This window comes from Lutjanus erythropterus, chromosome 11 (genome assembly GCF_056507025.1).
Source record: "Lutjanus erythropterus isolate fLutEry1 chromosome 11, fLutEry1.hap2, whole genome shotgun sequence".
Lineage (NCBI taxonomy): Eukaryota > Metazoa > Chordata > Actinopteri > Lutjaniformes > Lutjanidae > Lutjanus > Lutjanus erythropterus.
Genome location: NC_139327.1, coordinates 26,692,298 through 26,803,842, shown reverse-complemented (window position 1 = coordinate 26,803,842; position 111,545 = coordinate 26,692,298). Strand labels below are relative to the sequence as shown.

General features: G+C 38.9%; 1 protein-coding gene and 1 long non-coding RNA gene across 2 annotated transcripts; one reads left to right on the top strand and one right to left on the bottom strand.

Annotated features, from left to right (window-relative positions):
* Positions 1 to 8,539: 8,539 nt before the first annotated feature.
* On the top strand, positions 8,540 to 91,419 carry gabrb2b (gamma-aminobutyric acid type A receptor subunit beta2b). Its single transcript, XM_084729841.1, has 10 exons — positions 8,540 to 8,939; positions 9,081 to 9,178; positions 9,815 to 9,882; positions 43,381 to 43,601; positions 60,309 to 60,391; positions 79,506 to 79,643; positions 82,569 to 82,721; positions 85,773 to 86,017; positions 86,711 to 86,851; positions 87,634 to 91,419. Exons 1-10 carry the CDS (start codon positions 8,863 to 8,865, stop codon positions 87,979 to 87,981), a joined length of 1,572 nt encoding a protein of 523 aa, XP_084585967.1. The 5' UTR covers positions 8,540 to 8,862; the 3' UTR covers positions 87,982 to 91,419.
* LOC146319253 (uncharacterized) lies at positions 78,685 to 97,644 on the bottom strand. Its single transcript, XR_014771536.1, has 6 exons — positions 97,615 to 97,644; positions 94,248 to 94,336; positions 86,645 to 86,746; positions 85,865 to 85,976; positions 79,501 to 79,666; positions 78,685 to 78,954 (listed from the first exon to the last, which is right to left on the bottom strand). It is a non-coding gene; the product is annotated as an uncharacterized LOC146319253 (long non-coding RNA).
* Positions 97,645 to 111,545: the final 13,901 nt, after the last annotated feature.

Below are 111,545 nucleotides of genomic sequence, written 5' to 3'. Positions count from 1 at the left end.
CAAATCCTATCTTTTTGCCTACATGTGACCCAGGTCTGATTTTTTCATGACCGTGTGAACAGCTCAAGTCACATGAAATCTGATTTTTTAAAATCCGACCTGGGTCACTTTCAGAGGTGGTACTATATCAGATATGTGTCTGATATTTTGCAACATGCCCACCGTCTGAACATGTCATGTCGCGTTTAAGGCGACTTTTACGTCACTCTAGAGCGACTGAGTGACAATCGTCACAATTGTGCGCCGGTTGTTGCTAAGAAAATGGATATTTACAGTTTTTTAACTAGTGTAAATAGCCAATGTTCTTCTTTTCCACTCCCTTCATAAATAATTATGCTAAAATGTTAAGAGTTTTCCCAATTCGTTTGGCTGTGATAGTAGATTTCGAACAGAGTGACATAAGGGGGTGCATTTCTCGGCACAACACTGCAAACAGTGCGCTGCATGTGACGTCCTGGCGTCTTTGTTATTGTCCTTCTGCGCATGTGGGTCTGTTCTGAGCTGTGGACTGTTCACACGGGAATCAATGTAGGTCAAATATAGGTCACATTTAAAAAGTAATGTGAACCGTCAAACAAAAAAATTGGATCTGTGTAAAAAATCGGAATTGAGCATTAAGACCTGTCGTGTGAACTAAGCCTTAGATGTCAGACCAAAACAAACAAGATGGACAAGTAGCACTACTGGAAAGAGGAAAAACATGGATTTTTGATTTTGGGGTGAACCGTTCCTTTAAATACACCTTTAAAAGCATATACTATAGCAAAATGGATACTGTACATACATACATATACATATACATATATAGACATATTAATCATAAATACAAAAACATAGTTTATTTATATAATAATTGTATCTCCACAGTGCTGGTGGCAGTTCTGAAGGCATGGTCATGACAGTAAGTGGGAGAAATGATGCCCCTGTATTTTGGCCATGTGCTTTGGCATACTGCCGCTCCATCTCTCCATCTCAGTGGGGCTGGATGGATATCAGACAGTCAATCCATGGGAGGTGTTACCTGCTGAGAACAGACCAGGTGCAAACTCCACAGTAAGACCACAAGCTGTAGAGGTTTATTAAGCACTGCATAGTAATCCACCCTCTTCCCTCACCACCTTCCCCCTGGATATGCCTGAAATGTGTAAATAAATAAAAGCTGATTGCACTGGCTTTATGAGTTTGCCAATATTTGGCAAGGTTTTACGATGGCTTTAGCGAGATTTAATTGAGGAAACATTCATAAATGAGACGTGTGGTGGGTAGAGATAGAATTTTAGGCACACCACTTAACATGGATAATCTCCACATCATAATAAATGTGAACCTGTGCTTGTAAGGAAATTGCTCTTTTGGAAAAATAAAATGATAGAAGACAAATCAAAACCTCCAATGAAAGTCTCAAAAGCCCCAAATCTTTGATCACAAAAAGAATAAAAACTACTCTACGATTCATAAGAAGCCAAAGTATTAATTTTGCCCAACTAATTTTAAAATTGTGTTGTTTGTTTGTGTTTACTTCTATTACTCACAATGTTGGAACATTACAGTACTATACTACTTTCTTAACTAAATAGTATTAGACCATTTATTACACCCTTATTAGGTCTACTACCAAAGTGTATTATTTACCACTTTTAGACCCTTATTAGATTTTATTAGAAGGTAATTAGGGACACACTACAACTGTTCTGTAAACATATTTTTGAACTTTTTTTTTGGTTTTTTGTCCAATTTGATACAAAGTACAGTTTTCTATGTCTTAGTAGTTCACTGTAAAATAAAGTGTGACCCAAAAGTCTTTCCAGAGTCATAATGTGGGGACTCACTCCTCAGTTGGATGCAAAAAGCTAGTCCGCCAAAAGGTAAACTATAATAAAGTGTGCATGTGGGGTTGTGTTTGCATGTGTGAAGAGCTAAAGCTTTTGGCATCAAATTTTATTCTCAGTGAAACCCTGAGTGTGTGTCATTGTGTGCCAGTATTTGAGTTTTTTCATCATGGCGGTTATTTATTGCAAAAACAAAAGTCAATGTCACAGCAGACGATGGACTGAGATGTGTTATCTGTGTACTCAGGCACAGAGTCCTCACTCTCACACACACATAGAGCCAGAGAGAAATCACAAGCCTCTTCCCCACACACACACATTTTCCATCATCTTGCCAAGATGCCGGCAAACAAACCCCTGTTTACTGACATGAAACAACATGAATGTCTTTTTTCAGACATTGGGGACATCCTTTTTTTTTTATTCATCAGTACAGGACAACCTGAATATTGCACTGGCGGGGAATGCAGGGTGTTTTACTGAGGGGCTCAGAAAAGCAGTCATTATATCCCTCTCAGTGCAAAGATGCATAAAGACATAGATATAAAGAGAAAAGAGGAGAGCTGGAGCCCTTTTGGGAATGTTAAACAATACAGTAAATCAGGCATTAAGAACAGCAAAGCAGGTCAGAATGTTTGTTTGCTTGCCTCGGTGCCAGTTTAAAAGGGATGTGAATATCCACCCACTGACGTTGAAGAGTTATAAAACAACTTAGTCCTATTTTTATATGCGCAATATTGTGATTGGCTCTAACACTCTACGGTTCCACCATCTGTTCACCCTCTGATAATCATTAGTGAGATCTGAAATGCATGCTAAAAGAGGTCACAATGTGTAAACTCTTGATTGATAGTGATCATGTCCTTCATGTGCCACATAACCAGACTTGATGATGACTTAAATAGATTGGTTTGCCTCTCATGACAGTCTCTAAACTCTGTGCATGCATGACAGAACTACAACTTTGAGTTTGATTCGGACGGCAGATCTTTTTTGGTTGATTACATAACTGACATAAAACATGGTGGCAGGCCCATTAGGAAAAGATGTAAACTGGTACTGAATGCCAGTGACACAAAGTATATGATATTCTCAAGACAGAACGGATGCACAACTGTCCAACTTAAACAATGCAGACACCGAGTGTGTTCGGCTGTATAAATACTTGAGTATGTGGCCAGATCACAATCATGTTTTTGGTGATACATCTCATATTTAGCTAACTTTAGTCAGGAATTAGTTTTCTTTAGTCTATTAGAGTAATGGTCACAGTTTACAGTACACTAGTATGATGTAACACACCATACACTGTATTGAATTAGACAGAACCTAGAGATAAGAAATTCTTTATTAGACAGAATTAAACCTTTTATTACGTACTCATGGACTTTCTTAGAGGGTGATTTGGGACACATTGCAACAGAATTGAACTGTAAACTAAGTGAAATCACATATCTGCTACATCCCCATTAAAAACAATATCTGAACCAAATCTACCAAGGAATTATAGGAATATTTTGTCTATGGGTGACAGTACACACTTATTGTTTTATGTGATTTGATCAAAGAGTTAGGCATCGGTCTCGGCTTCTTTGCCAGTTGTATGGTGCCAGCCAGAGAAGGTGTGTCTCAAGTAGCAGATAAATGTGATTTCACTTTAGTTCACTGTATTGTTCTGTGGTAATGTACCCTGACTGCCTTCTAATAATGTCTAATAAAAGTCTAACAGTGTGAAATAATCCACTTTAGTTTACAGTACAATTCTGTCGCAGTGTGTCCCTAATTACCCTCCAATAAAGTCTGATATGGGTCTAATAAAGGGTCTAATACTGTCTAATAAAAAACATATTATTTCTAGTTTTTATCTAATTTCACAAAGTACAGCTTGTTATGTCTTTTTGTGCACCATTAGGTGTATAGTGTCTAATTAGGGTATAACTACTGCCTGAGAAGAAACATATTATTTCCAGTTTTTGTGTAATTTAATACAAAGTACAGCTCGTTACGTCTCATTAATGTGCTGTAAAATAAAGTGTGACCAAAATAAGTCCTGCCTAACTATGCTCAGTGGGAAAAGGATTGTGCAGGCTGCATTACTGCCAGTCTTGAATTATGGAGACACACTCTATCCTCATGTGCCAGTCTCTGTCTTGATTGAATACTATATATCATAGCACTATGACCTGTGTCACTCTGTTGGCTGGTCTCCCCTGTGTCAATGGAAGAAGCAACACAATAATTTGTTTAATTATAGAGTGCTAATTTGTAAACTCCCTCTGTATTTGACCAGTGTTTGACTTGATCTCAAGACTGGACTAAAAACACAAAATAATGGGACTGAATGAGGGAAAGCTGCCTTCAGTATTGCTGCACCCATTATGTGGAACAATTTACTAAAACTAAGCTGCCTTCTTTAGTATTATATGGTGTCTTTAAATAGCTAGTGCCTGAGCTTCTTGAAAAAAAATACTTGCAGCTATTTCTATGTGTGCACATACTGGATATTGGCTTACAGGTATGTATATGTGTATACATATGAATGTCAGTTACGTATAACTGTGTTTTTATGTTTATATTTTATTCATTTTTGTGTTGTCAAAGGATCCACCTTATTAATAAAAGTGCCATGAGTGCTATCCATGGTGCTGATTCTACTACATGCCTTGGAGCAAACACATGTCCTCACTTCCACAGAAAAACATATTTTTTTTTACCATTTCCACCAGCAGGTTACCAGGTAACACCAGAACCACTCACCAGACTAACTCTGGCTATCAGCACCATTGTTTATGCACATTACATCAACTCTGTGCTGTCTCTACAGACCAGCTTGTCTTGAAAATACCTGTCTGCCAAAAACCATGGCAGTGTATTTAAGCGATAACTTACTGTAGAGTCCAAAGGCAAAGGAAACTTAAAATGTAAGTGCATCAACTTGATTAAGGGATATTGATAACAAATGCCAAATAAATGAATCATGTTTATCAGTCTTTACTTCTTACCGGGAGGAATGGCAAAAGACAGAACTTATCTTCAGTGGGGTATAATGGCAAATAAATAAATGAATAAAAATATACTTTATTTACACAGAGGAGACAAAGTACTGTTAATGCTATCAAAAGAGTACTTAGGTTCTCAAGTAATTTATTCACAATCACAATAGAAGCAATGCTCCAGAGGTGGGAAAGATTATGTTTAATGCTAATTAGCAGCTACAAAAGAGGCCTGACATAAAGCACTTTGACATGTGAGTGTTGAAAGCTTTGCCAAGGCCAAATCATCTGTGCAGTAGCATCAGTTTAAAAATGTAAAATCATTCAGTATGTCAGAGACAACTGACTGTAGAACCAAGACCTCACACTCTGTGAAAGAGACAAACTGCATTTCCAAAAGAGTACAGACGTTCTGTACTTCTTTACAATAACACTACCCCTGTAAATTATTTATAATTATTATTAGGTTACTAATTATACTGCAAACACTTGATAAATCATTAATAAACTAGTTATAACAGTTGATGTGGGCCTACTATTTTGCCTGATTCAGATACTGTAATTAATCATCCTGATGAGTTACTGCCATTTATAATGGCCAAAGGGAGTCTTATTATAAAGTGTAAAATCATGCAAGCTGAAAATGTCAAGGTAAACACTGCTGCCCAAGCCTCAGTGTATAAGTCTGGTAATTTGATGTGTTAATTTGATGCCAAATGAAACATATTACTATTAAGATATGCTGACAGTGCTGAAATGTATAAATGCTGCTAATGAAGAAGACAAAGTAAGCTAACTAAGCAATGAGACCTGAGGCTTAACAGTACGCATACATGTAGGCTCTTGATTTCGCAAATCAACAAGTCACTATCACCCTTCTTATCTAATGTGTTATAACAGCTTATTAATTAATATATAAAGTCTTTACAACACAATTAATAACCTAATTATTACCCATTGATAAATTATTTATAAGAGTGGTCTTATTGTAAAGTGGTACTGAACTTTCTTGTGCTTCCTCGGTTAAATCAGTGCTTTTCTGTGCATGAAGCTATTCAGAGAAACTTGTTATGACACAAGACGTTCTCAGTTTTTTGTCAAAGCCACTGACCTCTCACAAAATATAAAACATACTGGGAACACCCTCATGTATATCCATCAGAATAATTTGATTCAGCCTATGTCTTATACTTCTATCTAGTTTTTATACTTCTATCTAGTTGTGTGAAGAGTCCTCGACTGGTAGGGAGAAAATTTAGATTCATTAAGAAGTATAGATTGTTTGATTAGAATGTAATCCAGGGGTGTCAAATATTTATCCTGCTGGCCAGAACTGGCCCCCCAAAGGGTCCAATACGACCCACTGGATGACTTTACAAAGTGTGAAAATAGCAGAGAAGTCATTAATTGCAGTGTTTTTAATACAATGCCTTGCTATTCCTGATTTATATCATTCATCTGTTCTGTAAACCCTGAATGTTTTCTTAACATTTTATTTCACACAAAAAAGCGGTGAAATTTTGGAGGTGTTGTTTATTTAGATGTAATTATACAATGGCTTTACTAGTTCAGCCCAACTGAGATCAGACTGTAATTGGCCAATTATCTGAAATTAGTTTGACACCACTGATGTTATCTATGACCTATTCTAGATTTAAAGATTATAATATTATCCATAGAACTATAGTGTCTTTTGTCAAAAAATAATATAATAAACTATACTGATAAATAAATAAATAAATGAATAAATAAATAAATAAATAAGTAAGTAAATAAATAAATGGATCTGGACCACTATTTGAGAACCACAGCCCTAAACAATGCATCCCCAGATATTACCATCACCTTCTTGAAAGCAAAACAAATTCTTGGTAATAAGATGCAAAACATTGTGAATATTTCACATGGATTTAATTGGATGTGTGGGGTTATAAAGTAAATTAAAAGTGAAAAATGCAGCTGCCAAACTAATTTTTTGTCTCTCCGCAATTTCATATCAACCCCCTGCAGATATGCTATCAATTTGTGAAATGGGGCTGGAAATAAAACATTGATTATTACCCAGTTCAGTTTAATTTGACTTCGAAATCCTTTTCAGCGCCCCCATCAGGCTAAACAGGGCGCAAAATTTCATGTTGAATAATGAAATGGATTCTAATATTTAATGGCACTAAATCAATAACATCTCAGAATGAGTCATTATTTTCACTCCTCGTTTTTTACTTGTGCTTTCACAGAGCAGTACATTCAGCATCTTCCTGCTTGGATCACTGCTGCTCCCCTCCTCTCTCAGGCAGCAGAGCCGCTGCATGTAGGACTCCTACACAGGGCTCACTGCCCTAGCAGCCGCCTCTGATCCCACCATATCCATGACGCTTCGTGTCCGACTTTACACAGTGGCGCACATCCTGCTTACCAGTGCGTGGAGCCACGGGCGCGCACGGCTGCGGGAGATGTGCTGAGAGTAGGCTTCAGTGCATACTGCTCTGCTCCATGCATCCCGCTTCCAACCCCGAGGCGCTGCATTGGCACCGCGCCTCTCACGGTATTAAGCCACGCTTCTCGTTGTCGTCAGAGGCCCGAATGCGTGGAGATCGATGCGTGAGCAACTGTTAGTGCAAGGATGCGTTTATGGCACGGAACCCCCCTTTAGTGAGGAGAGAAAGCGATGGTGAGAGAGGGGAGCACATTCAGCACCATGGACAGAGTCAATGACTGATAGTGAGGTCTTTCTTTCTTTCTTTCTTTCTTTCTTTCTTTCTTTCTTTCTTTCTTTTTCTTTCCCCTCACCTGCCCTTCACTCCAGAAACTACAAGCTGCAATAGTTTCATCTCACTTGTTCGATATCTGCCTCACGTGCAAGTTTACACCCATGCATGGAGAGTCTGATGTCACCGATCGATATCAGTATTTTATTTAAGATTCTTTGAATAGTTTTTTTTAAAGCGCTGCATCATGGGACGGCACCACGTTACATCTCGTAAAAATACTTATCTCATATTCCACCCCCGTCCCCTCAGATGCGGCAGCCAATCACTGCTCTCCATTCCACGCACTCAATTAGAAAACCAGACGTGATGGAGCTTTTTCAGTTGTTAGCCCGAAATTGTGGAATAGTTTACCTTTAACAATTAGATCCTCCCCTTCCTTGATATCTGTAAAAAAAAAAACATCTAAGGATCCACCTCTTTTCTTTAACCTGTCAATCTTTCTTGATGCCTGACTACGTTCTGGATTGTATTTGTTTATATTTTGTTGTTTGTGTCATTATTTGATTAAGATATTTAATATCCCTTTATTTATGCTTGTTTATTTCTTTTTTCCTGCTTTATTTAATCTCTCTGGAAAGCACCTGTCTTTATACGTGCTTTATAAATAAACTTGACTTGATTATTTTGCAATAAATCTTAAAATACTTGCAGAAATAACACGGCGTATAAACTAATAATATGAACATTAGTGTCTCACATATGCATTCCACTTTATAAAGTGAAAGTTTTGTGTTGGTGGTCAACTAAAACCTATTAATACATGAAAGTAAAGTAAAGTTTAATGTTCTCTCTGGTAGTTCCCTGCTTCACACACATTCACACCGGGATCTGTCCAGTCCTCTGGAGCAGCGGGGTTAAGTGCCTTGCTCAGGGACAGTTGGACGAGTTGACGAGTGTCTAAAGAGCGAACGGAGGGAGACAACCCCACCCACATTTTTCCCACCTCGCTCCCGTGGAATCGAACCGCCAACCTTCCCGTCACAGTCACCGCTCGTAAAACGGCCGCACTGGCTGTAAACAAAGCGGGGAGACACCCGTGCGTGTGCCTCCTTAGTTTGACTTGTAGTCTTGGTTCTCCTTTAAAAATTTCCTCCGTGGCTGCCCGGGCGCTGCATCTGCCACTACCATCAGCAGCAGGAACAGCGCTGCTTCTTGATGTTGTGGTCGGGAATACGCATGCGCCCGGCATTGGAATTACTGCACTGGCAAGAATAAGTTGGAGCTCGTCTGTCTTGACCAAAAGAAAAAAAGAAAACACACAAGATAAGTATGTTCAGAATAAGAAGAATGAGGTGTTTTTGCGTCTGGTTGTTCCCTCTCGTGGTGGCCGTGGCGTGCGCCCAAAGGTAAGTGGAAGGGTCGGAGGATGCTCCACTCATTTTTACTAAGTGTGACTGTATTACAGACGGCATGGGGAATACTTGGACACTTTATGCTTCAAGAATGTGTCGTGTTTAAACCCGCTGTCTCTCTGTTTCCTTCCATAGTGCCAGTGTCAATGACCCTAGCAATATGTCTCTGGTTAAAGAGACGGTGGACAGACTGTTGAAAGGTTATGATATACGATTGAGGCCAGATTTCGGAGGTAAATGAACTCGTATTATCACCAACTCTGTTCGACTTTGCGCCTTGTCAGCCTGTATAACAGTACAGTGTTCACATTACTACTAAAATCACCGATGAGTCAATCGGGTGTGCAGTTTCGGAAAGTAACAGGGGCATTTCTTATCGGCTTCTGACATTTTATAAGATACAGTCGCGGCAAAATGTGTCCAAACAATCCAGAGTAGCGACATATGTGGAGGACACATGAGTGATGAGGCTGAGGGATGGATTTAGGCGATAAAACACACCAGCTCGTTTATTTGAATGAGAAATCACCACATTACAAAGGTGGCTTTCAACTCCCAGTTCATGTCTGCTGGAATTTAATTCAAATACGAGCCTGTTCTTGTGTGTTTTTTCACCCCCAGGTGTTCACTGCGAGAGAAATATGTTTATAGGGCGAGATGATTTAATGCCAACAACTTTTAGGGGAATTACCAGCACTTTGACCGCAGCTCAGCGCATCTAATCCCAGCCGAAATGAACACTGTAAACTATTATCTGGCTGACAACAGCTAAATTCACACAAGTGTTAATCTGTGTCCCCATCACGCACACATTATTAACCGTTTATCTGATGCACAGTGTCTCTTACCGCTGTTTTGATCTGTCCCAGGTCCTCCGGTTGGAGTGGGAATGAATATAGACATAGCCAGCATAGACATGGTATCAGAAGTCAATATGGTAAGTAGGCCATTATCACGTCTCCTTTAGCAGTGGGTGACCATTCTGGGCTAATGATCCCTACCAGGGGAAATACCCTCCCAAACCGCCGGGGAAACCCCCCTCTTATTGCAGGTCTGTGAATGTGTCCTTTTTCCACCGATCACTCGCATCGACTTGTGGGTTTGAGAGCTCAAAGGCAATGATCGTTTTGTTTTAGGTGTGATGGCATGACATTGATTGACAAGAAATGGACGCTTTGTTTTGGTTTTATAAGCTGGTGGATGCTTCATTTTCCCAGTAGACACACAGCCAAACATCACCAGCATAATACAATCAATGATCTGGGAGAATTAAAGTTCAATCCAATCACTTATTTCATGGAAAAGTTATTGTATTAGGCCAAGTTATGTGTATATATGTTGTTTTATGATGCATGCCTTAGATTAGCTGGTTTGTGAGTGCTTTACTAGAAACAGTTTCAGTGGAAGAACTTGGGATCTGTGGATATGAGGAGTGGAGATTAAGTTTTGCTTCATACAAGTGCACCTCCTAGTGATGAGATGTTGGCACTGCACCTCAGTTTACATTGAAACTCAAGGATGCTTTTCATCATCATGGAAGGTCACTCTTGACACTTATAATACAGTTGACAAGGTGAGCAAAAATTGATATTTATGGTAATATGCATAAGATTTTGATAGGTCCATTGTCATATGTTTTTTTTTCTCTCTCTCTTTCTCTTTTGGAACATTGTCTCAGTCTATGGCTGACCTCTGCTGCTGGAGTTAGCAGGTTTTCATCTTCTCTGCACAGATGTGTCTTGCTGTTGCAGTTGTTTTGATGTTACGAGCTGCGATGTGAGTCATGTTGTGATGTCAGGGAATGATTACACGTGGGAATATTTTTGGCAGCAGCACCCAAAGGCTGTTCCTGCATGTTGTTATCTTTGTGCTCCTGTATACAATGTTGATGTGCGGAGATGAGATGAGAAAATAGATGATGCAGATGTCTATTTGCATGCATTTACACAGAGGACCTGCACATCCACATGTACATACTGTATATGCACACGAACACACAGACACACACTTACAATGCGGGTCTTTAGAGCCCTCCACAGTGGCATTGGTTTTTAATTAAAGGCATGTTTTCCCTTTGTAACCGATGCAAGAGCCTGAAAGCTGCCTTGTACTGTAAGAGCATTTTAAGGAATCAAATACTGATGTATTGTGGACGATGGTATTTGTATTTACACCCTAATCACCTAATGCAGAGGTTTTCAAAGTGGGAGGTGGGTCTCCCCAGGGGGCTCCAACAGTGTCGACTCACTAATCAAAAGGAGATCACACATAATAATCTAAATGTGTGTGATTTTGTTAAATACACAGTCCAAAGACATGAGCCAGACAGATATAATGGCCGGCTGATGGTGGCCTGGCACGGCTATGTCAGTATGCTGTCTAACATTTTTTTTTTTTTTTACATTTGAAAGAATAAATACTTAAAAAAACAAAATAAGAAAATATATAAATCAGAAACATACACGTTAAAGATAGAAATTTACATTTTACGTACACATGCACACTGTTTCTTAGACACTACTGCTTACATACATCATCATTCATGAAGTGAAATGTAGAAGGGCCTCTGGGGTCCATTGTCCTTTGTGTCGCTTCCTCTGCGAATTAATTCTCTGAGATCATTGAGATCAACATGTGAGTTATCAGTGACTGCCATACATTTATGAAGGTATACTCATTTCCTTGTATTTTGGCATGGTGGACATCTTCTGTTGTAAGTACTCTGTCAGCCAGTACTAAGAATATTGGCTGATGTACTTCCCAATATTGGCATTGCCATTGGCCCCCAAAATCCAGTGTCTGTGGGATCTAGCAGAGATACAGTTGTTTTGGGTAATCTTAGTTTTTGGAAGATGGTCCTATTTTCCTAGAGTCAGAAACTAATTAATGTTGAACATACCTTTTTTATGTATTTGGTGATGTCTGAAGTTATGTTAAACAACAATATTAGGATATATTGGCTTAATTGTTGAGTGTTTATATAAATATGCTTATAAATGTTATGTTATATAAATATAACATCATGTAATGATGATTTCATAGTGGTCTGAATGAGACTAAGCAAGTAAACTAAGAAGGATGAGGAGGTGCCTATGTTTCAAAGAGTTGTCTGGAGGGAGGCCCACACAGTCTCAGACTTAAAAAACAACCCTGACCCACTGCTTAAGAGCTATTTTATCTGATTTATATAGCTATAGCTTTTCTTAGAAAAAGGAAGCTACTGATTTTTACTGATGTTAAATGACTACACAGTTGTGTTAGGCATTAGATGGTGATATATGTGGGGTATTTGTATTCTTTAAGAGCGTGGAGCAGAGAGGGAAATCCCAAAGAGAATGAGAAAAATGGCACAAGCAAGATTTTTAGCTATGGTTTTGCAAGTATGCTATAGTTTGTAGGGCTGGACAAAATCAAATGACACAATATTTTTGACCAAATATCTTGATAGTGATGTTAATCAATATTGCAACAATAGTACAGCAGTAATGTAGGGACGGCTATTGATGCTGTCAGAAAATATCAACACAATTACAGAATAATGTAGATATAATTACTAAGAAAGCAAAGGATAATAATAAATAATAGAACAACTAGAACAGTCTGGGAAGTTCAGAAAATCACATCACTTTACTGCAATGCAGCCATTAAAAGCAAACTATGATCTCTGTCTCTCTGTCAAAAATAATGATTATTTTTGTAAATGAATAAACAAAAATAATGCCTGTCAATCATCACCCACATCCCACCAGTAGTGTGTGACAGTACCTGCATCCACAAAGATCCCGCCCTCTGTCCGTACCTTCTAATTTCTCATAATTTTGCTTGGGAAGCTTTCCTAACCCAAAACGACGATATCTGACATCCTGCGAATGAGGCTCAAAAATCACCTATCTTTCTGGTGCATTTACAAACAACATCTGACAAATCCCATTTATCCTTACAACCAGGAAAAGAAGTAAAAGTCTGAAAATGATATCTAATCTTTTATCACAGTGCTGATATAACATTTATGTACTGCCTATCCCTAGTAGTACGTTTACTACAACTGAGCTAACAGGACACCCTAAAGTTTGTTGTGCTTTCTTTACTATCTTCTCCGCTGCTATCATCTCCTCTGGTCTATAACTTTAGGGAAAAAAAGTAGAGTATATCCCAGCTTCATTACTCCTACCCAAAAGTACATCATGGCCAGGGCTTATATCCACCCACCACACATGGCCGAACAAAAAAAAAAAATCCCACTCTCCATCCGAACACACAAAGCCAGTGCCGCTCAGCTTCTTTGATCATCCCATTCTTTTGTCAGGTTTGGCCCACTAAACACCCTCTAATGTGAAAGGGGAGTCATTACCACCTGACCCACTGGAGTCTCATGAAAAGAAGGGGCCACATGTGTGCGTAATGGTTTCGGCATCTTTGATCTGCTCCCCGTCCTATAAATGTAACCACTTTTCAGGATAGCAGCTGGTGTAGAAGCACTTTCCTTTCTTCCATTTCCTCTCCCCCATCTGGCTCTCTGTCTGCCACTTATTTTGGTGTGGGGATAGAACCACCCTGTGTACTTTCTTTAGAGAACAGATAAGGAACAGGGTTGAGGATAATGGAGAGATGTCACTGAGGGATGTATCCAACAGTGTCCCATTAGCCATTATAGCAGAGCGGGACATCCGTGCTTTGGTGTGTTTTTAACAATATATTCGTCTATCAGCCACCGCTGCTCTCTGTCGAAGGCCTCGCATTAAAAGCAGAGACATGAACGGGTGTATAACATAGTGTATTTATTTGACTTTTTCCAGAGGGGCCATTAAAATAAGGAGCTGCAAAGAGGTTTGTCTTAAACCATCTGTTTTAGCACTTTGTTACCAATGTCGCAGACCAGAAATCCATTTAGAAACAGCACAGGCCTCCAGCGCACTTTAGATGAGTCACCAAACTAACTATGCAAGCCTTGAAGCATGAGTGACCCAGAGGACATGAAGTCCTCTCCAGTATTTTGTCACATAAGCAGTTTGGATGTCCAAGCATGTTGCAAAACCACACCCTACTTTTTCGCGTACCATTTTTACACCAAAGTTAGTGTGTAGATGCAAGTATTTTAAATGTGCCTTTGTTTTTTTTTCTTATGTGAATTGAAAAGCTGAGACTCATGCATGTTTGTGCAAGAAAAAAAAAGTTTTCAAAAGTCATCTCTGGGGACTTTTGTAGCTTCTAACTGAATCGCTGTTGTTTGAGGTTGTTTTAACATTTTTCTCTGGAAAAAACATTTTAAAAAAAAATATGTGTCACTTGAAAGTTTTGTCTTTGAATACCTGGTGGTTTGCTGTAAGGTCTTCTTTCATGAGTGGTGCTGCTGCAGGTGGGCCACAATTTAGATGTTGTGTAGTTTAGAAAGCATAATGTTACCTTCTTCAGCCTGAGAAGTAGTGGATTTTATTTTCTGCTTTGACATCATGCTTACAGACAATATGGACTCAAACTTTGTATATTGCATATTCAGTCTGTGTAGGACTTCAGCATTACACTGGAAAAGCAGTTATGGGGGAACCTCCAGTTATCACTGGTGCAAACTCTCAAACAAACTTTCATTGCCTCTGCCGTTAAGGGGCAAAAATTAGCATGTCTACCTGGGTGTCATGTCTCCATCACTACTGATCAGAGCTAGAGCTGATAAATACCTGTGACTACTGCAGAGTCATTTGACCTGGGAATCAGTGACTTTTGTACCCCTTGCAACTGAGGAGAAAAGCCAGATGTTTTTGTTTTTAGTGTAAAAGAGGCTTCAGTTAAAGACAAGCCACTAGAAAAAAGTAGCAACTGATGAATGTTTCAGTGTTCTCAGGTTAAAACTGTGCACCATTAGCTGGCTTCACTGAGTCATATACCATGTAGAAAACTGCATTACATGTCACTTAGGCCCGGAGCCAGACACGGAACGAGGAGGCTGTGGCTGGTGTTCATTACATACCCATGAAAGGTCACTTGTTCCTGGGTGTCGGAGCCAAAGTCCTAAGCCTTCTAGGGTGAAAAAGGATAGGATATGATTGTGTAAGACCTAGGGGTCAAATTTTTCACCTCTGTTGTGTGTGACAGAGAGAAAGAGAGAGACAGAGATAGATGGAGGGGAGAGCGCTGACATTAACAAGTTACCATGTGGAGAGCCAGAAGCGGTGTTGGTGTTGGAGGGAAGGTCATGTACCTAGTGCTGCCGAGGGTTCATTCTGCATGACTCAGAGGTGGACATACAGATAGAGACACACACACTGAATACCAATGTCATGTTAGACATCCAACCCAAGGCAAGCGGCTTCACAAGCTTTAATTCATGCAAAATGGAAAATACGCACACTAGGCATGTCGAGGCATTGCTTGATTTCTTTCATTTTTCTTTTCCCCCAGCAATTTTCTTTTGTGCACTTTCCCCACTGCCATTTAAGTCTCAATATTTGCTTTTGGTTGAGCTCCTGAGCACTTGAATCCTAAGCCAACAGTTTTCACAGGGGAAGAAATACTCCTATCTGAGGATGAACTAAAGTTCTTATCCTCCTCCAAAAGGCAGAAATACAATTATTGATGCGCATAAAGGTCAAGAGGGGCTTATTGATCGTTGGAGAGGGACTGTGAAATTCAGAGCCCCCTCGTTTTAGTACCCAGTTATTTCCACCTCTCAGCAGACGGTATCTCTGATGGGATGTCTGCTAGGAGTGCATCAAGATTGCACTGAAAACTAGACCTATACTATATATTATACAAATGTGATCCAGTATAATGGATGTTGGCTGAAAGGCAAAGAGATTATTGCTTGCCATATGATAATAAAAGGAAAGAAAGATTGTGGAAGCACTTATGTGGTATTGCATAATATCTCATCCGGACCTGAGAGCTTTAAAATGATATTAAGTCTGCATCTGTAGTTGTGTCTAAATCTATTTCACAGCAGCCTTCATATTATATTGCTGATGTGGGCAAAACTGTAAATTGATGAGCAGCTGACATCAGCTAAAATAACGAGTCAATATGATTTCAATTGATTTTCATGGTATGAAGTATATAATGGCTCATTGCAATCTTTATGATACTAATCAATAGATAGATTATGTAATTAAAGGTATAGTTTGGATTCTTTGTTGTGTGAGGTGCTCATTCATAGTCAGTGTGTTATTCATACTTAGTAGCCCCAACAGGAGTAGTGATGGTTAAGATAAGCAATGTACTGCTGTGGATTTTAACATATTTTATCCACAAATTAACAAATTGCTGCAACAGATCAGCAAGTCTTGTGTTCTGCAAGGTAAAAGTACTGATTTTGGAGTCTGGTTGGTTTGGAGAGTTGGCTTATATAACGACTGTTTCCCATTTGACTCCAAAGGTTAATATAGCGTACACTTAAACTGATATTGATATTTATTTATTTATATTATTTTAGGTGGGCCTTTTTTCAGGTGGCTAAAATATATTTGCTGCGCTTCATTCCACCCCTCTTAATGTTATTTTCTTAAAAGAATGCATGGACACTTTATTTATTTATTTATTTTTTTGGTCACTGGACAAACACTTTCCTCTGGCCAGGTTTCACCAAAATTATACACAGGGGTCAATCACTGCAGTCTTTGTCAGCACTCAGATTATCTCCAAACTCCTGCCCCGTGATGGTAGCTAATAAGAGTGTAGAGTCAATGTGTGAAGATTCACAGACTGAAACACATCCCAATTGTGGAGGGAAATAAATAAAAAGAAATGTTGCAAACTCAATTAAAATGTGCAAATTTATGAAGGCACTCAAACTTTTTGTCAGACTGTAAAATGAACTGTCAAACTATTAAAATTATCTCCACACTATCTTTAAAACTCATAACAAGCTAATGAGCAAATGGGAATTGGCCTTCTGAAGACATAATCCTGGGTGATAAACTATAAGCAGACAAGCAGGAGTTTAAGATTTTATTATAATGTGAATTCAATGAGCTGTCGTTGGTTGGTTTGGATATAATTTAGCACAAAGAGCAGCTGCAGACACACAATGAGCACAAATACTGTTTACTTTGAAAACATTCAAAGGTTAATCACGCAAATCAAATTCTTGAGTTGGCTTTAAAGAGTAATTACAGTACTGAAAACTCCTGCATTAAAAGTTTTACTTACAGACGCCCTTCGGGGTGACTCTTTCAGTGTTATCCACAGTCTATATTAAGCTTGCTGGCATATAGGGCAGACATGGACATACTTGTACACTTAGAATGTCTCCGGTGAGGACGAACACTCGCTTTCTCTCTCTGTCTGTCATGTACATACACACATTCACAAATCCTAATCCCCCACTAGTCCCCAGTCATGTCTCCTCATAAACTGGTTTATTAACGTGGCCCCCGGGAAAGTAGCAGTTGGAATTACGTAATGGACGGAGCTGAGTCAAACTCAACCAGGGTTCAACAAGGACTTGACTTGGTGCTGTAATGGAGAGAGCTTGAGCAAATACAGTATATGAAAGAAGGCAGGCTCTAACATAACAGTATTGATTTATTTTTACTGCTTAGGATAGATGATACACTGGACGTAAAAGACAACCCAGACTCAATCCCGAGCTCCTGTTCCAGGAAAATTTTATTAAAAAATTGGCTTGAATTGAGTTGGAAATACATTAAAGAATACCGACTGACTTATGGGGCATTCCACCAGAGAAGAGACCTCATTGCAAATGTAATATCTGCATGTGGAAAGTTAAAGTTAGGATGGAAGAAAAAAATGTACAATTTAGACATTAATGACACAATCACCAATTAACCATGTACTTCCTGCTAGCAGTGTCAACTTGATATAATCACTTTACTGACTGTCGTCCTGAGATGGTAAAACAGTGAGAATTACTCAATTAAGAGTAAGACAAGAGCAATCTCACAATCTCAGGCTGGATGCAAATAATTTTAATCATTTAAATGTTACCTGAAGAAATTGAATTAATCACCAATGCAGCACAAGCATGAATACTGGTAACTTTTACCATGTAAAAACTTAAAGTAGTATCTCATTTTGATTTATTTATACATTTTGTTTTATGTTGTTTTAGCCTCTTGTGAACAGTAGAACGAGCTGAAAATATTTTGCCGAACAGTTGCCTAATTACACATCCAGCAGACACAAAGGAGCATTAGCATTTATTTAGAGTCCTTTTTCTGGCCAGTCGATGAGTGTAAATCCAGTATTTACTTTTCTTCCTTTTCATCAGCTCTGGAGGGAAATATCTGTATCTTGGTATCCAGTGGGTTTATCAGACCTTTTTTTGTTGTTGCTGAAAACAGCTGCCTGCTGCTGCCAGAAACAGGGCAGGTGGGGGTGATATGATTGAGCCAAAACAGCAAAGGTGGACCATAATCACAAAACAATGACATAAAAGATACTTAAATTTTCTGTAGCTGAGGGAAAGTGCAGAATTGGATTATAATTATGTATTTGTTCATTATTCCAAGCAACCTTGCAACATGCAACATTTCATGTAGCCTTTTGCCATATCGCCGATATGAAAATATGTTGGTTAGTGCGGCTTTAAGCAGCCATTCTTGACCACTGTGTATACTGTGTAGCGGTGGTTCGAAACTGGGGGCCGACCCACCTGAGGGGGGTGTACAGCCACTGCACCAGGGCGTGGATAATCAGGGGAGAAATATAGAATGAAACAAATACCACAAAGAGCAGCCGTCACCATCCCAGTCTAGATGTGTAAGCGCTGAGCAACAACAGCAGTGGAGGAGAAATCAATATTGCTTGTCTCTTAGCGTTCATGTCTGTACCAGATGACATCCCCATATCACCACAATATCCATATGAAAATACTACGATGTTCAGTATCATAGCAACTAAAGCATCTCAGCTGAAAAAAAAAAGCTGCATCCCAAGTGCTCTCAAGCTCTCCCAGCTGGGAGTCTTCAGGACAGTGTCTAGCTCTTTCAGCTGCAAAAACAAAAAAAAAACACTTGGGTGGACACAGCTCCTATTTGTAATAGTTTAGAGTAGTAACCTGAATTACTTTCTTTATTGTACATGAATCAAATACTCCCAGTATTATTTTCTTCCTTTAATTCTTCACTGTCTAATGCACAGATATGACCAGTGCAGTATCTCTAACTGCAAGCTGACCTGGAGGTCGGTAGAGCAAATATCAGGTCTGACACCAAATATCATGGTGGTGGCAATTGTCATCACTCATACTATCAGCCAACATTTTTTTTTTGTTTATTTTAGTCCATTATTAATTAGGTGCATGGTGTCTCTTAAGTGGCAAAATATTTTCAGCCCACTTACTCCCCCTTTAATTAAGCCACGCCTTTTCCACCTGGCTTCTTTCTTCCCACCTGAAACGCTCGACAGCAACCTGCTACATGTAAAAAAAAAAATGTACACAGAAGATATATACATTACATACAAATACAGCTTGTGCAGAGGAAAAAAAATCACAAGAAATGGTGGAGCGAGTAGAGGAGGAGTGGGTGAATTGTGTGAGTGGAGTGCTGAAACACCACATGCTCCAACTTGCATTATTCATGCTGGTATAGGTTTAGATACATATACTTCCCTATACAGTTTAAGCAGTCCATTTAGATTACACTCATGTGCCACTTGAAAGCAGTAAAAGGACCGACATTAAGTGGGTTGTTTGTACACTGAGAAGAGGATTTTTATGTCGCCAGTGACAATACCTGACATATGGGTAGGTGTTTACTCATTAGGAGAACCAATTAACTTAATGTAAATGATGATGAAGGTGGTGTTTGTGTTGCTGTGATGAGGAGGTAAGAGGAAGTTTTTTTTTTTCACCGCTTCATATGGAGGCTGAGGACCAAGAAAAAGAAGCCTTGAACAGAGAGATGTAAAAACAACAACAAAGTGGCATTCTACAGCTCCCCATATACCAGAATAACCAAACATTACACACTGGATCAGTGTGAGCACCTGTCTCGCCACTGGAATACTGATTGGTTTAGGTAATAACAGTCATTTCTCTTAGCTCTGCCATAAGACCTGGTATTTTACTGTGAATACTTTTAAAGCACTTTATCAATTCAAGATAAAAAAAAGATGTACAAGAATGTCCAAGAATGATGTTGCAGCCTGTGAGTCATCTTGTAAAGTGTTATTATCAAAGCAACACGAGGCATGTCTGGCTGTGCAGGACTGAAAGCTGCCTGTTGGTAATACTTTCTATTCATATGCTAGAGACACAGGAGGCTTTATCATTCTAGCTTATTCCTCTGAGCTGAAGGACTCCGTCATTGTTCAGAAACTATTAAAACATATAAATGAGTCGCTCCAGATGACATCTTTCTTCATTACAAAGAACATGACTACAGCAGTTTTGAGTATGCATACTTTGTCCTGCTGCCCTAAATACTCACTATAGGGCACCGCATTTATTTTAATCTTCACCTGAAAGTAGTTCCCAACAAATGCACTAATTATTGCAGTTCTAAACACCGCAGGAGACCACAAAATATGTGAAGGAAATGTGAATGACTGACATGTCTGTGCGACAATTTCTTCAAACTGATTCATTGTGGATGGCCACAGGATTAAAATGCATATTCTGTTTGAAACTAGGACTGTGATTTCACTAACTAGTTGTTTCATTTACCGCACGTTACTGAAAAGTCTTTGCTATATTTTGTAGCCGCCCCCGCCGAGTCAGTGCGCTGCAGGCAGCGGTCTGAGGGCTGACCGCTCCTGGCTATCACTCAAGAAAACTCTTGCATCAAGGGGGAGAAAGCAGAGCTGGAGCGACAAAATTCCTGTCTCAACTGGCTTGAGTCCTGTCAACCCACCTGACATCGAAATTAAGCTTAGAACCTGTACAAAAAGAGCTCAGTGAGAAAATATTTGAAAGGATGGTTCGATTTGTAAAGCTTCATTTTCCATCATTTCCCCTGCTAGATTAGGGGTGATGGTGGAGGGGTTCAGATAATTTCTAAAAGTTACAATCAAAAAAGAGAGAGATGTAAAGTAATTTCACAATTAATTGTATGTGAATATTAGGTTATATAGGTTAGAAAGCCACGTCCACTTCTGGTTTTTGTTTGGAATACCGACACAGAAACAGAATACTTTGTTGGTCAAGTGACATTTACTAAAACACTACAGTGTGTTTAGTCCTTCGTCACAAACAGGGTGTGGTGAGATCTCAAAATATCATATATATATTAAAAAAACAGCCTTGAAAATTGACGGTTTAATCTTATTCTGGAATATATTGAAAACAAGAAAAATGTAGAACAACACGAGCCTTGTCTCTGAAGATAACTGGCAGTGAACATCAACATATTTCTCTGATGTAATAACAATCAACTCAGCTTTATCAATACATTAGTATTCACACTAAAACTGATGCTAAAGTAGTGCCTAAATGTTTGTCCTAACACAAATAGTACAGCTATTAACATACTGAGACGACTTAAAAAAAAATCATCACCAAATCACAGACTTTGAACCCAAAACTCTGGAGATATTTCAGTACTTACTTGGGCAATGTGTGGACTGACAGTCAAAAACACAGTCAGCTAGATATGGCAAACAAATTCAAAATACTGAGAATGATAGGCAGTAAATAAAAAAGCCAGGCAGATGGCCATATATAAACAGGTACAGACAGTGAAAACAGAATGAAGGCTGGAACAGCAAGGCAACGTGACAACATAGACAATCTGTGATGATAACTGTGAGCTTTCCTCTATATATATATATATATTGGAGCTAATTACAATTGCTACTAGGTGAGCGGGTGACTGAGTTAGGTGTCGAGCAGGACTAGAAAAACTCAAGAGCAACAGCTGGTGGGCAGGTGAGGGACGGCACATTCGAAAGAGGGAGCAGTGAGAGGAAGTTGAAGCAGAGGAGGGCGGAGGAGTAGACGGAGCAGCTGTCGACATGACAAGATTACCACAGGTTTCTGTGCAGTCAAAATCTCATAAGCCGTGTGTACAAAGATGTCTGGGTAAATGGTGACTGAAGCGTTAGACCACCATTATTTCTGTTCTCCCTGTGGATATCTCTTTAAATCTCATCTGCAGTCTGTACAACAGATTTCTGCAGCTGCCCAAACTTTCCCTTTTTATTCTGTGAATATTCTTTAAATGTACTTTTCCTCCATGTTCTAGCACAGTGTGCAGCTTTGTTATAGTTTTACATTTATTTCTAAAGATTGTGTTCATCATTCGCTTTGCTTCTCCAACTCTTTATCCATACATCTATGTCTATTGATGGATGATCCTCTGGCTTGTTAATGTTGTGCCAACAGCAGCTCAAAATTTGTTAATCTTCTGTGTGAAATGTCTCCACAGCTTTTGGATGGATTGCCAGGAAATATGGTACAGATGTTTCCCACAGGATGAATTGAGACAACATCCTTACATCAAAATCTCACTTTGTTCAGCACTTTGGTTTATGATCATATGATAGTGTAGTTCTCATCAGTCTAAGCTGTACTTTGCGTTTTGTACTAATTAGCAAATGTTAGCATGCTAAGACACTGAGGGCTCTATCTTATCAGCTGGCTTTGCTATCTTACATCAGTGCACTTGCCATTTTTGTCATGTATGCAAGATAGAAAATTAACTTGCACCTGGCCTCTTAGTTGGCACATGCCAAGGATGGAGGATTGCATGTTCTCCTTTGTAAAACAAGCTCTCTATAACTTTTAAAGCTGACTCCATTGAGCCATACTAAGAACCCCACAGCAACATTTTGTTGCATGTGAAGTAATTCATCATGTTTGATCATAGTCATCTGAACATCATATTACTGATTTTATGTCTCGTTATGCAACACTAATTTGGATCTTTTGAACATAAACTGTGACATCTAGCATTGATAAATGGGATGACATACACTTATCACTGTACACACACAGCAGCGTCATAAAGATGTGCTGCTTAGATTGTTATTAATGTTACAGACACTGCTTATTGTACAATTAGTAACACGGCTCTAAATGTCAGGGGAAGGAAAGCGTGTAATCAATTCCCCCAGGTTAAACAAGCTCACTAGTTAGGCATCTGATTCACTGCTGCCTGTGACAGTGAATGATGGGGTGGATGTTTAGCCATCAGGCAACAGCCCGTTCACTGCAGCTGCGGGTCTGTTAAACAGCAGCATCTTGATGTCTTGTTGGTGGGAAATTGACAGCATATTGCCATTGTTCATTCGCTCATCGCAGGGCAATAATTTCCCCACCTGTCCGATGTCAAGCTGATGTTGCTCTCTTCTCCTGCGTTCGCTCTCTCGCTCTCTGCTCTCTGCTCAGTTTCGTGTTCTCTTTGCCTGTTTGTTAATGACACAAGGCTGGGGCTCTGCTGCAGGGGGGATTACACAGAGTTACAAATCGAAGTGGGTTAATCGGCTGGCCTACCATTTCAGGAGGAATCTCTCAGATCTCTGGCCCCACTGCTCTATTTGTTTGTGCGCTATTACTCACACTCATCAGCTTTAAGTTTTGGTTCGATGTTGAGGCGAAAACAATACTGGCCTCACTTACTGAACTTGAATTTAAATGATGAACGTCAGTGTGAACCTGATAACTGAGTGGAGATACCTTACCATGTGATCAAAGGCTGTGAGACAATCAAATATCCAGCAATTACTTTTTCTTAAAAGACCCTAACAAAATGAAATTATGACAAACTATAGCTTTTAGGTAATCATTGTTGTATTTTAATCAATCAATCCTATACACAGTTAGTATGTTGTTTGTTAGCTAGCTTACAGCCAACATCTGCGCAGTTGGTGAAGTAGACCGACCACATGATCATTTATGTTCATAGCATTTTCCCAAAATAGCTAAAGTGGAGTGAATTAATCATTTTCTGTCTGAAAACACCTTTAAGACTTGAATGGCCAAGATGGTCACTTTGACCTTTTTCAAATTTATATAGACAATAACTTGGTTGAATTAGAAATACAATGCTGCAGGTATCTGACAAGCCAGTTATGATGGTAGAGGGCTCAGTGCGCGATGACTGTCACCCAACGGCCCAACCTTATTGTGTACGATTTAGTGGCATCTAGTGCTGAGGTTGTAGACTGCAACCCTCGCGTCACGTTCCCCTTCCAAGAGTGTAGGAGAAACAAAGGCAGTCTGGAAACTCACACACACTCACATTACTGTAGAAGCATGGCGGTTCAACTTGGCTGCCTCTGTAGAAGAGGACCAGTACCCTCTGTAAATATGAAGGTCTCATTCCAAGATAATGCACACATAATTATTGATATTTTCAGATGATTATACACTAATGAAAAAAATCTATTAAATTTTTGACATATTCTGCCAATAAATCCTCCTTGTGTCATTGGAAAAACAATGTTGATTGTAATCAAACCGCTCAAGTTATGAGACCTTTACTGGAAAGATCATGTTGTTGCATGAGGAGAGAGTCGAGCATGAGGAGGTGAATCAAAGGTCAACTTATTATTTTCTTTCTCAGCAATGATTTAGAAACTATTGACAAGTTTACTTCAGTCATCCATTTTTCATAAAGTTCAGATCACACTGTCTCCGACACATTGAAAGCTTCTACCACTCCTGCTCTGAGTGTTTGAGCATCTGCTCTGTGTTGTGTAGTGGGGATAACACTCATCATTGTGTGGGGCCTATTTTTAGATTGTTAATCAAGGTAACATGTTCAGACTGACACACTCAGTATGATATCCCATAAAGTGTGAGTAGAGTGAGATTGCTTCATTTCGGCTCATCCATCCACAGTGACCTAACTGAGGTCAAAAACGTGTGTGTGTGTGCGTGTGTGTGTGTGTGTGTGTGTGTGTGTGTGTATTTGGTTTAGTGTGTGTTGTCAGACAAAAAACAGAGTCTCACCTGCATGGGGTCCAGCATGGAGGAGCGACACAGAGCTACTATCTCTACGCCTTTGTGATCATTCTGTTTATTTCACAAAAATGTCTGCATTCCAAGTCAGATTTACTCCATAAAAAAACAAAATAAACTAAACTGATTTAAATAAAAGCTGTGTAAATATTAGTAATGTCAGAAAGGCTCATCAAGCCACATTGCATTTTTTCTTCTTCTATGATGGGAGGTTGATAACGAAGCAGATGAGGATGAAGTTGATATGAACTGTCTGCTATAATAAATGAGAACTGTTGACAAACAAATGTGGCATAATAGCTCATGGGACCATATTGCAAAAATAAATATATATAAATTGGATGTTGTGCATGCACTTTGAGAAGGCCCAGATGGTATGAACGTTGTTTGAAGTGTGTTTTTTGAGCGAAGAATAAGAAAACCGATGACAAAATCTGATAGGTTTTGTCGTTTTGCTTGGGTCCCTATCTTCAGTTTGTCATCTTCCTGTCAGCTGTGAAGTCATTCAAAGTGCCAGGCTTCAGTACAGGGTCATGAGGTGACAGCAACACCTGGGGAACATCAGTCAAACTTCCTCCTGCACTGCACAACAAAGCTCAAAGTTATTGAGGATATCATTTCATGCAGTATGTTTGTTTACATTTTGCAATATTTTGCAGCTTTGGCTATGTAGCAGCTCATGTTTGGACAGTAGACTGATGGACATTAATCCTTGATGGACATCAGAAAGAATTATATCACTTATAAATTTGGAACTATTATTATTACTAATTATTTTTCTGTTTTTTAAATCAGTGATTCAGACTGCCATGCTGCACTGCAGTACAGTCTGGTTCAGCAGCCTGTCTGTAAAACTAAATTATATAACTGAATACAAATTTTGTGCAAAGAAGATAGGCCATCATATGACACACTCCTTTGAAGCAAATCACAACAGCATGCTTAGACTTGCTTACAGTATCTATAAACTTCTGCCCTCTGATAAGTAATTCAGAGTACCTCCATCTAAATGCACCACGATGAAGAAATCTTTTATATATTTGTGTGTCATATTTGTACTGTATGTTTAATCTGTGTGTAATCTTTTGAATGAAGATGCTTGTGGATGCAAAATGAATTTCAGTGTACACTGAAAATAAAATTGTATCATATCGTATCTTATCGTATCGTATCGTATCGTATCGTATCGTATCTTATCGTATTGTATCATATTGTATTGTATCGTATCAAATTATATATCACTGCAAAGAGTTACTTCCTTTGATTCTAAAAGTGTGTATACGATGTATGTGGCTTCCAGCTTTACTGAATAATGACTGAAGGCTTAAAAGCTTAAAGCCTCATAGGTTAATTTAAAATGTAAAACAATATTACTACACAACTTCAGGTACTATTCACATCTGCTCAAAGTTTAATCTTATCTTTTCATATGTGAATAATGTATTTGGTTTCTAGTCTCATAAGTACTTTGTTGCCTTTGACTCTCATTCTCACTCACTGACTTATTTTGTGTTTAAATTTAGCTGATTGCACAACACAGGTGTTGTCACTGACATATCTCTCAGTTTCCTTTGTCGGACAACTGCACGGGTATTAAATATTAATTTGATCAATGCTACCTGTTCAAACAGGCTAACAATAATCTCTAGTCTGCTGCATCGAGAGTCTTAATCAAATCGTTTTGTATACACTTGCAGTCACCAACAGTATGAACATTTATCAATGACAACACCTGTTTGGAAGGCTGCAGTAACAGAACGAATAAGGCGTCCTAATACTGTCTGTGTGAGGGACTCATAGTGTCTCTTTACCAGTCCTCAATAATGTTGAAAATTATGAAAATTAATTAAAGAAAAACAGTTGAAAACTGAACGTTCTTGCAAGTCCTTTTGAAACAGTATCTATTTTTTTTAACTCTGCATCAGTGCAGAAAACATATGCGTGTGTTTTATACACTTAAGGCTTCTTAACACTGTGACTCCGTGGAGCTAATCAGCCGTGTATTATTGAGGTAAAATCCCATGTTCTCATTTTTAATATAGATGTTTGAATCATCTACCCGAAGCCAGCAGTTTTAAAGGTATCTACACTGGAGAGCTTTTTCAAACAGCTGCATTTTAGGGATTTCATAGTGCCAGTGTGGATAAAAGGCCAAAACAAAGAGAAAACAGTGTGTTTTGAAAGGTCTTTGTATTTGACATGTGTGAGATAAATGTGTGTTTGAGTAATATGTATTGATTTTTGTGTTTTTTACAACCTGACTAGATTTACTCACATGCTTCTCTTCTCTTGTCATCAGAGCCTTATAATTGGTCTTGTGGGTCACTGTGGTTTGACTCATGTCTGGCACCAACACACAGATCTCACAGCGCGTGGAAACACATACTGCCAGTAGTCAGTGGGGCACGAGGCTAGATTCTGCTTCATCACAGCTTGTCAAAATACAAAAAAAGTTGATAATGGCTAAACAGGAGAGATGGCGGGTGTGGATTGGTTTTCACAGCAGCCGAACATGACACCGAGAGCTGATAATGGGATGGCGTCGAGAGGGATAATGAAGCACTTTCTCTTGTTGTTTTGTGATACTTTTGCTATCACGTTCTTCAGTAGGCTGCATTTTGCAGATCCCCGCTAGGCAACAGATGGTGAAGCACCTACTGCAATGCCACCACAACTGCCAGATTCAATAAGCAGAGATGAGAAAATAGACTTACTGCCTCACAGTTGTATGTCTGCATAAACAAGTCAAGTTGCAGTTTACATCCATGTCTGTTCAGACTCACATAATGTACAAATGTAGCGAAGACTTTAATTTAATATGGAAGATACCACTTATTATTATTATCCCTCTAGATATTTGTGTGTAATTTTATCATAAGTAGCAAATTAATTCTTGAGTTAGGGACAAATATGTGTTTAGTGAGGTCACCATGACCTTGACCTTTGACCTCTGATTACCAAAATTTCACCACTTCATCCTTGAGTCAATGTCCATTTTTTTTAGCAAGTTTGAAAAAAATCCCTCAAGATGTTCTTGAGATATCGCATTAACAAGAATAACGACCAGTCATGAATGTGCACAAAAATTAAGTTGATGGCTCCAGTATTAAAATAATAGGCATTTCTTATGCTGTAAAAACAGAAAAAAATACAAATCATTGTCTTCACAGCCTTGTTGCTCAGAGTCTTTAGTTAGAACTTCCTCTGTAGTTCCCTCTCTCTTTTGATTCCAGGAATTGGTAAGGTTGGGGAAATTAAGCCAAAAACAAACACTACTGTTGCTATTATAGGGACTTGTACATCAGCTCCTATGCTAAAGGTGAAGCCTGAAACAGTTTCCAGCTTTTTGAATCATTCAGCCTCATATTGTCAGCCGTGGGAGTGTATTTAAGGAAAAGATGAAGAGAAAAGAGAACCTGCATGAGCAGTTAGTCGAGCATGTAAGTGCTTTGAAATGCTTTCCTTCCAGTTACTGTAAATTCTCCCACTTGTGCTTCTCCCAGTCATGGAGAATGTATGCAAGAGATGTCTGTCCATAACTTGTATATGTATATGTGGTCATTTTCTATAAACTGTTGCACTTAGGATGTGTTCGACATGACTTTGGTATTGCAGTACCAAGGGTTTTATTGTCTGGTAAGTAGTGGAGAGATTTCCAGGAACGGGACTGGAGGAAGTAGTCAACTCTTATGGTTAATCATGATGGAACAATGATTTGTTTTACAAAAAAAAAATTAAAGGCTGGTTGCACTTTATTTTACAGTACACTAATAAGACGTAACAAACCATACTTTATTAGACCCTTTATTAGACCCTTAGCCTTTCTTCGAGGGTAATTCAGAAGACATTACAACAGGACTGTACTATTAAATAAAGTGCATTATTTCACACTGTTATACCCTTATTAGACTTTATTAGAGGGTGTTTTATCATGCTCTTTCTGACTAGATTTCAAATTTATACATAGAATAATGCAGTATAATGTGTAGCCAGCCTGCCCTCTAGTTAATCAATATCAAACTTTTACATAAAGGACTTTTTGTTGACTTTTATTGATGGATTTCTTTCCCCAGAAGTGAACATGCTGTAAGTGAAATTGGGATTGTAGATTGTTTGTTTTCACCAATGGCAGTGGAATGAAAAACAAGTCTATAATCTTGATCTCCCTCAGCAGTGAAAGAGGTCAGTTAGGGTGAGATGATGAGGGGAACAACTCCCTGGAAAAAAACAAATAACATTGGGAGGATTAGCGTCGATCAGGATGTATGTGTGGGTTTGTGTGAAATGCACTTTCATTCCAGAGTACTATGGGTATTAAGGCTTCTTGATGCTCACATCAAGTTATTATTATTTTTCGCTCTTGCATGTATTAAACCAAATTTCTGTGTCTCTCTCTAGTAGTACTTTATCCAGCTGTTTAACATGAAAAGTTTAGACTGTACGTCTAGCCAGCCATGTTCCTAGCATCAATGTTATGTGTGTTTGGTAGGCATTAGTACTGCATTTTGATGTTTTGTATCGTGTGTTTACATAGGTCACTGTTGAGGACATTCATTTCCTAGAGACTTACCTTAACCCTAACCATTAGAATCAAATTCCAGCTGGGGAAGGGCTTCCCTGGTATGGGCTTAAAGGTTGAAACTGGATGCAGACAGCATGAAGGTGAACACAAGTCTTATTTAAGAATATTGGCTAAAAAGGTGAAATGGTGGCTGGCAGTTTAAGGCTTGGCAGAGGGCAACTCAGAGGTGAGAGCTGGCTGCAGACTTGGCAAGATGACTTGGTGGGCAGTTAACTGTAGACACACAGGGAAAAACAGGCCGACGTTCCACTTGCGGGCAAAAAAAAACTGATAAGACAGACTGGAAAACTAAATTAGCGGTTACAGTTACTCCCTTGAAAGGTAGCATATAAACAGCCATGAATGGTACTATGCTACAACACTGACTGGCTTTCATTTCCAAAATGGCTATCTTGTAGAAAGTAGGGCTGTAATACCTCTGTCACGGATGCCTACCGCAGAGTTGAGCTCATTACCATAATCACTGCAAATAATATTTTGAACAGACAGTTTCATGTTGAGATCAGTGCATAGATCTTTTAATACGTCTAGGTGTCAGCACTGTCACACACAAGTCAGAATCACAGCTTCTGATTGACTCAACCCGGTGCATCTCAAGATGAAGGCTAACAAAACCTGTTTTCAAGACAGAAAAATTTATAACATGGAGGACATTTAATGTTGAAAATAGAATTTTATTAACATGTATTCTGCTCTGCTATTGTTCATAATACCTACTTGACATAGTGTTTTTTCTCCTCCCAATCAACTGCTAATGTATAAGTCACAATGATTGCTAACTCAAACTGTCTGTCTAGGTTTCCACTTTCTTAGATCACACTCTTTAAATATTCTTAAACTAGACTCACAATAAGTGGACAAGAGGACCTGACTTCTTGTTCAGATTCAGTCCTGCCAGCCGAGGTCTGCATCAGTGGATAAAAAAACATCAAAGGCAATCACTTAACGGTTGACCAACAGTGGACCTGTTGGTCCACCAATCTACTGTACACAGACACTAAGGTCCACAGTTGGATAGGCAGGCAAGTGTACACACAAACACACACACAATCTCACACATACGCACACACATTCTGAAGCTGACACCCTCCTAAAGCACCCCTGTGTCTATTGTAGGTCAGTCCAACTGTGAGGAGATATTGCTTCTTCAAGGGTGTCCTTGCTCAAGGAGATACTGTACACAGGCCATCAAATCTGGACTCACACACTCTCTGTACATGGACAAAGAAATAGATGTACACTCAGAGACACAAAGACACACAAGCATAAACTGGATTTGTGGTTCGGATATAGATTGATAACTAGTTTTCTGTGCTCACTCAGGCTCTATACGTGCCATCGATCCATGTAATGCATATATTGCATTATCTCATTGTTGACAATGTGTAGATGTGGAGTGTGCTTCTGGGTACTCTGTTTGAATAGCAATCAGCTTCTTCCTCCGTTCCCCAGACCTCCATAATGCATGAGGTGTGGGACTCCTCTAGTGGATCAGAGTATTTCAGTGTGTGTTGAGAATGTGGACAGTCAAAGGACAGCTGTGAAGCACTTTAGTAGCTCCAGAAAGGCAATAATTTGATAAACTTGTCATAAAACAGACAGGCTTGGGGAGTAATGGATTACATCTAACAGGATTACATAATTAGGATACAAAAACAGGTTACAGTTACAGAACAAAACAATGTAATCAAATACATTTAGTGAAATGGGGATTACTGTTAGAATTAAATTTTAAAATATATTATGATATACTATCGTGCACAGTGACAAATTTGGAAATTTGCATTTAAATTCACACAATTGCTGCTATTTATCAAAACATGCATTTGTGCTCAATAAAGGAAGGAGTAACTGGACAAACAATTAATAAACTTATGATGAACATAAACATTATATAAGGCTAAACAATTTCACCATATTTGGCACTAAGGTAATCCAAGTTACATTACTTACTGCAATACTCGGATTAGGATACTGGCTTCATTTTTACAGGTAATCAGTCAGTGTATTCAAATACATTTTTAAAGTAGCCCTGAGAACAAACATACAACTACATGACTCAAACACAAACACAGTGAACAATGTGTGTGTGTATCTATGCCCTCCACATTCACACACACACACACACACACACACACACACACACACACACACACACACACACGTAATCTTTTCGAACAGGACAAGCAGTAAGTGGGACAAATGACGTCCACAGACTTATTTTTTCCCCCTTGTCCCTTTGGCCAGCTAACCTTCCATCTCGTGCGGATGACAGCTGAGACTGAAACCTCCATCAACTTCCCCCCTTGTCTTCCAGTGGGATTCAAAAGCATCCTAATAATCTCTGTCCTGCTCTGCCCTCTTTTTCTCTTCTCCATCAACCCCCCACCGACCATTCCCCTCTCCGAATTGCCACTCCACTCTACTCCCCTCCAGGGACACAAAAGGGCCTGCAGATGCTCCAATCGACTCCAATAAATTGTATGTAGTCAGTTAAGCTGCACGACTGCCAACTGGCAAAGCTGGGAACCTCTGCTTTGGGAGAGCTCTGAGAGAGAGAAAAAAAAGGGTCCTCTAAATTTGATTCACCTTCAGCAGTGAGCTCTCTTGAAAGCCATGTCCAGGCCAGAGTAAATGATGAAAGAGCATGGATGGAAAAGGGGGATATGTACGCAGAGAGAGAGAGGGATAAGAGACACTGAGAGAAAGAAAGAGAGGAACAGTGTGATGGAGAGGGAGGTTAGACAAAGTACAAGTAAACAAACACGAGTCTGGGCTTTATTGAAATCTGTCTTGTAGTTTCAACAAGCCATAAACTAAGGAAATGGTCTTCAGGGAAGAGAAATACAGTCTAAGAGCCTTGGTCAGAGTAATGTCCTTATAGGAATTCAATTTCAAGAACATTACAAGACACAAAAATGCACACACTCATCCTGCTAACTGACCAGCAATTTTCATTATTGTCCCTAAAACACATTTAGACATCTCCATACAAACTTATACAAGTATGATTGATTCTTTTTATATAAGAATTAGGGATATTTTTCCATATAGGTCTAAGCATTGAAGAATCTATTAATTAAGTAATTATAGCTCAACTGATACTAATATTTTGAAGCCTGTATGAAAAAGTAATTTAAGAGTTTAAAGTTTTAAAATAAGCTATATACGGTAATGATCAATATTTGTTTAAAAAATCAACAAGGATTGCTTAAATTAAGCTATTAAAGATGTTACCTTTCTTAAGTCCAACCCCTTTATGTAGTTGTGTAAGTGTGGTACCCTGTGGAACAACTGTCATTTTTTTTTCCTCAGGAACAGCAAAGTCATGACCCGTCCTACTCTGACTCTGATTGGCTAGTACTTTGTTGCCTTTGTTTGCTTGGATCATTTGGATTGGGTATGGTTAGGCATGAGGAGTGTGATTGGACTGGGTTTGGGCAAGAATTTCATGTCTTCAGTATCCTGGGGAAAAAACTAATTGCTTCCTGTAGTTATGTGATATGCAAATGCTAATAATATGCCATGTGCTGGGCTCATCTATGTTGAAAAGAAAACCAAATTTGAAATATTGTTGAATATTGTTGTTGCAGGGGGACATGTAAACGTGACACAGTTAGCTAATGGTGCCAAAATGTCTAATAAAAATGTCAAAACAATCAGGCAGCTAATCTTGGCAACATACAAGCTTACTAGCAAGCTAATATACATCATTCTTTGTCTTGGTAGTTACATCTCATTGCTATATATTGTCATCTATCAATCGTTAGCTAGCTAGTTAAGTGGCATACTGCTAACAGGATGCGACTATATTGGTTATATGTCATTTTTACAGCAGCTATAGGAAACAGGTTACAGAGGTTACGCCAGGTACAACCCTTGCTCATCTCTTTAAAGCAAAAAGAGCAAAAAGATGGGTCACTTGTGAGCTCCACATGAACTGACTGGAACATTTTACGTGTCCTCTAGTGGACAGACTATGAAGGCCGACAGAGACGCTGTTTCTAAAATGCCTCGTATTTTCTTGTTATGTCTATTTTTATATAGTTTTTATGTTTGTTTGAGTTGTCAGTCTGACTATCAACATTATTTATCCTGGAGCAAACATGCCAAATGAAACCCCTGCTGCAACAGCCCCTGTATGCTTTTCCTGTTGCAGATTTACTGCATGTGGTGCACAAGCTGTTCCAGATAAGGAGCTGAATCCTAAAGACTCCATACACAGATCTCCAGAGACTGGGGAATATATGTCACTCAGCTCTGTAGGGATCGGCATGTTTATTATTAGGCCTCTTTGGAAATGCTGTGCCCTATGCCAGGTTCCTCATACCCTGTCGCTGACGGCATGAGGACCGTGTGAAACAGGAAATTGAAAGCCACTTGTTGTTGGAGGGCTTTTTGGAGGAACTAAAGTAGGTGGATGATAGAGTGGGGTATGGACATATGGCGGAGTGGTGGAGGGATCACATTTCCTCCTCACTAGAGGTATTTCACAGAGAGGAGGAGAGGAGAAAGCAAGATAGATACAGGGAGGACAGAGGCAGAGAGGGATTCACAGGAAGGCTGCTATAGGATTCGGTCCACTCGTCAAGGTCAGTGCACTATAGAAATAATTTAAAGCAACACATACCACTTTCAGGTTTACCTTTATGACACCACCAAGAAGAAACACATTTTTGAAGCTCTAAATTATATCACAATAATAATTTGCCAATAACTGCAAAATATCCAGTCCATCCATTTTGCTTATCACTGGCCGTGCTCTTCTCCCTGAACTAAATTGAAATTAAATTTAATGCAAAATATGCCATTTTTGGAAATGAGTATTCCCAAGCTTTCTGTTGGCAAGCTTTGAGGCGGAGATATTCAAATGTGAATCCTTTACAGGGCCCTTCAGAACCCATGTAGCACCTCAGAGGCTGATCCAACACCTGTCATGTTCTCTAGACGGCTCCCTCAGCTGTGTCTGTTTAGTGGTAATGATCTAAGCCATTCACACTCACCTCCAGTGTGTTCCCGCTTTTTTCCCCTACCACATGCAAATAGATGCAACAGGAACTCCTCTGAGGCTGGGGTGGAAAGATGGAGAGGGAATATAGGAGCGAGGGGGAGCTATAGGGAGTAGATGGAGGGAGTTTCATGTAAACGAATGAGGAGAAAATGAGAAAAAAAATAACACGAAAGAGAGGAGAAAAGGGAGTTGATGGGGCAGATGAGGAGAGGGATAAAAGAGGTGTGTGTGGGGGGGGGGGTAGCAGAGGGAGGTCATTGCTGGTGCTGAAATCAGAGACTGGAAGTGAAGAGCTGTGAGAATAAAAGCAATTTGCATCACTGCTCCACTGAGCTTTCCAGTGCCTTTCATTTACCCCCCCCCCCCTAAAACGCTCCCACCCCATCGCTTCCAGCAAACTCACCACACTGTTCCACAGCCCTCAAATGGAAAACCGACTCCAAGGGTAGTGGGGGGAAAAAAGAGATATATAACCAGTGCTCACTATTTAGTAACCCTCATTCTGATCCCTGTCTCCTTTCTCTCTCCGTGTAGACCTGTGCCTTTGTTTTCCCTCCTCCGTCCTCGTTCACATCTCATTACTCCCCAACTTTGTCTCAGTCTTCTTTTACCTATGCTTTTCTTTACCTCGTCATCCTCCTCTTACTCCTCCTCCTTACTCTGTTTCCTTTCTGTTTTATCAAAAGCCTATCTTCCAAAAATGACACCACCAGTTATTTGTTCAAATATGACCTGTATTTATATTTTATTGAACAGGGCCTCTAGTGGCCGTGGAAATTATGACTCCTGCCTGTCAGGAGTAAAAGTGGAAGTAGTATGATGATAGATTTAAGGGTTTTTTCTCTTGACAATGACCTTGCATGTTTCCTAATCTTTATTTATTTATTTTTTTTACCTGTCCCTAACTTTTAAGGTCTGGTAAGATTCATGGGGATCTATGAATATGGCAGAAATGGAAAACAATAATCATAAGTTTGTTTTCATTAATGTGTAATCACTTGAAAATAAGAATTGTTGTGTTTTCCTTACTTTAGAATGAGCTGTTTATATCTATAAAGGACATGACTTCTCTTCCATGGAGTTCACCTTGTAGCACTGTCTGTTTCTGTTTCTGCTGTAGGCCCAGAGGTCCAGAGGGCCCTTCTTTTTTTTTTTTTTTGCAAGGGGAGGGTGAGGCGAGTTGGTTGCAATCTGCTTTCTCAGGCTCACAACTAGATGACAATAATAAAATATAGAAATTATTGTTTTTTGGATCAATTGGGAGCAGTAGAAATAAACTCTGAACACAACATAAACTGTTTATGATGTATTATGGTCATATGGTGAACTTGTTGGCAAACTGTTGCCTATTTACATGTCCAGCAGACACAGAAAACATTAGCATGCAATAGAAGTTGTGTTGACTCTCACTTTTTGTTATTTTCCTCCTCATTTGCAGCTACATGATTCATTTTGTTCACCAGATTGTTAACTTTGCTGGTTTATTGTTTGTGCTGGGCTTTTTTGCTCAAAAAAAGCTTCCTGCTGTGGCTGAAAACAACTCTATGAGAACTTCTGAGAGGCAACCAAAGCCATAAATTTACAGGGATTTTTTGCAGAATATGGCCAAAATGACAGATAAAGTATTTGTTCATGTCTGTATAATCACCTGAAAATAAGAATAATTGTATTTGCGTTACTTCAGAATGAGTCCAAGTGGGTTCATCACTACAGCTGGACCCTTTCACATTATATATAAGGATTTGATTCATTGTTATTGTGAAAAATATTGATTATAGCAACTTTAACCCCGTCATTTTTTAAAATCTAAACCTAATCAAACATTAACCGTAGAAGATTAGAAAATTCTCATTTTGCTTTGGAACACAACATAAGTAATTACAAGACAAAAAGAAAGTTGTAGTAATTAGTATACACAGAGAAGTTGGGTTCGTAGGACGTGTAACAGCCCCCCAAAAAATAAGTCTAACATTAGTTTTTGCTATTCTCAGTCCAAGAGAAGCCATGTGGTGTGGGGGGGGGGGGGGGGGGGGGTGAGATGTGAGGGGTTAGTGGAGGGGGCAGCTTGGAGGGTGAGTGGAGTTGACGAGGTCGGAGTGGGCAGCTGGAGCATCTTTTTTTCATTTTGATTTCCAATTGTTTTTCATTCCTTCTCACGTTCATACAGATTGACAATGATCTGTTCGAAGACATCAGAATGTTTGGATTTGTTGTCTTTCCATTATGCTGAGGAAAAGCAACATAGGGGTTGGAGCAGCGATGGATGCTACATATTCAAGGCCAATTTATGGTGCAGATAAGTCTTGACAAGAGCAAAGCATGTGAGCATGTTATTCATTCAAGCAATGTGAGATTGTTACTTCCAAACACTTTTGGCATTCATGAGTCTCCCTGGCAGTCAAATCATATCAGACTCAAACTGTAATATCCATGGCATGAAATGTCAATATGAGATTTTGCACAATTTGCCTGCCTGAGGGGCTGACTGACCAAGCATATACTGTAGATATAGCTTTGTCTGGAAACTTTGCCTCTGTCTGAGAAAATCTGCCCACACACTGACTCTGGCTGTAAAATGTGCCCTTTCAGTAATGAAACACAAACTTGAAGTTTGCCAGGGAACTTTTGGGAACACATCATCTGGACGGGACTGTCGAGCATGTGGGCAGGGCTTTGTCACAGATTTTGTGTTCAGTTAGGAAACATTGAGCCCACAGTGTTGGTCCAGGAGGAAGAATGAAGTCGTTTCTGCCACACAGATCAGATGAACCTTAGTTTACCCCTTTAGTGTCAGCTCCCACCCATTCACATGACAGAACAGTCACTTTAAATGTCATACATGTCAGTTCCATATCTGTTATTTGCTCGCTATTACTGCATTACACTCCTGACTAAGAGTTAACCCCCGCATTATCTCTTAAATAGATGTTCTTATCCAATGTATAAATTTCAGCAGAAAGGCTATACTTCTAATCTGTACTTCTAATTTCAGACTCAGCTGAACTTTAAGAGCATTGAAGAAAGTTGTATCAGCCTTCATCAAGATTGAGTGTGTGATTTAATCCTCAAGAGGAGCCAAAATCAGCCTGCAGCAGAGAGGACCGAGTCCAACCCAAAAAGCCTTAAAGGACATTTTGTTCTAAATATAGATTGCATATAAACTATATATAAGTAGATTATGCTCTGTGGTTTTCAGCATTGTGTTGTTGTGGTGGAAAAAACAGTCAAGGAGTCAAACAAAGGTTTAAGTTTGAAATAGAAAGAATAACAAAAATGTTCAGTTTTCCATAACATCACTATACTGCCTAAAGGCACTTTCATTGTTCACAAGTTGTTAATTTATTTTCCACAATCAGCATTTTACCCATTTTCCAGTCAGGGTAAATATCAAGAATAGGCTTAAAATTACTTTTATATCAGAAGGCATTCTGGTCATTATGCTTTTTCCAGGCTTGTCACCCGTCTGTGGCTGGGGTTGGATGACTCAAGATGACAAGCAGTTCAGGGTACTTATTTCAATGCATTTTTACAAATAACACCTGATCCATTTGCATCTCAGTAGCTCAAATAGCTACAAACTACTACAGAGTGGTGATGATGGTGTCTTTCTCGGTACAGCTGTGCACGCCAGTGACAGGTCAGGCGAGCAGAGTCAGCACATCGAACAGAAAATGATCTTACAGCGCCAGATTCTCCCCTGGCTGTGGAGCGCACCCTCGCAGGCTTTTGATGATGATGTAGCCGTAGGGTGCTGATGTCTCAGTGTGTTGAGCAGCTATATTAAGTGCACTTTATATATGTGTTTATTTTGTTACCTCTGTTATGTTTATTACATTTTGTTGCAGGTGCAGATGAAAGCATATTCATTTGATCAAATTTTTAGAGCATTTCACTCCTGAAGGGCTGAGGTTCAACCCATCACGTTTTGCTTCTGCAGAGGCCTTTTTTGAACGGAAGGTTCATCAAGGGTTCTTTGTAAGTCTAATGGTTCCATTAGTTTTTTGAAGAAAGAGACATCAAGGACTGTGAAAGCATGGATGTGAATAGATCCTCACCTTCAAATATGCAAATATTCTTATTCATGCGTCATAAATGTAGATCTACTGTAGAAGCCCCTTAATCAATTCAATGGCAGTATACAATATATGAGATCAAACTCATCTGTTAGAATTCAATATGGTTCTTCAAAGAACCCTCGGAAGACGAGAGGGACCCCCTGGGTGGGTTCTAGTTAAAATCTGTGGAATATAAAAAGGTTCCTGGTTGAAACCCCTAGATGAGTTAGCACCCTTAGAAAAGGGGTAGGCTCTGGATAGAAACCCAAGAGAGGGTTCTGTGTTGAACCATTATGGTATAGAAGAGTTCTTGAAAGAACCTCCCATAGGGGGTTCTGGTCGAAACCTTTCACGGATGGTTCTAGGCAAAACCCTTCACACTGGGTTCTAGGTAGATCCTTCTCAAAGGGTTCCAGATTAAACCTCTATAAAAGTTGCTAACAGGAACCAAAAAGGGTTATCGTATGGGGAGAAGCCGAAGAACCCTATACGGTTCTACTAAGTACTTTTATTTCTAAAAGTGTGGCTTTTCAAAACTACAGTACATTTCCTTTTCAGGGAATGTAGAGTAGATTATACTTGGACTGAAAAGTTGTAAAACAAAAAAATAATAAGAGTAGAACATAGGAAAAAACATGATCATTGACAGTTTGTGTAATCGACTGACTGGCTTAATTTAATATTTTGCATGTTTAACACAGATCCATAAGAAATGTATTAATCAAGAACTCTTCTAAATGAGAAACATTAGCACAGCAGGAGGTTTGCTGTGGAACTGGGTATTAGTTATAAGTTATAATGGATTCTCACATTCTGTAGTAGCTTTGAATGTGAGACTATAATGATCACTTTGTATTGTCCTCTCGTTGGCAGCATATTCTACACTCATAAATTCAACATCATTCTTCCTCTATCACTCTCGGTCGCCATTCCTTCCTCTTTCCATTTCTCTCCCGCTCCCCCTTTCTCTCTCCAACATAGTTTATGTACTGATGCTCATTATGACTGTTGTTATGACAGCCTCCCTTGCACTTACATGCACACAGCCACTGCAGTTGTTCTGGTGATTTACAACCTCCTCCTCCCACAGAGAGAGGGAAAGAGAGAGGCACACTATAGCTGTCTTTGAGGAGAGCTTTATGTTCACAGTAAACTAGCCACAGAGGCACCTCCACTGAGCCCGTCCTACAAAGCAATCCACAAGCAGATAGGGCTGCAATAATAGACTCTCAGGACTGACAATGGAAAGATTCGCTCAGTTTAATAATTACGCCTCACGTCACATAGCACCTTCTTATCCATGGCTGTCAGTTTTTTCTAACATTTAACAGCTACTTAAGAGTACTTCAGATTCAACTAGAATTACCGCCTCATGATGGCATGCCTCCGCCGATCAGACAGGATCCAGTTTACGTCTATGTCTGTATAATATAAGTAGTGAAGGAAATTGAAGGAAATTAATAAAAGGTACTAAGTGTATTTTTAGCACTATATTGACACGTGTGATCCCAGTGAATAATTTCCTATGAAAAACATGCTGTCTTCACTTAGAGACTATTTTTACAGAGCATTACAGAGGACTGATGAACATTGTGATTTCACAGTGAAGTTGACCTTTGACCTTCGAGATATAAAATGTGGCCTCATCATTTTATCGTATTAGACGTGTGAACTTTTGTTAGAATTAGCTGCCAAAATCTAATCAGTTCATCCTTGAGTCCAAATGGATATTTGTGCCAAGTTTGAAGCAATTCTGTCAAAGTGTTCTTGATATGTCATGTTCACAAGAATGGGATGGATGTGAGGTCAAAGTGACCTTGAATTATGACCACCAAAATCTGATCAGTTCATTGAGGAGTCCAAGTGAAAATGTGTTTCAAGAAGAAAAGAAGGTGCAAACAGACTGACAACCTGAACACATAATGCCTCCAGCCACGGCTGTCACCAGTGCAGAGGCATAAAAAAATGGCAGGAAGGGTTGTGCATATCCCAGAATGGCTGGTGGCTGATGGCTGAGTGCTCAGACTGCAAATAAAATAACACACAACTGTGATTTACGTTATCCAATCTATGCCGTTTCATATTGCAGGACATATGTTGCATATTGAAATATCACATATTGCATCAACAGTCCTTGATGAAAATCGCAGCTGCTTTTTTTGTTTAGCCCTGCGTGGCTGTGATCCCTGAAGCACAACAAAAACACACGCATATGTAGCACAAACTATGTCTGTAGACCCACATGCACAAGATGGACTGACACATACAAGCACTGGATTTTCATATCGTTAAGATACATGTATCATTTATTTAATGTAGTCTCCATAGAAAGGATGTACTGAGACAGACTGCATTTGTCATTTTCACTGTCCACATTTCTGACAAGACAGGAAGAGATGCTGTGTGTTTGTGCCCATGAGGAAGAATGAGAGGCAGAGAAGCCTCCTTGATGTTTCATACATCACAGTAAAACTCCTTCTGTTTGATGGAGTGTATTGATGAGTGCAGCGGAGATAGTTCAGGAGGACTACATGGCAACAAGCATCTCTTCAGCCACATGTGCTGTGGTGCACAGCATGCCAGAGAGAACAGAGTGTGAGCTGTTACATAACAACCGACCAGGGATGAAGTGTTGGGAAGGCAGCACGTGCAGCCAAGGATTCACTGGTGCAAGTAGAAAGCCATTCAGATATCAGACCTCTACAGTTATTTGTTGTTGTTTTTTGTCTATAAATGACAAAGTTTATTTAACTATTTCCATGTTTTTATATAGGACGTACTGCCTCGTTGCTGTGTCAGTCTTCCAGCATCTCATTAAACTTAAATGTGTTTCTTCAAGCTAACCTAAGCAAGACATTCCAGCATTCTTTTATGTATGAAGAAAGATTGTCAAATTTGACAACAGTCCTACAACAGTACAGCGTTTTATCCTGGATATACTGCAATCATTCTCTTCCCATTTCAAGTCCAATTACGGCGCCGAACAGTAGAATTGCCACTATACTATTTATGTCTTTTGAAAAACTCGGTTCTCAGACTTGTGGTCGTCAGCACTCCAAGCCAAATAATGCACAAACAACAACAACAACAACATGACAAAACCTATTTAAGTCAAACAAGGACTTCACTGAGAAAAGCTGCTCCTGTTTGCCTGACTCCATCCAGTCGATATCCGAGCCTCCAGTTCCCAAGGTGCTGTGGGATGTCAGATCTGTAGCCGACGGGCATATTCTAAAATGCATGTTCAGCCTCTTTGCCAGGAAGTGGATGTGCCAGTCATGACAAAAAAGTTCCTCGAGACAGCAAGTTTATTTAACTTAGTTTTTCATGGGTGATTGGTAGGCTTCTTACTTCAGTGAGCTACACGAGCGTCTGACTGCTGGCTTGACTGTTTTATTGTGTCCTAGATTTACAATCAGGGAATTTTACTACAACTTTTCAAACTTCCTTCCTATGTCTTTATAAATTATTAACCTACTGTATGCGTTTCAGGTTTTGTGTGTGCTAAGAAAAACAATAGAAAATGTATTCTTCTATGTTAAGTCCAACTTTGAATTTAAAGAGATAGTGTGGATTATTTTAAGTTAGGTACTTATCTATAGTCAGTGTGTTGCCTGCACAGAGGAATACCAGTGATGTCCTGCTGTGGACAGGGTCTGCAACAAAATGTATTTTAGCCACTTAAAAAATTCCACCTTAAAAATAAATCAGTAGCAGTTTAGGTGCATGCGTATTGAATATTTTCTGCACTTTACCTCGTCTCCACTTTTTGCTGCTGGCTTTCTTGGCACATTAGCGCCACCAGCTTTGAACAGCAGCATGCATGCACATGCTCATGTGAACATGCTTGTAAATCATAAGATACAAATAATACAGGAATACACTCATTAAACCATCGCTGTGTAGCATTAGTAGAGATCAAAAACTCCACAGGAAACCTCTAAGGTATCTAAATACATACAGTGTACACAAACTTGCCTCAGTAACACAGCTGCATGGACATGTTTCCTCTTCATCCTATCCATGCCTATAATGGTTGTTGAAAGTTGTTGAAAATGATTATATACAGTGCATATACTGTATTTTTCCTTTTTTAAAGAAACATGCATATTATATCCAGCTCACTTTGATGTCTGACTGCTATGTAAAGCAGGCATATACCGTCCCTCTAAGCTATGTGCTGTCTGTGCTCGACTTGATGTGATGAGAGAGGATGGTCTATCATTCTACAGTTCTGGGAGGACAAGCAGAAAAAAAATTGGGTGGATATGTTATGCAAGTTCAACATAGTGAGCCTATTTCATAAACAATATTTAATCCCAGAACTGTCAAGGCAAATAGAGCATATAGGGGATATTTTGTAAAACAGATTTTTAAGGTTGCTTGGAGGTTATTTTTATTTGTCTGGAACATGTGGTCCCTTGCTCTCGTTCTCTGTGTCACATGCTCACAAAAACACACCATAAACCAACCGAGCAAGCCACAGACATATTTTTTTATCATATATTAACAGCCAAACTGACACACACACACACACACACACACACACACACACATACACACCATCTGTCTCTCTTCCCCTCTCTGACACATACACACTGTTTCACACTGTCTGTCTTAACCTCATGTTTCTATGAAAAGAAATAATTCCCTGTTGCTTTGTACTGTGAGTTTTTGCTACTGTTCCATTTGCTTTTAAGTGAACTTCATCCAATATTGAAGCCCAGTCCGGTCTAATCTGAGAGCTGCAGTGGAGGAGTTTTACAGAGCAGCTGTGCAAAATGGTCGCTTTTTGGGGTAACCCTCTCTTCTCTCCCTTTTCTCTCCATCACTCCTCTCTTCCTCCCTTCTTTTTCCCCTCCCACTTGATCTGCCTGCTCCCCTCCCTTCCCCTCTCTGTCCTCCTTTGCTCCCTCTTTGTGCACTCTCAGGACTACACATTGACGATGTACTTCCAGCAGGCCTGGCGAGACAAGCGGCTGTCCTACTCCGAGATCCCTCTCAACCTGACCTTAGATAACCGGGTGGCTGACCAGCTCTGGGTCCCCGACACCTACTTCCTCAACGACAAGAAGTCGTTCGTCCACGGCGTCACAGTGAAAAATAGAATGATCCGTCTGCACCCGGACGGCACAGTTTTGTACGGTCTAAGGTGAGATTTTAATCTCTTACGGTAAAATAACATTTTTGACTACACAACAAGACAGAGGGTTTACATATTTACATGTGCAAACAAACAAAAAAACATAATTGCTCCCACGTGCTGGATAATGATAGACTAGGATACACAAATTGTAGCAATTTTATCACTTCATGTTGTCAAACGCTTCACACCTAAACTTTTGTCATTATACTTTCTATATTTAAAGTCCAACAAACAGCCTGGGATTATCTCCCAAAAACTGAACTTCTACCAACTTTAATATAACAATGAGTCGACGTTTGCTACATTGGACTCAGTCAGTAATTAGCTCATTAGAGCCAGATGAAGAAAACTACTGATGTGAGGTGCAATATTGCCCCTGAGCGGAAATTATAATGTTGATGAAGTGACCTACTTGTGTCCTCATTTACAGGACATGTGCACATCATCAACTAAAGGCTGCTGTCAACTATTTTAAAAAGTCTCTGCACTCTTTACATCACCACCAAAAGTGTAAAAAAGAAAAGAAGCTTACTTTTTTTTATGTGACAGCATACAAATTAGCTTTATAAATTGCAGTTCATGTGTTCTCCTTAGAGAACATAATCAGTACATGAAAGAGAGCAATTTAGGCTACAATTCATATCTTTTGCTGTCTGATTGCGCCCCTTATCTTTGCATTTACCATACTCACACTGCGGCCATTTTCCTCTTGACATCCTCGTGTCACGCTCAGGTGGGAAGCTCAAACGCTGTTATAGAAAGGACGTCATACTGCTGTTTTTCAGATTGCAAATAGTGTGAAGATAAGGAATCTGACAAATGGTTATTATTTCAGTGCTTCCTAATTAATCAGCAACATAAAAGACAATGAATAGTGAAAACATGTAGAGTCACTGGGACATTTTGTAACTGTAAAACAACAGCAACATTAGCATTCAACCACTTTGCAGCTAACATTAACGTTACCATTTGATAGTGTTACATAATACAATAGGAAAGGCCTGAAATATCAGCACACATTCTGGGACTTATTAAAATGCCCTGGACGTAACAAGGCTAGCAAAGTAACATTAGCTGTCTTGCTGTCTCTTGTATCATGTGACACTATCAAATGATAACTTTAATGTTAGATAGGAAGTGGCTGAATGCTACCATTAGCTGTTATCTAACAATAGCTAACGAGAAAGGATTATTAAATATGTTGTTTTACCTTGAAATATGGCCCATTGTCCCAGATTTTTATTTTGTCTTTTCAGTTGCTAATCAGTCGGACATCGGTGCGCTGACTGTTGGATCGATTTGCTGGATAAATAGCTAATTAGCTGGTCAGCTGCTGTAAATTAAAGAACTTAAAAAGTTTTCTGCAAATGCCATTTTTGATCCGATGCTGATGTGATCCTATTTTCTCCAATACCACTGGTACCAAAACACTGCCTGTCCTCTGCGTCTGAGCCAGATGGTTTACAGCACAAGTTTGTTTCCTTTTTATTTCCATTCCCCTGTCGTTGCTCAGCTGGCTGGCTCCGTTGTCAATCATATGTATACACCGACACATCCCTTGAAATGCTGAGAGGAAATATTCTCTCAAACACCCTTTTTTTTTTACTTCTTTTCGATGATGAAAAGCTACTCGCTATGAATTGAACATTGGCATTATTTTTTTTTCAAAATGGGACCACTGATTGTGATTTTAGTTGGACTTTGAATGTAATCTTGTCAGATGATTGAAACATCCATTCATCATGCTTCCTAAGCACAATTAAAAAGCAGTCGTAATTTTTTACAACCTTCTCAAACTTAACATGATGGATGACTTTCTCAGACAACGACAGCTTTCGACATGCAGCGAGTTTATTGGCACCTTCAAAGACTTGAGTTCCACTTTCTAAGTTTGAGCTTCTTTGTAAACATTCTCCAATTTTTAAATGTTTCCCCAAGCTGAAACCTTTGCATGTTTGATATGTTAATATGACATGTCCCTCATGTTTACCAGTTGCCAGAAACAAACCCCTCTTGTACAATATAAATTGATTGACCCAATCCACTGAGTTCCGACCTCTCAACGTTAACATGATTACAGTGCACTTCTCACACCTCACTGATGTCTCATCAGTTCATTTTGCAAATAGGCCTCCGATGTCCAAACTCTATAAAAAGTTATTGAAAATCATAACATCTTAATAGCTATCATGGCAGCACGTCGGCACTGCTGTGGGAGGGCGAAATTAAATATAGAGAGATAGAGAGACAACAAGACAAAGAAGGAGAGAGCGGGGTGTTAAGGAGAGGATTAGAGAGAGACCTTGTCAGTATTGCTCTCTTTGGTCTTCTTCATCAGTGTTGTCTGTCTTCATTACTCAACCTCTGGCCTGTTCCAGTGTTCAGCATGTTGTAATTTGTTTCTTACACAAGGCTACATTATGTCTCTTTTATGGCCTACCACAACCGAAGAAACATGCCGAGCTTTGATGGAAAACTTGTGAACACTTAAATGGCAACAAAAGAGTGAACAGACGGTAGATTTGGTGTGTGTTATATGTAGATACAGCCAGAGTACATACTCAGAAATAAAGGTGCCAGCTAGAACCATAAAGGGTTCTTTGGCTTGTCCCCATAGGAGAACCATTGTTTGGTTCCTGGTAGAACATTTTATAAAGGTTCAACTCAGAAGAGAGTTGCTCCTAGACCCATTTGTGAAAGGTTTCACCCAGAACCCTGTATGAAGGTGCTTTTCCAACTGTTCCATTCAAGATTTTTAGGATATGACACACCCACTTCTCATGGAAAACCTTTTTTTTTTTTTTTGTTACATTTGGGAACCAACCTTTAGGGTTCTGAGCTACAGGGTTGGTTCCATGTTGGTGGAAAAGACCTATGAGAGGTTCCACAGAGAACGCCTCTGGGGTGATGGTTACACTTCTGGGGGTTCTATCCAGAATTTTTCCACCTTCTAACGGTGGTAACAAGAACCCACCCAGGGTATTCTACAGAGAACCTCTTCTATATTTTAAGGCTTTTTATCCAGAACCAACCATAGAACTGTTTTATGTTCTGAGGGTTTTACCTAGAACACACCAATGGAGTTTTATCAAGAACCCATTTATATTAATGCATAAAGAACCACTCGATGAACCCTTGACGAAAGAGACTCTTGACGAAGAAGAACTCTGTCTTCCAAAAAGGGTTCTTTTGATGAACTGGGCTCTTAATGGAACACTTACGCTTACAACAAATGCTTGACAAACCCTTTCTTCAGAAAAGGGTTCTTCAGAAGCAAATGGGTCTAGGTAGAACCTCAGCCCTTATGGAGGAACCCTTATATTTAAGGAAGGTAGAGGGTGGAGGGTGAGAGAGGTAGAAGGAAGAGCAATCAGATTATTTAAAGAGAAAAACGGGAACTAAAGAAAGACACAACTTATAAAGGAGAGAAAGTAAGTGCAACAGAAAATCTTGCGGGCGGCTGTTCACTGTCTAGATCTATCTCGCAACAACAATAAGTCACATTTTACTTTTCGTGGAACAGGTATACGTCCTTGAGTTTACAATAAGAAAGAACTGTCAGAAATAGACTTAACCCACTGGAGGACTTTCCAAACAAGTACAGCACAACGACCTTCACTTGAATGTGGTGTCCAATTATGCCACAGCATTCTCGAGTGGAAACAGAATTCAAATCAGATTTTTTAGATTTATTTTTTTATGCTCATTTAAACATTTTATTGCCTTCAGATTAAATCATAAATCCTTTGGTAAAAAAAACAAATCCTCCTGTCACACTTACAGTCAGTTTAATGACATAACTGTTTACTGGATCATAGCTGGTTGTAAAGTAATTTGCAGACACTTGATCTGATGAAAAAGCAAAGCATTGCTCATCAGATTCCCATACTAAGTACAAACAGCATGAAGGGAGGTGCTTGCTAGTTTCTGAAGTCATTTGATGATGTTTTTTTTATTTGAATCTTTTGAGGTTTATTGCAGTGGGAAATAAAAAGCACCCTGGACATATTGTACCCTAAATACTGCCAGTCCCTTGGGGCATCAATGAGGCATCCACTATCATGGAAACTTCTGCTTTAATGCATTTAATAAGAATGGTACTTGATCATTGCATCAAAGGGCTTCCCCCTTGCATCAAAGCCCATGTGCTCATTTCCTGGAACACTAAAAGTGGACAGAAGCAAACAGAGGAAAACTAGAGAGGCTCCAGCAGATTGTGGGGGTCAGATTATTCTGAAATAGAACTCAAATTGTACAAATCATCCCTGTGTGAGTTAAAACGGACAGCCTACAGTAGCAACCCAACCATTTAATCCAGTATGCAAATGAAAAATCCACAATCATTTGGAATATGTTTTTGCACATTTCCCATGCACCGAAGAAGTCACAAAGTCAGTGCAAATATTTCTTTGGATGAAGTGGGATTAGATTGAAACTGGGAAAAGAAATCCATCACACTTGACACTCAATATCATGTAAGCAGGATGACCAGATTTTTACAAATCCTAAATTGGGTCATGGGATCTTGTGCAAGGCAGTGAGTGCATTCAAATCCATGCAGCGCATGCAGATACAGCATATTACTGTCCCCTGAAAGCCTAATACAAATTATGTAGTTATTTAATTTATTATGCCAATAAATTAGATTAGACCACATGAAACTTTAATGGTCCCTGAGATGAAAATTGGGTTATTGCAGAAGCCAGTAGTAAAACCACACACCAAAGAGAATCAAATATGAATAATAATAGGGGTTATGTAAATTATACCCTGACTTAATTAGGATACATATATGAATAATAATATAAATTATTAATACATATAATCTGTATCTTAATTTGGTGTTTTATTCTGAACATTAGATTGACATTTTGGAAAATGTCTCATTATTTCCTTAATAAGCCTTAGATGATAAGATCGATGCCATGTCTGTGCATTGAGAATGGAGCTGGAGCTTGACCTAGGTGTGGACTCGAATCACATGACTTGGACTTGAGTCAGACTTAAGTCATGAATTTGATGACTTTAGACTCAGCATGATAAAATCAGGAAGGTCTACAACTTTAACAACAATGGCTTAAACTGGACATGAGGTTTTTACTTGAAACTTGATACTTTACACCAAGCCAAAATTATGTTATTTAAAAAGTTTGCCACAAATCAATTCATGTCCCTTCATTTCCTGAATCAAATGTTTGTGCTATTAATCCCCAGCAGGCTGACACTTCCCCAGATCCACTTTGTTTGAACTAAATCACCAGAATCCAATCAAGTTGCAGGAGTGAAGCACGAAGAATTAATGTTAAATCATTGAAAAAATGATCCAGATCATTCTGCTTGCAAAATGCAGCGGTCAACAAAAAAATAAGTGCTGTATGCAAAACATGCAGGTTGAAAATCGCATCCAACAATCAAAGAAATTACAAATTTAAGCCTTTGTGCAATTTTGAAGCTACACAAAAAACACTATGTCAAGCCTAATATGAAAAGGCGAACAACAGCCAGGTGTAGTGACTTCCTGAGGTCTTAGTTGTCACTGTGAGGTTGCCAGGCAACCAGCAAAGATGCTGTACAGAAGTGTTGGGCAGATTGATAAATTGTTATTCATCAAGAAATACTTAGAGCATATAACTCTTCCTAAGAGCTGTCTGAGTGCTCTGAGTAAGCAGTTTTAAAAACCAAAGTGCAATGTGATGACAAGTTTCCTGCAAGAAAAGCTGGTATAATATAATATATTACAGTATGTGAAACATGATCTTCCACTTAATGTAAGAGTTTAATAAAATCTAAATGCACTTTATCAGAATTGGCAAACACCAACATTATTTCAGGAAGCAACCTCAGACTTGATCTACTGAATATTGATTTACAACCTAAGTAAATCACCTTTTTTGTTTGTTTGTTTTGCTGATCAGACTCTAAGGATGTTTTGCTTTCAAGGTGAGTATGAGAAGAAACAAAGGAGTGTCCTTACAAACCCTTCTTCTCTCCTGTGGCCTGTATGCTGCTAATCTGTGCATCTCAGTTAATAGTCCATTTGTAACAGAAAGACAATCTTCATACTTTAATAAGGAAAGAGCGGCTACATTATCTGTAAACACAAACAGCGAGATGCATTGTTGAAAAGGAGAATCTTCCCATTGAGGCACTTTATTGGAAATGTAATTGGATGCAGCGAGTCCATCGATGCTGATAATAGAGAAAGCCACACACAGAGAATGTACAAACAGCTGATGAATATTCACACACGCACTTACTGTATTTGCCATTGAACCGCCACTTCATCCCAGGGATTCATTATAGTGGCTAAAAGGCAAACAGCATCAACCCCTTTCTGTGGGCTGATAGACATTCGTTTGCACACATCTGTTTACATTAAAACCAGGGTTTTCTTTCCGTGTTATTCGCAACAGCCCTGCATTGATCCTCAAACCCGTTTCAAGGACATTCTTTTACCTGTGAAGAAACAGCACCAAACAGCAGAAATTGACTTCAGGACGTATAATAGCAGTGCAAAAGCAAATGATAACAAACAACAAACATGCCTCTCTGTATTCCTCAGGCAGGGTAGACCTGTGGAGGCACATCTGAAGACGGGTCTCGCCTTTGTTCTTTATCAGGGTTATTTGCTGCAGGATAGCGCTGAATATTCTTTGTGTAGCTGACTAGTGTGTTTGTCACTGAGGATTGGCGAGCAAAGGGAGACTGCAAAAACAAAGAGCAGACAATTAAGGCGCGAAATGAGCATGCACAAGTACTATCTGATTTTAATAATCAATATCAGGTTGATTTAACTTTTAAAATGCATGAAAAACATTGAAAAACATAATATTTAGCCCTCCAGACTTAGGAAACAGTGGTTTTATATAATATTTTGCCTTCCAACATTAAAAAGCAGTAGTTTTACATAATATTTAACCTTCCAACACTAAAAAGCAGTGATTCTTTTTTACTGAATGCGTCATTACTGTTGGAGCATCCAAGGGATTTGGTTCCATGGGCATCCTACTCCCTATGTTTTCTTGGTAGGCTGTAGGTGGGAACCAGCTGGCTACAGGCGATGAGGGCTCTCTGAATGCTGTCATTATCTTAAATATCAAGTAATGTAGCTCCGGCAGGCAGCAGATTCTGTGTCTGTGAATAAAAACTGCTGGAACTCAAATGAAAGAGAAGTTATTCAGATCCTTTATGGAGGTAAAAGTGGCTGCAACGCAATGTAAAAAAACGGCTGCGCTGAAAGTAGATGTGACGGATTAGACTGTGATGAGAGAGATCAAGGTTAGCTTATGTCTTGTGCGTAAAATCTAACTATCTAGAAAGCTAGCTGTCAAATAATGTTTACCGTTGTTGTGAAATAGAGGTATAAAGTTAATTAAAATTCTACTTGTGCAGCTTAGAACTTAGACTTGACATAAGTGATTTTCCCACTGGTTATATCAGGGTATTACAGTTTAGGATGCACCCAAGCCTGTAGTGAACTTTCTAGCCTTCTGACCACCCGGTGCATTTTATAACTCTTGTCATATTCATCCATTTACGCACACATTCATATACTAACAGAGGCTGCTGTGCAACGGGCCTCTTCTCCTTGGAAACTAACCATTCACACAAACTCACACACTGATGCCTGTGCCTTCAGGGGCAATTTGGGGCTCAGTATTTTTCCCAAGTATACTTCTGGGGGACTGAACCGCTGATCTTCTGATTAGTGGACGACCCCGCTCTACCACTAAGCCACAGCTGCAATGTAATACTAATTACGTGCTTGGTTTTGTTTGTAACCCCACTATTTAGTCCACTGAACACATATGTGTTGCCTGGCTTCAGCCTCCTCTACTATCATCATGATTTTGTCTTCCAAAAACTTAGATTTTCTCGTTTGGCCCCTGCTAGTATTATACAATTGAGAACTGCTAATTGTAAGACAGGTGCCATTAATTTTAAGTTAATTTGCAAAGCCTTTTTTGCTTAGTATCTTTTGAGAATCAAATGTAAGCACACCGTCATAAATGATCTTAAAATTCAGTTGTAATTCTAAGAACATTTTTATACATAAATGAGGACTCTGGACTTGTTTGAATGGCTATATTTGTAAATGTGACCCAAGCTCATAGTGATTACACTGTAAACTACTAGCTGGTAAATGTAGAGATAATGTTATTTGCCTTGTATTCTGCTGGGTAGTTTGTGAATTCCACAACGGGATCAGTAAAGCTTTATCTTATCTTCACATATAATAATACATTTATTAGTTGATTTTATTTTGTATTATTAATTTACATATGCAAAGTAACTAAAGTTAACAAATAAATGTAGTGGAATGAACAATATTTGCCTCTGAATTGTGCTTCACCACAGTACTTGAATAAAAGTACACCTATAAAGGTACAGTCCACCACTGGAAAAAGGAAAACAACAACTGTTGCAATGAACACTGTAGTCTGTGATGAGGATTAGTGGGTAGTAATGATAAGCGTCTAAAAATATATACATATTTTAATTCAAAGTGCAATTAGAGTTAAGTTACCAAGCACGTCTGTTCCGAGTATGTGACCAACAGTCAACACGTTTACTTGGCCTGAATCCCGCTGACTGCTGGAAACCCTTAAGGCTACTTGGCCCTGATTTGACCTCACAAGTTTGATCCGTCCAGGAACAGAGTCTTCGAGCGCAGTCTGGTAAATATGGAGGGCCACTGCAGGTGATGCAACATATGGGGCTCAGTTGGTGCGGTTGGCAGTGTCCTCAGGCAGTAACCAAGCAACCGAGGACTATACTAAGACTGAGCGAGAAATGCGGCTGTGCATCATTTAATGGATGGGACAAGCAGGGAAGCGTGCGTGGGTAAATGGAGAGTCAGACAGCTGCAAACACAATCAGGCACTTACACACAAACACACACATGTGCACACAGTGACAGCAACATAGCGTGTACACGCGCACACATGCACACACATAACCCCACGCAAACATGCATAACCTTTCCCTCTGCCACACAGGCTCTTTAAAGACTCTGCCAGAGGCTCTTGCTCTCAGTTCTACACCGCTGACTCCATCTTGACACAGAGATCAGAAAGTTGCCAGAAAGTAACCGGCAATTTACTCCTTGGTTAAACACTTGGAAGCCACGGAGCCCCATCACCAGCAGCAAATCCATCAGAGAGAAATAAACGCTGACAAAGACAAGGGACGAGAAAGAAGCAGAGAAAAGGGGAATACATCTAAACCTCTTTGGCTCAAACCACCTTCCCGTCTCGCTGTGGGAGGTGGAAACCCCTGAGGTGTGTAATACGAAACAGCATGTTAATGCTAGAAATCTTTCCTTTGAACTTCTTTATTGCTATTAAAAGGTGCTGTTATGATAGTCCCCTCACTGTCTCACCTGATATCCTCAAATTCTCTCTCATTTCCTCTATTTTTATCTTTTCACTCCTGTGGTCTCTTTTTCCTTGCTTCCCTTCTGTCATGTGGATAGAGATCCAAAATTCACCATACCTAAATAACAAAATAGGCTGTCTTTTCAGTAAAATTATTAAAAAGTAAAAACGACTGGGGTTAGTTAGAATCTGTTAGCACCAATACAAGTTTTTATCCTCTTAAGGAGCCTTATGTCCACAACATTTGATTCAGGACCTTTTTTTTTTTAGCTTTTGTACTCTTTTAACCTTGGCTTGACTACACAGCTTACAACAAGTTTACAGAGCATTGAATGATCAAAGCACAAGACTCACAAGCAATATTCAGTGTCCGGCTGATCTGTTCCCACAGGGCTTTTCTCTCTCTGTTATTATTTCTGTCTGACATATAAGGTGTTTTTGGACCAAACGGTTCTGGCGACTCTTTGAAGAGGAACTTCCCACTAGGGAGTTGCCTGATAACTACACAGCTTCAGGGACATTTTTCTGTTTGCATTCACGCCGCCAGTAGGAACCTTAAAGTGACGTAAGCCGGTCGGCGGTTGGTAGAGCAACGCTGCCTCTCTGTGACACACAACAAGTACTACTATGACAACATTAAACAAGATGGAGGATATTGTTGGTTTTATAATTATAACAGAGTTTGAAAGGAGAGTGAACGTTTAGATTATGCAGTTGAAAGAATGAGAGCAAAAAAATGAAAACTCAATTTAGAAGCACTTCATATTTTTCATATCGAGGTGCAGAAAAGGACAGCGATGCACACAGGTAATTAAATTTAACATTATTATTATTTTTTTAAGTGTACAAGGAGCCTCTTACCCACTACAAGGTTTACACTAGCAGACTGCAGCTCCCAGCGGTGCTGCTGCCGGTGGCCTAAAAGCCAACTGCTGAATCCCTTGTGTCTGCGTTACCAGCATATGCCGGTCTGAGTAAGAGGGTAGCGTCCAGTGCATACAACTAGCTTGTTTTTCTATCAGATTCTCTTTTCTTATCTTGTTTCAGCTTATTAACTATGTGTTGGATGCCTGATGTAGAAAATTGCTGGCAAAACTGTTTATATTCTGCTTTGACAAGTCAAAATTGTGTTGTATTTCCTCTTTCACATACGCACTCAAATGCTGAACTTCACTGTCGGTCCATTTGTCCATGTTTTGTTATATTTTTTACATCGTTAACTTCAAACTAAGGTTTATACAGGATTTTAAAAATGGTGGTTCATCAATGCACAGTCATATCTGGAGCAATCACTCTGCAGATACGTCACTCAAAGTATCTCTTATGCTGGGAGAGTAACTACTCTGAAGCAAGTGCTCTCTCAAAACTGTGTTTCAAGAACTACAATGATTTGCAAAGAATTAAAAAAGTGAGAGGCTCCAAAAGTTCTTAGAACTATTGAAAAGTTCCTCCGGTCCAAAAACACCTATAGACAAACACAGATAGAACAAGTGTCTCCTCCATTTTCTTGGTCATCAGACTAACAAGTCCACTCCTGATGTATGTATAGGTGTACAGGTTGCTTGAACAAAAGGGACTATAATAGCAAAAGTGTCTTCTGAAAAGTTCAGAGGGCGCACTGGGAGCAGCCACACAAAAAAGCTGCAGAGTGCTCTGAAAAAAAGACAAAAAAATGTTCAAATGGTGTAGCGCCATTTCTCTAGGTAGCCACCTGCTGCCACATATACTTTTTCCTCATTGGAAGCAATTTAAAGACTCTGGTACTCAAAAGGAAACTCTATATGGACATAGGCTGTAAAGTAGCACCAGCCAAATCAATTATTTAAACATAATAACAATAACATCATAATGTAAAGACAGTCAGATGGTTTTCATGTTAAATGTGGCGTCTACATCAAATGAATCATCCTCACATCAGCCAAAACAGCTAAAGAAAGATCATGTCATGTTCTTGATGTCAGCTGAGTTTTGAAGTGTTTTGTTGAGAACTTGCTCTGGATCCTTGATTTTGGTTTGACCTCATCATGATATCACTGTGTATGCCACAAGGACTGTTTTGAATTGGATGGGTGTGGTCCCACCTGTCCACCATATGGTTCCTGTGGTGAGCTCAGTTGCTCAGACAGATGCAGATGATTTACAGACCGAATGAGATGCCTCTATATAGAAAATTGACCATAACGGCTCAATGAAAGCACTGTCGTATCGCCGTTTCATCACTTCAAAAGCTTCCACACAAATTATATCACATACAGTGTTTTGCGTTGTTGTCCAATATGCAATTGCACGGATGTTGGATGGTTGGATTTTAGAAATGCTCAGATTATGAGATGCGAAAAGATTGACATTGCAGTGGCTGCTGGTCTGAATAATGGAAGAGTGATAGAGAGAGCAAAGAGAGGAGAGCGCAAAGAGAGTACAGAGCAAAAGAGAGAGAGAGAGGGACACACAGAGACACACTAGGGTGATTATCTCTGCTGTGTAACACAGAGGATTGGACTCAAGATGAGCCTCTCCTCTGGCACAAATTTATCTATGTTGTCAGGTGTGCCTAGACGATTACCCACCATGCTGTGCTGCGCTGTGGCAACTCCCTCAGTGGGAGTCAAGTTCTCACATAAGACCAGAGCCAGGGAAAGAATGGCAGCCTATTACTCACAGCCTCGTCCTTATGTTCCCTTCACAAAGTCTGATGGACAACATAACCTTATCTATTGACTCATGGTTGGCTGCTGTTATTATCCCTTATTATCCACCCCTGTCTATTTGTTTTGGTAGTGATTGGAAGGCTAAAAGCTATTATGTAGACATATAAAGTATGCCGAAAATATGATAGGGGTAGTGAAGGTTATAGCATCCTGGGCCCTGCTGTTTGCAGCTACTATAAAAGCACTCACCATGCTTGAATATTTCTGTTTGAATAGCAGATTAGATTCATGAGATATGATTCTATAAATAATCCAGATTGAAACTGCTTTGTTTAATTTGCACCTCATTTCTTAAAATACATGTGTCGGGCTTAAAAATGCATCAAAAGTTAGAATAAGGTTTCGAGTAGAATTATAATGTGTGTTTCCTTTGTGAAATAATTCACGGTTATGTGTTAGAAGCAGCTATTTGAATAAAGAGAGGTTTCAAATAATTCAAAGAATGCTTAAATAATTTCAGTCAATGTGTTTGATATTTGATGAGCTGGATTTTGGCTTATTGGGCTACAGCTCATGTAGACAGAAAATCAAACTTTGAGGTCAACTAATGGGGTGTTTTTTCCTCACTAAAATAGAAATTAATACAAATGGAAATACATGCTTTATAGAGAAAAACTAAATAAATCCAACACATGCTTAAGCAGTGGTTTTCAGCCATTTTGAGCCCCCTAAAATAATGAGGTTGGTGTTGACCCCCACAAAAAATCCATATTACAGAAAATCAGAGTGATGTTCGAGAAGCTTTGTGGGGGGGTCAGAGCTCTGTTGGAAACACTGACGCCTTGCCTTTCTCAGCTGATGGTCCTGCTGCAGGACTTTTAGGTGACCCACCTTGAGACACGGTATACATTTACTTCTCAGTCACTCAAAAGTAGTCATTCTATGTTAACTGTCATTTTTGTGCTGGTTTATAATTTTAACAATTAACGAAGTGGTGGTCACATTTCTTGAGGCCAGCTGTATTTTGCATACTTTTCAGTGCTTGTCCCTGTCTGCCACAATACTTTATTTTAGTCTCGTCTCCACATCCATCTGGCAACCCATAAGATGATCTCATGGCCCCTTGTTGAGAACAACCCCCCAGGTCGAGAACCAATGCGTTAAAGTACTAAACACAATCTGATTCTCTCACATCACTGACTGCACTGAAATTGAGTTTACTATAGCCCTGTTTATGACATGTTTTTATGTCAAAATTGGATTCTACCAGGGGGAAAGTCATATAGTTAAGCCACAGGTGTCACTTTTATGCTCCACTGTCCCTTTCACCTCAAAGCTCTTGTATCTGTCTATACAATCACCCCTGAGGCCATCCCAGTTAAAAAGAAGATAATACTCTACAGCCTTATTGATCTTTTTTCTCAGCATGTTCCATAGGGTTGGGTAGTGTTGGTGTGTGCTGGAGATTAAAGCTAGATCCCTTTTCAGCCTGTTACATGATCATATGATTTACATTTGTCATTTAAAGTACTTGTTAACTTGTTAACTGAATGATAACTCTGAGACCCTTTGTTAATGAACAGTGTCTGGATGAAATATACCAGTGTGTTAGAGGCCTGTTCCATTGGTCCCATGTTGTACACAATAAAAACAACTCCCTTGATTTATCCAATGCTCAGAGAGGAGCATTTACTGGCTTATTTATGCATACGATACATAATATATTCTCTGAATGCTACAGTCATTAAACTTCATTGGTGTCTTGAGGTGCAGTTGGAAGATAATTTCATTAGCTTAAAGATGAACATATCGTTCTTTTCTGTGTTCTTGAGTCGTTCCAGTACCTCATATGCTCCTTCCTCTCTCTCTGAAGTGACACTTCAGGGGTTAAGAACTTAAAATATAAGAAGTGCTTTGATTCTTTGCGGAGACAAACATAAAAGAACCTCCCACGATCTCTTTTATTCTTTTTTTTTATTCATGCAACTGTTCATGCTTAACAACAATGTTCACAATGCAAAGCTCTGTCAGTCACATCAATAGTGGAAGGGATGGACAACTATGTCAAACATTCACAAAAAAGTCTTGTGAATGCTTGTAAACTGCACAGTTTACATTTTTTGTGTATTTTTCTTTATATATATTGTCCTACAGTTTTGTTGTAACAGCTATGGAAATGCATTTTGGAGTGTCTATGAATAGGCACACAATAGCAACTCAGCTATTCACATTCAACCTCTTTCTTGTAGTTAACTGCAAGTCCTTCCTGTGAGAGAGCAGGCTTGAATCCTGCACTGGACAGCTAGGGTTTGACAGTTGTGTGATTACATGTCAGTGGTACTGGCTGCATTTCAGTTAGTCCACAGATCTACTTTGATGGGTTGTGAAACAAGACTACTTGGTTTGGTCTAGGCAACAAAAATACTTGGGTGGGATTTGTCTCTATTACACACATTTAGCCATTTAAGCCCAGGGTGCCAATAGCATTGTTGGCTCTTGACACCTGGTTGCTTGTCTTTGCCATGCAAGGCTATATCCATTCATTCATTCATTCATTCATTCATTCTCTGTAACCGCTTATCCTTGAAGGGTTGTGGGGGTCTGGAGGCTATCCCAGCTGACACAGGGCAAAAGGCGGGGTACACCCTGGACAAGTCGCCAGTTCAATGCAGGGCTGACAAACAACCACTCACTCTCACATTCACACCTATGGGCAATTTAAAGTTATCAATTAACCTATTAACCTAGCATGCATGTCTTTGGACTGTGGGAGGAAGCTGGAGTACCGTGAGAGAACCCACCCAGGTGCAAATAGCATCTGCCATGAATTTAATTCTGCAATGTGAAATATGTCATTTTCTCTTCTTTTGACTTTCCTTGTCATATACGTAGCGTTAGCACAAGCAATAATCTTGACTTTTAATGTCTTTGGGATTTCATCAGGCTATAATACACACACACTTTCATCCCACATATTTCATGATGACATAGTCAGAGTACAAATACTACCAGTGTTATCTCTGCCCTATTGCTGCCACTGTTGTCCCACAGAGTTTGATCCCTGCAGTGACTCGTGTCTCAGGTGGGGCCTGACTGAGGACCCACAGGATTATCCAAACAATGCTAAAACTGGGACATAAGGATTAGCTCTGGCCCTGTAATCCCCAATGGAGTTCCCATCGCTGCCGTCCCCACCCCCAAACCCTCAAAGGTTCCTGCATTTACCTGGAGAGGTTTTGAAGATTTGAAGTCTTGTTTAGGTACTCAGGGTTACATGAAAAACAAATGATCATCAGAGGTCAGTGAGACGCAATTACAAGTTCTTTGGTGAATAAAGTTAAAATGTACTAATTAACTCGACGCAAATTTATTTATATATGACCAGCCTGGCGATGTCAGAATTAGTCTGAAATCTCTCCATTCATTTTATATTTCCAAGGGGTTTTATCAATGGGTGCAGACCAAAATGCCTTGGATAGACCTACAACCAATCAGTGCAACAAAATGTGTGATGTAATTCTGAGTGACACATGAAGGTTGGGAAGGTGCTTGGTCCAGGATGAAGTGACTGGGAGGGCTGTTAAAAATGACAAGGGGTGCAACTTTTCTTCGTAAAATAAATTCATTGATTTAACTGTGCAATAGCATTCGAAAGGCTAAATAACAGTAACACAAGGATGGTGTTTCTGAATCCCTACACACAACAAACAATGTCACCTATTGTTCTGAAACAACAGCATGGTAGTGATGTGTATCTTGGGCAAATACGTTTGTGGTTTTTCTTATTTTTGCATAGGTACATAAAGCTTAAACAGAGGGAGAAAACAATACAAGTGAGGGGTTGTCTTGGTCCATTATAAAGCAGAAAAAAAATTATGAAATGGTTGCACTTTTTCACAGCTAAACGGCAAGGGGGACTTACCATCTGACAAAACGTCAGATAAATTATGGTTATACATATATATTTTTTCTTTTCACTAATTATGTCTTTCTATAAATCCGTATGCTAAAATAGCATCAGAATGCTAACTTAGAGTCTCAGGGCTTCCCCACTAACTTGGACTATTCCATGATCTTAATGCTCACCTGTGGAAATGATTCAGGAAGACAGTTGCCATCTGGCAAGAGATACAGAAGTATCTGCTGCACTTCTACCAGCCTTCAGAACACTTCTTTCCTCAGGATGTGAGACTCCTCAAATCATCCTCTGCAGTCCACCATGAATAAAAGTTTATCTTTATAAATTAAAAAAGGGGGGCAACAAGATATGTGGAGAGGCCCATGCCTGTGTTAGCCTTGTTTAAAAAACACTTGAGGCGAAAAATAGGCGATTCTGTAACTCGATCTCGATTCATATTTAATCAGCACTGCCTAGTTGAGAGTTTTGTGAGCCTGGTGTGTTGATGTGTGACTGTTCAAATCAGGACTTGCCCTATATTAAATAAACAGATGTGGTTGGCCTGAGGAGATCCAGGACAAACAAATGAAACTTGACCTTGCAGATTTGTCTGATTCCCAGGCACCTAAATGACTCAGTAAAGACGAAAACTTAAACTAACTGAAATGGTTAAACAGAGATGCTGCAGTTTTCTGTTATTCTCTGTCTGAAAACAACAGAAGTCCAGTTTGATATCAGGTACGACCACAATGCTGTGAACTGAACATATCATTGTGTCATGTGTTTGCAGGATCACTACCACCGCTGCTTGTATGATGGACCTCAGGCGGTATCCACTGGATGAACAAAACTGCACACTCGAGATAGAGAGTTGTGAGTAATTCCTGCCTCCACTCATTAATTATTCTCTTCCTTCATTTATTGATATTTCGTTTATCATCACAGCAATGAATCCCTGGACTGCCGTAAGTGTCTGTACCCTTACACACTGTCATGGCCTCAGCTTTGTTCAGTCAGCTGTCAGGAACTACGTGTGACTGGGTCTGCACTGGGCCCCAACAATTTGTACTCCACGGTGGAACAAGGATTTACTCAGAATTTTAATATTTTTATCATAATCCTTCCCATCCAATTTACTGTATTTCCCTTGGTAAAAGTAGAAGCATTATTTTCTTCCTAAATATACCCTCAGCTCTTCTAGAAAGAAAACATTGCATAAGTTCAGATAAATACCTTAGAGCTTTTTTTTATTGCACTGGTTCTAAGAAGAAATGTCTTTATTCAGGCTCACTTAGATGACATGCAGAGCAAAATATGAAAATTACGTGAAATTGTTTGAATCACTGTATTTTAGTCCATTTGAATCACAGTTTGGTGTGGATGATCCATCAGTAACACCTATAGGACTACTCTGTGTGATATGCACTGTCTGTGGTGCTGAAGTAGTTTAGGACAGCTACTTTATTGCTAATGCTGTTCAAAGCTCGACGCTGCAGCCTGGTTTCAAATTACAACAATTTATGAGCAGTAAATCATAAGTGGTGTCCTAGGGGTGCTGTGGCACCTCTATGGCACCTACCATTTAAAGCTACTACAAGGAGTTTGTAACTGGTTATGAAACACTCCCAGTTTAATACCAATGACTACATGTGACGTACTCAAATTAAGAAGACCATTAGTGAGAAAATTGGCTATTTCTGTATAGTAATTCTTAAAGCCTGCCACTAGGTCAGATTCCCCTTAAAATGAGATGAAATGAGCCTGTGCTTACATTTTTTCAGGCAAAGTTGCATTGAGTAGTACGTTAGCCAATTAAAAAGAAGCAGGGGGGGATTTCTCCTTCTTATCATTTTACTTTTGACATTATATTTTGTGTTTATTACTGCAGAAACACCACTTTTGTCCACAGGGGCCTCCAAAACTAACAAAATATGAAAGTTCCTTGTAGCAGTTTTTCAGTGCCCAGATTTTCATCTATTTGATAACAGAAACAAATAAAAAATTGTTTATAACAGGACTATCAATACATCAGATTTTCACACATATCATCGTGGCCAAAAGAATTAACAAAAATTATATTATCAGTATGTAGAAATCATGTAAATTTTAATAATAATAGAAGTAACTCAATCAGTGAAATTCATCTTAAACTTATTTTGTGTTTTTACTTTACAAGTAATTGCAAGTGTAAGGAGGTGTAGAGAGAATCTGCAACCATAACTGTACATAACTGTAGTTGAATGAAGCGTACAAAAGGTGCAGTTACACTTAATGGATAGCAAAAGGAATCTGTAGGGACACTGGGGGAGGGAGACAAAAGAAGAAAGGACACATAAATTATTTAAGAGCATACACTATGTTTAAAGATGAACTTAAATTTGAAAAGCCTTTTTTAACCCTTTTACATCACGTCTCCAGTCATATTGTGCACTTATTTAACAATATACACTGATAAAAATCTATTTCTTTGCATTTTTATATCAAAATGATGGGAAGTCCTCTCATTTTTGTGTCACCCAAAACAAAATATGTGCTTGCATAAGCTTGAATTAACCAATTTCAACCAATAATATCATAACGTCCACCTGTCAATCAGTCTTCAACATTTAGCCATGCAGAGCTAAGGGTAAGATTCATTAGTTAGCAAACTAGCAACAGTATGGTACGTTGGTGTGTCTTCCAAGATGTTCATCACATCACCATGGTTACAGGTACCTTCAAGGGCAGATTATGTTCAAGGCATTTTACAGTGGACTGCTTCAGCAGCTAACATTAGCTAGATGGAGCATATGATGGGCTCTTTTTGCTTAACTTTCTAACTTGTAAAGAAAAAAAAACCCCACTCAACTTAATGACTCTGATCTAATGACTGATTTGTGTGAAACTGGAAAATATTTTATGGGGGAAATGCTTGGTTTTCCCTCTGATGTCCTCTGGCTGCTCAGCTTCAACTCTGGTCTTGGAGTTTCTGCTAACTTGGCTGCAGTTAGTGGGTGATGGAATGGAGGTCAACAGCCTCCCAGTGAACACGGCCAGACTGGGACTGAACACGGCCTCAGAGGCAGGGACTATAGTACCAAGGTCATTTACAGAGCACCCTGATGCTTTCCTGAGCATTCAGACAGCTTTACCTGTTGCTAAAGTAGTTAACCACTAACTGCTGTTAGCTTGGTTAGTCACACAGCTAAGTTAGATGACAACTAAGTTAGATGATAGCCAAACTCAGCAAACAAACCACCTTTGTACTATATTCCCTGTCATTAAACCTCTGTTGATATATAATAGTGCATTTGACAGTGCAGGTATATCACTACTCCCCTAGTTCACATTTCTCAAATGAAATTCTTTTCTTATAATAACTTAACTTCCCCCTGATGTTAACTGCTGCTCTAATGCAAAAACCCTACCACATTAGTTTCTAGCAGACATGAAAAGGGTGAAAGTGTTGGTGACCTTATCATTCATCAAACATCTTTGCTTACCAAGATGGTAAAACTTGCAGAAATCGACTGGAATACTGTAAATGCATCTGAATGCAGAGATAGAGCTAAGGGTGTTACAGTCAATTGTGCAAGTGAGCTGGAAGGCCTACAGCTGGTGCTGGTATACAAAGGGAAGTAGAGCGTAACGAGCAAAGGAGGCGGGTTAAGAGTTTCTGTGAACTCAAGATTGCGCAAAACAGGGATGTTTAGCAGAGGCCTGACAGTATTAGCAATGTGCCTGTAGTAACAGTATCTGCTTTGAGAATTTTCACACGCCATTGTTGCTATAAAGATATTATCCTGGTATCCTGCAAGATTAACTTCTCCATGGACCCTAGAACTTTCTGTATGCAAGGCTAATGATGCACACAGCACCATAGCCACTTTACAAAATGTGCTGTGCAGAGATACAGGCCATTTGTCCAGCAGCCCGCTGCGTTCTGTGAGAGCGTGGTTACAGGAAGGCATGAAGGCGCTACTGTACAATAACCAGCTAATGGACCAGAGTGTGTTTTGCTTGGTGCATGGTGTGCACTTAAGGCTCTCCACCTGTATTATATCAAGTTCTATAATTCCCATGAAAACAGTTTGTTGGTATTAAATGTTGAATTAGAATAAAACACACATTCTATCTGTCCTCAGTAGAAAAAGTGGAGGCAATCTGGGTTCCAGGTCGGTACAGTTAGGTTGACAGTAGTCAAGTTCAGAAAAAGAAAACTTAGTAAGAAGAGAACACCAACACCAATGCTAATGCTGGTGTTGTACGTTTACAATGACAGCTTCAGTGTGATCATATCCCTTTCTGAAGCTTTGTAATCCAGCCTCGAACTGTAGTGTCTTTTTTGAGAGACATAGTAAAATAAATCAACAATGATAAACAGTGAATGTCTTCTGTGCTTGTTTATCCATTTTTTGTTGATGTTGTTAGCATTTTATTAGCCGTCCATTGACAATAACATGATGCCTTGAGTTGAGTGAATCAGAGGCTCTGTTCCTGACTTTTTGTATGTGTAGCTCTGATCTCAAATGCACTGTAGAAATCCTTCAAAAATTAATTTTCAGTGATGACGTAATGAGCTCAAACCCACGGTAGGCAGTGGTAATGGCAGTAATGTGGTTATTGTCACAGCCTTATGTCCATCACAGACACTTCTTGGCATGGACTTAGAGATGCTTTGAACAAGAGTAAGCCTGTTAAAAGTAAGTAATTGTCTCATGGCAGAGGTTCTCCTGCTTGTCTTTAACCCCCTAATTAACATGAAGTTAAATTCCACTGTCCCTTATGACCTGCTCACATAATGTGCCTGTGACAGGATGTTACTTAGGTCTCTTAAATAAGACTCTAAACATGGATGGAAAAAAACAACACTACATGCTTTGTTTTCCTATATGGAGAGGCCTCTGGTGATTGTTTTTGTTGAGTTCCCCAGGGATTCAAACCCTTTAGGTTTGACTAAAAAAGTCACATACATTCAAATTCAAGAAAGTCAAAATAGTCAAAATACATTAGAGCCTAATGGGAGAAAAGGTGATTTGGGGAGTGCAAACTTTCTTGCTCCTCCTCATCTCCTGTTATAACTTACTATGTCCAGTAGGGGGGCGCTACCTAACAATAAACAGACAACCAACACACACGTCTTTCTGTTGAAGACAGGCTCTGTATTTGTAACTGGAGGGTCCAGATTGACTTGTCATTTGGTCCTTTTTCAGACCTCAAGAAGCCCTGGAGTCTGTATCATATTTGTCGTTCTTGAATCTGGAATACCCTTAACCCATCAGTCTTTTTTTTCATCATTTGTCACAAATGTGTTTACTCATACAGTGCATCTGTCTCATTTTATTAATTCCAGCAAAAGGCCTGCTGGTAAAGAAACGACCTTTTCTCCATGTGGAAGAACAACATTTTTGCAAACTCACCTAGAGGTAAAACACAAAGAAACCATGGTGCCTCATTTTCCGATTCAAACATTTTAGAAACTCCTCTGCTGCACATAAGGTCACAGACCAGAGAGAAATTAGGAAAGTTTTGAAGCAGCAGTGTGCTGGCGCTATCGTTAAGTGGATGACCTTCATGCTGGTACTTCTATACACAAGACTGCTTTCCAAGGGGAGCAGCGAGCAAAAATGCCTCAATCAAAACTAATTGGGAATCTGGTAGATGATAGAGCTTGTAACTGCAAATGTTGCCTCATTCTGTGCAGTGTCCATTTAAATGACTTGTTTGGACATAGTTCAGGGGAATGATGGTGGGCAAGTGAGGGGGAGACAGAGAGGGACATTTGCTGTTTACAGATGCCTCACAACACAGCTAGTCATCAGCACCCCGAGCACACATCCTTCTCTTTTAATTTGTTGACAGACTTTTTTTTTCCCACCAAACACACTGGCTGGGGAGTAGTAACCACAGCTCTTGAAAATGTGATGTGCCCAGCAGATAAAAGTTTGAAAAGAAAACACAAACACACGTTCCCTCTTTTGTTTCATCTGAGCCCTGAGAGTTTAGGGGCTCACGGAGCAGCAATATGAACAGGATCTCTGCTGGTTTGGATTGTCTTAGATCAAGTGTTGCCTTCAATGACTCCACTCATTGGGATGGACGGTTGATGTGCTCTTTCTCTTCTCTTAGTCCCTGGGTGTGTCTGATTTTTCCTACCATCCCGGTCTCCACTCTGCTTCCTTCCCTCTTTATTCTCTCCCCCCTCCCCTCTTTCCTTTCACACATTTCCCAGTGTCATAATTTCTTTTTCACATTTTTTGGCTTGTTTGCAGTGAGTCTGATTGCTCCAGTGTCTCCAGGATTGAGCCACTGAGTGATGCCTGTGATTTAATTAGCTCTGACAAGTTGAATATACGTCCAAGAAGTTTCATTTATAAATCAGGTTTTCTTCCCTTTATGCTAACCTTTTCTAATTATTTTAGGCAAAAGTTAAATTGCTGACCCTGGTTTAATTAGCAACTTAATTGCGCAATAACAAGCTGTTTTTGTGCAGCGGTGGCTGTCTCAGCACGCTTGTTTTATTTTCAATTCTACAAGAAAGTTCATTCATCTGTTATAATCATCACATTACCATGCATAAAAGTCTAACTGGAGCACAGTTCTGTCACTTGTTGCATGAACGATAATTTAAAGAAAACTACAAACACTTCTCAGGCCATATTACAGCTTCACTGTAATATGGCAAAAACAACAATGCATGAAATGTTTATGAAATGTATTTGTTTACTGGCAGAGTTGCCTTTTTGTCAACCAGTACCCCCGTGCAACTGTACCATTTTATTCTAATTTATGATTTTTTTTGCCCTGAATCACACTAAGATTTGATGCATGGAGCATCATGTCCTATATGCTCTTCATTTGAAGTATATTTGACGTAAATGAGAGTGGAGGGAAAAGAAAAATGGAAAACCTCAGCTTGCAGCGGTTGGGATGGAGAGATGTAAATGATTCATTCTGGATAGCCCAGGGACTTTACTCGCCCTGCCTGTGACTAATGGTTTGGTGGATTCACAAATTGCTCACACATATTTTGGACTGCAAGAATAAATATGTAAAGAATAAGACAGATTAACAGATAAATTCGTAAACACTGCCACAGAATTGTGATCTCGTGTCTCGCTGGTACTGGAAACTGCACTTTGTGTTCTGTTTCTGCCAACTTTAGGTTATTTTAATCATGACTAACCTCCGTCATTTAATTATGTGTAACAACTGTGTGCAAAAATGAGAACAGCAGAAAAAAAAAACACTCCTCCCCAGAATGTTCATGCAGACTGTAAGAACAAGTTGATCATGTTAATTTGATAATAACAAGCAATGATGAGTCCTGGTTAGTTGATCAGCTGTTTGTCCTGTCAGTAGTCTGTAAAAGCTAAGCTTACTATCCTCAATGAGTTCAATGACTGCCTGCATTACTGCTAGACTCCATTAACATATTGCTCAATTTATCTGTCATACTCCTTCTACAAGATTTTTAATGATTTCTTACTAATCATCAACAGACACTTACTCATTCGGCAAACATTCTCCAGTAATTCGAACTCTAAGTAAAGAGAAATAAAAAATAAAAATAGTTACAGGCCGGAATAGAAATAGGAAGACACACATGGCTGTAGCGTTGTCAAAAAATCTCTGATGACATTTCATGGTCATTTTATGATTTATTACAGTAAATATATAATATATTTCTCCTTTAAAGTTATCAAAAGTTAAAGGTTAAACCTTACAACAAAAGGAAGCAGATCCTAATATGCTCATTTGTTGTTGGGCTTTTGCAGTTGTTTCTGGAATGATAATACGGGTCATTTTAGAGGACAGTCAGTCTGTATCACTGCAGCCTCGTTTAAAGAGCAGTAAATGTTGGCAAAAACTTAAAGGAGATGTTGTATAGGAAGCAACAAAGGCAGGAGTCTGTACCATGAGGTGGCATTTATTAACAAATAAATCCTGGGAAGTTGAATAAAAATAGCATAAGCTGAAGAAAAAAATACAACAAAGCAACACAACAAGCGACCACCTGCTCCCCCACTACTGACTAGTGACAGGTATTCTGTCTTCTCAGCCTCACTTAACTGGAACCCACCACCTGCTCAGGTACCACAGGGATTTCTAAGTCACCACTGACATCACAATTTATCTATGGGCACGCACTTACATCCATGAGTGCACCGACTCTAACAGAAAGTCATTAACAATTTTACACCTCCTCCCATAATTTAAAGGGGCCCTGTGGAGTTTACCTGTAAACAAACTAAAGTTATGTTTACATTCAGTGCATTGGCTGTATTCCATAAGTCTTATCTAACTTATCAAATGCCTCTCCTTCCTTGTAAAACATTTGCAAAGCAGGTTTCTTTTTGAGCATTTAAAATTCAGCTTTATTTACATCCATGTTGCCGTCTCCATCCTCAGTTGTTGTTGTTGGCACATTGCTGCATATCTTGGCATGTTACCACAACCCGTACATTAGTGCAACAGTGGGAAATCATTAGCAAGAGTGTGTCACCTGGGTGTGTACATATGCATGCATGCTTGTCTTCGTACAAGTTCACACAACAAACAAAGCAGGGACACACTCATAGAATAACAGCTCCATGGTGCTACTCGAGGTAAAAAAAAACAAAAAACTGTGGTGTTGTCGTTGTGATATGCACGTATACACTGTATACGCAATAAGAAAACTCCAGGACTTCCATATACCCACTCTGAATAGAAAAAAATAGAATAGAATAGAATGGAATAGAAGGAAAGCCTTTATTGTCATTTTACAGAATGCAATGAAATTTGGAGTGCTACTAGCCAAAAAAAAGGTAAAAAAAATAAAAATAAAATAAAATAAAGTAATAATAAATAAAGAAAAATGAGTAGAAAACTAAAACTAATGATCTGGAAAAGACATTGGAATAGAACAGAATAGTTATTGCACCAGAGTAACTAGTTACTGCAAAGGAATTAAAATAATTTTGCACTAAATTAATATATATTGCACAAGAATAATAAAGTACTGCACAGTGGACAATGTGCAAGGATATCTAACAATATAATTGCAACAATATAATTTTCTGACTTTTGGTTAAGATTTAGAATTTTAACCATTATTGCACATTGGTGTAATTAAAAAAAAAGTTAAAGTTAAAAGTTAAAGACTAAGTGGACTGATTTTATATGCTTAGTCAAGCAAAGAAGTTTAACCAAGAATAGACTGTTGAGGACTTTAGGAATGGTGAGGGGAATCACAGCATACTAGACTGATGAAAAAACTTCACAGGGAAGTTTTTACCAGTACTAATGATACAAAACTGCTTTCACTACTCCTAACTGAGCAGATGATCAACACCAATGTCATAAGCAGACAAGCAACATAAAAATAGCACAGTAAAGGTGGTCCCATCAACAAATCATAACAGGGTTTAATAAGACCCAAGGTATGACTTTTATGTTTCAAGATATGGCCAGAGCTTTAACGCAGCAGATATAATGTTGTGGTCAGTTCTGAAAGTTCTACTTCTAGGAAAAGAAAATCTCACTGGGTTCTCCTCACCCCAAGTTTTTCATCCAGGGAGAGCCTCGAGACAGTGTGTTTGCTGTTTCCTCATAACTCATCTCTGCGTTGGCTTATCTATACACATAGGTCATAACTAAGATAGATACAAGTGATAAAAAATACTACACTCTGGATATGAATACACTGTATGATAGAAGGTGCAGAAAATATCCTCTTGTTCCCCAGACTCTTCTGTTATCTGTAATGCTGTTTTTATTATGAGGCGAGGTAAACTTGACTTTAATACCAAAATACCTCACACTCACATTCAGCAGTATTGGATAAGGATTGGATTTATAACCTTACGGTTCGAGCCCTGTCTCCCTGCATTTGTTTTGTTACTACTTGCTCAGCATCTCTATAATGCATGCGTAATCCAGGACTTCAACATGGTGTTGTAGGCCACACAAGGTTTTACCTCAGTGCAGGGAAATACCATTTCTTGCATTATTTAAGAGGGTTAAACCTCAGATGTTCTGGGTCACTGTTACAGTAATGCAGTTTACTATTTACAGTATATACAGTGCCGTATGGTAGCTCTACCTTCACAGAAGGCTAATTGTAGTAAAATATGTAATACTGAGTTTGCAAGTGCAGCAGCTGTGCACCTTTTCAATAAATCATAACAAGAGGAAGGTCACTCAGCCGTTCAACACTGAAGCATTCTTGCCCTGATTAGCTGCTTCAGCTTAAACATAAGTGTGACTATAGACATCTCCTCAGAATAGTGTGATTATATTGTTAATCAAAGTGAAACAGATTTTTAAAAAAAGCACTGTGAGAGAACTCAAACACAACTGAGTCAGTGGATCATCTACAGTGGATGCCGGTTGGCGCACATGGAAACAAAGTCAGCAGCAAAAAGTATTTAAAAAAATAATATCAATAAAATCAGTATCAGTTTAATTGTGTGCTGTAGTTAGAATGTTTCCACCACTTTACTTTGCAGACAGTCGGCCTTTTCTGATGGGAAACCACTCCATAGGGGAAATCACAATTTTACTAGCAATACTTGGCTTATATAACAGCAGTTTCCTGTCAGAAAAGGCTGTCTGACAAGTAGAGCAATGAACTTATATTGATTTTTTTTTTTTTTTTTGGCTGAACCTTTCTAAAGGAACAGTTCACCCCAAAATCCAAAATATATATTTTTTCCCCCTGGCCTATTGCCTGCATATTTATCCATCTAGATTTTTTCGGTGTGAGTCGCAGAGATTTGGAGGTATCGGCCCTTGAGATGTCTGCCTGCTCTCCAATATAATGGGACTAATTGGCACTCAGGTTGTGGTGCTCAACACGGTAACAAAATACATTTCAGTTTCAATTCAAAACCAGTGGCTCTGTCGAAAAATCATGACCCAGTTAGTCAAGAAAATCCACAGACCTTGTTGTGAACAGTTTTGTGTATATAGGAACAACTTTCTTTTTACTACAACCCCACATCAGATAATCCAAACTATCCCTTTAAGACAAACTTGGAGTCACTGATACATTCACATCCTCACAAATGCATGCTAAAACAGATGAAGACGTCCCTGTTTATTTCCGTATGGGACTGAGGCACATTACGTCTGCTATTTCACACAGTTGCTGTGCGCTCACAATGAAGCTATCATTTCATTACCGCATCTCTACCAAGTAATAGTTATATTTTCTGCACCAGCGATCCACATCATATGGACAGAGCCACTTCCACTGTCTGTCTCTCTCCTGCTATCTGTACCCATTGGAGCCCATTTTTAGAAACTGCACACATCCTCTGGGGTGTGGATGGTTTCTACACATGGGCTCTTGCATGGCTTATTTATTTATCTTATCTTTAGATGTTCTGTCCCCGTCCAGGCATGCAGTCAGCCACGGCTCACTGTGTACCGCAAAAGTTTGAAGACATTTTTAATTGGACACCAGGAATAACATTAAAGTGACTTTGAACCGCATGGAATCAAAAATTCATCTGAGACATATTTAAGAGTGGAGTAACCTTCTCAGCTCACATGGGAGAGTAAGAGGCAGGCAGTTGTTCAGGGGATTTGATTTGACATGCCCATTTGAGCGTGTGTGAGGACGTTTTTGTCCATGCAAGCATGTACGTTTTGTTATATTACTATGCATGTTTTTGATGTTTTGTGTCTTGTTGTCTGGACTTGTGTTTACTGCTTATTGTTTTCCATTGATATGTATTGTGTTGACAAGGATTTCAACTGTGGAGAAAGCCAGGTTTCCCAAACCATTCACTGTAAACGGCACAAATCTGTTTAGGTTTTAAGTGTCCACAAGTTCTGGCATTTAGACAGCATCTCCTTGTTAATCCCTTAACTAATCTGAAGGCTTGTTTGGTGGTGCAGCATTCAGAATTCTCATTTTTTTTTACTGTCCTCTAATGCAGTGTCCACTCAGAATGTGTCTGTTTGGACCTAATGCTTCTGGTACTGCTGTGTGCAGCTTTATTGAGAACCATTTATTTATAAAACACTTGACACTGCATGTCCTCGGGTCCTGTGCAACTTAGTAACGAATGTTTGATAATCATTGTCATTGCTAATAGCTAGGTATTTATGACAAGGCTATCAGGGTATTGCTTGGAACAATGGTGTACCCAAGTTACATCACTGATTCTTGAAATGCAACTACAGAGTCACATCTCCGGTCTGTCTTTCTTCATTTATTCTTGATTGATTGATTCTTGATTGATAGTGAGTAACATAGAGCGAGATGTACCCAGCATGCTGTTTAGCCGTGTAAGACCTGTAAGACTCAGGGTTCACTCTAGGGTCGGGTTGTGTTAAAAATTTTCCAACTGGCCATTGTCTGCCCCGTAATCTTTGATAGCAAAAATATTCGCTCAGGTGTGTGTGTCTTTGTCCTCACTCGTCCTCTTGCTCAGTGGGTTTGTACTGTGCTGCCGAATCTGCAGATCATTAAAGCAGCAAAAAAAAAAAAAAAAAAGTCATAAAGTCACTGCTACTTTTTTTGCACCAGTTAAAAAAAGAGCAAAATAAAGTGACAGCACCCACCAAAAAAAAAAAAAAAAGGACAATCCACTGAGTCTTTCGCCAAAATATTCATTCAGTCGCTCACTTCTAGTCACCACTCAAGACACTACAGAGTGTGTACTTCTGGCCTGTAGATCTTAAGAGCTCAAACTGGACACTGCGCTTCCTTGGGTCCTCAGTAATACACCCACCAAGTGTGAAGCTGATTGAATGAACAGTTGTTAAGAAATCAAAGGACAGATATACACACACACAGAAAGACAGAGACTTCTTCTACTTTAGTCGGATGGTGAATAAATTAGGTCTGTGTGACATGTTATGATTTTAAGATCATCCTTTTCACTGAGGTTTGTAAACACTAATCATAAAAAGCAATCTGTTCTCATTATAGTCAATGAAGTAAATTAGATAAAAGGATTTTTGTGATTGTTCTTCATTGCCTTTAAAACAAAGACAATGCTGTTCATTGCATTACAAATTATGCTCTGTTTTCAAAGTTTTATTACAGGTATATGATATTTCATAGCACCATTCAGGAGTTAAAAAAAAAAAAAAAAACTTTGTTCTTCATGATTATGTTTTGCCCCGAGCAATATCAAAACCAGTGTTTTATCTCCATCCAAAATCCTTCTTTGCCCATTAAAACAAATCAACTGAGACATTATTTCATAAGCTTGATAAAAAGGCCTGGAGTCAGATTTGGTCAGGGAGATATGCCAGAGTCCCAGTTAAATAGCTTTAGTATTGTATTGCTATCTCCTCTGATGCTATCATGAACAATTTCATTTATTTTTGGCCTGCCAACGCTCACAGACTTTGGAATCCATGAGAGAAGCCTTTGTGCTGGCGTAAAATACATATTGTCACACCCATCGTGTTTTTTTGCCCCCTTTTTGTACTGAAGGGATGAGTTTACATCTCATGCCATTGAGGAATCAAGGAACTCATTTTCTCTTTTCATAGTTAATAGATATATTTGTAGACTAATTCCCTCTTGTCTGTGATGTAATGTAGATGATGTCTTTTTTCACTCTCACTCAGTTAATTTCATGCAGGATGGGAATTGGGACAATCTGACTGTGCCAAACACTGCGATGTAATAAAGTCAGTATAAAGCAAAGTGACGCAAAATTGCAAAGTCAGCCTCAGTGACATAGAAACAATGGAGTTAAGTGGATTGGGTGGCTGGACAATCAAGAATATGAGGACCAGATCAAATGATTCTGATATGTTTACAGTTTGCATAAATGTATTCGCTTCTCTTTACTTCTCTACTTTACTAGAAGTGTGTATACACAGTCTGAGTGTAGTTGTTGTGCTGGCAGATGCTTATGACATAAATAATCTTTTTAATCTTGTATTAGCAGCCCCTGGAGGGGCAGTAATATGCATTACACCCCATGATACAAAAGGGTTAGATCAAGCCTCCCCTGGAAAGCCCCTGGGATCATTAAAATCAGTAGTTTTTATCCTGTTGCAATCAAGACTGTGCATTTATATGCCCACAAGATCCAGAGAGAGGGACAATTTGACATGATATGGACTGTGCAGAATAGAAAGGGCTCATTCTCTAGGGCTGATGATTGGTAAGGTAGGGTCACACAAGCTGCATCACACAACATACAACAAAAATATATAAACAGAGATCATATATACACTTACACAGTTGTGCTTAAAATTATATGTGAGTGTGCAACTGATTCTTTGACATAAGAAAGTAACAAAAAAGACAATAGTTTCAAACAGTAATCCAGCCACTTTCAACTAATAAAACCAGGTAAAATAAACAATTTTCAAATAATAAAACCAAGTGTAAATAAACTAGATAGTATTGTTGGCAAATGTATTGTATTGTTATTTATTGCTATTTAGTATTTTGATGGAGGGCAGAATGAATGTGTTTTTGTACCAGTTTAACACCTGAACTTCTGGGTTCAGAACGTGTGTTGGATTGTTTAGTATCTTCTGTGCCTCCCTGAACACAGATTTTTGATAGAAAGATGGAGATAAAGATGGGGCTGTTCTTTTTTTCCACTGGGATCCTCATGGCTGTTTGAGATAATAACACAATAATAGCAAGAAGTATGTAAAAAAAAAAAAGAAAAATTGCCTTATTCAACAATATATAAATAATATGCCTAACCTACTACACATGTATGTCAGATTCTCCCTTACATTGTGATGTATCCTGTGTACAAGTAGACATCTGGCCCTGATGGTTGCACAACACAAGGGGATCACCAGTAAAATGAGCTTTGATCCTCTGGGGACGATCTGCTGGGACTGAACTTAAAATTTTGCATTTCAAGCAGCAGAGGGTATTCAGTTGCGGTTTGATCACTTACGAAATGTATCCAAAATTAAGTTATTTCCATCTGCCCCTGACCTGGCCTGCCTTTATTTCATCCCATCTCGACTAATATAATTTCCTTATACTCTGCACTTAGTAGAGAAGCACTTAATCGTCTGCAGTTGGTTGAAAATGCGGCTGCCAGGCTTTTTACTGGAACTGAGAGAAGAGAATGCATTAATCTCATTTTACCATCCCTCCTTTGGCTACTTATTGCCTTTGGAATACATTTTGAGATTTTATTGATTGCATCTTATGCTAGGTGATGATGATGATGTGATGTGACTACATAAAGGATACTTTACATGGATGTTTTGAAAATACTCTTTTTTGTTTTTAGTTTAAAAAAAAGAGAAAGTTTGCTGTTTTTGAATGCGGCCAACTCCACTTTCGTGGAGAGGAACAAGAGATGTCAGAGTGTGAGGGTGTTGAAAGCAGCCAGTGAAGAGTCTGCTTCAATAATTCAGAGCAACTAAATAGGTCACACAAGTATTAATTAAGCAGAGCAGGGTGTGGGGGAGGGAGAAGAAGAGGGAAGGTTGAGTGAAAGATGGATGGACACGTAACAGTAGTTATGACGGAGAAAGGGGCGAGAGAGAGAAGGAGAGAGGTGTAATCAAACAGATTAAGTTGTGGGAGAAAGGGAGATAAAACAGAAAATGTTAGAGAAGGAGGAGAAAAGGAGACAAAACCAGAGTAGGAAGGAGGTACGCTATAACCGTCTATATTGTGTGCAGTAATCAATGTAACGGCGTGGGAGTTCCCTTTAAATTGTTCTGTCAGACATGCTTTCATTCCTCATCCAGCCCGGCCCCGTCATCACCGCCATCCCACACATACTGTATATTCTCATGCAAAACAAACATGTTAATTCACTTTCTGGCTGCTAAATCTCCCCATCATCAATATTTGACACAGTAATGGTCACACACATTAATGCAAAAACTTCCACGCATACAATCAAATGACCCGCTCACGCAGACTCAACTAACATGCATGCAAATCCCCATCGCAGAAAACATGCACTTGTAACAACTGTTGCAAGCAGCAAAAATGATTATTATGTTGCATGTCGAGTTACTGGAAACATTTTCCGAGTGTTGTTTAATCCGCCTCCTGCTGTTCCCTAAAATGCAGCGCAACACATGCACGTCAGGAGCGAGTGAACAGTTTTATCATGTTTCATGATGTAAGGCTGCAATATTCAGTTGTTTGTCTCGAGGCAGCAAAATGTATTGTAAGTCTTGGCCTCCTGCCCCTCAGTCGAGCAAGTTCACACTTCGATACACTCATTCTGATGAGCTGTCAGAGATATTCCAGCGCTGCTAGCTTGCCATGTGCAACATATAGCATCCTGACTTGGTTGCACCAAAAGGAAGGCTTTGTGTCACAACCCTTTTGTGGCCCTGTGCCAAAATGGAAGAACAATAATGCCATTTGTGCTTTAAGACAGGCTGTTTTGTGTGATGTACATGTTGTTCAGCAGTGCTCTTTTTTTTTTTTTTTTTTTTTTTTACAGCACTCTACCATGGTTTATTATTATGATGACTTCTGTTGTGGTACAGGGAGACCTCAATACAACTTCCAGTACTATTGAATTAGTAGAACACAATGCTCTGTGGTGCTTATTTTGATTATCTATTGTTTTGTCTGTTTGTATGGTGCTGATCTCAGTAAAATTAATTTCGTTTTTTGTAGATAATAAAGAACATGTAATCTAAATGAATAAGAGGAATTCAAACACACACAAGTTCACATGATGACAGAGGAGGCAAAAACACACAGAGACTTTCTTTAAAGTGCAAAAAAAAGACTAGTAAAAGTAGAAGTACTGATTTAACTTATTCACTCAAGTACAAATTAAGAACTACAGGCTCTGAAATGTACTCAGAATATAAAAGCAAAAAGTACAGGCTCTGAAGGACATTTCTACTTCACCTTTTGACACTGGTCATGCATGATATGCGCTGATGGATAGACCAAGGAAATGTAAGTAATAGTGTAGATATTTGTATAGGATATACATATATAAATATAGGAGTTCGTAAGGGAAAAAAAAATCTGCACTTTTCTTGTGGATGTCCAGTCAGTGCTGATGGTAAATAGAGTCAACTGAAGCAATTAATTCCTCAGTGTGTGCTATATTGACCAAGAAAAGTGAGTTTTCCTGTTCCCTGAGCCAAGCAGCAGTGCCGGCATGTATCAGGATGGATTGTGAGTGAGCTAGGAACTCCCTTAACCATGTTGCTGCGTTATCGCCACCCAAGCCTGTAGCTATTACTTTGTGTGCCAAAACATAGTGTCAGGTGAGAAAATTACTCAAATAGCATGTCTGCTGGCTACTCGGAGGTGGAGACTCCAAGCTGAAATAACCTGCAATCCAGTGATGTCACTGGATGCAGGAAGAGCAATGGATTTCAATTTTCTACGCTTCTCTCAGAATATATTGCTTCAATTGACTCCATTCACCATTAGCACTGACTGCACATCCACATGAAAAGTGGTGCATTTTCTCTTTCAGTACTTCATTACTTCCCACCTCTGCATGATGATAATATATGCCTTTTTTACTTACTTTTTTACTTTTCAAATTGCTACTTTAATTGAGTTTCACATAGTTCCAGCTTGGCTTAAGTTGAGAGCCACCCTTCTAAAAAAAAAAAAAAAAAAAAGTGCACCAACCCCAGCTGTCTCCTGTCTCTCCACATCTACTCAAAGTCCTCCCTCTCCCCTCTCTGAGACCAATGCTCTTATGCCCTGAAGTCAGCAGACATGGCAGCTGCACCCGAGCAGACAGTAGGCAGTGGATTATGCAAGAGCCAAGTTTCATGGTCTAATGAAGATTTTCTACTTTTCTTCTTTGCAACAGCACTTGTCTTGAGCTATAACTACAGAGTACCATGTTACTCAATCATTTATCGCTCCTGCCCACTGGCCGCTTTGCTGTCCATGTCTCTGCTGATTTGGCCAAAATGAGAGCAAAAGAGCGAGTAGATTTGGTTCAGATTAATATTAATGGACTTGCTTCTTGTCCCTTTGCGGATTTTACTGGGTTTTAGCCGTGAAAATAGATGCCAAGCCTGGTTGTTTAATCAGTCTTGCTCTTGCTATTTAATAATTGAGTCGCTCATGGGACAAAACATAATAAAGTTGACTCATATATATTTAGTCCCATATATGCAGGATTCCTTCTGCCACTGTGTGGTGTGTTATATGCTCAACTTGATTTCATAATTCATAGTTTTAACTGGCTTTTTCATAATTGAGTTATTGTCAAGGATACAATACAAAGACATCAGCATGTAAGCCTCACTTATAAGTTCCTGAGAAGAATATGTTGAGGTGGGGCTGCTGTAGGGCTGCTTAGTGGCCCACTGTTGCCTGTGCCTGCAATGGACAGCTGCACTGTGTGAATACTTATCAAGACATAAAAAAAAAAAAACCTGTTAAAAAATTCACTCCCTAGGATTTCACCTGAGTGTTTCCATGGTTGTGTCATGCCGGATTAACACAAGTGATGGGTCAAAAAGAGTCAAGGGCACACAAGTGGCCACTTTTGAACATAAAATAATAATAGAAATAATAATAAGCTGCCGCTACTGGTACTTTTCAAAGCACAAAAAGTGTTTTTCAACCACAGTAACTGAATAATGATGACAGTGTTGCTACTTGACAGTGTCATGCCAGATTCACTGACTCCCATTCATTCTCGCTCATTTTTCTTTGCTACGGAGATTTTAAAAAAAGATATGTTTTGTTTAACCAGGAACAGCTGTGTTATTGCTGTCACCAAACTAACCAGACCCCCTTGACAAGACTGTAATTTTAATATTGTTGTCTTCATTCAAAATTGAGAGAAGCAGGAGGGAAAAACAGTGAGTACAGCCAGAATATTTTCATCTTCCGCTGTGAATAAAGGGTTTATTTTGACTAAACAACCAAAGTTGCTGGTTGTTGGAGGAGTGGAAAGACAAGCCAAGACCTTTCTGGTGAGTTTTATTTTGTTTCTGTCAAGTTTGAGTGAAAATGACAATGATTATGTTAAAATAACAGTTTTGCAAAGGGAGTCTGGTTAGTTTGCTGAGAGCTCAAAAGAAAAAAAAAACCCCAGTTTCTGGTTAAACAAAACATACCTTACTCTCTAAAAAATGTCTCTGTCTAGCACTTTTGGTGGACATACTTTGAGATATTATGTTTTAGCTCAGTTTAGCTTTTGTCAGCTGCTGCACTCTTTCTCAATACTGGACCACTTTCAAAAATTGCTGTCCCTATTTCAATCAGGGGAGACCCATTTTGAGTGTACAAGTATATTTATTGACATGTGCCCGATTTAGAGAGGACTGTGAAAAGTCTTTGGCAGTTAGACTCCGTCGTGACATCATCATCAAGCCGTGATTAGTAAAGAAACCTCCGATGGAGTCTAGACGCTGGCGGTGGTGGTGAAGGGATGGCTGACTGTTGATGAGATGAGGACTAGACTTCTGATGAGCTCGACCTGGGCACTGGATTAGAAGAACTGGAGGAGAACGGGGTGGAGGAGGGTCGCGATAATTCCGTGCAGAAATGATAGCTGAAAGCGGTGGCAAGAACAAATTTAAAGATCTGGCACAACGACACGATTGGCGGATGGTGGCTGTGGCTAAAATCTGGTTGGTTAACTTGGAGTGAACGCCCATGGATAGCTGATGGAGAATAAGTGGGTAAAGAGAGCAAGGACAGAAAGACATAAGATGGTCTTCCTGATTGAACTTACACTGAGTTTCATTAGTTACTTGGATACAGAAATGTGAGAAAATAAGGTTAAGGTTAAAGTTACTCTTTAATATACAACATGCAGGTAATAGTACCAAATAAGAAAACACACTGATACTATAAATGCATATACACGAATTTAAGTATGATGTAAGAGCCAGCCATGGATAACCTGATGTTTATTCTACCAAATACTAATAACTGTGTTTGCTGTGAGCTGAATGTAAAATGGTGACATATGCAACCCTATTCAAGTGCCAAGTGATTAATTAACTGGACTGTGCAGGATCCAGATGGGACATGATTATGAACATACACACAGACCATTAACAATCCTCAGTGATTCCTCTTCTCTGTGCCCCACCTCAGATGGTTACACCACAGATGACATTGAGTTCTACTGGCGAGGAGGAGACAACGCTGTGACGGGGGTGGACAAGATTGAGCTGCCCCAGTTCTCCATTGTGGATCACAAGCTCATCTCCAAGAACGTCGTCTTCTCCACAGGTAATGGAAACAGGCGGGCTGAACTGCATGAACCACACCAGTCATAAAAGAGGCCAAGTGAGAGTAGAAATCTGTAATATATTTACTGTAATGAATCATAAAAACATGGACAGACAACTGACAGTTGTCTGTCCATGTAAAGTCACAATTTACATTGTTGTGCTCGTCTTGTGCTCCTGCAGTGTTTCTGCAGCCTGTCACAGATTCATATTTGGGCAGTTGTACTCATTTTAGTGTGTTTTTTGTTGCATATTGCTATTTTAAGCTTGAGTTAATTGAATGTACTGGGGTTGAACATGCAAACAGCAACACCAGTACATTATAATGGAACACAGTATTATTAGCCCTAAAATAAATATTACCTTGAGGTGTAAATGTTCAATTTTGTACATACACACATGTAACTGTCATTACTTTGCCTTTATATATGTTAAAAATCCCAAACCCTTTTAATTACTTTCTGTCTCTCAGGGTTATTTCATTTCATCACAATTATGCCACTGCAAAGAGGGCAATATGGCATTTCATAAATATTGACTCATTTCATTGTTTGCACTTCCTGATATGAAAATAGCATCTGCTAATTTCCAGAAATGCAAAATGTTATGTAAATGTACGAACCCACATACAAACCTTCGAATGAAACACCGTCCTGGGAGACAGAAGACACCATGACTTATTTAACAGCAATAAACAAAAGGAATGCTGTCTGATACAATGAAATATTCATCTCCACTGCATTTTCATATTCATGAATTTGTCATGCAAGCAAGGCAAATGTAAGCGGGACAGTGGTTCTGCTGAATACAGTTTCTGGATACTGTATTCAATGAGAGAAGAACATGAATGCAATAAGAGAGTAGAGACTTGGCCAATGAGAGGGCTCGTTTTGTCGGCTGGGGTCACACATTTACACACAACCCTATTAACAACATAATGCTTTCGCAATATTTGTATGTGTGCACCTGTGTGTGTTTGTTGACCATTAATATGAATGCAAAGTAAGTCTGCTCCAGTGTGTCCCTGCAGTGTGCCTGATTGTATTGCCTTATACAGAGATATGGTAGACGGGGGATTCCCTTTTAATGTGCTGTCGACTGCGATACGGAGGGAGCGACCTGGGGGTCACTCAGAAATGCAAACGTCAGCAGAGTGCCCGGGCATTTATCCAATACAAGTGTCATGTTTCCCTCCAAGGATGGGCAATGTCATTGTTGTCCTTATGAATAATAAATATTCACCGCTGCACCTCAGTCCCGTCATTCTCTAACCAAGTTGTTTCCTCACTTCATAAAGAAATAATTCAGCGATTCTCTCTGCGGCTTGTGCTCATATTAGCTAACTGAAACAGCAGATCTAAGTGGTGGCGTGCCAAGAGGAGCTGCGGCTGGTGGATTGTTGGTGCTTTCATTAAAAGGACTTAATCTTCCTCCCTCGCCCCTCTTCTGTTTCTGCATGGCTTTCCAATAAACTGTATATTACAGTGTACTGTGGCTCTCCTTCTGGTGCCTTTGCCCTCGTCAGTTGTAATGCAAAACAAACCAAAATACAGCCTGTTCCCTAAGGAGAGAAATACGTGTGTTGATACAATTTGGCCTTATCAAAACTCTGCCGTGGGCTTATTTCAAATAGAGCAGAGATAAGCAGAAGGAAAAAAAAGGAGGACCCTCAACCATCAACCCTCTTGCACAGGCACTATAAAACAGGTAATTCTGGAGATCGCTGATGCTTCAGTTCAGTAGAGACAACAAATATGGCTTTTTACTGAGTGCTTCTACAAAGAACAACTAGAGGATGAGAGACTCAGGATGGGCATGAGCAGTCAGCACCCTAGCTGCTTTATGTCGTGATGATTTACAGTATGGAAAACTAATGTTGATAACTGAGCTCGGAGAAAGAACTGCTGAGGGAGTACAGCCCACATTTAAGGATGCCCTCACAACTGCATCATATATCAGCCAATATTATTTATACAAAATATAAAATATATGCATAAACACACATTTTTGCAATCATCCCTCAAAAGTGGTTAATACTTGTGACAAAGATATGTAAAGGAGGCAGGATATTTTACAGTTTACCAATAAACTTTATCATGCAAAATGACATCAGGGCACTGAAACATTTTTACTGGTATTTTTAATAATTGTAAATTTCTATAAATAACACAAACAGAGCAAAATATGTGTATTTATGAAACCTGCATCAAGAAAAGGCCTCAAATATACACAGAATGCTGTCTCTAAAGCTAACAAATAAAACAAAATACATTATGCTCCGGTAAAAAAAGAGTTTTCGTAAAGGCGCATATTGGACAACACATACAGAGATTCCCATACAGACCTTTATATCTGTGATAGGCCAATATCACGTAGATAATAACAGTCGACTGATATATTGGTCAGGCTCTAGTTTGAACGTTGTTATGCTTTATTACATATGATGTGAAAACCTAGAATTAATGATTGGGTGATTTCAGCACCAGAGCCTGGTGTTAGCTCATATCCTACCAACAGTCAACTTTGGTTTCTTTAAATCACTAAAACAAACTTTCTTTAACCTTAAACATGTAAGATTTAGCGCTTAGACTTAACCATACAGACGGCAGATCAGAAACTATCACTGTTATCTGACAAATACCTGTTTTTTTTTGGGTTTGTTTGTTTTTTGGTTTGTTTGTTCGGGGTTTTTCTTTGGTTGGAAGACTTTTTGTTTGAACTTGAGGTCTGAGAACATCTCGAAATATACGCTGTAGGGGAAAGTTATCTTTAAAATAAATATACACTGTAGGGAAGAGAGGTCTCTAAAATAGCATCAGAAAACATAAAGTCCTGGATACCTGGCAGCTGTGGCAAACACTGTGGAAATACATCACCTAACACTGCTTCTGCCTGCTTTTTTCTTACCCCCGTCCCGTCTCTGCAGGTGCTTACCCTCGTCTGTCCCTGAGTTTTAAGCTGAAGAGAAACATTGGGTACTTCATCCTGCAGACGTACATGCCTTCTATACTTATCACCATCCTCTCCTGGGTCTCCTTCTGGATCAACTATGACGCCTCTGCTGCCAGAGTGGCTCTGGGTGAGGCCGGCAATACAAATACAGATAGATAGGCAGGACACGTTGAAAAAGGGGTGAAGAAGATTGCACTGGCGCTGAAATAGACTGACCAGGGCAACCCAACAGAAAGCCATTCACAGATTATTTCCTTTCCCCATTTTCGCCTCATACCAGTCACATCATTTACTTGAAGGGCAAATAGAGACAGGCAACATTAGAGGTGACGAGATGGGGAAAAGAAAAGATTTACAACATATTTCACATCAGAGTCAGACATGAAAATCTGTTGCATAAACATTGAATTTACTTAGAAAGGTAAAAGCAGTAGTTGTAGATGACCTGCTTGATCTATGTCCCAGTACAAATACAAAGCTGCAGGTAAGTTGAGTAGGTAAAATGTTTAAAAAGATTAAGTAGAAATGACTAATCTTTTCTCATTAACTTAACATTAATATGCAAGTTTTATTTATTTAAGTTAATTATGCTTAAATTTTTTTTTTTTTACGGAACACTTAAGAATGGTACCAAATCATTATGTTGACAAACAATCAGTTTTTTCTTCATTATTATCAAATAATTTGTAAATCTTTAAGAAATCATTACATGGACCAGATATCTATAAACATTATTGCATACAGTTATAACTGATGCTATACTACATTACATTATGTTACATTATGTTACATTAAGTTACAGTACGGTCACTTTGCATTGTGTTGCATTGTGTACATGTACAAAGCATGATCTTTTTCTTAACCTCCCCAAGTAGTTTTGTTTCTTACACTTACTGAAGTAGTTTTTGTGCCTTTATTTTGAAATTCTACTTGGACATTGCACATTTATTGTTACCGACTTGACCACAAAGTCCTGCATGTGCAAATGCTGACTGATTTATTAATAATGGTTAATATAAAGTGTTACCTAAAGCTTGAGTTCAGTCCTCACTTGATTACACTTAAAATTTAATAAACTGACATTATCCTAGTGAGAGCAAAGTGTTCCAACAGGAGCAGCTACAAGTTCTTTTTGTGAAATGAAGAACTGAGTCTTCAAACTGAGGAGGAAATCAAATTTGTCTGTAATGTTCATCAGTGTGACTGAAGAGTTCTTGGTTCAACTTAATATCTTAAACTACTGCAAATTGTTTTCTCAAGAAAATTGTATTTGTTTTGAATCATTTCAAATAATGATTACATCAATTCTCATTACAGAACTCCTTACAAATTACCTCACTTTGTCAGCTTAAATTTTAAGGCAGCCTGGACACTAACTTTAGTTAAAATAATTAGTTTGTTTTTGCAGACTTTTCACTGTTTTCATTGCTCAGTTATATTAAATATTTACCTTTATAACTTCATTCATTAATTGACTTTGTGTTAAACGATCATGAAGAAAGCAGAATCGAACTGCACTCATGCACAACTGCACTGTTTCACTTTTACAATCACTGTGGGTGTTAACAGGGTCAAATATCCATCACAGTAGAACAAATGTTGCCGTGTCCCACAGACGTATTATGAGGTGATTTGTTTCCACTCTGATTCGGGAGCCTCCGTGCTTTTTTGGAAGTCACAATTTCCCCCCCGTCACCCTCGATTATGTAAACCCTGTGCAGCCTGTGAGGTTTGTATTGAGCTTCTAGCTTATTCTGTGTTTATTGGAAGCTCCCCGCCTTCTTTTCACCCAGCACCATCCACCCCGCTTCATCCATCCTTCTACCCATCCCTCGCTTTAGTCGACAAGGCAATTTCGCTGATTGACGACTGAGCTGCATTTAGTGATCCAGTGGGGAAGGCATGCATGGGATTTAATGAAAAAAAAGGTAATGCTCCATAATGGAGACGGGTCAGCAGAGTTGGGAAATGTTCAGTCACCCCCCAATCTACACTAGATTCAAGAACCACTTTACTCTGACCTGGTTTCAGGCATTAAAATGGGCCTGTACTGGCTGAATCACATGGCCACTGTGCTGCTGAAATCCTTTGTTGTTATTGTTAAGCTCTCGCAGCAACAGCTTGGGAAAATTGCCTGAATCCTATTTTGAGCAGTGGTCATCTGACAGCTTTGTGACAGCTGTATAATAATTTAGTAATTGTTTACTGAGACCCTCAATAGAAATTGCCTTAAGTAATCACGCTTTGTGTGCTTTCGAAGTAGAATGTACAGGTGCGTGGGGGTGGATTCGTGAGCGCTACATAAGAGCTGAGAACACAATTATTTAATCATGCATGGAAAATCATATATAAGCTTTAGAATCGGGCCTCTCATACCGTCTATAATTCCTGCATATAGATTATAACATGGACACACACTATGGTAAGCACACTACATCCAAAAGACAGTGCATGGCTAAAATGACAAAAAATGTGAAATTAAATTACTGCTAGCAAGAGTTAGCGTGCCACTCATAACAAGCACAAACTCAACACATTGATATGCACAGTCGATCTGGCAGTAAGTATCCCCACGGCATGCTGGGCGAGGCTTTTGAAAACTGTCTACAACTTTTCTCAGTAGGTGTTCTCCGCTAATGAACAAGACCAAGGTTGACATTTGAATTTCAAATCGCTGCGCCGCTTCAGGTGCACGTCTTTTAGCCTGTCTCCCGATGCATAGTTTGAAGTCATGGGGGTAAGCCCCTCGGTTTCATTGATCCTGACAGGCTTAATGAAGCACAGACATGGTATCAAGTTGATCACAAAGATGTCTCTTAGTTGGGAGGATTAAAACTGTCACACAATCAGTCAGAATAATACAGTAAGCAAGGGCTTCAGATTCAGGTGCTGCTATTGATTTAATAAGAAGAATAATGCAAGAGGTAGATTTGTGGGTGCTCAGCCCTCTTGTTTGTGGTTATTGCATAAAAGAGACATAATGTCAACTGCTGATTCATAGTTTATGAAGTACTGCAACTTATTGCTGCCATACTGCAAAAAGAAAAATGGATCAGTATCATGTGTCATGTGATAACTTATATCATGTTGTGATAACAAGAAATATTTCATATTATAATGTAATATTGATCCATTTTTCTGAATATATTTTGTAATAAATATGGTCTTCCTTCACCAGGTATTACCACCGTGCTCACCATGACTACCATTAACACCCATCTGAGAGAAACCCTCCCCAAAATCCCCTATGTCAAGGCCATAGACATGTACCTAATGGGCTGCTTCGTCTTCGTCTTCCTGGCCCTGCTGGAGTACGCGCTGGTAAACTACATCTTCTTTGGACGGGGTCCTCAGCGGCAGAAAAAGGCAGCTGAGAAGACAGCTACAGCCAACAATGAAAAGATGAGGATGGATCCAAACAAGGTAAAAACAGCTTAGCTTGCTTCTGTAGTTTATAGAACTTTTATTTTCATTTAGAAAGGAATGATTTTTTTTGTTTCAGAAGCAAACACTCTTGATGAGCTCCCATGTGCTCACATTTTCAAGTGAGAGCAATTTTCTTTGCTCTAGATTGCCAGAATCAAATGTTTTCTTTACTTTGCAATGAAATTTTAATTTAATTATTCATAAAGCTGTCTGAGGAGCTTGGAATAATTACTTGCAAAGAAAAGAAATGTCACCACTTCAAATGGAGGGTTGACCCAATGTTTCCTGCCTTCACTGTGCCAAGGAAAGCCAGTCTAATAAGCTTGCCCTATCCCTGTTTGAGTGTGACATGTTGCCAGCTGAAACAGAGGGAAAGAAGGTCTCTGAGCCACTTGGCTCTTTGTTTTGAAAGAGTTGTGTTTTCTTTCCCATTTTGTGTTCCCAGCTGACATGAACCAAATGCTTACTAGTAGAGCTTAACCGTAACATGCTACACATGGACATGCTGATATGGGTTGAGTACAGAACTCAGCAGAAAGAAATAGGAAAAGTATTTGTAGTTACTTGTATGTATAAGAACCTCATTTTTTCATGAATTGTACATTGTTGTAAACTTATACCCACCTACACAAATGAAACATCCTTCCGCCACTTTTCGTGAGTAACCATGGTGATTCTGTTTGCCTCCAGTGGCTGGTGGGGAATGTAGTTGGCAGAGATGATACTCTGTATGCAAGAATGAAACAAAGAGATCTTGACGGCCATGACTCGATGTGGGAACCAATCTTTGTTGATGATGCAGCAATTGGACTCGGCGATCAAAAGAATAAGGTACGTAAAACCTATTTTCAAAATGTCAAACTGGGCCAAACCGCTACACATTTAGAGCAGAAACTACTACAGTTTTAATTTAAAGAAGTACATTATGTTATTCCTGAATAGCGCTTAACAGTGAGTTTCTAGAAGTGAAAATCCAATTTAAATTCAGAAGGATTTAGATTATTAGCCATAATGTTATAACCATCCAAAGTAGACTGACCACGAGCTATAAGAATGTGAAACAATGGTAGAAAGAAAGAAGGACAAACCCCTTTATTCATAATGTCATGGAGAAGCACTACACTACCCACAATCCTTAAGTGTAACAGTGATGTCTCTGATTGGTGCAGCTTGCATTTACCATGGAAATGTTTCCTGCACCCATGAAAAAGTAGTCCTGCTAGCAGGCTGGCTAGCTAGATAGCTAACATTAGCTAACACGAGTCATTCTTATTATGTATTGCAGTTAATGTAATCTATACACAAACATATTACAACACTGTTATTAAGACTATCAACACCATAATAATGACAAATGTTAACTTTAAGAAGACACAGTATCATTCAGGCTGATTCATGATGAGTAATTCCTTTACTCTATCTATCTATTCTTCACTATCATCATTTTTAAATCAAACTTTTTTTTGATAATGACGATTGCCATGTAATAAGTGGGATAATGTACAACGAGCTGGACATTATTGAAAACTAGTCTGGTAGTTGTGGAGGTAAAATGTGATTCATTAGAGAAAAATGTTGTGTTATTAATACACTAGACTGTTTTCCTTGGGCAGATGGATCCACATGAAAACATCCTTTTGGGCACCCTGGACATCAAGAACGACATGGGCGTTTCAGAGCTCGCTCTGGGTCTCAACGACCCGCGGAACACCATGTTGACATACGACAGCTCGACTCTACAGTACCGCAAAGCAGGACTGGCCAGGCACAACTTCGGCCGAAACACGCTGGAGTGCCACATGAGTCAAAAGAAGAGCCGACTACGGAGGCGCGCTTCACAGCTAAAGATCACCATCCCAGACTTGACTGATGTAAACTCTATCGACAAATGGTCGAGGATGATCTTCCCAACCGTCTTTTCCTTCTTCAACATTGTTTACTGGCTTTACTATGTCAACTAAAAGGAAAATGGACATCGGTGAGGGCAAGAACAAACAGCAAAATATGTTGCTCATTTCTTGTTTGTATCTGGTTTGTTTCATTTTGTATGTGATCTTGTAACACTGGACTGAATTATTATATTCAGGACTGGATCCATCGTATCTTGGAACACCACACTTGCTGGCTAACACATAAGAACCTTATAGACGAGAGATTACAAACATATAAGGTGCCTGTTCCTGAGTAATTGTTTAAAATTTTACATATTTTGTGATTTGTGTATCTTGATGTTTTTTTTAAATGTTTGTTTGCATATTTTTTTTATGTTTGTATCATGTTAGACTTACAGCATACATAATCCATTGCCAAAATATCATATCGGTTAGATACAAATTGACAAATCAACATATTTAAATTACCATTTACTTTCACTGATAAAAATTGCTGAAGCAAGTTCAGGTCAACAGGGCTTTCTATGATTAATCATGTCTGAGACACAAATTTATTGTTACTACAATTAATTTCATACAAATATTAAGGGCCTGAAGTTCACAATTTACAATATCATGTGTTGTCGAAGAAATTTCAGATCAGCCTTTTTCTACTTTAATATATTGGGAGAACGATATAATTTATTTCAGTGCGTTTTCTCAGTTCATAAACTGTTTTAATGAGGTGGCATTAATTAATATCAACTAATATCATTCCAAAACTGCCAGGTTTTAAGTAAGATTGCACTCAAGAAGCCTGCTGAAGGTCAAAATGGCATAATGTAAAGAAGCATAAAGCTAATTTGGATTCCTATTATTGTGTTCTGTCCACGGTGTCAAACTGTTCAAAGAGAGTAAAGAACAAAAAGAGTGATAGAGAAATATATATGAGAGAAAATATTAAATAGTTTTCAGTTTTCAGCCAAATTGGCTTTACTTATATCTTATTATAATTATTAATAATTTTCCCTGAAACACAAATACATAGTATGTATGTCTTTGAGGAAAACTGTATCCAGAAAAAGTAGTTTAGTTTTCAAACAGCTGTATATGTAAATATCACCTGTATAGCAATTATTATAGGGACAATACAAAATTCCCTTTTCAACTCTCTAGTTTCACTTTCTTGGACACATATTTACATTATTGATTTAAAAAAAATCCCAACTGCTGAAAAGGCACTTTATTAGCTATGATAATTCTTCCATGGTTCAATAAGAACACAGATGGCAAAGCTAAAAGGACTCCAGGATGCATAAAAAGCACAAAACTCATCAAAAATCAACTTTTTAAATCATTATTTTAATCTTATTTTTATAGAAATGATTTCTCTTTCTGTTGACAATGAATTTATACATTGTATCTGCCTCCCAAGCAAAATTATTACAATTATTATCGGTTTAAAACCTTTTTGTTTCCAGATTGAAAAACGGGCTGTTGATCGCAAAGGAAATAGCCGTAAATCCAAAAAGAACTTATTGCAGTTAATTACAGATTATTTACTATCGATGCTGTGCTTTTGACTGTATGTACACAAGCTAAAGATTTTATAAAAGATTTTGCACACAAGTTCTTAAAAGCCATAGAGGCTGTACCATAGTTCTTCTAACACCTGGTGCTTACGGGGGCTGTCTTATCAATATGACTATGATCACACTTTTATTTTTGTTTCAGTTACAGCAAAGTTAAAATGTAAAACTACAACTAGGGCTGCAATACACACACAAGAGTGTCATATCCCCGTCCCCATCGACCTGCCACACTGTCCGTATGAATGAACCGTATTATGGCCTCTTCTGACTCTTCAGACTGCAAGTTGAAGGAGCCGACATGAAGTGCTGACGCTGAAAGGAAGAGAAGGTAACTCCAAATATCTTTCAAGAATCACTAGAAACTGGAGTCTTTGTCTCCTTTGTCTCATACGCTTCATTTGAATTCACCTTAATCAACAAAGTTCTAATTTAAAGGGATCATTTCATCTGGTACGCCATTCGTTTTAATTGTGGAGGTGTGAGTGAACACTTTAACACGAATATTATAAATGTTTACTTAAAATGTAGCCACATACAGTTATGTCTCACTGCATGCTTTGTACAGTAGTAACTCCTTGATATTCTGTTTTATGATCATTTTCTCCTTCCTCACCCATTTAATTTGTGCTTTTTGTGTCTAATTCACCTCACAAAAGAGCATACAGTACATACCTTAAGTCTGTAATTCATCTATTCAAGAGTATGTCTGGTTGGTATTGCAAATATTGATGATTATATTTAAAAGTATTTACATTTTTCTATAAAGCATTTACCTAACAGTTTGTTAGTCTGTTGAAGAATGACACAACGATGCATTTTCACAAACACTGCCCAACAACTGAAATGTAAACTTTGAGTGAACATTGTGTAGTCCAGTTCACTTTGAACTTTTTACTTTAACCTCACTGGTATTTACATGTTACTCATCAGAATGAATATTTTCACACTGTGTTGATCCATGGTATGGAAAACTGCCTATAATAAGTAAATTTGTTATGTTTTGTTTGTTTGTTTTTTAATAATTCTGGTGATTATGTCAACAAAATCTCTTCTTTTCATCTTTCTTGTTTTAATATACCTTTATCTCAAAGAAATGTGTTTATTTTGTACGTGTAAAAAAAAAAACATATGTGAAGGGATCCAGGCAGATTCTGAATTCTATTAGAAAACTGATTATTGGCATTGTAAACTTTTCTATAGATGATTATGAGTTGAACTCAAATTTGGGATCATGACCCCAAAAACACATATTTAAAAAGTATGTATATATCAGATAGTATATTAATTATCAGCAATCGGAACATATTATTCCTGTAAATAAATACCTATGAGCTTTCAATACAGAAGACAAAAGGATATTTCCAAAATCATATATACTGTAATATTAAGAGAATGCAAAGGCTGATGTGAAACAATGTAAATAGTCTATTTTACAGTGTCACTTGATCATTTTGTTTTTGTTTCTTTTTGCTCTGTTTGTCAAAGCACATTTCTTTGGTTTTTGCCAAAATGTAACATGTATTCATGAATGTAGTTGATATTCTTTTGCAGCATGTATCTGCTGTAATGTGTCAGCAAAAGTCGAACAATTTCTTGTACCAATGATCAGCTAAATACAGCTTAATGTACACCTCTTTTTCCAAACACACATACACGTACACACACAAACACATGCCCACAGGCACACACACACACACACACACACACACGCACACACACACAAGGGTTTAAGTGATAAAGAGGCTAGAGATGCCTTCGTTTCAGCCCGAAAGTTAACCATCTCAGGTCAGCACAAATCACACAATTAACAACACTACAACACAAACTACACCGTCAAACCCAAGAATTGTACTTAAGGAAAAGTACCTTAGTGAGCTTGTTTCAGATGTTTTCTCTACAATTTGTTTACTGTTCCTGCTTAACGCAAACCCCATAATACTGTTTAATAAGTTTACAGTACTAACAGTATGACACACCTTTTTCAGCTTTGGCAAAATCACACCTAAAATTCTTTAACAGTCATTAAGGTACTACAAATTCAAATCCCAAAACGGCTGGGACGCCGTGTAAAACGTAAATAAAAACAGAATGCAATGATTTGCAATTTCTCTTTGACCTATATCCTGTTGAATACAAAACAAAGATATGTTAATTTTTTTGTAAATACACACCAATTTTGAATTTAATGCCTGCAACACATTCCAAAAGAGTTAAACAGGGGCATGTTTTCAACTGTGATACATCACCTTTTCTTTAACAAGACTTTGTAAGCATTTGGGAACTGAGGACACTAATTGCTGTGGAATTTGCTTCATAATACACTACACATTTTAAATGAGAGACGGGTCTGGTTGCTGTTGTAATACACGCAGAATGTGGTTTGACATTGTTTTGCTGAATTAAGCAGGGACGTCCCTGAAAAAGATGTCTGGATGGTAACATATGTTGCTCCAAAACCTGCATGTACTGTCCGGCGTCAATGTGGCCTTTACAGATGTGATAGTTAGCCGTGTCATGGCCACTAACACACCCCCATATTGTCACAGATGCTGACTTCTGAAGTTAGTGCTGTTAACAATCTGGACAGTCCTGGATGAACACAGTGTCCGTGGTTTCCAAAAACATTTTAAAATGAGGACTCGTCAGACCACAGCACAGTTCTCCACCATCCGTCAGTCCATCTCAGATGAGCTCCGGCCCAAGAAGTTGGTGCCGTTTCTGGATACTGATATATGGTTTTCTTCTTGCATGGTAGAGCCTTAACCTGCATTTGTAAATGCAGCAATTAATTGTTTTTATCCAGTGCAAATCACTGTCTTAATTTAATTTTACAAGGTGTCCCAACTTTTTTGGAATCAGGGTTTATAAATCCATTTCAGCCATAGACAAGTCTCGACCAACCCAGTATAACAGACTATGTTTATCTTCAGAATAATACTGTATGTGGTATGATATGGTGCATTTGAGTGTAAGAGTGTGTAGTGGATGTATGTCGCCAGACTGTACTGTGTTTCCAAAGCACACCGGCAACTGGCAAGAAAAGGTCTGCTTCATAAGTTCTACACTGAATATGTGTTTGTACTTCACAATGCTTTTTTTGTTTCATATATTTTTATACTTCTATACTCCTATGTAAAGAAAAAAACTGCTAACACTGTTGTTTGGCAAAACCTTGTAAATCCAATTTTGGCAATTTTCACATTTATACTATACAGAATGATTACACTGTCCTCTTTGGATTCTGAAAACTCAATGACATGTAAATCCTTTCATGATCCCGTGTATAAAGTTTAAAAAATACATGGTTGGACAAGGTTTTAAAATAGCTTTTTTTTTTTTTTTCGACATTCCTGGAAAGTAATGGTTTTTGGAAATGCAAGGTTTTCATCAGACAGCAGAGTCTTCTCTGGAGCGCAAGGACAGACTGACATCCTAAAAGCCTAAATGACACATCTTGGTGACAGTGTATGTTTGCACACACTCACAGAAGAAGCCTTAGCCTCCTGCTGCCCTGGACTTCACTCCAAGCAGCGTCAATCCTTCCTCCCCTCTCAACACCCTCCACCTTGAAAAATCCTTGTATGTGCCACTCACGAGAACATTCCCAGAAACCCGGAGCTCAAAGATAAGCCCTGTAAAAGTCAGTGTCTGTCTTTACTATGAAAAACCTATGGAAATTAATACATTGTCAATAAATATTGTATACAGTTCTAAATCTGTGAGTGTTTATTTCTGCGCTAAATCAGAAGAAAGAGGCAAATGAGAATAAAGGCATTTTTGATGGATGGGATCTACCTCATTTACCAGCTTTAGTTCCCTGCTTAAATTTGTTTTATGTCGGCATGTGAGGACATTTATATTCAACATTTGAGATGTTTTTTTGCAAAAACAGATATCTCTGTTTTTATTTATCTTCCTGCATCATGTTTTTTAAAGGACTGAATATCAATCAAGCAGATGTTGGATTGTTTTGACATCTCAATTTTTTTTTGAGTTTTCATAAATCATGTTTTTATTATGCACTCAGGGGAATTTCAAACAATTTCTAAACTAATTCTAAAAAAAAATGATGTTAATCTGTTTTTACCAATCAACTCCTCATCTGTTGCTCACGAAAAAGACCAAACATATGCAGACCCATGTTAAAGCTACTACAAGGAACATTGTGTGAATTTTGGACGCCCTTGTGGACAAAAGTGGTACTGTTTCCACTGCCATAACCCCAAAATATATCTTTAAAAAAATATATATATATGTATATATATATCTCAAGAAAAAACTTGAGATATAAACTGCTTCTATTTAAATGGTTAACAGGCGAGTCACTATAACTTTGCTTGTAAAAATCTAAACACAGACTCATATATCTGACCCAGGGGGCAGGCATTAAGAATAACTATATAGAAATAGTTGATCACATTTGTAGATGGTCTTGTTATAAAGGCATCAGTATTAAACTGAGACCTCCTTGCAACAACAACTAATGTTCTATCATGCTTGAAAACAAGTAACACATTTAACTCGGGTTGATTCAAGTCTAAGCCGACACTAGTCATTCCTTTGGAAATTTATATTTACTCACAATAATACAGATATACACATTGTTCTCTGCATAGGTATACTGTTTTAACCTTCATGTCCATTTAAGACATTGATGTCCTTATACAGATGTACAATATCAGGCCAAAGGTCCCCATAAACCCAAGAAGTCCTTATAAGATATTGTGTAACTAGTGAGAAGTGTGTACATGACTGGGAGCTCACCAGAACCTAATTGAAGCCGATTCTTATCTTGCTTGCAAGGACACGGAGCGTGAGCGCAGATACAGCTGAACACATGGGAATATTCCATCCTATAACAGAGGTAATCATAGAGAAATGTTTGAGTAAACATCCCTCCCACCTGTGCTGACGTTAAACCCAACACTCTGCCACAGTGCTTGGCTCTTTGCTTCAGTCTCTGTATGCTGAGTCCATTTGCAAATGCAAGATTAAATGTACAGAAAGACAGATATTTGTATTTATTATTTATTGAAACACATTTCCACCACAGAACATCGTAAAAAACTTCAATGACAGATTAAAGTAGCAACAAGGAACTTTCATATTTTGATGATTTTTGGGGGCCTTTTTGGACAAAAACAATCTCAAAAAGTATAACAAAAATAAAAAGCTGAAGACAAATGTGCTTCTTTCTAACTGGCTAACATACTACTCACTGTAACTTTGTCTCAGAGAATCATTTTGCCTGATTTCAAGGAGGATTTGACCTGTTGGCATGCAAAATAACTGTATGGAAATAGCAAGTCTTCTTGCTGATGATCTTGTTAGTTTGTGTTGGTCACACAGAAGCATCAGTATTTAGGTGAGACTCTTTCATAACCAGTTAAAAACTCCTTGTAGTATGTTTAAATTACTGAGAACTCAATCTTTCCTCCCCCCTTTTCACACAAATCCACCATTTTGTAGAAGGATAATCAAAAGGTTATTCAGTTAATAAGTTTCTGTTGAGTCCATGTAAGTTTTGTGTACATACTTTTGTACACTTTTAATTTCGCCATATGTCAGTAATTGAACCCCTTTTTCTTAAATGAAATGGTTTGTAATACCAGACCAGTGTTTAAAGCTGGTGTTGTACTTTTATGTAACTTGTGGATTTAATACTGATGTCCAGAGTTTGTTCAGTTTTAAAACAACTTTATTTCAAAGCTCAGTAAGTACAAGGTACAAGGTCACTTTTGCACTTGCTGGCAGTGTAAAATTTCCAAACCACTGCACAGGCATTTGCATTTCAATTTTACGGCTTCACATCACAGAGATCAGTATTACACATTAAACATCAAGGGAAATAATACCTACCTGGAGTTGAGAGATGCTTCTACTGCTTAAGTATTGTCATATCAGAACTTTCATACTGGTCTAACTGTGACTGTTATTTTTATAAACTAGTTCTGCTCTTAATAATTTAACAGTCACACAGGAGAACAACTCTAAGCTTATCTTTATTTAAACTTAACATTTAAGTAATGTGCAAATTCCTCTCATCTATTTGAACAACCCATTTTCATCCCAGCTTGTCACTTTCTGCCAATTTGTCACCTCTCCTCGGTATCTCATACTGAAGGACAAGGTACCCTTTCGTGGCTGTATCAGACACGTCCAGAAGGCTTTTCTAACATCTCCTTAACACTGTGAAATGCTTACAGATTGGTTAGGTTTAGGCACTAAAACTGCATAGCTACGTTTAGTTTAAGACCATAGACTCTCTGAAGTGACTCAAAAAACTTTTAATAACTTTTCACAATTATTATTGTGAAAAGTTATTATTATTGTGAAAAGTTATTAACATTAACAAGAATCACATGGGACACAAACCTCAGCCATCTATCCACTCACGCTCTCCATATGCAGACTTTGTCCCTCATTACACAACAGCCGACAGCCCGGTGTGTCTCATACAGCCACAGATGGATTTACATTGAAGTCACTTAAAAACCTCAGTACATCTCTTTCAGCTAATGGGTACCGTATGAGTTGCTGAGTGGCAGTAACAAATCATTGTTATGTGAATGTGATGACTTGGGAATGAGACTAACCTGGTCTGAAAACATGCAATGCATCAGAGACCATTCGTCCCTGCTGCAGTCATTTCAGTGCAAAGGCTTTTCTGTTCTGGGCAGGGTGAGGGAAACAGAAAAACACTTCTAGTAAAGCTGTAATCCCATTTCTTATGTTTAATGTTGATGGTGAGAATCCAAAGTGTCCATCAGACAGGAAACTGGTTGGCAGGAAATTATTTTTCAAGGCACATTTACAGATGCACAGCCCAGTTTCCCTGAAAATGATATCCATATTAGATGATTCCACACCTCATGATTTACATCCAGTGTCAAGGTTCAGTGTGTCCTTTTCAGTGTGAAAAGCACAAACTAAAGATGAAGTTTCACTTGTGGGTGGGTGTATAACACGACTGGCAGACTTTAATCACCTTTTTTGTTGATTAGAACTACAGTCTTTCCTTCAATTTAACCAATTTAAGTTGTATAATGTCTATTTGCTATAATCATTATCTTTCCTTCACAGTAATCATGCTATAGTTGCCTTACCCAGATATTACAGGAAGAAAATAAAATTGTCATTGAAAGTATTCCAGGAATTTTTCAGAATTGTGCAATATTTCTGTAACATGTCTGGTGATAGGGTTAAATAGAAGGTAGCCTATGAAGACATATTTTTTATATTGCAAAATGTGTGTTCTACACAAGCAGTTACTTATGGAAAAAAGATGAAGAAAGTACATTTATCACTGCATATGTCACTAGAGTTCACACAGTCAATGCATCAAGGCTGCTGCTCAATTTTTAGCTATAGTATTTTGTATAGTTGGTAAAAATAACTGCAATACAATCATTAAACCCCGTATCAATGGCAGATTAGCAGTCGCTGCCTTTGTACAGTTCAGAAAAGATCACTGCCAAAAACTCTAGGCCTGCAGTCAGTGTATAGCCAAGAGGCCTTGTAGCCTGGTTCGTCAAATTTGTAAGAATGCAATAAAACTGCAGCTGCCTTTTCAAGGTCTCAAGATGAAACAGCAATTATTTACAACATCTTTCAGCTCAAGCCTCTTTCCTACTCTTGCCCACTTTATCTTAGATACAGAATCCTTCACTTGCAACCACCGAAGGGCACTTGAGTTGTTGACTCAATTCACTCTTGAGTCTAATACTCCATCATATATGAATAATTAAAAAAAAAACTCTTATTGGTAAGGCACACTCAGGCATTCTTCAAAGCAACTGGGTCAACTTTAAAATGCTCCTGAAAACACATGTAAACAGGTCAGTGTTTTTCTTGTAGTCTTACAGCTTTGAGCTAATGCTGCTAGCAAGGTGGCTAATGTTGTTGCCATGTAAAATACTTCCTCATGATAATGTAAGAACACCATGGCATCGAAATCTGTTTTTTACATTTACAGACCAAAACTTTCTGAGCTTCACTTAAACACTTTAATGATCTAAGGGATATTGTAGGAAATCAAGCTACAATCAAGCTACTGTATAACGAACATCACATTTATTATAGCAAGACAGTATATATCGCATTAGTTGCTATGATAGCAGCAGAATCTTACCATTGGGGAAAGGTCAGCAATTTTACTTTTGGTAAGCTTGATGTCTCTGTCTGCAGAAGTGACTGAGGAAGACAGTAGACAAATTCATCCCAAGAAACAGCTCAACGTGGCGTAGAGGCTGTAGAAAAATCAAGCCAAGCAGTGCTGAAAAAGTAAGAGGCAAGAGAATTCTAAAAGATAATACCCACCCCAGCCATAGCCACCTGGCAAGAGATACAGAAGTTTCCATTGCCATGCCACCAGATTACAGTGCAGCTTCTTCCCTCAGGCTCTGAGATCACTTGACTCATCCTTCACATTCCACAATATGTTTATTTTGTGACTTGCTATTTATTCAACGATTGAAAAGGAGGAGAACAAGGGATGTGGAGGTGCCTGAGGCCCCAAAATGATTAAATCCACCCCTGCGTGATAGTTGTATAGCTGTTTTAACCCTGATCCTACAAACATAATGAGCATTCAAAGACCACCGACAGGGCTCCCTGGGGCCCCCAAGAATAAACTACTGTAATAAACAACAATCATAGCAAAATGTTACTCATTTCCTTCTTATAACCTTATTAGTGATGTAAGTAGTGCCATCTGAAGAAAAAATAGCTAGATATTATTTTAGGAAATTTACAGTTATTTACATATTGTGTTAAAAAAAAACACATAACACAATTTGTGTCTGCTTCATCTGTGTCTGTCTCCTTAAAATAGAGTGTGCAAATGAGGACCTATGGAAAACATAAAGTCAATTAGTAAAGGTAGGTGGATAGGTGGATTTGGCCTTTGCTCAGCTGTTATTGGAGCACAGAGAAAAACAGGACTTTGGAAGGGTCAGCTGGGTGCTCTTGACTGGAGTCCCCCACGACCTGCATGGCATTCATTTGTATTTTCAAAAAGCACAAATTAGGATTAAAATTAATATTAAGACAGACAAAACTGAACCATTATCTGAAACATGATATTGTCAAGAAACTAATGAGACATGGACCAGAATACCACAGTCAAATTCCAAGAAGAAAAGTTTCTCACAGTGTTAAAAATGCTAAAATGTGGCCAAGTCATCCTCCATCCCAGTCATGTGCACATGGTCAAAGATTCCCAGTATAACAAGTGGGAGCGCTGTAACACCATAAATGTTGACTGCTTTGGGTCCAAAAGGTGCCATGTGTGATCACTCTGGTGGTCTTGTGGTGGGAGAAGCAGACAGGCATGCCCAGAACATCCCTGGTTCAAATTCTGATGCCGACATGAAGCCGTTAATGAGAGACTGTGGTTTTCTGGAAGACAGCTGTCATGAGGGACTGCTGTTAGGAAGCCTCACCACATGACTGCACTCTTAGATATCTGACAAAAATAATGCTGCAATGAATGAGATGCCACAAAACAAAACAAAACAAAACAAAAAGCTGCACTGCCTTTGGGCAAAGCATAGAAACAGTCAAAAGTTTCAGTGGAAGCTGTTCGTTGGCAGATATTGTGCCATCTCCGGCTTATAATGTGTGTGTTCAAAATGCATAAGTAGCACAGTGGAAGCCGGCTTAATCAAAAGAATCTGCATCCCATGGCAACAAAGATCTTTTCAATTTTGCATTGCCTTTTTCATACGAGCACAGTGTGATGCAGAGATTTGAAAGCGAGCCACGTGGTGCAGAAATAGAGCTCTGGTGGCTCTGGATAGGAGGACATGAGTCATGACACAGAACTGTAGGCAGGCCTGGCATTACAACAAAGACATTAGAGTCTAATGCAAAATGCTGCTTTTCATCTTTCACCCACAACACCCTTTTTGGTCATCACCCACAGCCTGTGAGCGTGTGTGTGTCTTTGCATAACCCGTGTCATCATTTTCGTCAGATCATGCCGTGTTTCGGATTAAAGTGACAAAGAGAAGCGGTGTTTGTGCAGCCAAGATATCATATCAGCATTATTGTGAGGGGTGACTCACCTATGAAGGATACTTAGCTGAGAAGTGTGCTTAAGTGTGTGTATGCGTGTGTTTGCCTATATAAAATCCTGCTTTTCCTTTTTGTAAATGACTTGTGTGATTCATGTTTGGCACTGTGAGGATTGCTCTAGCAACACTCTGTCGCAGCATCACTGATAAATTAATATTGCATCATACACTGCAGTGGCCTTAGTCACAGGTAGTTTCCAAGGTCTCCGACACCGATACACAGGGAAAGCAGCAACAGAAGCAGTGGGTTAGTCTGGCAGCAGTTCCTGTAATGGCAGATAAACATCCAAAAACAAATAGTTTCCCCTGGCCACAAATATGCTGTTTGAAGCTTTTTTTTTGTGTGGGAAACGAGTCCCCTGTTGTCTTCACTTTGAATTTTCTTTGTCTTTGCTCCAACACAGTTTCCAAGCAGGGTTGTTAATAGGCACAAGTCCCTTGATACCCAACTGTAAATTATGTTACTCACTTGTCAACTACTGACTTTCAGCACATTCAACCATGACAGATAATCTGATGTCTCAGGTTGTGTTGTCAGTATGTCAGACTGAATAGGTAGCACGAATATAATGTGTAGCCTACTGATGTTAGGCAGCATTGGCATTGTCCGGAGGAAGAGTGCGATTCCCACATTAAGTACCACAGTATAATTACCATAAAATAGTCACTACAAACTGGTTTTATCATATTTCATTTTGTGTTTAATGTATTTATTATTATATATTTTTTAAATCAGTTGAGGCAAATTGGTTTGGTTTCTGTTTTCATTCAGTCTCTTGTCCTGTGAAAACATGCAGCCGTGGAAATTCGGTAATATGGTTGACATGACAAGGGCAGAAACGTTACTTTGAACAGAGTGCTATAATGATAAAACTTCATTTCTGTTGACTTTGGTTGGCAAAGTCTTTGCCCAGCGAAGCGACTGAGCTGAGCTGAGCTGTTTTTCTTTCAGCAAGGCAGAACGAGGTTGACAGATTAAAGCTTTACTTTTGTTGGTCTGCTTTGTTAATTTATTTTCTCATCTTACGAAACTTCAAGAAACATCTTTTAATTTCACTGTCTCAGCCTCTCTCCCTCTGCATGTGTGTGTCCCTAGTTAATTAGGAGGAATATATGTTAATGGGACGCTGCTAGCAGACTAATTAAGATTCTGATTAGAGTGAAGATACTGTCAGCCAGTCCCAATGTGTGTGCCCCTGTGATTGTGTGCACTTATATTTGTGTGTCTTGCTGCAGGCTGGCTTGTCGAAGAAATCACCCCAGCTCTAACATGCACTGGATGAACAGATTACACAGTGTCTTGTATCTGTTTGTTCCCTGATCAGGAAATGAAACAGACTACGATGGTGAATTACCATTTTATTTAAAAAATAAAAATAAAAATGGACACACGGACTGGGTTGCACCAACAATTTAATTTAAATGAGTAAATCCAGATTAGTAAATCTGAGTTTAGTGACATGAACCAAAATTAAATAGAGTTTAATCAATGTGGAGATGCTTGCTTACCCAAATTTTACATGTTTTCTAGCTAGCTAGCAAAAGTTAGCAAAAGCTAAGGATATCCCTGGGCTAAGAGTTAACCCTGGGAGTACTTAGCCCACATTCACACACATTGTTAAACCAGGGTTAAACTAAGCCCACGGCTTTTGACCTTTTAGCCCCATTTCACACTGGCACCTTTTAGTCCTGGGTTAAGTTGTAACGGTCAGACGTATATGTTTGTGGTGCCAGTTAGGTCAGCGCCTAACAATACTTCGTCAGGGTGTGAGTCAGTATTAGTATTATTTTTCAAGTTGTCAACCGCACATAAGTTCAAGACAATAACTATTTGTACCTTAAAGAAAATACCACCCTTCCCCCCAGCAAGGCCACAAACAACACAACACCACTGCATGAGAATCAAGAGCACTCAGTGTATTGAAGCACACACACAAATCACAGCAACCAATGAAACAGTCCCTTCCAGTAACTCAAAGTAATCCAGTCCCCTTCAAATAGTCCAAAACAAAACAAAACAAAAGGCACACTGTTCCCACAGTTAAGTTCGGTGCACAAAACAAAAACATTTGATTCAAAAAGGGAAGAGTCAGTTCAGTTTTTACCCCCAAAGAAATAAACAGCAAAAAGGAGAACAAAAAAGAACTCACGGCAACCCAGAGTCACCTCTCGTAAGTCTAGTCCAGTCAGTCCAGTCCAGTTAGTCGGAAGTACTCCACAGACGCTGCGGCTTCAGGAGATCGAGGGGAATCGAGGACGTTATTATCCGCTGGTACGTGACGTCGGTGATTAAACAACCAGACCTCCTCCGGACAAATTTCCACCAGACGGCCTTCCGCGAACTGCGCGAACTATTGAGCACGAAAAACAAAGATGCACGGTAACGTATTCCACTGCAGGGCGGCCTCACCGCTCCCTCGTCGGCCTGTGTGTGTGCCATCTTGGTGAATCGTCATCAATATAAGACACTGAGGTGTCGGCGGCCATTGGCTCCGGCGCGGAGGTGTGTGTGTGGGAATGAACTCTAGTAACCTCCCGTGCACTAGCTACAAAGTCAATTTCCAGGGGTTAATCCCACAAACTCAGGGCTAACCCTGGTCCATAACAGGGCTAGTTAGCCCACTTTGCAATGTGCCAGGATTGTGAAAGCTTTCTTAGCCTGGGGCTAACAGCTCTCATAGCCTGGGGCTATATGCAGTGTGAAAACCTGTAGTGAAAAAATACTTGTTGGCCGAATTACCAACTGTGAGTGAAAGAAAAAAGAGACAAAAACTCTTGGACTGAGCCTGTCCCTCAAGTTGAAAGTTTGAAGTTTAAATGTGATCTTTCTTCATTTTAAGATAGTTGAAAAGTTTAGTGCAACATAGTTTAAACCATGATGGTTTAAAAATGGATCCTTGTGAGAACGGTGAGAACCAGCCATGGAAAGTGGATTCGTTGAGTTGCTGTAACCAAGGTGCAAACTCCTGATTTTGGCTTGCAGAAGACCACAGGCTGAATTTCAGTCAGGAACACAGTGATCCTCTAATAATAGGTTTATTTGTAAAAGTGTGTGGGTGTATGCATGTGTCCTCTCCCTCTGTCTCTGCGTGTCTGTCTCTCCTTATTGTTTGTAACTGCGCTTATGTTCGTGTGTTTTAGCTTTTGTTGTGTTGCATGGTGTCACAAAATCAAAGATTTCTCTCTCATGTTGTACACCAGACGTAGCAACAGAAGGAGCCAGAATATAAGTCATATTATCAATTCCTTTTGTCTATCTCTGTTTCGCCTTCTTCCCTCTCGGTTTATCTTCATGTGAGTCACACGCTCTTTCTGTCTCCATTTCTTCCCCTCTATTTATTTCTCTTTAACGCTCTCTTTTCATCCTCCTCTTCCAGCTTCCTTGTTACATCATTATTTTTTCTATTTTCTGACGGATTTTCTATCTCCTGCATGGCCCGCATGCTGTGCCATGTGGATTGCAAAGAGGAAACGAGAATCCAGCATCTGTAGGTTGTAAGAAAGAGTGACAGTCCTCGGGTGCAGGGAGCTCCTCTGCATAAAGACGACAGACACTATGTGCCTTCACAAATGACTCACTCATACAGTGTGCACACCATGATTGATGTGAGCGTTGACGTACGCATTGAAGAATGAACTGCAAAGATTAGATTAATTTATGAAAGGAAGAGATATTTGCTTGAAGTCTCTTTGATTGTATATACTGACTAACCATAGAAGGAAGGGAGAGACTTTGAAGTCAAAGACTGAAATGCTGATTGATAAAGTCTTTCTTCTTCATTGCTTTTATATTTTTAATGGTTTATTGTGCAAGTTAAGCATTCTAAGGCAAGAACCTACAGAAAAATGTTATACTCTCACGGCCTCTGGTGAAGATTAAAAAAAAAAAAACTTTATGATGTAAAGTAGGCATCAGGGCCATAAAACTTTTAGTATGGATTAATGTTGTGACCAGTAGTTACTTTAAAAATTAACCCCCAAATTAAAACAGGATTTTGTGATGACGTTGTCATATTACTGAGCCCTGCAGGTAACAAGTGTGAAATGTTTACTAAATTAGTCATTTGCAACATGCAATGAGATACAGTGTGTTTTACAGAAAAGCAAGGGAAATTCACACATGCATACATACTGATGAACATATAAGGAACAATCATTTTAAAGTTACAACCCCAGTCAGTCAGTCACTCAGCAAAACAAACTATTGTCATTTAATACGGAAATTAGGCAGTATTTGGTCTTTTTTTAATCATTCTATGAGCAATGCTGATTTTATACCATAAAAGGTAAAATTCTGCAAACAGCAAAAAGGAGAGGAGTTGGTTACCTCTCGGAAGTTGGAGGTGTGCGGCCTGTAGTTTCTTATGTAACAGCTAACTGTGGCTGCTCCTTTTTGTTTCATTCACTCCTTGCAATATGTTAATTGATTGTCATAAAATGCAGAAAATGACCCTTGTTTTGTTTGTACAAACACTGTGTCAAGGTCACTAACAAACACATTGCATTTTCTGTGTCTAAAAGTCAAGTCATGTTTTGTCCGTTAAATGCCTTTAATATGAAGGATGGAAGGAAAGGGTTGGTTTGCATTACCAGTAACTTAATACAGCATTTTTTTTTCTGGGAAATCAACCACAGAGACCCAGTTTGTTAAACTAAAAATATTGCAATCACCATTGTGTTACCTAATTTGGTGACACTATTGGAGACACTATTTGTAATGGTACCCTGAAAATTACTCAGTTTACTTAACTTATATTCATTTTCAAGCTCATAGTACTGCTTCTTTCATTTGAAGCAGTGGTAAGTGAAGCTACAGTTTATAAAGTTACTTGAACCCGTTCTCATCCCAGCTCATAACTCACAGATGTTTTGTTACTGCCCCTCAGCATCTCATACTGATGCACAAGGTACCATTTAGCAGCTGCATCAGATGCTTCCAGAAAGTACTTTTAACATGTGGTTTGTTGTAGATTTAGGCACAAAAACTACTTGGGTAGTTTTAGGATAAGACCACATTTAGTTACAGTAAGTAAGTTTACATTATCTTGTGTTACATAAGCGATCCATCAGCTTTGATGCAGTGTTGAGCTGTCCTCAAAATGCTGACTATAGGATATAAGTTATCACATTCCTTCCATTTGTCTTTTTCCCATCTAATGCTACACTGAAGATTTCTTCTGCACTCTTGTTAACTCTGTGCTGGCTGTCTCTAGTTTCTCTAAGAGCATACACTTTATAATGGAGGACCAAACAAGCCATGAAACTTGGGTCCGGTTTTAGTTGTTAAACACATTGCTGAATTATCTTTGACATCCCGTAAATGTATTTTAGAGGATCATAAATTATTATGTTAAAATGTGGAAATAAATTACTATGATGAATTATGAATTGTTATTGCTATTTTTATCTACATAAGTGAGCAAAAATGTACCCCTGATACATTCCACAGTCCTTAAAATACAATAATATGTAGTGCAAAAATAGCAAAGACAGAAATTATAGCAATTTTTTTCGAGGAACACATGATGAAATGCTGTTCCTCTTTCTCAATTCTTAGCCTTTCATAGGTGCAAACATTAATATGTGAATGTACGTTTTGTAATTTTTACACTTGACAAAAAAGTGTGACGAGATCACTTGAAAAGTATGTTTAAAATTAAAGTAATCTATCTCAAAGACAGATGCTAAAGAAACTGATCCGTGCCCAACATTACACAATACATGCATGCACATGTGCGCAGACATGCAGCACTGTTTGAAGAATGGGCCAGATTAAAAGAAATACATTATCAGAGGCTGAGGTGGGGGGTTGCCATTAGTCATGAGCCATCAGAGCATACCTTTGTCCTATCCTTTAAAAAGTGCACCACAGCTCTGACAGTTTGGTGGATGAAAGACAACAATTTAGTGCAGACCTGCCAAAACCGCTGATGTCCTTGTGTGAGAAGTGCAGAATTACAATGAGTGAAGATAAAACACCTTAAATTTGTTTATCCTGGGAGGAGAAAGCTCATTTGTTAAAGGCACTGTTCTGGTCCTAGAACACAGCTCATTGTAAGAAACTGCAACAATTCTAGGTCAAAGGCCAAATAAACATTGGTAGCATAATGTATGTTTACCATGTGAAATTAAAATGACTTCTCTGTAATATGCTTTACAGTATCACTTTCTGGACTTCCAGGATTTCTCACCTCAACTCAATTCGGATTTTAAAAACAGAACTGCAGAAAACTGATCACATGTACTTTCTGATGTTATTTTTACATGTTAATTACAAATGTAATCTACAAATGTAGATTAATAAAATAAAGACTTTTGTGTTTGAGCCGTTTTTTTCCAATTGTCAGATATATTCATTGCAAATTAAATCAATGGCCTACATACAAAAATACAGAGATTGTTGACTAAAATAAGAACTAGGATTTCCTGCTTTTGCCTTTAGCAGATGTAAAGCTTCCATGAACAGTGATCTAAAAGGCTCTTTGAAGGAGAAGTCTCATTGATTGTGAGCCTAATTTATTCAATTAAATAATCTAGTGACAACATCAGGTATTTACACATCTGCCTACTCAAGTTGATGGTTTTGAAGTAAAACCGAAAGCTTGAAACGGCAACAATGCCTCTGGGTTTTTTGAGCAACTTTTCTCCTATATATTCAGTTTTTTGTGCTACACGTAAACACATTATGACACATTAAAGAAAACATACAGGACAGCAGGACTCAATTAATGGTTTTATGAGTATGGAAATTATTATTATGTCTTATTCTATGGTCCTCACAGTCAACAGTTGTAAGTTGAACACCTGCTGGAGGTTTTGGGCCAAGATAAAATCACTCTGGTTCTCAGCCTGACTCCACCCACAGGATAATTAAAAAATAACATACTAAAAAGAGGGCAAGGGGCTGAGGAGGGGAGGCAGGGTAGGGGGAACAAGACAACTTTAGGAGGCGGGCCTCATGGTGATTGACCTCTGCTGTAGCACAAACAACCATATATCTGTGCTGAAACATGAAGAGTCCACTGGAGCTTTGACAGTCATTATAAAGCACTTTCATGGCCCTTTGTAAATGTTTCTGTGTTGTTGCTGAATTAACTGTTTGCAGTTCAGAGAGGCTCAGGGCAAGACTCTCCTGTGTGTATGTGGGGGAGTGTGCAACATAGCTGTAGTCACCTCAGTGAAGTTGGTCTTAAGTTGAATATTCAAGAAGATGTAGCCAACTAAAACCAATGCCACAGCAGCACTGTAGCCCTGCTGTGTATCAACAAACATTTAAAAGGAGAGACTTCAGTCCTGTGGAGATTTTATAGTTGTCAAAGTCAAGTCTAAACCACTGCTATGGTCACAAAAACGGACACAATGTACATCATCTGCTTCCAGATCAGCCAACTACAAAATTCTGTTCGAGTTGTTGGGTTTCAAGGAGTAGAGGATAATTGTTATGTGTCAAAATAAAACAAGATAGTGGATGATGCAGACAGCTAAACAGAAAACAGTTCAAATGCCTTAATAAAGAAGTGACTGAACAAAAGCTTACGTTAATGTAGTCAGGTCTCAACCAGAGTCCAGAAAAATAAAAGAATCCACGAAGGGGTGAAATGCAAAAAACAGTCCAAGAAAACGAGTACAAGGTCCAACACAAGAAGGCATTTCCAGGAGTATGCAGGATGACACACAACATACTTTGCACTAAAATGTCAAGATTTAACCTTAAATCAATCAATGACACGACTGAAAGCCCTTATACATCAGTTTCCAGCTGAAAGAAGTGGTCTGAGGGTTTAATTACTCTTTAAAATTCTACAGAAGAAGACAGAATCAATATGACAGCAGCCATAATGATATGAAGTAGGGTAAACACAGGCGTTACCAATGATACTAATTAAGGTTGCATTCCATTTAGGTCAAACAGAGTCCGGGTGCTGTGCATGTTGGCTCACTGAACTGTTACAACAGATGGAAGGGGAGCTTAATTAGTATCACTGGTAGCACCTACATTTACACGCTATTTCATGTCAATATGGCTGCTGTGAAAAATGTCTGTTGTGATTTTTTTTTTATGCCCCCTGCTTCTGAAGAAACACTTCTTCATCTCAGCTGTATTTTTCATGGTTGAAATGACACATGCCACAGAAACAACACAGATCAATGGTGCATCGAGTGCACAGACAGATCGAGAGCAAATCCCAGTAATCTTTGCCACCGAAAATTTCGTTGCACTGCTTGATGGTAACTGACATAATCCCGATTGAAGCTCGCAGCAAGTGACCAAAATACAAAGGGGGTCTAGGTGAGGGAAAACAAGACTTCACAAAAGCAAAACCTTCTCACACACTGAGCCCAGCTTTCCAGGAAACGGTTTCCATAGGGAAGCTAGAAATCTCCCACTGTCTATTCTCTCATCTCACATCCAGTTTTTATCTATTTATCCAATAATGGGTTCCTTCTGTTTAATTCCTCTCAAGAAACATGGTTCAAGTCATGCCGTCTGTCAACATGGGGCCGTTGCAGCCGTTTAAAACCCTCTGTTCATAGCCATGCCACTCATCTCATCGAAAAAGATGCTTCTCACCCCAAGCTGGCAGAAGACTCCTCAATACATGATGAAATAGGGCTTCTTATGGGTCTTGATACCAAGATGAATTTCTGAAAGGGGATAATCTGGTCTGTTCACACCGCAGTAAAAACCAAACAACAGGCCATTTTCTGCAAGATAGATGTTCCAATTTGGTATCCTCTTATGAATTGAAACCAGTGACCAAAGCCAAATGCCTATTTATCAACCACTAGAGGTCAAAACACACACACAAACAAACAAACACACACACAGGGACATATGCACCTGCATACAAACTCACAAGATGGTCTTTCCAGTTCACTGTTTCCACTGTTTCCAGGAAGCATTGGACCCCCCTGTGCTCACTTCATCATGCATATTAATCACATGCCCTTTGATGTTAAACATTTATAGTGCAAGCATAAATGTAACAGCATGCCTGGCTTTATAGATGTGCTGCCAACCATGAAAGATTGTTGCTTAGAGTTTATGTAAATAGGTCACTCCTCATGAAGCAAAGAGAAAAACAGAGGTGCATATAGAGAAAAGGAGAGTTAAATTCTCCCTGAAGAGTGTATCCACACAAGCGATAGCAATGACAAGATGAAATGCGCAGCACAGACACACACATTAGTCAGGTTCGCTAAAGTATGTTGTATGCATGTAAAATGTTTTCACTGCTTTCCTTTGGCATCAGACCACTTTTTTTTGACAGGATAGCGCCATTTTAGAAGTCAAACATCGCTCTCTGCAAACCGGCCAAATTCCATAATTAATTTTATCTCACAGAACACGAAAGTCATTGATCTACTGCTGCCTTGATCTGTTAGTTTGTGTTACTGTGTGACTTTGGTGTTTTAAAAGGATTCCCAGTCACACAGTAATACAAACTAACATAATGAAACAGTGGTAGATGAGCTACTCCATTGGTTGGTTTGGAGAGAGCAAAATTATGTCCAGATTTTAGCTTTTGTTTAATTTTGTAGACTTGCGACACTATACATTTGAATGATTAAAGACATCAAAACATGGCTCCATAATGTGCCTTTCTCATCTTGATCTCTACATGTCCCAGACAAATTATTCCTGAAGCTAAACCTACATTTTCAGGGTCAAGGAACCTAGAGGGCTAATTAGATGAAGGTAGAAGTTATTAACGCCATCATTTTTAGCTGCTATCTTGAATTTTGAAGAGCAGTGGATGGATGTGCAGCATTTTACACAAATACTGTATAAGCTGTAATTTGAAATACAATCATTCCAGGAGAAAGGAGAAGAAAAGCTTTTATCACCTGCCCCTTTCACACAATAAATATATAACATACAGTAAGTGGTCTGCAGTAGATGGTCTGGCAATACTTGTAATAACCTTTTAAGACGTAGGCACACATAAAAACAGACACACACACAAACACATGCACACAAAATAACTAACGCCTCCAGTCTGGAGAAGCAGAGAAGGGCACCAGAGCAGAAACTTTAAGCCAAATATCACTCTCTCCAACACATCCTTAGGCAAAATCAGTAATCTTACCTCCCAGTTCAGGGGGGCCTATATGCCAATGGAGTTTGGTTAGTTAGGAGAGAACAACATTTAGCTTATATAAATGCAGTTTCCCACCAGAAAACTCCAAACTGGGGTGTGCAAAGCGGCATATTCTGTAGCTAATACAGGATCGAAAAGTATCTCATGCAACCCCACATCAAATAATCTGAACTATCCCTTTAAATTCAGTAACAGTCGAACAACATTTTAAATCATGCAACTAAAATACACATCTGCTTTGATACAGCGTGTTTTTACTGGCTTTAAGTATTAAAAAAATCACCATCAACTAATGTAAACATAAATCTTAAATCTTAAATGTTCATGTATTGATCTTGGCTCTCTACAGAACTATGCTGCTTTGAATCCACCTCATTTTAAAATCTCACCATTCTTTAAATAATGGATACATTTTAGTTTAAATAAGAGAAAAAAGTGGCATTTGAGGTACCTTATGATCCACTGTGCTTGTTTGTCTATATACAATGCAAGCTATGTGAGATATCCAAGAGTTTATGGTCTGCAAATACACCTAAAATCTCTAATTAGCTGTATGACTTGAGGTTGTAAACTGAAAATAAAAAAATAAATAAACAACATTACAGTACAGTAAACATGTGCACAAAGTAGCCATGCACATTCTGAGGCCTTCGCTGACAGAAAAAACCACAGACATGCGGAGTAGATGAGGCTGTCCAGATTGTTTCTCACATCATCTCGCCATCTGCTGAATTCACCCACACAAACACACACCTTCAGGATCAGTGCGCCCACATTTCTCTGGCGTATGCCGGCAAATGCCATCGGCCAGCTGAAGGTCTACGAGGCATGAGCGAGACATGTTGGTGTGTTTTATACACCAAGAACTACAGCGCGTCAAACTGGCACATAGTCAAACAAACCATTATGTAAACTGAAGATAATGACACTGTAAGCTCTAACGGTTAATGAGCTTACACCAGCGGACAGTTAAAAGACGGTTGGATTGTATTGCTAAGATGTTCTGGCTGCTATAGTACACCTCAATTTTAAAAATACCTGAGTAGGTTTTACTGTTTTTTACTCGTTAAAAGATGGCCTCTATATTTAAATATATATTTTTTCCAAAGCAGTTTCATTTAGTTAAGTGCCATATTTTTTTCAGTTTGGTTTTGTTGATCAGAATACATCAATGTACATCAAAGGCTCGAACAAATCTAGTGGTGTGATCGCATATTTATATATGCAGGAAAGCTATTTGCTTCTGTTTGTACACGTCTGTCTTTTGTCAGCTCTTCGGAACATAATTGAAAAATGCTTTTATCTGAAGTGAGGACTGCATTGCATGTTATCATTTTTTTCTGTCTTTTATGATTGTTTGGAAGCAAATTCAGACACTTCACCATGGGTTTTAATAATCTGCTCTTTCCATCATAAATCCAGAGAAAATACATCTTCATTGCTATTTTGCAGGTGAATGGCAATTCGGGGTTTTAGGAAACTTGGATTACACCAGACCAGCAGTATGGAAGAATTTTATGGATTGGGGTTTTTTGTTGTTGTTTTTTTTTTTTTTTTCTGAAAACTGATCAACATTCATTTCAATTGTTTGGGAGATTTCACAATGTTGTTTTGCTGTGAAACTCCAGCAGTCATTTGTGGACTGAAAAACTAAACCTGACCTTCAATCAGCATGAGTGTGAGTAGATAATGACTTTTTTTTTTTTTTTTTGGGTGAACTATATCTTTGAGAAGAAGAAAAAGAAGAAGAAGAAGAAGAAGAAGAAGAAGAAGAAGAATGTATTTTACTGTTTACAGATATTTAAGCAGATGCTTTGAAGTGTCAGGTTAGAAACCAAAGATATATTTTCTGTAATACAATGTTTGCTGCATTGTACCCTAAA

What these genes read in the sequence shown, in the direction of transcription:
- gabrb2b (XM_084729841.1), top strand. Translation starts at nt 8,863, where the DNA reads ATGTTCAGAATAAGAAGAATGAGGTGTTTTTGCGTCTGGTTGTTCCCT. An exon ending in ATTGAGGCCAGATTTCGGAG is followed by an intron (nt 9,179 to 9,814) that starts GTAAATGAACTC and finishes GATCTGTCCCAG; the next exon opens with GTCCTCCGGTTGGAGTGGGA. An exon ending in TCGGCGATCAAAAGAATAAG is followed by an intron (nt 86,852 to 87,633) that starts GTACGTAAAACC and finishes TTCCTTGGGCAG; the next exon opens with ATGGATCCACATGAAAACAT.